Genomic DNA, 144,179 nt, shown 5'->3' on the forward strand with positions numbered 1-144,179 from the left:
GGTGCTGATAGATACTGTACATTAAGCCATGTAGTGTATATATAGAGCTCTGGTCAGAATGGCAATTGATTATGGATACATAGTTTATTGAACAGTGGTGAAGACTTGGCTTCAGAGGCTGGACAGGATCCAATATAGATCTTTAAGGATATGTATTGGTGCATTTAAATCAACACCTGAAAGTGCATTATTAGTAGAGGCAGGGAGATGCCTTAGGACATACCCCATAAAAAATTGTCGTTAGCACTTTACAGAGTAGGCATTCCCTTACGGAAATATGCAAATACATGCTAGAACAAGCAAATAGGATCTCACTAGCTCGTGCTTGGCTCTGCCCACCTCCTTGCTTGTTCTGCCCACTATGAGTAATTTGCTCCCATTGGAGACGACAGGCTCTGGTCTAACTTTTTTATTTATTTAAAAAAATGTTTGACAGCCTTGAGTTCACATTTCTTAATGTTAAGATATAGACAAGACGCTTTGGAAAAGGATTGTATCACATTGATCGATATGAGAATTTGGTTAGCATCTTTCAGAATAAGTGTAGTATTGTCAGCCAGCTGGCTTATAATATTTTCTTTACCAGCTATGGAAATACCTTGTACAGGACTATTATTTAAAGAATTTGTAAGAAGTTGGGTGATTAATAAAAACAAGTACGGAGAGATAGGAAAACCTTGCCTAATTCCTCTCTTTAACTCAAATCTAGGTGAGGTGCCATATTTCAATTTGATAGAGCTGTTACCATTTGTATAGTCTTAATAGCCTTACAGAAAAAATCCTCAAAGCCAAGTCTCTCAAGGGAGTGGAAGAGGAACTGATGTGTCAAAAGCTTTATAAAAATCAAAAAATAATATGAAGCTATCTTTGGTTATTCGGTCTGAGTAGTCAAGTATGTCTAATACTAGTCTGACATTGTTAGACATATGTCTGTTCCTCATAAAGCCAGACTGTGTTTCATCAATGATCAGGCTCTGGTCTAACTGTTATAAAGATCTTTGACGTAGGGCCGTATTCTGACTTTAGATCCGTGTGGTTAGCTCAAGTTTGTGTGCAAATCTGACGTCAATAAATTACTTTTGACTTTTACAATGTCTTTCGTTGTAGCATAATCATTTAACTTAAAATAACTATTAGAGCTTCTAATTATGTTAATAAAAAATGTAGACCTCTTAAAGATGCACTATGCAGAAATCGCTCTGCCATTTCCTGGTTGCTAAAATTTAAATATTCAGTTTATGTGACAAAACAAGCAAGTATAGCGTAGATAATCATTGTACCATCTAAATCGCTGTGAAATATATTTACCATAACCAAAAATATTGTATTTTAAGCTTTTTGAAGCTGGTGTACAAAACCGAAAGTAAAAGCGAAAACAAAACTTAAGAACAGGAAGCATAGAAATAACGCACATCTACTGCTTCTTAGACTTGCTTTCAATGAAAATTACAGATCTTTAACACATTTCTATATGCATTTTGTCAGGTTGCACAAAAAAAGTTACATATTGCAGCTTTAAGGAATCTTACTTCTTTATTTCTATTTTGTGTTACATCTCCACCTACTTGTCAGTACTTGCACTGCACATATACAGTTGCAAACACTGACAAACACTTAACAATCAACTCTCTTATGGTTTGATCTATGCAGAACTAGGCCACATTTTTACCGGTATTGTACCCATAAGGCTCTGAACTTTGCTCTCGTCTAGTACAGGAGGGATTGGTCGTATGATAACTTCAATTGGCACGTTATTAACTTCCTCGACGTTGTCCGTTGTTTGTATTAATGTCCATTATATTAGGCTATGAGAGATGCTCAACTGTTAGGTAAAAATGTGTGGTTTCCATTGCTCCCATTCTTCAAGATCGAAACGTTTAGTTAGCGCAGAGATATTAAAAAAATTAGGAGATAGGAATCCCATCGTGCAGGGACGTAAAACGCCACACCCAGCAGACTGCCGAAAAATCGCATTCACGTTGTCATACTGCCTCATGCGGTTGCTAAGCTAATCATCACGCATTCCCTTCTCAAAGTCAGGGTATGAGTCATATCAAATGTATTTATATAGCCCTTATTACATCAGCTGATATCACAAAGTGCTGTACAGAAACCCAGTCTAAAACCCCAAACAGCAAGCAATGCAGGTGTAGAAGCACGGTGGCTAAAAAATTCCCTAGAAAGGCCAAAACCTAGGAAGAAACCTAGAGAGGAACCAGGCTATGAGGGGTGCCCGTCGAGAAACCTGCCTATTTTCCCCGAAAGTAAGTAATGTCACGATTCCAAAGCTATACTATATTACAGAGAACAATTGAATTATCTCACATCTCGGAAACTATTTGTAATGTTGTACTACTTGTTGACTAAATCCATGCTAATGTTGGGTTTTTCAGCTAATGCGCCTTGTCCCAAAATTATCCAGAATACACTGCGCGGCCCATTGACGACGCATGGGCAACGTAAACAATGGGCGCTAACACGAGTCCAATGGACTCTCCCATCTACTAGAAAGTAACTCTGATAGGAGTCGTACTGGCTTTAGCACGGAAGTATGATATATAATTTACTTCTTCTATGGTGTTTATGGCGATCTGCAAACGACGTTAATGGTGCATGCCGCCAACGACTGAATGGGGTGAAAACAAACTTCAACGCAAAATAATTGTCATAAGGGAAGGGTGAAAAAGAAATACTTATAATATTCAAAAGTAAACAAAAAATGTAAACTGTACTCCTTTAGTCGGATTCAAATATCTATTCAGATCAAATCAAATTTTATTGGTCGCCTACACATACAGTATCAGCAGGTGCTATTGCGGGTAGTGAAATGCTTGTGTTCCTAGCTCTAACAGTACAGTAATATCTAACAATACACACAAATATAAAAAGTAAAAGAATGGAATTAAGAAATACAGAAATAATAGGATGAGCAATGTCGGAGTACGGAGTATAAACATATTTAAGTAATAAGGCCCGAGGAGGTGCGGTGTGTGTGTATGTATATATATATATATATATATATATATATATATATATATATATATATACACTGCTCAAAAAATAAAGGGAACACTTAAACAACACAATGTAACTCCAAGTCAATCACACTTCTGTGAAATCAAACTGTCCCCTTAGGAAGCAACACTGATTGACAATACATTTCACATGCTGTTGTGCAAATGGAATAGACAACAGGTGGAAATTATAGGCAATTAGCAAGACACCCCCAATAAAGGAGTGGTTCTGCAGGTGGGCACTACAGACCACTTCTCAGTTCCTATGCTTCCTGGCTGATGTTTTGGTCACTTTTGAATGCTGGCGGTGCTTTCACTCTAGTGGTAGCATGAGACGGAGTCTACAACCCACACAAGTGGCTCAGGTAGTGCAGCTCATCCAGGATGGCACATCAATGCGAGCTGTGGCAAGAAGGTTTGCTGTGTCTGTCAGCGTAGTGTCCAGAGCATGGAGGCGCTACCAGTAGACAGGCCAGTACATCAGGAGACGTGGAGGAGGCCGTAGGAGGGCAACAACCCAGCAGCAGGACCGCTACCTCCGCCTTTGTGCAAGGAGGAACAGGAGAAGCACTGACAGAGTCCTGCAAAATGACCTCCAGCAGGCCACAAATGTGCATGTGTCTGCTCAAACGGTCAGAAACAGACTCCATGAGGGTGGTATGAGGGCCCGACGTCCACAGGTGGGGGTTGTGCTTACAGCCCAACAGCGTGCAGGACGTTTGGCATTTGCCAGAGAACACCAAGATTGGCAAATTCGCCACTGGCGCCCTGTGCACTTCACAGATGAAAGCAGGTTCACACTGAGCACGTGACAGACGTGACAGAGTCTGGAGACGCCGTGGAGAACGTTCTGCTGCCTGCAACATCCTCCAGCATGACCGGTTTGGCGGTGGGTCAGTCATGGTGTGGGGTGGCATTTCTTTGGGGGGCCGCACAGCCCTCCATGTGCTCGCCAGAGGTAGCCTGACTGCCATTAGGTACCGAGATGAGATCCTCAGACCCCTTGTGAGACCATATGCTGGTGCGGTTGTCCCTGGGTTCCTCCTAATGCAAGACAATGCTAGACCTCATGTGGCTGGAGTGTGTCAGCAGTTCCTGCAAGAGGAAGGCATTGATGCTATGGACTGGCCCGCCCGTTCCCCAGACCTGAATCCAATTGAGCACATCTGGGACATCATGTCTCGCTCCATCCACCAACGCCACGTTGCACCACAGACTGTCCAGGAGTTGGCGGATGCTTTAGTCCAGGTCTGGGAGGAGATCCCTCAGGAGACCATCCGCCACCTCATCAGGAGCATGCCCAGGCGTTGTAGGGAGGTCATACAGGCACGTGGAGGCCACACACACTACTGAGCCTCATTTTGACTTGTTTTAAGGACATTACATCAAAGTTGGATCAGCCGGTAGTGTGGTTTTCCACTTTAATTTTGAGTGTGACTCCAAATCCAGACCTCCATGGGTTGATAAATTGGATTTCCATTGATTATTTTTGTGTGATTTTGTTGTCAGCACATTCAACTATGTAAAGAAAAAAGTATTTAATAAGATTATTTCTTTCATTCAGATCTAGGATGTGTTGTTTAAGTGTTCCCTTTATTTTTTTGAGCAGTATATATAAAAATGTGATGTATAGACATTTTGGACAGTATATGGATAGAATATGTAGTATATCTGAAGAATAGGTAGGATTGAATAGAATATGTACAGCAATGGCCTAAAAGGACAGGCCTTGACTAGAATATTCCCAGTCACCTTGGTCACTCAACTGAGACTGCTCTTCTCTGTGTCACAGAGGCTCTCCGCAATGCCAAATCAGACTCTCTCTCCTCTGTATCCGCTGCCTTTGACACCGTGAACCATCAGATCCTCCTCTCCACCCTTTCAGGGCTGGGCATCTCAGGCTATGCACACTCTTGGATTGCATCCTATCCGGCAGGCCACTCCTACGAGGTGCCGTGGAGAGGATCTGTGTCTGCACCATGTACTCTTACTACTGGTATCCCCCAGGGCTCGGTTCTAGGTCTTCTCTTCTGTCTGTACACCAAGTCACTCGGCTCCATCATATCCTCACATGGTCTCTCCTATCATTGCTATGCGGATAACACTTAACTACTTTTCTCCTTCCCCCCTCCTGACACCCAGGTGGCAACACGCATCTCTGCGTGCCTGGCTTGGATGTCACCCCCCCAGAGTGCAAAGAACCTTGATGTAACCCTGGACAACACCCTTTTGTTCTCTGCAAACATCAAAGCAGTGACCTGCTCCTGCAGGTTCATGCTCTACAACATCCGTAGAGTACGACCCTACCTCACACAGGAAGCAGTGCAGGTTCTAATCCAGGCACTTGTCCTCTCCCATCTGGACTACTGCAACTCACTGTTGGCTGGGCTCCCCTCCCCCCTGCAACTTATCCAGAACGCAGCAGCCCACCTGGTTTTCAACCTTCCCATATCCTCTCATGTCACCCTGCTCCTCCGCACACTCCACTGGCTTCCAGTTGAATCTCCAATACAAGACTAAGGTGCTTCCCTACTGAACAGCAAGAAGAACTGCCCCTCCCTACCTTCAGGCTATGCTCAAACCCTACATCCTAACCCGAGCACGCCATTCTGCCACCTCAGGTCTCTTGGCCCTCCCACCCCTACGGGAGTGCAGCTCCTGCTCTGCTCAGCCCAGTCCAAGCTCTTCTCTGTCCTAGCACCCCAATGGTGGACCCAGCTTCCCCCTGAAGCTAGGACTGCAGAGTCCCTGTCCATCTTCCGAAAACTGAAACCCTACCTCTTCAAACAGTATCTTAAATAATCTTGCTAAATTTATTATTGTTAATTTAAGCAGATCTCCCCCACTTCTAGCTCTGACTCTACTGACAGCTACACTACCGGTCAAAAGTTTTAGAACACATACTTAATATAGGGATTTTCTTTATTTTTACTATTTTCTATATTGTAGAATAATAGTCAAGACATCAAAACTATGAAATAACACATATGGTGTCATGTAGTAACCAAAGAAGTGTTAAATAAATCCAAACATTTATTTATATTTGAGATTCTTCCAATAGCCATTCTTTGCCTAGATGACAGCTTTGCACACTCTTAATTAATCAGTTAATCAAATGTCTACCCAGTGTCATAATTGTTGAAGCCGTGTTGAATGGACCAAACTGCAGGCAGAATGTGGATACTCATCTTTTAATGTAAAGAATAATAAATTAAAGCAAAGTATACACAGGAAAACAACAAACACGAAACTCACGACAGGCTAACTACAAACAAAAAGACTAGCCGTGTTAGCACAACCACCCACAAACCCAAGTGACAAACATACTCCTAAATATATGACTCCCAATCAGGAACAACCATCCCCAGCTGTTCCTGATCAGGAGTCACAAGACTAACACAGAAACAGACATACTAGACAACACATACAGACTTCTTCTGCCATGTCCTGACCAAAATACTACACCACTACTCCCTCTGCTAGTCAGGACATGACACCCAGACCATTTACATTGACCTCTTTTTTTTCACTGACATTCTTGCACCGGCTCTATGCACAGTCACTGAACTCTACCTAGACACTCACACACGCTACTACTACTGACAATCCAACACACACACACACACACACACACACACACACACACACACACACACACACACACACACACACACACACACACACACACACACATACTCACATACTCACACACTGCATACGCTCTCACACACACAAAACACACACACACACATGCATGTTGATGCCAGACACACACACACACACACACACACACTCACACTACCTCGTACCCCTGCACATTAATTCTGTACCGATATTGTTATTTTATTGTGTTACTATTTCCTTTTTTTCGTATTTTTGCTATTTATTAAAAATGTTCTTACTTTGGAACTGCATTGTTGGGAAAGGGATCGTAAATAAGCATTTTACGATAAAGTCTACACCTGTTGTATTCGGCGCATATGACAAATAACATTTTACTTTTATGTTCTAGATTGCACCTTGGATTCACTAGATTCCACGACCACTTTACAACTCTTATTTCCTTTTTTGTTCGCCACTGTAATCCATTCCCTCTCACTCTCATTTCCACTCGACGTTCCATCAGATTCAAACAAAACATACGCTTCTGCCATCTTCCTGACCATGCAGCCGGATTCCACCCTATCAGTGCATTGCCCACCTCGTTTGATGGAATACCAAATAAAATAAAATCAAAGTTGATTTGTCTCGTAAACAGATTAGCAGATGTTAAAGCAGGTGCAGCGAAATGCTTGTGTTTTTAGCTCCTGTATTGAATACCCATTGTAGCCTGCTGATCATGCCGATGTTTTGAACCATAAGTCTACCCTATTTATCTGATTTGTTAAATGGGAAAGCCAAAACTATAGGGTTGGATTATTATACATTAATGTATTATTATTCTACAATCATAAAACAAGAAGTTGATGTGAATCAAAATAATACCTTATTTCCCCAAAGTTGTGTTGCATCCTATCATGATGGAGAGAAATTGCAAAGGAATATTTAAAAGCGGTTCTATATCTCCCTATGTATCCTAGGGAGTGTAGTTCAGCAAACGATTAAAGTTCACAGTAACTTTTGTAATATTCTGCTCCTGATGATAAGACATTTTAATCAGAACCTGCAGTCTTCTCTAGTGTATGTGAGACAAAATACTATTTACTAACATCCCAGCCAAACTGAATCTCATAAACATGTATCCTAGCAATTAGTCATGCAGTTGAAAATAATAAATAAACAGAATAAATAAGCAAACAGACTCTTTAGGTAACAAACTTTTTATAATGAGGTTCGCACTTCGTTTTGAAGTGTTAGAACATGATATTATGCCTTTTCCTTCAAAGAACACATGGATGATTATGTGCAGAAAAAAAGTATATTTTTGTAGGGATTTCAAAGTGAGCCAGGTTGCTGTGGTAACTAAAAGGACGTCTGGGCTCGGTGCTTTGCCCAGGTATTACTGGAAAGCTTCAAAGTAAGGAAGAACAATTGATGGTTTCTCCAAACCACAGTCAGGCTCTCCCACTAATGAGACAATTAAAAATGAATTATTGGACAGGAGAAGCAGGTTACTGCATTAAATCATAACAAATACTTTGAACTTCAATATGATTGAATATTATTAATTCGTCACAAGGGTTATTAGCTGCAATCTAAAGCCCATTGTTAAAGAGGGTAAAAAACACCTGTCCTAAAAGTCAACAATGGAATATAATAAAAAGTTTGGCAATGTAGGGTGTACAATCTCAGACAAACCAAATGGCATATAATATACAGGATATGCTCTGTGCTCAAAGCATTAGCCTTCTATACTGAGGAATTGAATGTATCAGATGTATAAGTTATTGAATTAAAACAACACTGTACTCTCCCTAACATGGGCCGTAGATGTTGCCATCCTCACTTATCAACGGAGAGTGCAGTTATTTTATATAAATATTTGCATGTGTGTTGGTTTTCAATATCTGAGCTTCAAATATAAATATTATCTGAGGTTACAAATCTAAGTAACACATCTCTCCACTGTCAGCACATCAGTTTCTTTATATATGCAATGCCATATCCAAGTCACTACTGCTTTGCTGTCAATCGCACAAACTGTGAGAATCACACATCAGATCATCTGATTTACTATCAATCATACATCAGATCATTACAGGAGAGGAAGAAGTCTTGTCACTCACATCCAACAGACATGTAAATTACCCCTACAGTATGTACTGTATTTCCAGAAGTCCCACTGCACTTTCTATAGCCCATAACTGTCACAGCAACACTACTTCCCAGTACAGTAGCTAAGATATCTAAATAACCTAGATTGAGTTAGTCATACAGGTACAGCGTCAGGTCACGGAAGAGCAGTTCTCACATAATGATTTGCAGTTAATATTAGATTTCATCCCCCATGGGATTGTTGCGCTGGAGCTCCTCAAGAAAATTACCTGCCAACTCTCCGACAGCAGAGCTATGAGCTATTTTTATTTATTACACAGTGACATGCTTTTAAATTCATAATTATTCTTACAGTGATGTTCAGTTTGTGTTTATACACTCTGTTGAACATGCATAAATGTAAAAACAAACACATATGTGGACCATTCAGCCAAAACAGGAAATAAAGGCGAGGAGTTGGGCTGTGCCTAATTCAAGCAGTGCTTTTTTTTATTTTTGCCTGAACATTGATTAAAAAAAGTGAAACTCAGATGATTTAAATGCACAAAAATCTTATTTTGACATTACTTCAAAAGAGAAGCATAAGGCAGAGGTGGCCACTCTGCCAAGAGAGAGAGGAGCAAACAGATGGGTTTTACATAAACAGCACAAACATCAAGAACACTGAGCTAAAGAGCTTGGCAGTCTCAGCTGAAGAAACAGACCAGGGAGGAATCGAGAGGCTTTAATGAGCTGCTCTGTCCTGTGATGAACATACTGAATGTGCAAAGACAAACTATTAGCTCTTAAAGAGACAGTTATGGTGGCCTTGACTGCCCAAGAACCAACTGGTGATGCAAACATAATTGTTGACAGTATATACCAATTAATACCATTTTGGGTTTAAATTAGAATGAAGTAGTTAGTTATTTGGACAAATGCAACTCTTTTCTGTTTGTTGCTTTTAAAGGATTGTACATTTACAGAGTATTTATTTGTCAAGTTAGCGCCCTAACTTTACATGTGAGTCAATAATCCAACAAATGGAGCCAGTTGCAGACAGATGCTAAGAAACAGTACATGACAGCAGAACAAAACCACACTGGTTAGAGTAACACTGTCTGTAAGATACCCACTGTTCTTTGGGGTCTAATAAAATAATGAATAAAAAGTTCATCACATCATAATCGCTCCTAATGGCCGGGTGGCTGGATCAGTTGGTGGAGGAAGGAGATGGCAGTAGCCTGTCAGGCATCAGAGAGACATGAGGATGTGTCCCAAATGGCATCCTGTTCCCTATAGTTCTGTTCCCCTGCTTTTGACCAGGGTCCATTTCAGACGGCGCCATGACGTGAGGAGGACGTCCACAGAGACTGTCATCTCAATCATCTCTCTCACCATTCAAAGTCTGATCATTTACAGCCCATCTTATTACACCCAGGCTCAGCGCTGGCCCTAGGCTTTTGGGGTCCTAAGCAAAGTTTTGTTCACAATACGAAAAAACATAGGCTCATTTGGTTCAGGACAACCCAGGGTATAAAGCATGTCATCCTTGTAACTGTGGCTCAAACATAGTGATCATAAACGTTGATACTGTAAATGACATGAGTTTTCAAATATGGAAATGTGGAGTGCACATTTGAACTCATGGGCCTCCCGAGAAGCGCAGCGGTCTAAGGCACTGCATCGCAGTGCTAAAGGCATCACTACAGATCTGTGTTCGATCCTGGGCTGTGTCGCAGCCAGCCGCGACCGGGAAACCCATGAGGCGCTGCACAATTGGCCCAGCGTCGTCTGGGATAGGGGAGGGTTTGGCCAGATGGGATGTCCTTGTCCCATCGCACTCTAGCGACTCCTTGTGGAGGCCGGGCGCATGAAAGCTGACTTCGGTCGCCAGCTGTACAGCTGTTTCCTCAGAACACATTGGTGTGGCTGGCTTCCGGGTTAAGCGGGCACTGTGTCAAGAAGCAGTGCGGCTTGGCGGGTCGTGTTTCGGAAGACGCATCTCTCTCGACCTTCGCCTCTCCCGAGTCCGTATGAGAGTTGCAGCGATGGGACAAGACTAACTAACGTACGCTAACCCCATTCCGTACAAATGTGCGCAACCGCGACATTCAAACGAGGCTGCAAAGAAAACTAATGGGACTGTAGGGACTGTGTTGACATCAGAATCTGGGGTGTGAACTACGTTTCTATTCAAGCGTTAATTGACATGGTAATGGCTCTATAGTATTGGAACAAATTTGAAAAAACGGACCCCTCTGACGCTGTATGTTACATCGTGACGTGTCATTGCGTAACGTACAGCACGCAACTAATTCTGTCTTACAGCCTCTCTCCACCAGGTGTAGCACTTCTCTCACCGTTTAAAAACAAGAAAGGGACAGGGACAGTGTAAGGGGGATACCTAGTCATTTTTTGAGTCATCACTGCAAGCTATCATGACTCTCAAAAGCCTCTGTTTACTTCTGAAGATCACTTTAGCACCGCCCTAAAAACCCAATTCAAATTCGACACAAACCTTGAAATAGGTATGTAATGACACATTATATAAACTCTTTATAGTGTTTTATTTACATTTTATTTACATAAGGTGATAAGTTGGACAGATCGAGTGAAAAAAGCCATTTCCCCACACTACATCATTCCTCACAATCACGCAGTAGGTTTCGCTTCCCTACCCGCCATTTTTAAAAAGACCCGACGGAGCTCATTGCCTTCTTGAATCATGCAGAGATGGGCATCATGAGGGTCTCGTCATTGATTTTATTGGAAAGGGATAAATTGTGCTTTACAATGGTATTGATATTACAGTTGATCTGGAAGTATTCCGTGTTTTGGGCGCTAAAATAAGGTCAATTGTACGGACCAGCGCGATGTACAAAAGTGAGTTAGTTTACGTTACCAATTGGATATCACAAAATTGGGGAGAAAAAGGAGTAATTGGACTCATGGGTGTGTGGTTTGCTTGTTTGACATCAGTGGTATTTATCATCCTCAATGTCTCATCTTTCATTACACATCGACTCCTCTCGCTTTACAGCATTTCCCTCACTCGGACAACAAATGTGCAAAAGTACCCCAATTAGTGGGAAGGATGGGGGCATGTTACTGTATGGCCACGGGGTTCCAATTTAGGTGCTTATCAATGACAAAATCTGCCATTTTCAACCTATATACGGGATAACAGATGAGGCATTTTTGCAGTTTTAAAGCTAATTTCCTGCAATTCTTCACATTTTTTCCATGACTTATGAGTGAGTGTGACAAAATCTATGGGGGGACCCCTGGAGGTCAGGGCCCCTGGGCACTTGCCCTGTAATTTGACCATGATTACTACAAATTTAGATAGCTGGCTAGATTAACTTACCAGTCTAAAACATTTTAGCTGACATGGGTTAATTGAGACTGTCAGTGACTGACATAAGTGAGAAACTGTTGATGCACAACCCAATTTCAAAATTAGACCCTGTGTAATTCTACTATCCTAATGCTCAACAGTAAGCCCTAAGTGACCGTTTATGTCGCTTCTTCCCAGGGCTGGCCCTGTCCAGGCTGCACATCCAGGGGGAACTTATGGTGATATAATTGGATTCCATGTTTATTGTCATTGTTAAATCTGGCCTGGGACAGCATCTTGTCACGCTGAGCGGAACAGGTGAACCCAAGAGCAGACTCAGACGAGGAGACTGGGATGAGGTAACCAAGGTATTTATTGAAACACGGGGGGAAGATTGAGTGCAGGCCAGGGGAAGCTCGGGCAGGTTGTCGGAAACCGGGTGCGGCGGCTGAGGCTGGAGCGAGAGCTGTTGGGATAGGGTAAGCAGGTCCGGAGGGGAATCCAAGAGAGCGTAGAGTGGGGAATCCAGGACAGAGTAGCAGGACTGATGAGAATTCGGACCAGAGTCAGAGCGGGCAGAACTGTAGCAGAGAGGAAAACAGGTTCAGGCAAGGGAAAACAGGCACAACAGGAAGAAATGGCTAGAAACATGGACTGACTGAGCATAGATTACGATCTGGCAGTGTGGGAGTGGCAGGACTCACTATTTGTAGAGGTGTTGATTATGGAACAGGTTGCAGCTGGTGGGGATCTGCTCTGACTCCAGCACACCTGTCTCTACACACAGAGCACTGGGGGAGTGGTGGCAGGTCAAGGAGACACAGGATGAGCACTAGAGGACTGACGAGAGGTCCTCAGTGGACCGGATGCTGGAGTGAGTAGTCGTGCTGTACTTCGCTCCGCGGGTAATATTATATTTCATTACATTACAACGGAATGATTTGATTTGATTAGCTAGCTAGCTAGCTACATAGTTGTCTTTGCTGTTTTTGTATCAAGGATAAGGGTGTAGCTTTGAGAAACTAACAAGGTTAGCTAGCCAGCTGTATTCGTTCGCAGCGTTTTCCAAACGGCGTCAACACCACAACACCACAGCCACTGCTAGCTAGCCAACTTTACCAACTAGCAGTACTGTAGAAACTAAATACATTACAATGGAACGTTTTGATTAGTGTAATGTTAGCTAGCTACATAGTTGTCTTTGTATCAAAGATAAAGGTAAGATAAAGGTAAACGCAGCCATTGCTAGCTAGCCAACTCTACCAGCTAGCAGTACTGTATCATTTTTAGTCAATAAGATTTTTGCAACGTAAGCTTAACTTTCTGAACTTTCGAGACGTGTAGTCCACTTGTGTAGCTAGCAGGATTGACTTTGTGTTAGCTAGCCAAAGTTTAATTACTTCTGCGTTATGAAAGGAACTAGACACGGACACGAATGATCCATTGGTAGTTTGTTGTAACCAAGTATTGGTGCTAACCGTGTGTTATTGGATGCTAGCATGCTAGTTGGCTACGGCGTCATAGGATACGGTGCACTGGGTGGGTTTCACGGAAGAATACTGTACCAAGTTATCTAGCTGAATAAACTAAGTTTGAGCCTATTCCTGGAAACATTGAATCACTGTAGTTTACATCAATTATAATTTCTAAAGTGGAAGTTGGAAAAGTTATATTTGAGTGTTTCAGTGAATGGTTAGTGAGGGAGGCCCTGCACTCTTGCTTCCCCAGTTGTTTAGTTAATTTTCATTCCAATCTCCTTTGCATTAGCGTAGCCTCTCCTGTAGCCTGTCAACTATGTGTCTGTCTATCCCTGTTCTCTCCCCTTTGCACAGGCCACACAAACGCCTCACACCGCGTAGCCGCTGCCACTCTAACCTGGTGGTCCCAGCGAGCACGATCCACGTGGAGTTCCAGGTCTCCGGCAGCCTCTGGAACTGCCGGTCTGCGGCCAACAAGGCAGAGTTCATCTCAGCCTATGCTACCCTCCAGTCCCCCGACTTCTTGGCGCTGACGGAAACATGGATTACCACAGAAAACACTGCTACTCCTACTGCTCTCTCCTCGTCTGACCACATGTTCTCGCATACCCCGAGAGCATCTGGTCAGCGGGGTGGTGGCACTGGAATCCTCATCTCTCCCAAGTGGACATTCTCTCTTTCTCCCCTGACCCATCTGTCTATCTCCTCATTTGAATTCCATGCTGTCACAGTCACTAGCCCATTCAAGCTTAACATCCTTATCATTTATCGCCCTCCAGGTTCCCTTGGAGAGTTCATCAATGAGCTTGACGCCTTGATAAGTTCCTTTCCTGAGGATGGCTCACCCCTCACAGTTCTGGGTGACTTTAACCTCCCTACGTCTACTTTTGACTCATTTCTCTCTGCCTCCTTCTTTCCACTCCTCCCCTCTTTTGACCTCACCCTCTCACCGTCCCCCCTACTCACAAGGCAGGCAATACGCTTGACCTCATCTTTACTAGATGCTGTTCTTCTACTAATCTCACTGCAACTCCCCTCCAAGTCTCCGACCCCTACCTTGTATCCTTTTCCCTCTCGCTCTCCTCCAACACTACTCACTCTGCCCCTACTCAGATGGTATTGCGCCGTCGCAACCTTCGCTCTCTCTCTCCTGCTACTCTCTCCTCTTCCATCCTATCATCTCTTCCCTCTGCTCAATCCTTCTCCAACCAATCTCCTGATTCTGCTTCCTCAAACCTCCTCTCCTCCCTTTCTGCATCCTTTGACTCTCTATGTCCCCTATCCTCCCGGCCGGCACGGTCCTCCCCTCCTGCTCCGTGGTTTGACGACTCATTGAGAGCTCACAGAACAGGGCTCCGGGCAGCCGAGCGGAAATGGAGGAAAACTAGCCTCCCTGCGGACCTGGCATGTTTTCACTCCCTCCTCTCCACATTTTCTTCCTCTGTTTCTGCTGCTAAAGCCACTTTCTACCACTCTAAATTCCAAGCATCTGCCTCTAACCCTAGGAAGCTCTTTGCCACCTTCTCCTCCCTCCTGAATCCTCCTCCCCCCCTCCTCCCTCTCTGCGGATGACTTTGTCAACCATTTTGAAAAGAAGGTTGACGACATTCGATCCTCGTTTGTTAAGTCAAACGACACCGCTGGTCCTGCTCACGTTGCCCTACCCTATGCTTTGACCTCTTTCTCCCCTCTCTCTCCAGATGAAATCTTGCGACTTGTGACGGCCGGCCGCCCAACAACCTGCCCGCTTGACCCTATCCCCTCCTCTCTTCTCCAGACCATTTCCGGAGACCTTCTCCACTACCTCACCTCACTCATCAACTCATCCTTGACCACTGGCTACGTCCCTTCCGTCTTCAAGAGAGCGAGAGTTGCACCCCTTCTCAAAAAACCTACACTCGATCCCTCTGATGTCAACAACTACAGACCAGTATCCCTTCTTTATTTTCTCTCCAAAACTCTTGAGCATGCCGTCCTTGGCCAGCTCTCTTGCTATCTCTCTCAGAATGACCTTCTTAATCCAAATCAGTCAGGTTTCAAGACTGGTCATTCAACTGAGACTGCTCTTCTCTGTGTCACGGAGGCTCTCCGCACTGCTAAAGCTAACACTCTCTCCTCTGCTCTCATCCTTCTAGACCTATCTGCTGCCTTTGATACTGTGAACCATCAGATCCTCCTCTCCACCCTCTCCGAGTTGGGCATCTCCGGCGCGGCTCACTCTTGGATTGCATCCTACCTGACAGGTCGCTCCTACCAGGTGGCGTGGCGAGAATCCATCTCCGCACCACGTGCTCTCACCACTGGTGTCCCCCAGGGCTCAGTTCTAGGCCCTCTCCTATTCTCGCTATACACCAAGTCACTTGGCTCTGTCATATTCTCACATGGTCTCTCCTATCATTGCTACGCAGACGACACACACTTCATCTTCTCCTTTCCCCCTTCGCATCTCTGCATGTCTGGCAGACATATCAGTGTGGATGACGGATCACCACCTCAAGCTGAACCTCGGCAAGACAGAGCTGCTCTTCCTCCCGGGAAGGACTGCCCGTTCCATGATCTCGCCATCACGGTTGACAACTCCATTGTGTCCTCCTCCCAGAGTGCCAAGAGCCTTGGCGTGACCCTGGACAACACCCTGTCATTCTCCGCTAACATCAAGACGGTGACCCGATCCTGTAGGTTCATGCTCTACAACATTCGCAGAGTACGACCCTGCCTTACACAGGAAGCGGCGCAGGTCCTAATCCAGGCACTTGTCATCTCCCGTCTGGATTACTGCAACTCGCTGCTGGCGGGGCTCCCTGCCTGTGCCATCAAACCCCTACAACTCATCCAGAACGCCGCAGCCCATCTTATGTTCAACCTTCCCAAGTTCTCTCACGTCACCCTGCTCCTCCGCACACTCCACTGGCTTCCAGTTGAAGCTCGCATCTGCTACAAGACCATGGTGCTTGCCTACGGAGCTGTGAGGGGAATGGCACCTCCGTACCTTCAGGCTCTGATCAGTCCCTACACCCAAAGAAGGGCACTGCGTTCGTCCACCTCTGGCCTGCTCGCCTCCCTACCTCTGCGGAAGCACAGTTCCCGCTCAGCCCAGTCAAAACTGTTCGCTGCTCTGGCACCCCAATGGTGGAACAAGCTCCCTCACGATGCCAGGACAGCGGAGTCAATCCCCACCTTCCGGAGACACCTGAAACCCCAACTCTTTAACCTGTTGGGGATAGGGGGCAGTATTTGCACGGCCGGATAAAAAACTTACCCGATTTAATCTGGTTACTACTCCTGCCCAGTAACTAGAATATGCATATAATTATTGGCTTTGGATAGAAAACACCCTAAAGTTTCTAAAACTGTTTGAATGGTGTCTGTGAGTATAACAGAACTCCTTTGGCAGGCAAAGACCTGAGAAGATTTCATGCAGGAAGTGGCCTGTCTGACAAGGTGTTGTTGTTCTTGCTTCTGTTTATTGAAGAGTCAGGATCTTAGCTGTAACGTGACACTTCCTACGGCTCCAATAGGCTCTCAGAGCCCGGGAAAAACCTGAACGATGTCGAGGCAGCCTCAGGCTGAAACACATAATCGCCTTTGCCAAGTGGCCGATCAGAGGACAAAGGGCTTAGGCGCGTGCCCGATTCGACCCCGTGCTGTATTTTCTTTCGGCTGTTTACCTAATTGCAGATTCCCGGTCGGAATATTATCGCTTTTTTACGAGAAAAATGGCATAAAAATGGATTTTAAACAGCGGTTGACATTCTTCGAAGTACGGTAATGAAATATTTAGAAATCTTTTGTCACGAAATGCGCCGTGCGTGTGACCGTTATTTACCATTGGGATAGTGTCTAGAACGCATGAACAAAACGTCGCTGTTGGAACATAACTACATTTGTTATTGAAGTAGAAGTCCTGGGAGTGCATTCTGACGAAGAACAGGAAAGGTAATCAAACTTTTCTAATAGTAAATCTGACTTTGGTGAAGGCTAAACTTGGTGGGTGTCTAAATAGCTAGCCCTGTGATGCCGGGCTATCTACTTAGAATATTGCAAAATGTGCTTTCACCGAAAAGCTATTTTAAAATCGGACATATCGAGTGCATAGAGGAGTAATGTATCTATAATTCTTAAAATAATTGTTATGCTTTTTGTGAACGTTTATCGTGAGTAATTTAGTAAATTGTTAGTAAATTCGCCGGAAGTTTGCGGGGGGTATGCTAGTTCTGAACGTCACATGCTAATGTAAAAAGCTGGTTTTTGATATAAATATGAACTTGATTGAACAAAACATGCATGTATTGTATAACATAATGTCCTAGGTGTGTCATCTGATGAAGATCATCAAAGGTTAGTGCTGCATTTAGCTGTCTTCTGGGTTTTTGTGACATTATATGCTAGCTTGAAAAATGGGTGTCTGATTATTTCTGGCTGGGTACTCTGCTGACATAATCTAATGTTTTGCTTTCGTTGTAAAGCCTTTTTGAAATCGGACAGTGTGGTTAGATTAACGAGAGTCTTGTCTTTAAATAGCTGTAAAATGGTCATATGTTTGAGAAATTGAAGTAATAGCATTTCAAAGGTATTTGAAAATCGCGCCACAGGATTCAACTGGCTGTTACGTAGGTGGGACGAATTCGTCCCTCCGGTCCTAGAGAAGTTAAGGAATACCTGGGATAGGATAAAGTAATCCTTCTAACCCTCCCCCCTCCCCCCCAAAAAAGATATAGATGTACTATTGTAAAGTGGTTGTTCCACTGGATATCATAAGGTGAATGCACCAATTTGTAAGTCACTCTGGATAAGAGCGTCTGCTAAATGACGTAAATGTAAATGTAAATGTAGAGGGCGTGGCAGGAGCAGATGTGACCGTACCCCTCCCTCTACGGGCGCCACCTGGTGCCAGCGCACGGTATAGGCAGGATGGTCATCGATAAGCCGAGGGGGTGAAGGAGCTGCTGCAGGAGGAGACAGGGGACTGGAGCAGACAGGTTTAAATCAGGGACACATGGAAGGTTGGGTGGATCTTAAGTGAGTCTGGGAGTTTCAGGTGCACAGCAGAGGGGTTAATGACACGATCAATTTCAAAGGGACCAATGAATCGAGGGGCAAGTTTCCTGGAAACCACTTTCAAAGGCAAGTCCTTTGACGAGAGCCATACCCTTTGGCCTGAAGTGTAGACTGGAACTGAGGCACGGTGACAGTTAGCTTGGGATTGGGTCCTGGCGGCGGCACCGTGAAGGGCAGCCCGGGCCCTCCTGCAGGTGCAATGACAACGGCACATGTGGTCATGGACTAAGGGCACCACTACCTCGACCTCTTGTGCAGGGAACAAGGGAGGTTGATAGCCCAGAGCACACTCGAAGGGTGACATACCTGACGAGGCATTGATGAGGGTGTTGTGGGTATATTCCACCCAGGGTAGCTGAGCACTCCAAGAGGAAGGGTTAGCTGAAATCACACAGAGTAGGGCAGTCTCCATCTACTGGTTGACCTGTTCGATCTGGCCGTTGGTCTGGGGATGACATCCAGATGAAAGACTAACATTAATACCAAGTGCTGAACAGAAGGCTTTCCATACCTGGGATGTAAACTGGGGTCCCCTGTCGGAAACAATGTCAGTGGGAATGCCATACAGTCGAAACACATGGGATACCAGCAGGTCCGAAGTCTCCTTGGATGATGGAAGCTTGGAGGGGAATGAAGTGAGCCGCTTTGGACAATCTGTCAATAATGGTGAGGATGACTGAGTTACCGTTAGATGGGGGAAGGCCAGTGATGAAGTCCAGAGCTATGTGTGACCAGGGGCGACTGGGTATAGGAAGAGGGCGAAGCAGACCAGAAGTGGGTTTGATGGAGGTTTTGTTCTGGGCACAGACCGAGCAGGCTGAGACAAACTCCCGGACGTCTCTTTCCATGGTGGGCCACCAAAAGCGCTGACGCAGGAAGGTGACAGTCTAGTTCATGCCAGGGTGACAAGTGAGGTGAGTAGAACGGGCCCACTGAAGAATTTGAGCCTGGGTAATGCGGGATTCGATCTCCCAGGAGACAGCGGCAAGGATGCAGGTGGATGGCATAACGGTCTCTGGCTCGGAACCTGCGTTGTCGGCGGTGAACTAATGGGAGAGGGTGTCAGGCTTGGTATTCTTAGATCCGGGGCGATAAGTGAGTGTGAAGTTGAATCTTCCAAACAATGCCCACCTGGCCTGCCCTGAGTTCAGACGTTTGACGGTCTGGATGTAGGACAGGTATTTGTGGTCCGTCCACACAATGAAGGGGAGAACCGAGACCTCCAACCAGTGAAACCACTCCTCAAGAGCCAGCTTCACAGCCAGAAGTTCTCGGGTACCTATGTGGAAATTTCTTTCTGCAGGTGAGAGCTTACGGGACAAGAAAGCACATGGGTGGACCTTCTGATCAGAGGGGGAACATTGAAACAGAACAGCACCTACACCAGTGTCGGAGGCATCCACCTCGACGACGAACTGGAGTTCTGGGTCTGTCTGGGTGAGGATCGGAGTGGAAGTGAAGCAGCACTTGAGTTCCCAGAACGCAGCCTCTGGGGACCAGTGAAACGGAGTGGAGGTGGTGACAGGGGCTGCCAAACGGCTATAGTTACGGATGAAATGTCTGTAAAAATGGTCAAACCCCAGGAAACTCTGCAGCTGCTTCAGATTCGAGGGCAAAGACCACTGTGACTGCCCTGACCTTGGCAGGGTCCATCCGTAACTGTCCTTGTGCAATAATGTAACCCAGGAAGGACACAGAGGAAGCATGAAACTCACATTTCTCAGCCTTAACAAAAAGCTTATTCTCCAACAGCCATTGGAGAACTTGGTGAACATGTTGCTGGTGAGCCTCAAGGTCCTTAGAAAAAAATTGAATGTCACGATACTATTCAGCCCACCGAAGTCTATGCACGGCCTTAGTGACCCATCTTTTTTCTTGACAAAGAAAAACCAGCCCCTTCCCAGAGATGAAGAAGGCCTGACATGTCCTGCAGGCAGGGAATCCTGGATGTACCTCTCCATAGCCTCTTGCGCAGGGCGAGATAAGTTTTACAACCAGCTACAGGGGAGAGGAGCTCCAGGCTGGAGATCAATAGCGCAGTTGTACGGCCAATGAAGTAGCAGAGACAGGGTGTGGTGATTGCTGAGCACAGGAGCTAGATCGTGATACTCTGGAGGAACTGATGACAGGTCCGGGTATTCTGGAATGGACTGGGGCACAGACAAGGCAGGGGGAAGGGCAGAATGTAGACAATTAGTGTGACGAAATGTACTCCAAGTGGTTACCCATCCAGCGGTCCAGTCAATCTGTGGGTTGTGCAGCTTTAACCAAATATGGCCAAGAATCAGGGGAGAGCAAGGGCAGTCGATTATGTGGAGACTGATCCTTTCCTGGGGATTCCCAGAGAGATGCAGGATGACTGGCACGGTTCTCTCACTGACACTGGCGAGAAGCTGTCCATTGAGAGCATTGGGAGAGGAAAACAGTGTCAGGCAAGGGAAAACAGGCACAACAGGAACAACCGGCTAGAAACATGGACTGATTGAGCAGAGATTACGATCTGGCAGTGTGGAAGTGGCAGGACTGAGTATTTGTAGAGGTCTTGATTATGGAACAGGTTGCAGCTGGTGGGGATCTGCTCTGACTCCAGCACACCTGTCTCCACCCACACAATCACACACAGAGAGAGAGGGAGAGAGCACTGGGGGAGTGGCGGCAGGTCAAGGAGACACAGGATGAGCACTAGAGGGCATGGCAGGAGCAGATGTGACACATCTGCTACAACAATCTTTGTATATGTATGTCATTACTTTAGAAATCAGGGCTTCTGTCAGTTTTTTGGATGTGTCAATGTTTTCAATTAAATATAAGATCTAAGAACATGTCACTGTGGAATGAACTGAAATATTTAAGATATTTTTTTATTTAACTAGACAAGTCAGTTAAGAACAAATTGTTATTTACAATGACGGCCTAGGAACAGTGGGATAACTGCCTTATTCAGGGGCAGAACGACAGATTTTTACCTTGTCAGCTCGGGGATTCGATCTAGCAACCTTTCGGTTACCAGCCCAAGGCTACCTGCCGCCCCTAGATAAATAAATGTTGAATTTACAAACACTTAGAGCTTGGTTTTTTACTGAGAACAGCACGTTAACGCACATAAATATGTAAACAAGTACATAGTTTCCTTTCTGAAGTATTGCTAATGAGGGGCTACAGTTTACTGCTGTCACAGCATAAACCTTTACATATGATGCATCGTCCCAGTTGTCCCTTGAGTGGAGAAAGATTCCTCTGAATTAATGTACTACAAAGCATCTGTCCACCTCCCGTTCCCTACACAGCCCACTGTTCTGTCTGTCTCATTATACTGTTTCATTGCTGTTGTAGGACACTGAAGGACACTACCACCACCACCAATTCAAGTGTGTATATTCCCTGGAAACCAATCAAGAAAAACCCAGAAAAATAATCCCCATTCTCTGCCATGATTCATTTTTATTTTGTTCCATATTTTTCTCTCTGGCTTTTGAGTCACTGGTGAAAGATGAGATCCGGCATAAAATCAATGTTCCATTAAAATGTTATGATCAAGAATGGCTTAATAGCTCTGGAACAGATGCTTTTGCTTTTAATATTACCGTATATTTCACTAACTCTTACACAGAAATGTATTGCTATCACCAGGGCTTCTATATTGGTCCTGTTTTGTCTGTCAGTTGACATGGGCACTAGAATAGAATAATGGTCATATTTCTCATTATAAAAATTAAACAGATTTTGATAGATACTGTATGTTTGTAGCATTGCAGGCCTATTGGTCTCTAAATGAATTTCACTGAAATTCTGTTTAACACCATTGATTTGATGTGGACATGGTGGATCAGTCTGAAATAATTTATTGAAACAAATAATCTGTCATATCTGTTATTGATATTATAGCGTAATTCAAATGAGTCATTATTAGAGAAGATGCAGCAATATACAGCTTGTTGAAAGAATGTATGAAATGAATAGGTTGTCTGATTGCTCACAGAGGAATAATCAAGGAAATAAAAAACGGAGCTGTAGATGACTTGTGCTATTGTTTTTATTATCTTTATCACCATTATTGTTATCATCATTATTAATTGTAGCAGAATAAAATCAACCAAAACACCCCTCAGAAACCATGGCTTAAATTTCTTCACACTTCGTTGAAAATAGTAAAGACAAAAAAAAGATAGAGTTTGAAATAAAGTGGTAAAACTGAATCCTTGTTTTGAGGATCATATGGAAGGTTTCAAGCGACCCATCATATGTTGAAGGCTTTTGTTATGGAAATCATACTTTTTGGCACTTTTCATCGTTGCGCAGCCAAGCCGGGCACATCAATAAAATGTAAATAAATATAAAAGAATAAGAACATGGACAAATCTCCCAGTCAGAGTGCACAGAGCAGTGGAGTGTTGTTGGTAACCTATGACCGATAGCTTTTAATTAGGACTTTTCCTGATTCACATTCCAACTCACACTGCAGTTGGTACCTGTATTTGTCTTCTTTACAAAAGACAACATAAGCAAAGAGAGCAAACAAGTAAATGTCCACATGCATTGTCATATTATTGCTGTGATATACAGTATATACAAATATATTTACAAAATTGTCAAAGAGGAACAATGTTTTCCCTTCTCAAACTCAGAACAACCGTTCAGAACAAATATTCACTTACTTTTCTGCATTTAGTGTTTCTATTCATTTTGGGACAATATGACTGCATTTACACAGGCAGCCCAATTCTGATATTTCTTCCACTAATTGGTCTTTTGACCAATCACATCAGATATTTTCACATCAGATCTTTTTCAGAGCGAGTGAAAAAAAGATCAGAATTGGGCTGCCTGTTTAAACTCAGCCTATAAGTTTGATTTTGCAATCAAATCAATATCTGTATTGGACATACAGTACAGTTTGGTTGTCATATTGCTCAGAACAAACATGGATCCCTCCATCAAGTAGGAGGATAAACTACAAAATAACTTTTGGGAAAAACACCCAGTTCCTTCTGAACTCAAAATACCTGTAGGCTACACAAATATTCCACAAGTTGTTTTGGAGACAGGGATTTTTTTCACAATGAGTCCAGTATGTTCGCCAAGCCTATCATGAACCAAGACTACATCTTTAGAATGAAAGAGATTAATATAGAGGCTGGAGTCATTGTATAGGGGAGTGGAAGTGGTTAAAAAGAAGAGAAGGATGGAACGATAGAAGGAAGACTCAGTTTATTCTCTACAGGTTTTTAAAGGAGAACTCACCATTACTGTGATTGTGTCATCCATTTAGAATATGCAAATAGCTGACAGTGCATTTGTCTGCTGGTGCTCGACCTTCCCCTTGGAGGTCGCTCACCAACTCAATTACTCTCCCTATCTGCAGTCTGTCTGCAAACACCTGTTATCCTCCCACACGCTACAGCCTCTACCAATCCCAGTCGAACCATCTCACACACCACTAAACCACACATCTCATCAAAACCAGTTAGAGAGGGAGAGGGGTAAGGATGGTGTATTATTATTTTACAACAATAACGTCAGTCTTTGTGTCATGAAGAGATTTACATGAATAAAGGATTTTGTATAAAGCCTTCTCTTGTCAATTGATAGAAGAACATCAATTTTATTGACACATTAATTATAATGACATATTTTTCATAGATATCATTATCTCGCCGATAGACACCCCATCATTTCAAACCTCTAATCCTAAAAAACACATGGATTCAACGTAGAGCGATCTGCCAAACAGATTAATTTTGGAAGCAACTGTGATTGTAAAGAAAATCCTTATCATGACAGATGAGCTAAATGGAAAGCACTCTGTATCACACTGACTAACACCGGTTGTTTTCAGACTTCCAACCAAGTGGCAATTTTCTGTTATGGGAAGTGTTGTTTTAAATTTCTTGTGCAATTTCTGTTTTCTATATACTGTGGGAGATTTTGGAAAACATTCACTTCTAAGGTCTTCTCAGTGCATATTCCCCTTTCACTGTTAAACCAGGATACATAAACCAGTCCAAAGCTCTCCTAGTCTACGTTATAAGGAAAACACTGTCTTACAGATAAATCTGCCAATCTCTTGATTCCCAACTTTTCCCTTTTACGGGGCTTTAATGGCTTGCGGCAAAGCTCTGGCAGGGTAATCGGGAGAGCAATTGCTGTCGACACTGTTTTATAATTACTGCATTGCTATTATTATCGCCTGGCTAATCCACCTGGGAAAAAAGCCTTCCCATTGCCATTATCTCCTCTGGCATGATGATTGGGGCTCCTCAGTCCTCCTTCCAACTAACTCAACCTGTCAGGATTCTAAAATACAGCTCTGTGAGTTGTGGAAGACAAGCCAGCTGGTAGAATGGAATGTGTATCTGTTTGAAAATAACTGATTCCCCCTATCTTATTCAGAGGGTTGAATAAGAAGTGTTTGATGTTCTATGTGGAAAATGTAAGATTTCATGGGATTTCTAATAAAGCATAATAGTAAGGTTTGCTATCTTTGGACAGCATTGCATGACATGATTTAATGCCCTAAATCGACTGCAAACAGGACAGTTTTGATTATTATTATACATGTCAATTGCTGTACCAGTGAAGTTATTATTGCTGTGAAACAAATATAATCTGCATTCATCATTTGTTTGAAGTTATGGCTGATACTAGACATTGTTCCTCTTTAAAAAACTAAGTCCCATGGACTCTCTACAGTTTCATGCATATAAACATTTTCTTTGAAGATCAGCAGCATCTTACAAGGTCAATGGAAAGTCATATTTCAACACGTGAATAGACAAATACTGTAATGGCATAAATTAATAAATTAGTAGATGAATACATTTAGAAACATATGAAAAACAAATACATTAATAAATTGACAAATAAATACTTACATAAATAGATCAATAAATACACCATTTACAAGGTAGTAGGATGCTATACATCTAATGGTAGAAAGAGCTTTCAGCAACATATATAAAATAAAATAAAACATTCCTTTGTAACTGAGGGTGCATGTCATGAGATCGTATATTTTCCTTTTTGAGGTAATACCAGTAAAAGAAGAGGGAGAGCACCTCAGAGAGTGTAATGAACATTGCTTATTACGACTGAGGGAAACACCACAGAGTGGCAAAGTTCATGCAAGCCACCGTGGTGGAGGAAGAACAGGGATGGTTTCCATTGCTATAGACAGGTTACTGCACAATGCACATGGCACCTATAACAACGGATCGATACATTTGGTTTGGCTCCCAGTGTTGTTATTGTTAAACTGTAGTTACCAGTATGATGAAGAGAGTGTACTTTGAGTGCCGCCGGTATCTTGTGATTCCACAACCTGTTCAACAGGTCTCCATAACAACTCAGAACAACTGCTCTGATGGAACTAACAATGACCCTGGTTCATGATCCTATTGAACTCAGCTGATGTAGTTTGCCTTTAGGTTTGTTCAATGAGTTTTGCTGGAAGTTTTCTGAATACCCACAGTTACAAAGATGCTTTGCTTTCAAAAATCAAGGAGGAATTGGCACCAAAATGTATAACAAATTCAGTCGGACAATAGAAAAATAACACCCATTGAATTAAAAACATATGTGTGACAAAAAGGGTACTTTTTAAACTTTAAAATGATTTCCCTTTTATGCAAATACTGTCATAGTACTCATTTTCATAAAAAGTGAATGTTGGCAGTTGCAAAAGAATTAAATTCTTAGCAAATAAAAAGCAGCATAAAAATACAAGAGGTCATTTTTGTCTCTAAAAAACAAAAGAAAACTGTTACAGTCCTTTTTTATGTTTTTTTTTCTTCTTCATTTTCCCTGTACTATTTTCTATAAAATATCAGGAATCTAAATAGTATTACTATTGATATCAATATCATTATAGTCATTGATAAAAAAATCACATGCCAGGCCTCATATATAATTGTGTGTGCATGTGTGAACGTGTGTGAGCGTGTGTGCATATGCGTATGTTTGTGTGTGAGCTAAAAACTAGAGTATTTATTTGGAGAATTGTTGTTTTGATTGTAAGTATCTGTGGATGATTAGCTACTGTGCAGGGGGGGGGGGGGAATCCAGCATCTTTTGAAATTGTCTTTGCCATAATCAGAACAGTTTTCTTCACGTAATCTCAGTGAAAATATTGCTTTCTAAAAAAAGGAAGAAAAAGGCATGGAGGGCAGAGTGAAGGGGGTTATTGGTTGTAGAACCTACAATATAGGATTCCAAATTCTGCTTCCGTCCTTCTGGTTCCGGCAACTAGTTCTCAGAGCAGGACTCGTCATCATCTTCGTCCCCGGAACCCTTGAAGCAGGCTGATTCATAGTGCTTGTTCAGGTAGGACTTGAGGGCGAAGGTCTTATTGCAGCGCTTGCATCGGTAGTGCTTGAAGGCAGAGTGGGTTTGCATGTGGGCGCGGAGGTTTGAGCGGTCAGCAAAGGCTTTGCCGCAGTGGGCGCAGGCGAACGGTTTCTCCCCGGTGTGCGAGCGCATGTGGCCCTGCAGGAGCCAGGGCCGGCTGAAAGCCTTGTTGCACACGTCACACTTGTGCTTTAGGTTGTGGGTGAGGATGTGCATGGCCAGTGCCGGCATGGACACATACACTTTGTCGCAGGTGGGACACTGGCGTGCCATCTTGCTATCCAGGCTACGGTGTGTCTGTTTGTGCCTGCTGAGGTTGGACGAGGTGGCGTACGTCTTGCCGCACTCGTTGCAAGTGTGACGGGCTGTCCCGGTGGCCCCTGCCTCCCTCTCCTCTGTGGCATCAGCATTAGAAGCACCAGAACGACCTCCCTTACGGCCATCACCGTCTCCCTTCCGCCGCGAGCGCCCGTCGGAGATGAAGAAGGCATCCATGGTGTAGCCCTCGGTCAGGGCCTCCGCCTCGCCACTGTAGAATCCGCTGGCCGTCATGCCGGACTGGGGGCTGTCGGGGTGCTCCAGGTCAGGGTCACAGTACTCCTCACCCCTGCTGCTCACCTGGGTGTACAGAGGGTCAGAGACGGGCGACGCCATCTTGAGCTCCATCTTCGTCTCCCCCTGATATACAGATGGTGTGATGTAATCCTGGATGTAGCCTGGAGAAAACATACAATAATAGTTACATTAAGGCAAAACACACACACACACACACAGTGACAGTGAGAGTTAGTCTACAGTAGGCTGAGTGTTGTGGTGGTGGATAAGTGCATTGTGACGTGATTATATGATTATCATGGATGGTTGCCTTCTTGTAAATTATTAAACAATAGAATACACACATAAAAAAACAAATTGCTCCCCAAATCACACAGCATTTATCACAGGACTGTGATGCTGCAGAACACTATTCACAGCATTCACCTTTATTACACAGTTACAGCACAGACGAGTGGTGGCTGCTAAACGCAGATAACTGCTCATTAAAGACACCTATGAAAGAAGGCCCCTCTTATTACTTGAAGTGGTCTCATTGATTAGTCACCGTTTCTTTCTCCCAGTGACTTCCTCACTCCAAGGTACTGTTTGTCAATCATCTGTGACTGAAGGTGTATATCTTTGTTTTGTTTGCCCAGCCTGAACACGCTGGGCCCATCAGGCAGAACACACTGTCTATGGTCTGGGGTGACCGTCCAGAGGACTACAGTATTTGGGGATGATAAATCATCAGGAGAGGCCATTAAAACTGAAAAACACATTTTTTAAAATTCTAGAAAGCACTTGAATTGTTTTTGGAGTGCTTTATTCTTTCTAGTAGCTTGGATACCACCTTAAATATGAATTTCTCTCAAAAGAGTAGCACTTCCAGGATATTTCCAATTTGGCTCACTGGATTATTGACTGATGTTATATTACAGACAGGTCATTTTATTGTCTTGGCAATCTTTAATGTCTCCCTATATTGTGAGGCAGCCAAGTGGAGCTAAAAGGTTTCCTGGCATGCAGCTGTAAAGAGCTAAACAACACTGAATATTTACCAACATTAGCCCAGTACATCTACACACTTGTATGCATTTATCTAAACATGTTCCACTTTAACAGCTTACTAACATATAGGACAAACATATGATTCCAATTCTAATATGTGGTGTGAATCCTGAAGAAGAAGAAAAGGCAGATTCCTAAGCACTGTGTGCAGCAAGTGGTGGAAATTAACTATTGACTGGTTTTTAATGAAATTCAAAGTTTCTTGCTGATCAATAGGCCTTCATCGGTAAAATAGTACAGCTGTTGGAACACACTGCGTGTGGGGAAATAAGACAGAAATAATGCAGGGCAAGGAGTAAAGTGACTGGAGAAGACTATACAACGATAGCCTACTGAACATGGTTCAGTGATGGAAAGGTTAAGCTGAAACGTGATACACAGGATTACCAGCAGAACAAAGTGGCTATAGTGTTAAGCTCGCTGAAGTGCCTTTAGGAATCAGGTCATTAGAAAATCAATTTTTAAGTGCTCTCTTAGAATGCTGTCTCCATTCCCAAGGGTTCCCACTCAGAGACCATTCCTTGTCAAAGACATTACCATAATACTATAGGACTGGGAGACTGGGATCTTATTGGAAGGCAAGGGTGCTATTTGGTCAAAAGCACCAACCCTTTGTTGACTAGCCTATATAGCTAACAACTCATGATATATCTTCCTCTCCTGATATAACTTCTTAAGGTAATGGTAATTCTTACTTCATGGGCTATTTCAAGTCTAATAGCACACCCTTGTTTCTTTTTCTTTGAACATCTAAAATAAAACACTATCTCATTGAATATACAGTACCGTAAAGAGAGCACAGGAAAATAGCCAAACATACTGTATACAGCAACAGATTGTTATTGAAACATATAGACATCTTGTTTTTTATTCCCCTGATTAATTACACATGTGTAACAGGTTTTAATTACTTAAGGTCAGACAGAGAGTTCATTATTTGTGGCTGAACTAATGCTGTATTAACCTTTGCTGTATAGCGACTCATTCCTCTAATGCAAAGCGAGCATGTTATTAATGGACTCCCTCTCCCACCCTCCTTCTTTGTTGTTCGACAGACACCTCAAGTCAAATGTCTCCACAACGGGAAAAGCGCTGACGCCAGGCATTTCAACAATGTTGTCATTTCTCTGGGATTTCATTGAAAAGACAAGAAGGGTTATTTTGTCTGCATACAATGGTAATCGTTGGTACTAATGCAGTAATCCATTATATATTTATATATATATATATTTCCCATCAAAATGGTTATTTCTTTCTCAACAGAAGAGGAGTAGTGTTTACCAATAACAGAACAGTAGAGACTGAGACTAACAGCTTTATTAAGGATGAAATTTCAACCACATAATTTATTCAAAGAAGTAATGTTTTTTGCAATGAATCTGGCTCAATAACTTTATCATAACCGTTTGCATTTCTGTTTATAAAATGTAAATAAAAAAGAATTTAATTTATCCTCATACTCTATCATAAAAAAATATATATTTAGTGAAACTGCAGCCATAATTTGTGAAGAACAACTACACTGTTCAAACATGTGCTTTTGTTCTCAGTTGCTGCTGCTCCTAATCTAAAATCACTGGATAATAGTATTATGTGATGTGGTTGAATAACAAGTGAGCATTTTATGTTCACAGGTTGATCTGAACTGTAAAACTATCTGCTTATTGCCAAGACAAAATAACAAAGAGAGACAGACAGACATCTGGCATCCTAAATATGGCCACAAAATGGGAGCGAGCTTAAACCTGACTGACTGAAAGTGAAGGACGTCTTTCTCTAGCTCTGACAGGACTGGGGCTTAGCATACTGCCTAGTCCTACTGTTGCCCACTGTGCAGCTACGGGCCCTTTCCTCTATGTTTACTGTATACCCCTAGTCACGTGGCCCCACGTCAATGCTGCCCGAAGCATTTTTTACTCCTTTTTCTCCTTCTTTCTCTCCTCCTCGCTCCCCCTCTACCCCAGCTAACCCCCCTCCCCCGGCAGTACTGTACAATGCGTTGATATCTCTTGTGACGCCGATAGGCCTGCATGGATGAAACTCCACCCCTGCTAGTTTTCAAACGCCCGGAAGGAGGAGAAAGATGCAGCGGAGGGATGGGGGTGGGGAGACTGTGCATGCATGCTCCGGTTGGGTGGGAAGGGAGGCGGGCAGAGGGGGGCGAGGACTGTGATGGAAACTCAAGGACAATAACAGCTAAGGACAAATGTATCATCCAGCACTTATCTTTCATTTTCATATATTTCTCCGATCACACAAAGACTGGAGAGTGACAGCCTGCATGTTTCAGGCACACCGTCATTTGTGCACGCAATACAAATTCATAGATACACGTCTACAGGCGAGAAGCACGTTTTGCTCCACCATTTGCATAAGCCGATCCTCTGCTGTGACCTGAATTGTGTCTGCCTCTCATCAGAGTCAAAAAACAAAAGTCTGGGAGCACGATGGGGGTGGGCTGGTGGTGCTGGAGAGGATTATTTGGGATACGGGAGCAAAATCTGATGGCTTTATGTAACATCTGTTATTAATTCCCAGACAACATGCAGACAACAGGCATGTCAAGGGCTGAAGAAACACTTACAAATACACAATCAAAAGATAATTCCAACTGTGTTTACTGTATAGATGTCATGGGGCATTCTTATTCTGGAATCAACAACTAAACCAAAGAGAGCAGTGGTGCTACAGTAGCACACCCTAGACAACAGCAGGCAGGACGTGTGTGTGCTGTGTGCTGTGTTCTGTGTGCTGTGTGCTGTGCTGTGTTCTGTGTGCTGTGTGCTGTGTGCTGTGTGCTGTGCTGTGTGCCCTGTGCTGTGCAGAGGCATGCAAACTCACCATTCTCACTGAGACGAACGCCCAAGCTGGTCACAGAGTCAGTGATGGAGCGTGTGAAAGGAGTGAACGAGTCGTCCAGGTGGTGATGGTGATTAGAGAAATCATCAAGCTTGATTTTCTTCACCAAAAACGAACGGGGCATGTTTCAAAGAATAAAAAACACACAGAACTGAGAATCACACATGAAGAGAAAAGATAATACCCCCAAAGAAATCAGCAAACAGGCAGAGCTGGAGCAGGCTGTCAGTAGTAGTAATCCTTGTGTTTAATGAAAATGCAACCTCTAAAAGACATAAGAGAAGGAATGAAAATGAAAACCAGTGGAGAACAAGGCAGACGACAATGCTGTGCGTTTCTCTATGGCACCCCCAGCTTTCCAAAAAATACAATTAAAATATTTGGTTCAGCACTGGATAGCTCCTGTGATGCAGCAGGCTTAAAGGACCAGAGAGAAAGAGAAGAGAGAGAGAAAGAGAGAGACAGAGAGAGAGCGTGGAGGAGGGAGGAGAGAGTGAGAGAGTGAGAGTGAGAGAGAGAGAGAGAGAGAGAGACTGTCAGACTAGCTGAGATCAGCTCTCTCTCCAGCCTTTATATGGGGCACAGGCAGTGGAAGATCAGGTGGTGCTGCGAAATGGAGCTGCTTAGCTTTAATCCATCAAATGTCCCCGGGGACACACATCAAATTACCACTGAACCGTCTGTGCGTTCATTCGCACACAGACAGAGGAGAAAGAACACACCCATTCCCCCCCAACACACACACACACACACACACACACACACACACACACACACACACACACACACACACACACACACACACACACACACACACACACACACACACACACACACACACACACACACACACACACACTGCCCCCACTACTACCACTGCCCCTCTCCCCTCCCTCCCCCACTCTTTCACTCCCACTTATGCTCCATGCTTACAGAAGGAGTACAAGAGGTGGATGGAGACGTGGAGGAGAGCACATTTAGTGTCCTGTCGTCTATTGTTTTCAGATGAAGTGGCACAGTTTATGTTTTCCTTGTTACAGGAACTGCCTTGCTCCTCATCATGTCCTCTCTGTTACCTCAAACTACCCCTCACTATTCAAAACTCTCCCTGGCTGGGACAAAAGCAGACATATCTTACTATACTAAACACACTGCACACACAGATACAGTTGTCGGATCTTAATTTGAGCCAGTTTGCTATAGCACGAAAATAATTCTGAAGCAACAGGAAATGTGAATTATTATGTGAATCAAGTCTGAAATTTCAAAGTGGAAATTACAAACCTCAGAAGCCTTTTTAAACCTCAAATACACTACAAGGTCTCTTGCAACAGGATGATTAATATTAAGATCCTACATCTGTACTGTACAATTCCACAATTAAAATGTTCTTCTATGATTCTTTATGAGAAAATGTTTGAATTGAAAATACAATTTTTCTTTACTTCCTGAATTGGCGGAAATGAAATGGAATTCACCCCAACCCTGACACATACACACTGTAGAGTTTCATAACAGGGATTTCAGCACTGTTTATCTGCTTATCCATGGACGCAATAGGAGCGTTTTGGCAAACTCTCTAGCATCTCCCTGACGGTGCGGCACAGATGTGTCCTGCTATGCATGAAAATTAATTGCCTGTTTAATTAATTACATATTTTTGATTAGAATGAAATGTAAAATTAGACTCACATTTGCTAATTAGTCAAGTCATTTCTAGATTGATTTGGGTTGATAACATTAAAGCATAGCAGGCAGCAAATGCTCCGATGTCTACATATTCTGTAATATTTGTTATTTAGAAATATTGAACAGATGTACATGTCAGAATTCTGCCAGAAGGTGTCAATGTATCTGACAAATACACATCGGAGACTGTAGGAATCTTACATAACAAGACTTGATTGCTCACTTGTAGGACACTGAAACGTCTTTTACTGTATGTCAATCAGGCATATGAACCCTCATCATTCTCAATAATCAATCAGGAAAACCATGCACAACAATGCTGTGGTACTGCTGGATTATACAGCAAAAAATTGTCATGCTGCGGTGATACAGTAGCAAGGCTACGGATGAATTTCATGCTAAATTGACAGTCATAAATTGGAAGTGACAATTTTATAAGGGTGCTGCTGCGTGCTTCAACAATTTGGACATGCTCTAAGAAACTTGTTACAGCCAAGTTCAGTTATCTAGTCTAGCAAGAATCAGAAATGGAGAGAGATGGAGAAAACACTTGTCACGTCCTGACCAGTAAAGAGGTTATTTGTTATTGTAATTTGGTCAGGACGTGGCAGGGGGTGTTTGTTTAATGGGTTTCGGGGTTTGTTGGGCAATGTTCTATGTTAGTCTATTTCTATGTCTATGTCTGTGTCTAGTTTATCTATTTCTATGCTTAGTTTATTGGTTTGACCTTCAATTGGAGGCAGCTGTTTCTTGTTGCCTCTAATTGAAGGTCCTATTTAGTAGGGGTGTTTTTTCATGGGTTTTTGTGGGTAGTTGTTCCATGTGTAGCTGTATGTCTCACAGGACTGTTTTTTTCGTCGTCGTCGTCGTCGTTGTTGTTTTGATTAAGTGTTTTTGTTTCGTTTTCTTCTCAATAAACAAGAAGATGAGCATACACATTCCCGCTGCGCCTTGGTCCCATCTTTACGACGATCGTGACAACACTGTGCATCATGCTATTAATGATTTCCTAAAGGTTTTTTAGAGTGAACTTTGTTTTGTTTGTATACCCGTCCTCTAGTTTGACCTTGGGCAGAGGACCTTCTCATCCTTCTGCTTTCTGTACAGTGCAGTGGAGCACAACCAGGGCACACATCTCTGCTTCAGACATGGCACGCATACATTAATATTTCAAACATATAAAGATGACACTCAGAAGAAACATTGAGGCACAGATAGAAACTCAACTTGATGGAGGAAGGAAACCATAATTGAGAAATAAGCATCCTCAGCACCTACTGTGTCACTCCCAGTGCTATTGCCCTACATTTAAGTGGTTTTACAGTGTTATATTTGTTTTATTCATATGGTTGTGGGGTAACTTTTTTTGTCTTAGCATTTGCGCAATTGACTAAATATTTTGACAAAATACACAGTATTCAACCCATAGTAATTCTATAATTTCCTGTGTTCCATTTAATTATATGATTCAAAAATTCACTATTCCACAGACTTGATGAATCCACATACTTGATTGATTAATTATCCTGATTTGAGACCAACAAGTGATAGTTACAGGTGACAAGTTACAGGTTGCCCCTCCCTCACCCCTCTCCCCTGCCCTGAGCTCCAGCCCCCTCAGACTCACTCTGACATCTGGTCACTGCCTTGGGACGGGTGTTGCCATGGTGACATCCCCTCTGGGCTAGCGGGAGTAGGATGGTTCTACCCCCCCGGTAGTAGGGGCAGGGGCTTGGGCTGTATCCACCGTCTGGTCATTAATATACTGTATTAATATACTGTATGGCCTCGGAGGGCTGTGGAAAGTTGGCCAGCTGAATGGAGGTAAATGTTTTGGGCTTCTTATTCTTTGAGGCAATTCCTCCGCTAGGGATGCTGTGCAAACTGCAAAAGGAGAATGTAAGGCCGTTCCGCAGGTTCCAACCCCTCTATTTCTACTGCCTCAATTTACAAACATGTTACGCAATTGAATCACTTAATTTACATTCAAGCTAAGTCATCTTGGTAATTTCTGTATACATTTCTGTTGAATGGAGAGAAAATACATCTCTTAATTTCTCTGAAACAGCTATTCATTTGTAGTGGTGCCTAATGAGTCCAGGACACAGCCCATAGCGCCACTTATGATGCTACCATGAGTGTTTGGAGCAAGGTAGTGAGTCCATTAGGCACAGCCATTTATAATTCACCTCTATTTTCCTTACTGGGTTAGTGGTGCAACAAGCCAACATCCCCTCATTCTGTTTTATTATATTGGCTCTGTCATGTACTGTATCACATTGTGTTGTTTTATAATAAACATTCTATACTCTACAGTACAGTCACTACAGATGTAGGATCTTAATTTGAGCCAGTTTGTTACAGCAGGAAAATAATCCTGCCCAATAGGAAATTTGAATTATTATGTGGATAATTATAATTTATGGACATTTTTTGTAGGGGTTGCAACATTTTTCATTAGGGCAAATCAAGGCTGACATTTTAAAGTGGAATTTACAAACTTTAGAAGCCTTTTTAAACCTCTAATACACTACAAGTTTGCATTTCCTGCTGTGCAGGAAACTTCTCAGCAACAAAAGATCCTACATCTGTATATGGGCACAAAAATAAGTGACTTAATAAATAGTTGATAAGTGACTCACCAGTGTATGGGACAAGTTGGATCAGAATTAGTTTATCCAACAATATCACACACAGAGACAATGATGAATGATGTTGTCTCGGGTGGTGTGAAATAAATAAATTAAACCAAACTACAACAAACAAATAAATAAATAATTGTTATATATAACACTCTCCAATGCAATACAAACCCTTTCTTCTGCTGTAAACAGAAACTGATCAGCCCTAGCACAGAGAAGAAGGTTGAGGAGACAATATTTCTTACTTTATTGAGGACTCCCGGCTCAACATAAAGGGAGTGAATGGGCTTTAACAGCTTCCACTGCCACTGTATATCAAATGCAAGTTGGCAGATAGTTCACTATATCACTCATGCCCTATCTGGCTTGTGTCTGCCTGTTGTGTGCGTGTGTCTCGGTGCGTGTGCTCGATTTTGTTGTCCACAGGCAACTGTACAATAAGTGGGGCAATTAAGTGAGAAAGGCAGAAAGAAGCTAATATGTTCCTATCTCTCTTTGACGGATGAGATAATTTATGCTAATAACATCTCCACCAGCTCCAGTCTGCCTAAAGATGATAGCAGACCCATCGTTCTCCCTCTGAAAAATCCTTTTCATACTGTTTCTCAACAAATTGCAAGAAGACAGCTGCATGGCAATGAATGAATATCTCTCAGACAGAGCACAGACAGAATTGTCTGTTCCTCACCTATCAATATATAATGGTAACTCTTACTTACACTCACTCATACTGTGAGCCCCTTTTGTAGTTTGGAAAGGAAGGAGTACTTAATGGATGTATAAACATGAATAACAACACATACCCAGTGATATTTTGAAGATTAGAGACATTTTGGAAATAAATGATACAACAAACACAATTCTACACAGCCCAAGGTGTGATCAAACTTAGACGGGAAGCAATTGTTTTGCAGAGAATAAAAATCTCCTCCTCTGTCCTATTGTCTCTGAGAAATTGCTCCTCATCAAATCAAATCACATCTTTTAGCCTGATGCATGCTTACAACCTAGCTGCATGGTTACAACCTCTTTCTCCCTCTTCCTCTCTTCCTCTCTTTCTTCTGCTCTCTCTCTCTCCCTCCCCTCTCTCACTCTTTCTCTCTCCCTCCCCCTCTCACTCTCCCCCCTCTCTCCCCCTCTCTCTCTCCCTCCCCCTCTACCCCCTCTCTCTCTCCCTCGCCCTCTCTCTATCACCCCCATCTCCCCCCTCTCCCTCTCTCCCTCCCCCCTCCCCTCCTGTCTCTCACCCCACACTCACAGTCTGTTCTTCTTCCTCAATAGCCTCCATCAGAGAGAACACAACCCAGGAACATATGAAAATATTAAATATGATGAAAGAATGATGTTTCTTAATACCATTCAAGCTGCAGCTCAGTACACAGTTCTAGTGGGATAAATTCCTTTATCGTATTGTGGATGAGGAGGGAATAACTGGCCGTGCAGAGCAGGGTTCTTCCATGATGGCAGATCAATAAATAACACTGGTGAAAGTAGGAGCAATAAAGAATATGCAATCTCCAACATATGGGAGGTAGCTAGCTGCCCACAACCATGCACAGTAAGGAACTCTGTTATTGTCATCCACTGAGACAAATGTCCTATTAACTTCCAAGGACAAGGTAACTTTATTGTCTTAAAGAGACCTGGGGAAAAAGAATGGACAGCGTGATTTTCTAAATGTCATCTTTTCAAAGAGCTGTAATTGTGAATGGAGAGATGCTTGGATTGGACTTAATGTAATAGATCTGATTGTTCGTCTCCATCCCAAATAAGTCATTATTATTCATAAACATTTCCTTAAAGGCAAACCTAATTAACCCAGTACTTTCCAAAGGAATGATGCAGAAGCACCCTGGTGCCATTAAAAACATCTAAAGATCTAAATTTGTATTCTGCTTCCCTTTCTATAGTGATAATTAAATATGAATTATAATAGTCATCATCGCACCTTGCTCTAAGTTATCTCTAAATGATTGTTCCAGTAATCTTATTCTAAATTAATTGGGTTAATTAATCATGAACAGTCCCTCCCCCACTTCCCCTCCTCCATCCCCAAAAAGGCATTGCAGGTTTTTTCATATTATGTTCCATGGAAACGGTCATACCACTGGATAATAGACTGTCGCTTTCAATTTGTACCCCAACCCCAAAATAGGAGCAACTGCATTAATGTGATGCTATCAGTCTGATTGAAATTAGACAACAAATGAGAATATTTGCATATAACCAGCATGGATGAAGTGGATTGGCCCAATAGACTAAACACAGACCCCTAGATGTTTATTGTTTAGTCCCCAAAAAGTGTTCATTCCAGTTGCTCATTTGTCTGTGTGAGCAACACCTGTTTGCTTTAGGGGATAAACAAAGACACGTGGCCCTTGTTGCCAAAAACGGAGCCCTTTCATGAATAAAATGAAGGAATCTGCAACCAAGCAAAAAAATAATAATCAGGCAACATTGAAGCAGGCGTCTTTTTTCTCCTCTTATGTGTTTCCCTTCCCACCTGCTTGGCAGAAAGGTGAGGATCAATTTCCCAAGGATTAGGCGGCCTGTGGAAAATGATTGCTTTTTCTAATACTTAGCAAAAAACATTATATTTCCTGTGGTCTTTGTTACTCTCAACATTTTCTCAAATGAGCAAAACACAGGCGAGCAGCATTGACGCCTTTGCGAACTTCACCTTGGGACCAGTCGTCATGTGCATATATATTGAGAGCATACGTTTTTGGTTTATAATAGTCACCATTCTGGGGTAAGGGTGGAAGGTGGGGGCGGGTGGCAGGCATTCTGTTATGAGGCCCCCCACTGGGCACAGAAGTCATTTCAATGTCTAGTTTTGATTTACATTTGGTTGAGTTGTCAACTAACGTGAATTCAACGTTAATTTAAAAAAAATTATGTCACCATTTCATTGGATTTAGGTTAAATCTGTGTGAAAAAAAGACGAAATTCCCTTAAATTGATGACTTTTAAAAAAATGTTTATATCCAATCAGTTTTCCATGTTAATTCAACATCATCACATATCATTTTTTTGATGAAATAACATGGAAACAATGTTGATTCAACCAGTTTTTGCCAAGTGTGCTTGTCCGCAAACAACACTGAGAGATAGGCAGGTGATAATCACGGTGCTAGGAAATCCTGACACACTCTGGTGTTGCTCTTTTTCTGCACACTCTCTTCAATCCCAACAGATAGGCTACAGCAGACACTGGCACACACTGGTTGAATCAACGTTGTTTCCACGTCGTTTTAATTAAATTACGTTGAACCAACGTGGAATCGATGTTAAATTGTCGTCTGTGCCTAGTGGTTTGTGTCTCCGCTTTAACAATGGGATTCGTTGTCCACAGAGCGGAACGGCGGTTGTTATTTGAATACTTTTTTGAATATTTGATGAGGGGTGTTGACGTCAACTGCCTGTATTCAATGGAGAGAGAGTGAGATGCTAGCCTCATGAATATGCATAGTCCATCTGAAATTTCAAAAGGGACAACTCCGATGTAAATCGTTTTTTCTCAAACTTGCTGGGATGTCACGTGAATCACACTTATATCAATACACTCGGAACAAACTACACATTATGAAACTTCTATCAGATCAAATAAACCTCACGAATCAAAATAGCAATTCATTTTCATCTTGACAAAATTTGACACTCTCTCATTGCCACCCATAAAAAACTCCTCACTTGCTTAATAATTAATGATCTGCTTAACATAAACCCTCTTTCTTCACCTCTTCCTCTCTGGCTACAGAGGCTACCACAAGACAAAGACCCATTAGGGAAGAGTGGGGTATCGTTTTTTCTAGGAAATGATACACAACATTTATCATTTGACCAAATATTTAGGAAGAGGTCATCCTTTCATGTAGTTTGTGAAGGAAGAAACCACATGGAAAAAGTGGTAAGCAAGTTAGGTCCCTAAATCAGATTTTCACCAAGTCAAATTAATTTATTGTTAGAGGTTTCACAGTGCTTGCATCTAAACCAAAGTAGATCATTTTAAGATTGTTCTATACATCAGTTGGGGTCCCTATAAGCTTCAATATGAGTTCCTAAACCTAGCCTGAAAGTGCATCATTGTAGCTGTGTGGGCTAACATAGTCAAAATGTTTGCCTTGGGGTAAGATTAGCCAATGGCAATAGGGTAAGTTGAGCCAATGGTTGAGCCAATGGCAAGTTGAGCAAATGTAAGTGTTTTTTTCACCAGGCGTAATGCAAGGCATGCAAGGGCCTGGCCTATGTTAAAAGTGTTTAAAAAAGTATGAAGTGTTTCTTAGGTATTATGTCTGTGTTAAAAGATGCTTAGAATGATTAAAAGACCAAAAAGCGATTGTGGTTGTGTTGAATTGTGTTTGGGAAATAGAGATAAACATGGTTTTAAAAAGGTAGTGGTAACACTGAAATTTGTTGGCAATCTTACAGAAGGCCGTGGCTCCTGGGTCACCCTTTATATAGGGTGCATAAAAGCTGCCTTCCTCCTGTCTGCTGTCTGCTCCATCCACAATGGCTGTAGAGCACAGACTGAACAACACAAGAAACAATATGTAGGAGTTCAGTCTCCATTAATCACTTTCACAGTTATGTCAGATATATCAATTTTATAACTTTCCTCTTGTAGTGGGAAAGTGGTGTAGAAGATTTCCTTGTATTCTTCCTTCCTTCCAAAAATATTTGTGATGCATTTTCATATTCCCTCAACACACTCCACTCCACTGTTGGATATGTTATTCTAGAATCTGACCAACTAACACCAATGGCTGCCCAAATGAGGAATGACAACAGTCCTGTATAATTGCCTGATACATTAATCAGATAAGGCACCTGTCAAAACAGGCGACATTCTCTGTGGAACCACCTCCCTCCCAATGGGCCTGTTCTGAAGGACTGAGTTGCTATTGGTAATGACAACTCCGTAAGTCGTAAGTCTGTCCCCTCTGGGTTAGGGATGAGAGAGAGCCCCATACATCTAGTCCTCTTCTCCAATCCATCCCTATTAAGATAATGCATCAAACAGACATTTTCATTTGAAGTTCATTTTCTGCTCAAGGGTTTGTAAATGTCTGTGAGAGATGAAACAGCTAACCTTTCATTTGCAACATTGAATGGCCATTGGTATTATTTTTTTGGTTCATTCTGACGTACATCATTTCACTCAGTCATTGTTTATGCCTTTTGGATAGACGCTTTAAAACTTATTTTAAATACTGCAGCCAATAATGGTTCTCTCCATTTGGACTCATTGGTGAACCGCAGCAATGTGTTGTTCAATGGTAACCTCATTAATTAGGACACTAAACCCCTACATCACAACCTCTTTGGACATATGAGTTTCTGTAAGGCTATAGACAAGTTGTTTTTGAATTTCTATCTTATGTACAGATGTAGGATTTTAATTTGATCACTCTTTTGTTGCTGAGAATTCTCCTGGATGGCAGGAAATGCAAACTTGTAGTGTATTTGAGTTTTAAAAAGGCTTGTAAAGTATGTAATTTCCACTTGAAAATGTCAGACTTGATTTGCCCTAATGAAAAATGTATCAACCCCTACAAAAATGTTGATTAATTATAATCCACATAATTATACACATTTCCTGTTGCTGCAGGATTATTTTCCTGCTGTAGAAAACTGGCTCAAATTAAGATTCTACATCTGTATGATTGCACAGAAGTGGAAATAAGTTTAGGTCTGGGTTCAATCAGATCAAGCATTAACTGGCGATAGCCGTCACCCACATAGCTGATGCATTGTCTGTGTCGGCGGTGGAACTGCGTTGGAGCTGTCAAATCGTTGAGCAGCTGCTCTTGTGATCTTTGTCTTGAAGCCACACCCATCCCACTCACGTTAGAAGTTCTGAAATTAGAAAGTGTAGGCTATATAGAATTAATGACACTCAAATTAAAAATCATAAAACAAAATAATAAGGATTTCTATCAGCCTAATTGAGGTGTTGATGACATCTCACATTAAACAAGGCTGCATGGGATTTCTCTTAATGTGACTCATTGCAGCCAATGGCAATGTCCGCTTTAGGTATACTGCCGGGAACCGCTTGTGATTTTGACAGCTCTAATGCAGTTCCACCTCCAAACCGTCAAAACATCAGCTATGCGGATTTCGGCTAAAGCAAATCTGATTGAATCGGGCCCTTAGTTAAACCAGATATTCTCACCAAAAACAAACAATGATGATTCATTGATATTTCACAAAGAAACCAATTATACAGAATAATGGAAACTCCCTCCCTGACTATAACGAGACCTCATCACTCAGCTGTTATAGGGAACGGTGCACCCGGAGACCTCTGTTACCAACAGCTTGGGTGACGTTAACGTGTGTGAAATGAACGCTCATGCCTGCCAGCGGTGCCTTGGTGCACGCTGGGCTCAACACCTGCCCGTGTTCAGCTGCTACCGCCACAGTCGACCGCATGTACAGTTGAAGTCGGAAGTTTACATACACCTTAGCCAAATACATTTAAACTCAGATTTTCACAATTCCTCACATTTAATCCTAGTAAAAATGTCCTGTCTTAGGTCAGTTAGGATCACCCCTTTATTTTAAGAATGTGAAATGTCAGAATAATAGTAGAGAGAATGAATTATTTCAGCTTTTATTTCTTTCATCACATTCCCAGTGGGTCAGAAGTTTACATACACTCAATTTGAATTTGGTAGCATTGCCTTCAAATTGTTTAACTTTGGTCAAACGTTTCGGGTAGCCTTCCACAAGCTTCCCACAATAAGTTGGGTGAATTTTGGCCCATTCCTCCTGACAGAGCTGGTGTAACTGAGTCAGGTTTGTAGGCCTCCTTGCTCGCACACACTTTTTCAGTTCTGCCCACAAATTTTCTATAGGATTGAGGTCAGGGCTTTGTGATGACCACTCCAATACCTTTACTTTGTTGTCCTTAAGCCATTTTGCCACAACTTTGGAAGTATGCCTGGGGTAATTGTCCATTTGGAAGACCTATTTGCGACCAAGCTTTAACTTCCTGATTGATGTCTTGAGCTGTTGCTTCAATATATCCACATAATTTTCCCTCCTCATGATGCCACCTATTTTGTGAAGTGCACCAGTCCCTCCTGCAGCAAAGCACCCCCACAACATGATGCTGCCACTCCCGTGCATCACGGTTGGGATGGTGTTCTTCGGCTTGCAAGCCTCACCCTTTTTCCTCCAAACATAACGATGGCCTTTATGGCCAAACAGTTCTATTTTTGTTTCATCAGACCAAAGGACATTTAACCAAAAAGTACTATCTTTGTCCCCATGTGCAGTTGCAAACCATAGTCTGGCTTTTTTATGGCGGTTTTGGAGCAGTGGCTTCTTCCTTGCTGAGCGGCCTTTCAGGTTATGTCGATATAGGACTTGTTTAACTGTGAATATAGATACTTTTGTACCTGTTTCCTACAGCATCTTCACAAGGTCCTTTGCTGTTGTTCTGGGATTGATTTGCACTTTTCACATCGAAGTACGTTAATCTCTAGGAGACAGAACGCGTCTCCTTCCTGAGCGATATGACGGTTGCGTCCTCCCATGGTGTTCATACTTGCGTACTATTGTTTGTACAGATGAATGTGGTACCTTCAGGCGTTAGGAAATTGCTCCTAAGGATGAACCAGATTTGTGAAAGTGTTCAATCTTTTTCTGAGGTCTTGGCTGATTTCTTTTGATTTTCCCATGATGTCAAGCAAAGAGGCACTGAGTTTGAAGGTAGGCCGTGAAATACATCCACAGGTACACCTCCAATTCACTCAAATTATGTCAATTAGCCTATCAGAAGCTTTTAAAGATATGACATAATTTTCTGGAATTTTCCAAGCTGTTTAAAAGCACAGTCAACTTAGTGTATGTTAACTTCTGACCCATTGGAATTGTGATACAGTGAATTATAAGTGAAATAATCTGTCTGTAAACAATTGTTGGAAAAATTACTTGTGTCATGCACAAAGTAGATGTCCTAACCGACTTGCCAAAAATGTAGTTTGTTAACAAGGGAGTGGTTGAAAAACGAGTTTTAATGACTCCAACCTAAGTGTATGTAAACTTCCGACTTCAACTCTACATAATAAACAGACCCGTCCTTATCACTGGATCTCCATTAGAGGAGACTACAGTCATCTGAATCCAGACTACCTGGCACCAGGGACAAAGGAGGGTATTGTAAAGGCAAATGGTAATGGTTTTTACTATATTAACTGACTGCACACTGAGGTTCTGAATTAGACCAAAGGCCTGATGTTATTACGTCCCCTGGAGGGCCAGGAGCTTGTCTCTCTCCTTCATGATGACTACAGTGGAAAACCAGGTCAGTGCTCAAATCGTCATGCTCTTTGCCCTCGTCACTCTGATCCTGTCTATACGCTCCATTCAGACTGCAGAGGAACAAAGGCCTGCAGCAGGTTGGTACCTCAGTCACATCTTGGTCAGCATTCGACACTGGAGAGATGATTGTTATAGTCTCATATAGACGAGAATATCTTGCAATGCTAACCCATACTTTCACTGTATGGGGGTGGATATTTATTTAGCACATTTTCCCATATTGTCCTACTATAGCACTGCTCCTGCAGTAGCCTGCAGCAACAATCACACTCTACTACAGTGCTCAGCCGAAACAACAGGCTACAGGGAGTAAGTAAGGGGGGTGTTTTTAATCAGTAAACCCTGGCTGCATCCCTCTTCGTCAATACATCCTGCCCTCTCAGGGATCCATGAGTTCACAGACCAGACCAGGCCTGGAGGGAAGAGCTCAAGACAAAGACAACACCATTCCCCACAGGCCTAAAAGACTGAGGAGATGCCATTGGGGGCCCGTTGATAAATTACTCTCGTCTGTCCGCATGAGAAAACAGGGATTCTCAGTAATTGCATATTTCCCAGAATTCTCACTAATTGCAGTTGTCACATGTGGGGTCTGCAGTGCAGTGAGCCAGCCTGGTCTCTGGGCCTTGGTTGTCAGTGATGTGTTAAACTAAACAGTTGAACTCTCACCTGCCCCCTGAGTAGGGGAGTGGAAGATTTGCAGAGAGAGGCCTGTAGTAGAGGAGGCTAATAAATTGCACAGTGGCACAAAACATCAGCAGGGCAGCCATGGAGTCAGAGGCGCAGAGTGCCCAGTGTATCCTGCCAGACAGACAGACACATGCAGCAGACCCATTAAGGCCTCTGAAATGGGCATGGAGAGAATGTCTTGGTGACACTGATTAAGGACAGCCAGAAGCTACTGCATGTCCCCCCAATCCATGATTGAATGTATACTGAGCTCTACAGTATAGATGTAACCCGTTAATATATCGTGGAAAATTGTGTTTTAAGGTCTCTCACACAGAATTAAATAGAAATATAGGATCTTTAGGGTCTCTCACATGAGATCTGTGCATGGTGTAGGCATTTCTTCCAACACTTTACTCATCCTTCTTTCACACTAATTCCATTTTCATAATAAAATATAAATCCCTTCGCTCTGTTACATGCATACTGGCACCTTTATATGTACCAAAAGATGTTAATGTATCTATTAGGATACCGAAAACATACTGTGATGTGTGCAGTTGCACTGAGAGCACCAGAGGTTAGATTATGGAACATGTTAGAGTATGGAACATGTACATGCTACATCTTAAAAAATATGGTGATCATGATGTGGGATCTCTCACAGGTTTCTCAACAGAGTGTTGTCTTGGTTCACCGACATAATGGGGGGGGATCAGTGATGGAGGAAGGCAGATCTCATCAGGACTTCTGGCACACTGCGATACCATGGGGTGGCCTGCTGAATTATACAGAGGGGTTGTACAACTACATTTTAATCCACTCATGTTTCAGGCCTGATAAAAGGATTCTCTCCATCTCTTTCTGTTTAATTCACACTATCATCAATCAAATGTGTCCCTCCTCCTCCTCCCCTGGGTTTGAGGGCCTACTGTGGATAGGCTGGGGGTCCCCTGAGGGGGTTAGGGACTGGGGCATGACGGACTGGTCACAGATGCTACAGAAATTAAAATGCAAGTCTGTATACATGTGCAAGGTGCTCAGTGTCTCAGACGAGCTCGTTTACAGCAAGCAAAACATAGGGCATTTAGGACGCTTTTGTTTGTATAAAATCTCTTGGACAGCTATGATTTTAGGAATTAGTAGATTTATGAAATATGAATCACATAAAGCAATAAAACATGTTTAAACATTTTTAGCTTGGCTACAAGTGTGTAAGATTCCCTGTATAGAAAATATACTGGTTTTGTTTCTAACAATTGTCAGGAATGCATACTGACAGCAGCAGCCAGAGGCTACAGTAGGTCAGTAGGTCAGCGTCTGAACAAAATAGAAAATAAAGGATAAACATAATACCTTTATAGCCTATGTAGGTATACTCCCGCACAACAACAAAGCATTGCAGAAACCAACCACATTTAATCTTCATTGGATCTTAAACCACATCAATATGATAAAGTATTTTTTTCCCTCATCTTTAATGTGAACTAAAGTTATTGTATGATTCCCCAGTTCTGGTTATTAGTTTACGGGATAATAGCATGAATGTTTGATGGCCAGTAAATAATTCAGTACCTTTGTGTTCGTCTGTGGTTCACAACCAGTTCTGACTGAGTCACTTCAAGGCGTCTTTTGTGGATGTAGGGTCCTTCAGCCTAAATGACACTTGGCCAAATAACACTTAAGTACCTGCTCAATATTTTAACAGGCTGGCCATGAAAGAAGGCTTGGGAATGGAATGGCTGGTGGATTGTGTCTTTGTTAAGCCACAGCAACTGTAGAGGAGAGCACCATTAATGTAATTTAGAGTCTCTGGGCTGACCTATCACTCAACAACACGCATCACTGTCCAGGCACTATGGTTTAAACTCCATGCTCACACCAGGTACAGTTACTTAAGTTTGACAAAATGACTAATGATGAAAAAATTTTTTTGTGAAATTGTACCATAAAAAAATGGGTCATTCTGACCTTGTAAAAGCCTCTTTTGGAGAAAGAAATGATATATCCATGTGACATGTGGTTTGAAAAGTATTTTTCACTTCATTTGTTTTATCAACTCTATTTTCATATACATAATTAAGAATTGAATTGATGGGTTCACACCTGTTTCATTTCCTTTTGTTGATTGTTCTTGGGTTGAAGTTATATGTATTTTTAAACTTGGATTATTTTCATCTTGACACAATTTCTCAAATACTGTATTAGAAATGGTAACATCAGAATATACAAATCACAGATTTAATGAAAATATCAAAAACCAGATTGTGAGTTGCTACACCAATTTGAGTAATCAAATCGGTCAAAATTGTGTTTTCAAAATCATTCCCAATTGGGTGTGGAGACTGCTATTGTAGAGTATTTGATGAACGTTCCGTTGATGAGAAAATTAACTTATGTACACTTCATTATAAACCCAGCAGACCTCAAGGACCCAGTCTTTATGAATTCAGGACCAGATGTCAGCCAGCCACAGCCCCAATTAATCTCCACGTCTTGTAACACACCCCTAGAAGAAACAAAACAAAAAATCATTGGGTCCGTATGACTAGGAGGACAGAGAGTCAGAGACAGTGAGTGGGAAGCGAGGGTGAGAGATGCTATCCAGGGAGCACGGAGCCTGGCTAGCGAGCCTGCACACGGGGAGATAAGAAGGGGGTGGCTGGGCTGTGGTGGAGCCTGGGTCACAGAGGGGAGGCTGGGGTTATTCATGGCCTTGCCGTGAAAGCTTGAGAAGATTACCCAGGGCCTGGCTGGCAGTGATACTGAGGGAGCGGACAGGCAGAGTAGAGGGGGGCCTCATCTCACCCCCTTTGTTCTCATCCATCTGCTTGGATCTCACAATGGCTCATAGGGACAGGGGGGTGGAGGGGTAGAGGGGGCAGAGGGGGGTGGGTTGGAAGAGATAGGGGAGAACGAATGAGGACTCAAGCACACGGCTTGTTGAGATTGAATGAATAGTGCTGCAGCTGACAAGCTCTGACATACTACATTGGGAGAGGCGATGGAGGCGGGTGTTTACATTGTCTTTTTCCGGGCCAGTAATGGGCCGGCAGCTCCTCTTCACTCTGTATAATCAGTACTTTGGATAGACTCAGACGCCTCTTCAAACCATGATAAATAAACCACTCCAAAACCTTTGCGACCATGAGGACAGCATTTGTCTGTGAATGTGTTGACCGCCGTATTCATCTTGTTGAGTAATGATCAGATGATAAAGGTGTTGTGTCCTATGAAATGTTGTCCAGACAGACTATACCTATGTACACAACAAAAGGGTTTTGTCCTTTGATTATGTTCCACTTGTAGAATAGCAGACAGGTTTAAAGCGGAAAGCATTAATGTTAGGAAGGGAGTTTATAGTTGTCACATTGCATTGACAATGGGATGGAATATGAATTTGGTAATATCTCATGAGTAAGTTCATTTGTTATGAAATATGGGAATGTATTACTGCTGTGGTGTATGGCTAGATGGTTGCCCAGAGGAATGTGCATGTATACGTGTGTATAGGTGTTAATGCCTTTGTGGTGAGCTTATTCTTACAACCCTTTGGAACTTTAATGTAATCATTTTAAGGAGATGATAACTCATCATGAGATGCCACTGTACTTTACTTCATGACTCACTGAATATATTTTTTCTTTTTATTTATTTATTTAACCTTTATTTAACTAGGCAAGTCAGTTAAGAACAAATTCTTATTTACAATGACAACCTACCAAAAGGCAAAAGGCCTGCAGGGACGGGGGCTGGGATTAAAAATAAATAATAATAATAATAATATAGGACTAAACACACATCACAACAAGAGAGACAACACAACACTACATAAAGAGAGACCTAAGACAACAACATAGCAAGGCAGCAACACATGACAACACAGCATGGTAGCAACACAACATGACAACAAAATGGTAGCAACACAAGATGGCAGCAGCACAACATGGTAGCAGCACATGGTACAAACATTATTGGGCACCTACAACAGCACAAAGGGCAAAAAGGTAGAGACAACGGTACATCACGCAAAGCAGCCACAACTGTCAGTAAGGCTGTGCATGATTGAGTCTTTGAATGAAAAGAGCAGAGATGTTCTATTGCTGAGGATAACGACATCGTCCTTATTAAAAGTGTGATCTCTGATAAAAGGTTATATTGCTGTTGCAGTCTAATCTTATTGTTATTAAAATAATCTAATCTTACAATATTAAAATATATAATTCAAATCAATCCCCATTGTCTCATTTTACATAACTGTATTTTTAATAAAGCGTGTTTCCCAAATGTAAGGAGAAATGTGTATTTTGGGACATTTAAAGGGTAGTTATCTCTACAAGGGAACCTCCATTTCCAGCATTATGACAACTTAATACTATCAATAGAGGCTATTAGCTATTCAAACCCCCAAAACCCAGGATGCTTGTCCCACACAACCTTTCTGAAAAAGTTATGACATTAAGGTCAACACATCTTTTCATTGTCCTCAGTGTAACTCTGTGAATGTACAGTACCAGTCAAAAGTTTGTACACACCTACTAATTCAAGGGTTTTTCTCTATTTTTACTATTTTCTACATTGTAGAATAATAGTGAAGACATCAAAACTATGAAATAACACATATGGAATAATTTAGTAACCAAAAAAGTGTTAAACAAATATATTTTAGATTTTAGATTCTTCAACGTAGCCACCCTTTGCCTTGATGACAGCTTTGCATACTCTTGGCATTCTCTCAACCAGCTTCACCTGGAATGCTTTTCGAACAGTCTTGAAGGAGTTCCCACATATGTTGAACACTTGTTGGCTGCTTTTCCTTCACTCTGCAGTCCAACTCATCCCAAACCATCTCAATTGGGTTGAGGTTGGGTGATTGTGGAGGCCAGGTCATCTGATGTTGCACTCCATCACTTTCCTTCTTGGTCAAATAGCCCTTACACAGCCTGGAGGTGGGTTGGGTCATTGTCCTGTTGAAAAACAAATGATTGTCCCACTAAGCGCAAACCAGATGGGATGGCGTGTCACTGCAGAATGCTGTGGTAGCCTTGCTGGTTACGTGTACCTTGAATTCTAAATGAATCACTGACAGTGTCACCAGCAAAGCACACCCACACCATCACACCTCCTCCTCCATGCTTCACGGTGGGAACTACACATATGGAGATCATCCGTTCACCTACTCTGTGTCTCACAAAGACACGGTGGTTGGAACTGTAAATCTCAAATTTGGACTCATCAGACCAAAGGACAGATTTCCACCAGTCTAATGTCCATTTCTCATGTTTCTTGGCCCAAGCAAGTCTCTTCTTATTATTGGTGTCCTTTAGTAGTGGTTTCTTTGCAGCAAAACGACTATGAAGGCCTGATTCACACAGTCTCCTCTGAACAGTTGATGTTGTGATGTGTCTGTTACTTAAACTCTGTGAAGCATTTATTTGGGCTGCAATTTCTGAGGCTGGTGACTCTAATGAACTTATCCTAATGAACTTAACTTATGTGGTGGTCCTCATGAGAGACAGTTTCATCATAGCGCTTGATGGTTTTTGCAACTGCACTTGAAGAAACTCTAAAAGTTCTTAAAAAGTCTTAAAGTAATGATGGACTGTCGTTTCTCTTTGCTTATTTGATCTGTTCTTGCCATAATATGGACATGGTCTTTTACCACATAGGGCTATCTTCTGTATACCACCCCTACCCTGTCACAACACAACTGGTTGGCTCAAACGCATTAAGAAGTAAAGAAATTCCACAAATTAACTTTTAACAAGGCACACCTGTTAATTGAAATGCATTCCAGGTGCATTCCAAATGCATTCCAACCTTATGAAGCTGGTTGAGAGAATTCCAAGAGTTTACAAAGCTGTCATCAAGGCAAAGGGTGGCTACTTTGAAGAATTTAAAATCTAAAATGTATTTGTATTTGTTTAACACTTTTTTGGTTACTACATTATTCCATATGTGTTATTTCATAGTGTTGATGTCTTCGCTATTATTCTACAATGTAGAAAATAGTAAATATAAAGAAAAACCCTTGAATGAGTAGGTGTGTCCAAACTTTTGACTGGTACTGTATGCATAGCCCTTGGCCAATACATTGCTGAAATATGAATAGCAGATCAATTACTTAGGCCCAGATGGAGTTAGGTGCTCCTTGAAGAATGGCCTCTCCTTGTGTAACACCTATCATGTGCCTGTGTGTGCACCTACCAGCAATCCTTCTCATAGCATATTCTATTCTCTCAGCAGTGAATAGGTACAGATGTAGGATCTTAATTTGAGACAGTTTGCTACAGCAGGAAAATAATCCTGCAGCAACAGGAAATGTGAATTATTATGTGGACAATAATTAATCGTAATTTTTGTAGGGGTTGATACATTTTTAGAAAGACAAGATCAAGAAATTACAAACTTCAGAAGCCTTTTTAAACCTCAAATACCCTAAAAATGTTAAATGTACTGCATTGCAGGAAGTTCTCCTGCAGCAGGGTGATCAAATTAAGATCTGTATTGAGGGGACAAGTGGCAGGCTAATGAGACAATGTGAAATTATGTGTTGTTGTTAAATTATATCCTTACATATTTTGACATATATGACATTGTGCCGTTCAATATTGAACTCTATCAAAATATATTTTCAAGATTCATTGTCATGTACATCGTAAGGCTTGCTAACAAATAAACACATTACATAAATCATTTCACATTAATTGTAATTACTGAGAAGTTGAGTCAGAGCGAGGAACACACAATATTCCTGTCTTGTTTCTACCCTTCTCTAAGGTGTCAAAACAGCAAAAATAAACTTTTATCACAAAATAAGCAAATGGTGTGTGTTTACACAGGCAGCCCAATTCAGACCTTTTTCCACCAATAACTGGTCTTTTGACCAATCAGACCAGTTCCTTTGCCAAAAATTTGGCAAAATATTAGTATTGGGCTGCCTGTGTAAACACAGCCACGGTGATGGAGAAGCATCTCTCTGTCCCAGAGGAGCGTTCACTGAGATGTTCCCAGAAGAATCCCTCCCATCAGAAACCAAACCAGTGTGACTGCCTGTGCCTGGCACTAACAGATAAACAGTAGACATATGGCCAGTTTCCCATCATCTGCTCTGCTATTTACAGCCCAGTAGTCTGTCACTTATGACGCCTCCAAGGAGACAGGATGACACCTGTTTGAATTCTCAATCAAAGGACTTATCTCCTCTTACACAGATTTATGAAGTCGGATAGTTGGAGTAGATTTTCTAATACAGTAATGCTGTCTTTGTAAAGTAGTATTGATCTGTTTTGCAGTGCACCCATCGGGCTGGCTTGTTAAGCCAATTAACCAAAATGATTATATCAAAAACATGAATCTGTTGAGCTTATTGAGTGGGTCCTCAACCCTGACTTTTTATTTTTGGTTTGGATTTTCCTTCATTCTTATCCTGCATTGTGATCCTTCCACTTTAAAGGATCCTTCCAGAGCCAAACATATGTTTTGTTTAGGCTTCAGTCTGTGGCCTATAGGAGAAGATGCCTTATAGCAGCATGGCCTGGATGTGGAATGCTCTTTTGTAAGTGTCCTGAAATGCCTTCCCACTCCAAAGTCTATAAGATAAGAGTGTCAGGTAGCCACAATGGAAGAACATAGAGTAGAAAGACAGTAACAAGAGAATGGAGGCATATCGTGGATCAGAGGGATTAGTTGTTAAGAGGGAGAAGGAGGAATAAAGGGAGAGGGAGAGAAGGAGGGAGAGGAAGAGGGATAGAAAGAGTGAGAGGAAGGGGAGAGGGGGAGAATGGCAGAGAGAAGCAGAGGAAAAGAGTGAGAGGGAGGAGAGAGTCAGGGAGAAGGAGAAGGAGAGAGGGAGAAGAAGTGGGAGAGGAAGGGAGAAGGATAGGGAGAGAGGAAGAGGGAGGGGGAGAGGCAGGGAGAAGTAGAGGGAGAGAGGGAGAGGGAGCGGCAGGGAGAAGGAGAGGGAGAGAGGGAGAAGAAGGGGGAGAGGCAGGGAGAAGGAGAGGGAGAGAGGGAGAGGGAGGGGAGAGGCAGGGAGAAGGAGAGGGAGAGAGGGCGAGCGAGGAGAGAGGCAGGGAGAAGGAGAGGGAGAGAGGGAAGGGGAGAGGCAGGGAGAAGGAGATTAAGAGAGGGAGGGGAGAGGCAGGGAGAAGGAGAGGGAGAGAGGGAGAGGAAGGGGGAGAGGCAGGGAGAGGGATAGGGAGGGGGAGAGGCAGGGAGAAGGTGAGCGAGAGAGGGAGGGGGAGAGGCAGTGAGAAAGAGGGAGAGAGTGTGAAAAGAAGAGTGTTCCCTGTCTGACCTAAAGGTCATAGTGACAACAGGTTTAATATGATTAATCAGGTCAGGCTAACACGCAGCACTTACAGTAATTTGACAGGGTCACACGAACGCAACTATAATCATCGATTTAGTGTTAAAATGACTTACCCTTGTCCAGGTCATGATCTTAATCATCTGTATGGATAAAGTTCCATAGCATCATTGTTGTGATGATAATCAACTGACATTTCTACCAGTTTCACACAGTTTTAAAGACATTCAACAAGACTTTGGTGGCTAATCAATTCACTGTAAGGTGGCTAAGCATTTCACCTGTTGTATGCGGCGAATGTGACAAATCAAATTTAATTTGATTTTGATTTTAATCCACACAAGAGTAATTTTGTTTTAGACCTGAAGACGTCTAGGCTTTAGCTCAGCAGGCAAACACTGTCTTGTGGCACACCAGAGACCCAGGTTTGAACACAGTCCAGTCAGTCACATCAGCATAGTATGAGTTAGAACCTGGGAGAAACTAAGTAGAACCCATCTCTCAGGTTTAGAGTGTCCCCCTCAGGCCACAGTGTGCTGAGTAAGATGCCAGTGACAAGGTCTTCCAGCCCTCCCTGCCTTCACCTCTCTCTGACAACTGAATTATTCATAAAGGCCAGAAAGACGTTGTTAGGGGCCTGGCTGCTCATTTCTCAATGGGGTTGTTGGCTGTCCTCACGCTATTTGCCAGAATGCATGTTTGGGAGGCTCAGATTCAAATGACTTGTCAAGATCTCCCCCAATGCTTTTTATTATCTATCCATCATCATACACAGAGTTCAAAATGTGGTCTATACATGCTGTGGAAGAAAACAGGATCAAGTTAAACTGTTCCATAAACTGATAGGGCATTAACTCTTACATCTACAGTATACTACTCTCAAGGACATTATACCTGATCTGCTGGACGGTGTGTATCTAGGCCCTGTACTGTAGATTTATTGAGTGCACTCTCTCCCCACTGGATTCATCCAGCAAAAGCAGCACAGGTCACTTTAAGGGTTGGGGACTTTGCCAATTGTCGTCAACAAAGAGAGTGTGCTTGTGTTGTTGTCCTTTCATAGCTGGCACCAAGCCATAGCGGTATGCAGAGGTCAACTTAGCATATGAAATTCTTTCTGCATCCTATATCTATCCAAATAATTAAGTAAATCATAGTAAAGTGAGGGCAACAGCCATGCAATATCCATAGACAAACATTGGCAGTAGAATGGCCTTACTGAAGAGCTCACTGACTTAATGTGGCACCGTCATAGGATGCCACCTTTCCAACAAGTCAGTTCGTCATATTTCTGCCCTGCTAGTGCTGCCCCGGTCAACTGTAAGTGCTGTTATTGTGAAGTGGAAATGTCTAGGAGCAACAACAGCTCAGCCTCAAAGTGGTAAGCCACACAAGCTCACAGAACGGGACTGCCGAGTGCTGAAGCGCATAACGTGTAAAAATCGTCTGTCCTCGGTTGCAACACTCACTACCGAGTTACAAACTGCCTCTGGAAGCAACATCTGCACAAGAACTGTTCGTCGGAAGCTTCATGAAATGGGTTTCCATTGCCGAGCAGCCGCACACAAGCCTAAGATCACCATGCGCAATGCCAAGCGTCGGTTGGAGTGGTGTTAAGCTCGCCGCCATTGGATTCTGGAGCAGTGGAAATGCATTCTCTAGAGTGATGAATCACACTTCACCATCTGGCAATCCAACGGACGAATCTGGGTTTGGCGGATGCCAGGGTAACGATACCTGCCCCAATGTATAGTGCCAACTGTAAAGTTTAGTGGAGGAGGAATAATGGCCTGGGGCTGTTTTTCATCATTCAGGCTAGGCCCCTTAGTTCCAGTGAGGGGAAATCTTAATGCTACAGCATACAATTACATTTTAGACGATTCTGTGCTTCCAACTTTGTGGAAACAGTTTGGGCCTCAATAATGCTCTTGTGGCTGAGTGGAAGCAAGTCCCCACATCAATGTTTCAACATCTAGTGGAAAGCCTTCCCAGAAGAGTGGAGGCTGTTATAGCAGCAAAGGGGGACTAACTCTATATTAATGCTCATGATTTTGGAATGAGATGTTCGACGAGCAGGTATCCACATACTTTTGGTCATGTAGTGTACTTTGTTTCTTATCGTGAATCATTCTGCTTAGAGAAATAATGATGCAGGAATTAAGGAGACCGATCTATGAATGAATGAAGAACATAAATAATCAAACCTTGAAAAGACCACCACTTCTTATTGACTGCTCAAAGTCCTCTGTTGGATACCAGGTATCAAAGTTCATCATTTCAATCAGAAAGCTGAAGACCACCCAAGGTCATTTCCCTTGAACTGAGTCCAAATAGAGGCTTTCTTTATTGTTTTGGACATTAATGTAAAGCACCCGCATCATCTACAGTGGTCTGGTGGATAAATCATCACCTGTGGTCTTGTCCTCTTACCCTTTTAGAAGAGTCAAACATAAAACTGTCCAAAATCACAGCCAAGCCCTTTTGGATCCTTGGTGAAATATTGTAACATTCAAAGACCTATACATTTCTTTGGAGGTGACACAAACACAGCACTTCACATTCAGAGCAAACCTTACAACACAGCCCCATCAAAAACCTGTACCAATGAACGCTAACGTAGGCGGAGATGATAACACCAGCAGGTGCTCAAGGACAAATAGGTAAACGCTGCATCAACATGAAATAAATCAGTTATGCAAGGTATGCTACTGTTTTGCCATTTTTCAGATGTCTCACCTTTTTTTTTAAGGTTCCATTTTACATTAATAAAGTGGGACTTTGTTGGCAGCATTAGAATGGATGTCTAAGTATTTTTCCCCTGACCACCTCTGTTTGTGCTAATTACAGTCTCTGCATATGTTACCACCTTTATTTACTGCCTTCACCCACTTCAGACATCAGTTTAAAGAGTGGGAGAGATCTTAACCCTAAGGGAGGACCATCAAAGCCTATCCAACCCCCTTCTCACACACACACCCACCCACCCACACACACCCTCTTTTCTCTATCTCTTCTCTCTTTCTCTGTCTCTCCCTCCCTCCCCCGCCCTCTCTTTCTATCGCTCTCTGTCTCTCTGCAGCAGATGGACCACCCTGAGGCAAGGCCATGAGGAGAGGGACCTGTGAGAAGGTGGTACTGCCATATGACGAATGAGATCAGGTGTGCTTCAACACAAAGATGCCTCCTGCTCTTTTCTAGTATACATGTTAGCCCCCAGACAAACTCCTGTGAGACGCAAATGACAGTGGCATCTGTGGCAGAAAATGACCCAACTACTGAGAATCTGGATAATTACATACTGTAGCGAGACCGTTTGTTGCAGATAGAATCACTGTTGCACATTCAGCTGCCCCACACAGGGACACTTGTTGCCCCTTAGCAATAAACATATCTTTTCTAGGAAAGTGGGGCAGTTGGGAATAGTTCATGTTAAATTGCATTCATTTGTCATTCATTAAACAGTTTGAGAGCTGCCAAAGGTAAAGTCTGCCAGAACTACCTCAGTCATAAATCTCTGATGCCAATCCAGTCCTAGATCCATAAATATGTTTTCATATGGCTAAAGGTCAATTGAAAATACGTTTACACATATTATCATCAATCAGTAAGTACAATATCTACAAGACCGCCCCTATTTATTCTAAGAACCGCTACCGGTATCTCTCCTTTGAAATGTAGTCAATCATTACCCAACGTTCCTCCAATTTCACTGTAACCTATATAGCTAATATTACTATGATGGCCTGGTTGAGGACATATTATTTTGCACCCGACCTTCAGCAGAGAAGTTGTTCGTTTACAGCACCAATAGAACAGCAGATATTATGCAAATACGATATACAGCTACACCTGGCTGTAATCATGTCTTCTCTCTGTGATACCACTCTGGCATGAGGGTCAGACTCATCAGACAAGCCCCCTGCCACTGTGGCTTCAAATATCAACCAAGGTGGTCTCTCCTTTATCTTCTCTTTTCTCCCCCTGCGCTGGTGAACACGATAATAGCCTTGCTGTGCGCTCCATGTTAGCACTGTGGCTGTCAAAGGCCATCAAGCCCCTATAAAGAATGGCGGCTCTCTGAAGTTGTCTCTCTCTGGAGCGGCCATTTTCCACATGACTGGCCCCACACACAAATGGGCTAGCTCAGCCTCTCCCGGGCTTGGCAACCTCCAGCAGTTGGTGCTCTAGGGAAAGGGGAGGGATAGTGGAGTGGATAGGGCTCTCAGTGTTAAAGGGAGGGTCGACATTAACATAATTATCTCCCTAAAGCGACATGCAATATTGTTGCAACAAACAATACCTTGCTGGACCCCTCAGAGTAGGCGTCATTAAATTCAATGCTTTTATTGTTGATTACCATAGATATAAAGGTTGTTTTACAGTGGAAAGGGTCATAATGCTACTGCAGCTAAATCTTGGCCCATGATCAGCATAGCACTGCATGGGGAATGGTTAGAAATTCAGCAGGTATCCCACAGAAAGATAAAATGGTCCTGGATAATGGAAAACGGTCATCATAAACACCATCCACAGGTCCTCTAACCCTTACGGGATCTTTCACCATGTTACTACTTGCAGTATCGTTTGCTGCTTGCTTGGTACTGTCAATGATCTCTGGAGTCTGCTGCTGTATTGAGCACAGCCTGGCATGTCAGCAGTGCCACTGTATCAATGTTAACCTGGCAACCCATCCAGTGGCGGTTCTAGACCATTTCAACTTGGGGGGCCAAGCTGGGGCCAGTTGTACTGTTAGAGGGGCCAGTTACATTAGACGTTATTGTTGTCATATCGTTTTCTTCACTGCATTGCAGGCATTAGCAGGCAAAAGACCATGTTCATAATGCAGATGCATGTGGTACGATACTGTTGTGTTCCGCCTAAAGCCGTCCCTCTGGAAAATGTTTGGGTTAAATTAGTGTTCCGTGTTGCCACTGTCTAATAATGGATGTAAAAAAAGAACAATAGCAAAAATTTGTTATGTAAAAATGATTTCATACTGCACATTTAGGGGGGCCACAAGGGGGTCCAAAATTGTTGTCACAGGGGCACTGCCCCCCCCCCCCAGAACCGCTAGTGAACCCATCCTGTACCCATTTATGTAGTACAGACTGCCAAAGCCTCCTCACATAACTCAGAGCATCCGGAACAAAGACTGTGTCCCAAATGGCACCCTATTCCCTATATAGTGCACTACTTTTGACCAGGACCCATAGGATGCCATTTGGGACACAGACAGAGACAATACACCACAGGGATATACAGTATAATGATATCAATGATAATGAATGAAAATGTCTGGTTGGCCAGCCACTTGGGCTTTGTGTCAACATTAACATCTTGCCCAATCAGGTGCGGTCCATCCCGACACTAAGACAGGAATCAACATTTTCATAAATCATTTCAAGGTGTCATCTTAAGGTTACAGGGCTAGCAGTGCATCACCAAAAGAATGTGGACACCTGCTCATTGAACATCTCATTACAAAATCATGGGCATTAATAGGGAGTTGGTCCTCCCCTTTGCTGCTATAATTTATTTCACCTTCATTTAACTAGGCACGTCAGTTAAAAACAAATTTGTATTTACAGTGACAGCCTACTCCGGCCAAACCCAGGCCAATTGTGTGCCACCCTATGGGACTCCCAGTCACAAACAGATGTGATATAGCCTGGATTCGAACCAGGTACTATAGTGACGCCTCGTGCACTGAGATGCAGTGCCTTAGACTGCTGCACCACTCGTGAGCTCTTCAGTAAGGCCATTCTACTGCCAATGTTTGTCTATGGAGATTGCATGGCTTTGTGGTCGATTTTATACACCTGTTAACAACGGGTGTGGCTGAAATAGCCAAATCCACTAAATAGAAGTGATGTCCACATGCTTTTTTATATACTGTATAGTGTACCACGCACAAGTCAGTTGCCTTTGAATTGCACAGACAATGCAAAGAAGCACTGTGAGGATTTCACTTTATATACGACCTTTTCCCAAACAGTGATTATCATAGTACCGTAAGAATTTAAATACAGTACAAATCACTGACATTTTAGTAAACAGGCTTTTAGACAGATATCCATGAAGAATAGCTGAAAAAAGGAGTCTATTTAGTTAGTCACTCATGAACGCTCTTCTATCAGCTGGGTAAGTGTAATAATTATCAGCGTTACAAGTTTTTCAATCCTCCCTACTGTGCGTCTCTATAATTGGTCCCATTACGTGGCACAGTCAGCCCTAGAACAAAGGGTTCCCAGAGAAGGGGGGGTCATTCTAAACCCTGCAGAACCCATGCCACATTGACAAGCAGGGGGCATTTACATATGCTGACAGACTCGTCCCTTCCAAGGGTGGAGCGTTAGGCACTTCATTAAACCAACATCAATATCTGCTGATGAAAAAAAAAAGGAGCAGGCCAAAACACTGGGAGACACTATAGTGAAATGACAGAGGGCTGTAACGTTCAATCTCATTTTATGGGAGATTATTATTTAAATAGAATTTCATATGTACCGGAGTACTAGTGTCTGAATATTGCCTTGTGTGTCTGTCACTAGATTGTCTGCAATTGGTTTCCACAAGCTGTTCACCCGAATATCAGCTGCCAGCATTTGTCTCCCTCTGGGATTGTTCAAGCAAAATTTTCCCCACGCAAATTTCCTCCACGTTCTGGATTTTGTTGATGTTTTGACAAAATTGCTTTATCATTTTTCGAGTGTGATTATGCTATTTTATTGCTGGTGGTATAGTAAATTGTTGTAATAATGCTAATCATTCATCCTTGAATGATTGTTGTTTTACCAACTTTACCAAGGGGATCCTACAATCAGTTACTGTGTCAGGCACAGGTGCCGTATCTGTGGATTCAGCAACAAGGTAGATAGGATATCTATCTAGAGTTGTGGTTTAGAGTTCATTGCATTCTAATTCCCTGAATTCATTCCCTGATTCTGTTAAAGAGGCTAAATCCCCCATTCAATTTGACATTTATCTGAGAACTGGGATGGGAAGCGGCTGGGTGGGGTGGAGATTCGGTGGGGTGTGAGGGTGGGAGGGTCCACTCTGGGAGGTGTCGTCCTGACCAGATGGGCCTCTCAGTGGCGTAGTAAGAGTCCTCCTCACATGGCAGAAGAGACTGCAGGATCTCACAGGACCAAGACAGGGAATCCAGGTGGCCACAGTCCCTCCTGACCAGCTGGAGAAGCGATGGGCCATCTGACACAAAATTATACACTTTTCTTTTGCTGCTGATGCTGTGTGTTGTCAATGCCTCTCCTCAACACAAAGCCCGGGCCAATCAAGGAATTTATCCAACGAAGCTAGCAGAAAATCTCTTAGTTGCACTCAGATATTCAGGGACGTTGTGAAGCAAAGCGAAACAACATTTGAATGCAAGATGCAGGCTATAGTGAGTAAGGAGCTATGAAGTGCCCAAAATGAAAAAGCAACCAACTTTTATATAAAATTACATAGAGAAAGAAAATCTGATTCACCTTCAACTAAATGTAACACTTTATCCAGAACTACCCTTTGACAATTTCTCTTTTACATAATAACATCCAATAATGCTGAAATAATTTGGGCTTATTTATTGTCAATGGTGTGAATAATTCACAGCAGTGATTTCAGGAAAAGGGGTTTTCCTTTCCTCAAATCCAAGTGAGAAAGTCGCATCTGCTCTTCGCCTGATCCTCATCTGATCCTCAACTGACCCGGACTCCCGGAGGCAGGGTGGCCCTCATCTGATCCTCAGCTGACCCGGACTCCCGGAGGCAGGGTGGCCCTCATCTGATCCTCAGCTGACCCGGAATCCCGGAGGCAGGGTGGCCCTCATCTGATCCTCAGCTGACCCGGACTCCCGGAGGCAGGGTGGCCCTCATCTGATCCTCAGCTGACCCGGACTCCCGGAGGCAGGGTGGCCCTCATCTGATCCTCAGCTGACCCGGACTCCCGGAGGCAGGGTGGCCCTCATCTGATCCTCAGCTGACCCGGACTCCCGGAGGCAGGGTGGCCCTCATCTGATCCTCAGCTGACCCGGACTCCCGGAGGCAGGCTGGGGGTAATTGTCGCCCCCTTTCTTTATTATTTTTTACTCAGAGCTGGGCTTCCCCTAAACCTGGGGCTGGGGGGACCTCTTTGTGGTCCTCAACTCATCTGAGGGGAAGGGGATAGACTGAGAGATAGAGACTGGTAGAACAACAGCTGCTGATGGGGACATAACTATCTGGTTCCTATGGAAGAGCAGCATCCTCCTGAGAGAAATTGCTGTAACCTACAGTAATCTGATTCTCACACATCCATGATAGCCATAGAATCTCTCGAAGCCACATTGTATGTGAGGGAACACATGAGGTTAAACACATTAACTTGAACACATTAGCACATGATGATCTATAATGTATTTACAATAACAATCAACAGTGCATATCATATGATGATCTTACATGGAATGCTCTTTCACACTGACACACACACAAACATAGAGATATAAAAGCCTTTATACAATGAGTGTTGAATAGACAAAGTGTAATGAAATGTATTTTGTGTTGACAAGAGAATCTGCAGGGATGCCTAAGGAACGCAAAGAATAGTTTTTTCTAACATGGTCTACTAACTCCATCTAGTGTTACAATCTGAAACATTCTAAATAGAGCAAACACCAGTGGGTTCAGCAGAGTGACCGTGATATACACTGAGTGTACATACAGAACATTAAGAACATATTCCTAATATTGACTTGCACCCCCCCGCACCCCACGCCCCCCCTTCCTTTATACAATACCCCCACCACCCTTTTGCCTTCAGAAAAGCCTCAACTAGCGGCTCCCTTGTGGCTCAGTTGGTAAAGCATGGTGTTTGCAACGCCAGGGTTGTGGGTTCGATCCCCACGGGGGACCAGTATGTTAAAACATTTTTTTTTGAAATGTATGCATTCACTACTGTAAGTTGCTCTGGATAAGAGTGTCTGCTAAATGACTAAAATGTAAATTTAACTTGTCGGGGCATGGACTCTACAAGGTGTCGAAAGTGTTCCACAGGGAAGCTGGCCCATGTTGACGCCAATACTTGGGTGGTGCACTATTCTTGATACACACAGGAAACTGTTGAGCATGAAAAACCCAGCAGTGTACCTGGCACTTACCCCTGTTCAAAGGCACTTTTATCTTGCCATTGACCCTCTGAATGACACACATACACAATCCATGTCTCAATTGTCTTAAAATTCCTTCTTTAACCTGTCTCCTCCCCTTCACCTAGACTGACTGAATTAGATTTAACAAGTGACATCAATAAGTTTTCTCCTGGATTCACCTGGTCAGTCTATCTCATGGAAAGAGGTGTTCTTAATGTTTTGTGCACTCAGTGTAAATCTAAGGTTAATTCAATAATAAACATTTCGTGGCACTATAATTAGCAATTACAAACCAAACATGAATCTGGATTCTGCCTGTCTCCTTAAATTCCCAATTATTCAACAAGTAATGGTTTTAAAACTGTACATTTGAAATAAGATAAGGTTATGAGGTTTATAATGCAGATATTTACAACAATTGCTCCAACACCCTTGAGTGTGGGTTGTGAATCATACTGCATAGAAATACATACAATTATTAACTGAACAACAGTTTGAAATCGTATACTTTACTCCATTGATCCAGGTGGATTTTATTCTCACCACAGGGTGCCCTTGAAGACATTGAGGCCAGATACGTCATTGTCCCGTCATTGTCTTTTCCTTGACCCCCACCTTATTCACACATCACCCCAGTGGGTATAGGTACTAGCAGGTACTCCTGTCCAGGGGGTGTACTTGTACATCAAGCTGCCTCGCACTACAGAAACAAGAGATAAGCTCCTGCCATATGGGCCGTTCTGGCTCGGACAAGACTACTTACCAGTGGGCATGTTAGTGTCTCAGGTATAAGTCATCATCATAAAGGGCACTTGGTGTTGCAGAAGTCTCCTGACTCGAAGAGGTTGCAGACATTGACCAAAGGGAACATAATGGCAGAGCCAAGCAGAGAGCCTGTCTGTGCCGCTGCTCCACACCACACCAGGGCGCTGTGGCTCTCGTCCCTCAGGATGACACCCACCATTACCTTCACATAGGACAGGGTCCCCGTGAAGAAGACCCACGACAGAACCTGAGGATTACATTGTGACTTTATTAGTTAGGTAACACGTACTAATCAAGTGTAAGAATTCAAGTACCCTAGCACGACATACCTGATTCTATACTAGTCAAAGGTTTGATGATCAGTTGATTAGTGGAATCAGATGTGTAGTGACAGGGGAGAAACTAAAATGTGCACTCCCAGGGTTTCCCAATTGCGGTCCTGGGGCCCCCCGGGTGCATGTTCCCCCCCCCCCCCCCCCCCCCCCTAGCACTACATAGCTGATTCAAATAATAAAATCTTGATGATGAGTTTGTTATTTGAATCATCTGTGTAGTGCTAGGGCAAAAAACTAAACGTGCACTGAGTGTGGGCCCCAGGACCGAGTTTGTGAAACCCTACCATAAAGGACCGCAACAACTTTGTTACCTTTGCTTTTCTTGAATACCAAGGATCAATAACTGTGACAGTTTGATAGATAAGTGTTTCTGAGAAAGTGTCTCTAGACTGAGGCCTATTTCTACAGGTGGAGTTGTCACTCACTATGATGGTTTCTCCCAGCACAGAGCCTTGTAGTATTGGACATGGACTCATGGCGGCCATGGCCATGTTGTATCCTCCAAAGACTGAGCCCAGGAGACACAGTACACCCAGCAACACTAGTGACCTGAGCGCAAAACAGGAAACCAGAAAACAGTTTGCTAACTGTTTATCTGAAGAATGTCATTCAACATAAAGATAACCACTGAGATTGCTGCAGTGATGGGTAGCTGAATGTCTATGTCAGAGTACAAACAATATCTATGTTCACCTGAGAACGCTGTAAAAAATGGTTACTTATTGAACGGCAGGAAGCAATTTCTGCACATAATGCTGTCAAAGCTGAGATAATAATACATATTGATTTGAGTGTTTGTCCATAAATGTTTGTTGTTGCTTTATCGTCAATAAAAGAGGAAAGCTTGAGGCTATTTGGGGTTTTACCTTTTCGGAAAGAACAGGGCGACTATACAGGCCACTGGGTTGGCACAGGATGCCAGAGCCGCCGACAGGTGATAAGCCAGGTTACCGTAGGGCATGCAGGAGTACGTCTGCACCGAGGGCAACAGGCCGTTGGTTGCCCCGTTCACACAGACCACCATGAAATAGATAAAAGCTAACTGATAAACAGAGTGGCCTGGTTTAGCCAGCTGTGGCCTAGCCTGACCTGATACCTCACTGTGGGGTTTTGGGTTAGAGTTCTGCACGTCGGTTACCACTCCAGGGTTGTCGAGACCGAAGCAGACCGACGCCACTGTGTCAGTGTCTGAAACCAGGTTCTCTGTGGACAGTTCAAAGCTGCGTGGGAACCTGTTGAGGGCAAAGAACGCCAGCAGGCTGATGCACATCATCGCCGCCAAGAAGAAGAAAAACACCTCTGTGGAAAAGTTGGGCAGTAGATACTGGGTCTGGACAATGTATATGTCCTTTTCAGTGAGGTTACCAGAGGACTGAGTGGCATTCACACACTTGGCCATGCCGACGCCCTGGCCGAGAGCCACCAGACCAGGGATAAAGCCACTCAGGCCCTCTCCAATGAAGTAGGTGGTGATGTAGTGGGCTGGCAGCTGCATCATGAAGGGCAGGAAGGTAACAGAGGAAGTACAATCCACCAAGGCCAGGAAAAGGGTTAGAATAAAGAAGACTGTGCTCCGTGGTGCCGCTGCCACCACCGTGGTCTCATCCCAGAAGAACGCCAACTGTACACAGGCCAGGACGCCAATGGACAACACACTGTAGATGACAGCGCTCTCCCTCAGCCGGCCCGGACACAGCTTGTGCATGACAGTGACCAGCAGAGGCCCCAAGTTGGCCAGCTGGATGATGACTGTCAGGTAGGATGGTAGTTCCCAGCCCTCGGGGAGGGTGTTGACAATGAGGGGGAGCTCCACCCACAGGCCATTGACAGCCACCCAGGAGCCCAGGCCGAAGCAGCAGGCCAGAACATGGACCAGCAGAGACATGGCTGTATTGTAGCTGGTCCCAGTCAGGTCAGGTGAGGTGAGGTAGTCTTCTGGAGGAACTTCAGATCTGAAGTGAAGATATATCGGATTGAACAGTTTAAACCCGGCCAGCCTTCAGAACCTAGAAAAAGAGGAAACTAGAGATTATCTTAAGAAATACTGAAAGCCAGTAGCGGTGCGTGGGTAAAATCACTGGGGAATCAAAGCCAGAAAAAAAGCCATATTACAACCTATATGTTGTTATAATTGCATTGTTTGTTCTATAACCTGTTAGTTTCAATGCTTTGCCACCGTGATATATAGGCCTAAGGCTGAGATAATAAGAAGACACAGTGGTAGAATAAATTCAATCATACCTTTGTTTCATCACAAAACCGGAGAGCAACATCTGTCCACAAAGCATATTGCATGTAGCAAACAGTTACATGACCTACAGCATGGTCAAGCAAGTTAATGTTTCTGATATTTTCAGACTACTAAACTAAACAACTATTGAGTTAGAACCAATGAGAGTTACTGCGAGTTGCCTCCACTATTCCAGAACCATTTCATCTTCAACATCATCAAATAACCTATAAGCACCTACTTTGTATGCTTAGTCTAATACAGTGACAACTAAATATATCAAAAACAACTTAGTCCAATTAATGTAAGCTAAATATGCTGTGGCTGTCCATTGTTCTGCCATTGTCCTCTCTTTCATGTTGACGAAACGGTCTATGACTGTGTTATACAGTACACGCTTTTAGTTTTTGCTGTCCTACGCTACCTGGCTAGAATGCTTGCTCGCTAGCCTTAACTTCCTTTAATGGGCAATGATGAGCCAGCTAGTTAAAATTAGCCTACTACATCTAGCTACATACTGAACTTCCATCCTCTAAGGGCCAGGGGCACAATGTATGAATTTATGGTTGGATCAGAATTGCTGTTATAATCAATGACCAGTACGGAGAATTAAATAAAACCGCAAGTCTAAATCCCTATCTCTATCCATGGCTAATTTAGGAAAGAAACTATTTTAGGTAGCTAGATAGCCACTGCAGGACAACGAGATGCAACAATTCAATTTTTTTCTGTCAATTATATTTTGCTTTTGATGTGATGTGATTGGTGTGAAGCCAAATCCAAACTTGCTTCCCTTGGTGAACCAGGACCATTCACAGTTGAGCTCACTCAGTTTAGCTCAACGCTAGCTGGCTATTATTGTATACTTTTTTTATCAAGGGAGGCGAAATGCTTGCTGGTTTCCATTGCATTCAATGCTACGGGTTTCAACAATGTCATACTCTTTTTGACCAAACAGCATCAGATAGATGGGTTACACATACAGAGACAGAGGGACGCTGTTTCACTCGCTCTGATGCTTTTCCGGTGAGATACTGTACATTCAGCCTCTTGCGAATTGAATGAAAATTATGAAACATATTTTGGGGGAAAGCCTGGCTTCCCTTGGCATCCATTAATACACGCCACTGCTAAAAGACACTGCTGCTAAAACTAGCAAGCTAGATCGAGGATGAAATGAGTTGAACAATAATAATATTGGTAAAAATGTGAAGTATTATAGTACCAAATCTATCAACAAGTTGGCCTAACCCTAGCCTAGACCAGGGGTTCCAAAACATTTTCACTCAGGCTCCCCTTCCAGCATTGGGAACACTGGAAAACTGCTGATGCACTATCAATTTCAAATTGCACCTTGTGCATTATTGCAACTTTCAGGAGTAAGTTGAAAGCCAGACTGAGTTCCTTTTTTATTTTTGGGAACTACTGGCCTAGACCATGACCATCGTTACTGTATAACCAAGAGTAAATATCACATTGTTATTGTGGGTTTACCAAATCAAAGGATCAGTTTTGCCTTTTAGATCATAATGAATCAGATTAAATAGAAAGATTCTAGATCAGCACTCCTACTCTGAGACTCTTTGTGGATACGTGCCCTGTTATTGAATGTGCATTCATTTTGTCATTGGAATTTGATCTTTAACTTTTTGCCAAACAGCTTTTAACCCTACTGTTTTACACTTTAGCTGTGAGTCACACAGGGTGAAGCAACCTGGCATAAGCAGATCTAGGTCAACTGGTTCAACTCTGATGCTCTCTGCGTGCCCTGTAATTTATGCACAGGGTGTTGTTGCTCAAGGGTGCAAATGTCACACGTCACACTTTGAAATGACTGGTTTAGTTAATTAGTTACACTTTGATTACCTAAATGTTATACTGCATGTTAAATTAAAAAAATAAATGTAAGTCAAGGACAAATACCTAACTAACTGTGTAGATGGAGTAGTGAGAATCAGATGTATTGTATTTTTCAATTATACAGAGATGAGACCATGAAACCTTGAGACAATACTAGCAATTGTAACAGAGAAGTATTCAGTCTACTCAACGCATTCTTCTTACATGTCAAGCAGCTGAAGTAATTTTCACTTCCCTAACACTTCCCTCTAGAAACACAACGTACCATATGGCTGTGGGGGCCAGTCGGATGCCTAACTACGACCCAGATCACACAGGACACACACTTCTCAGAGGCCTTAACTCGTGACAATCCAAACCTTGAACTGGCTCAAACTTCACTCTCTGTACCCAAAGTAGCAAATGTTTCACTCTTCTCATTGTTCAGCTAAACATTTGATCAGTTTCATATCAACCATTGTAACGATGCCATGTATACACAATTAAGAATGACTATATTATTCTTGAGACATCATTTGCTTTATATTTACTGGCTGTGGCTTTTAAGGAACTGGTGCTATTAGCATGTGTATTTTCGCATGGCCACCTGCACCTCAAAGCTCTGTATTAAAATGTTTACTTCTGGAACTCAAGTCTCCCCTTTTACTTTTAAAAAGTTAACATTGTTACTGCACAATGGAAAAGTCTAAGAGGGATCCTTGGGAAGTCTAAGTGGGAACCGACGTCACTTGAAATTTAAAATGGTCCATTGAAATGTAAAACAGTTAAAGTAAGGGTTAAGGGAAGGGTTAAGGTTAGGGGTTGAGGTTAGGAGTTGAGGTTAGGAGTTAAGGTTATGGTTAGGGTTTAGGGCAGGGACATCCCATGGATACCACTTAGCACAATTCGGTCTACATGGCCCTGCTCATTTCCTATCCTTGCTAGTGAAAATCAGACAGGCATTTAGCTTCCACACAGGATTTCATGATGTTGGGCCTAACAAATGAGACAATGTCTGAGCCAATACATCACATACTGTGTATCTGGCTTACAAAGCACCAATGTGTTACAGTAATGTAGATGGTCAGTGTGAACTGCAAGAACTTTCACTTCATATTGATCACTATTATCTTTTGTCAGGGGAATGGATAATCAGAATCTGCCTGAAAATACCTTCTTTACAATATTGATTTGAAATTGATACACTTTAACTTCCATGATTGTTCCATTGCATGACCATAAGGCAATATTACATTTCCAATACAGCTCATAGGAACCAAGAAGATAAAACAAGTATACTCACAGGTTTCTTGAGCCACTGAATGGATGCCTTATTGAGGAATCCAACATCCTCCCTCTCTCATCTTATATACAGACCTTTGGGACAATGCCACCGGCTTCTCCTTCACACACAGGCAGGAGGAGAACTAGGGAACTAGTGCCTTGTGGGTAGTTCAGAGTCCAGTCCAGCAGTCAGCTCCACCGTGTAAGAGTAAACTGAGCAGCTGTGCAGCTGTGTCCTTTTTAAATCTGTACAACAGCCATAAAGTTAGATACATAATAGAGATGGGACGTCCCCTTTCCTCTGCCTGCCCAGCCCTGAGAGACTAATGGGAGACCTATGGTCCCTCATCTCATTCCACAATTATGTGAATGGGAAATTCAGGAAGAAAGCGAGGCTGCTTATATCAGAGGTAGTCAGGTAATACAACCCAGGGTGTGTGTGTTTTTGTGTGTGTGTAAATGATTGGGATGTTGTATGGTCCTTTTAATCATAACAATAATATCCAATAAAAATCCATCTGTTTATTGACCTACAGAATATACATTGATTAAGACATGAGAGGGCATCTACTCAACATCTTTGACCAATAATGACTCTGGTGAACACTAACTGAGATTCACATGAACTTTTTATAGGCCTACACCGCTTTATCCTTTTACCAACAACAATAGTCCATGAGAACAATAACAATATCAGGGATCCCTCCCGAGTGGCGCAGCGGTCTAAGGCACTGCATCTCAGTGCTTGAGGTGTCACTACAGACACCCTGGTTTGAATCCAGGCTGTAGCACAGATTGGAATATGTTCCGGGATTCTTCCAATGACATTGAGGAGTACACCACATCAGTCACTGGCATTATCAATAAGTGTATCGAGGATTTCGTCCAAACAGTGACTGTACGTGCATACCCCAATCGGAAGCCATGGATTACAGGCAACATTCGCACTGAGCTAAAGGGTAGAGCTGCTGCTTTCAAGGAGCGGGACTTTAACCCGGAAGCTTATAAGAAATACCGCTATGCCCTCCGATGAACCATCAAACAGGCAAAGCGTCATTACAGGACTAAGATCGAATAGTACTACACCAGCTCCGATGATAGTCAGATGTGGCAGGGCTTGCAAACTATTACAGACTACAAAGGGAAGCAAAGCCGAGAGCTGCCCAGTGACACGAGCCTACCAGATGAGCTAAATAACTTCTATGCTTGCTTTGAGGCAAGTAACACTGAAACATGCATGAGAGTATCAGCTATTCCGGACGACTGTGTGATCACAGCCGATGTGAGCTGACATTTTCAACCTCTCCCTGTCTGAGTCTGTAATACTAACATGTTTCAAGCAGACCACCATAGTCCTTGTGCACAAGAACACTAAGGTAACCTGCCTAAATGACTACCGACACATAGCACTCACATCTGTAGCCATGAAATGCTTTGAAACGCTCGTCATGGCTCACATCAACACCATCATCAAATAAACCCTAGACCCCCTCCAATTTGCATACTGCACCAACATATCCACAAATTATGCAATCTCTATTGCACTCCACACCGCCCTTTCACACCTGGACAAAAGGAACACCTATGAGAGAATGCTATTCATTGACTACAGCTCAGCGTTCAACACCATAGTGCCCTCAAAGCTCATCACTAAGCTAAGGACCCTGGGACTAAACACCTCCGTCTGCAACTGGATGCTGGACTTCATGACGGGCCGGCCCCAGGTGGTAACGGTAGGTAACAACACATACGCAACGCTGATCCTCAACACGGGGGCCCCTCTGGGGTGCGTGCTCAGCCCCCCCTTGTACTTCCTATTCACTCCTGACTGCACGGCCAGGCACGACTCCAACACCATCATTAAGATTTGCTGATGACACAACAGTGGTAGGCCTGATCACCGATAACGATGAGACAGCATATAGGGAGGAGGTCAGAGACCTGACCGTGTGGTGCAAGGACAACAATCTCTCCCTCAACGTGATCAAGACAAAGGAGATTATTGTGGACTACAGGAAAAGGAGGACCAAGCACGCCCCCATTCTCATCGACGGGGCTGTAGTGGAGCAGGTTGAGAGCTTCAAGTTCCTTGGCGTCCACATCACCAACAAACTAACATGGTCTAAGAACACCAAGACAGTCGTGAAGAGGGCACGACAAAACCTATTCCCCCTCAGGAGACTGAAAATATTGGGCATGGGTCCCCAGATCATCAAAAGGTTTTACAGCTGCACCATCGAGAGCATCCTGATGGGTTGCACCACTACTCAGCCCCCGACCGCAAGGCACTACAGAGGGTAGTACGTACGGCCCAGTACATCACCGGGACAAAGCTTCCTGCCATCCAGGACCTCTATACCAGGCGGTGTCAGAGGAAGACCCTAGAAATTGTCAAAGACTCCAGCCACCCTAGTCATAGACTGTTCTCTCTGTTCCGCACGGCAAGCGGTACCGGAGCGCCAAGTCTAGGTCCAAGAGGCTCCTAAATAGCTTCTACCCCCAAGCCATAAGACTCCTGATCAGCTAATCAAATGGCTGCCCAGACTATTTGCATTGCCCCCCCCCCCCCGGAATGCTGCTGCTACTCTCTGTTATTATCAATAGATCTGTTATTATCTCTCTGTTATTACCTGTAGATGACAGCGCTCTCCCTCAGCCGGCCCGGACACAGCTTGTGCATGACAGTGACCAGCAGAGGCCCCAAGTTGGCCAGCTGGATGATGACTGTCAGGTAGGATGGTAGTTCCCAGCCCTCGGGGAGGGTGTTGACAATGAAGGGGAGCTCCACCCACAGGCCGTTGACAGCCACCCAGGAGCCCAGGCCGAAGCAGCAGGCCAGAACATGGACCAGCAGAGACATGGCTGTATTGTAGCTGGTCCCAGTCAGGTCAGGTGAGGTGAGGTAGTCTTCTGAAGGAACTTCAGATCTGAAGTGAAGATATATCGGATTGAACAGTTTAAACCCGGCCAGCCTTCAGAGGCTAGAAAAAGAGGAAACTAGAGATTATCTTAAGAAATACTGAAAGTCAGTAGCGGTGCGTGGGTAAAATCACTGGGGAATCAAAGCCAGAAAAAAAGCCATATTACAACCTATATGTTGTTATAATTGCATTGTTTGTTCTATAACCTGTTAGTTTCAATGCTTTGCCACCGTGATATATAGGCCTAAGGCCAAGACAATAAGAAGACACAGTGGTAGAATAAATTCAATCATACCTTTGTTTCATCACAAAACCGGAGAGCAACATCTGTCCACAAAGCATATTGCATGTAACAAACAGTTACATGACTGTCACGACTCCCACCGAAGGTGGCTCCCCCTCCTGCTCGGGTGGCGCTCGGTGGTCGTCGTCACCAGCCTACTAGCTGCCGCTGATTCCCTTTTGTTTTCCCCTTTTTCCGTTATTGTTTGCACCTGTTCTGTGTTGGGGTGATTAGCGGGGCTATATTAGCCAGTAGGCCCGCCTGCTCTTTGTGCGGGATTGTTTCTATGTATGCTGTGCTTGGTGACACGCTGATTTTGTATTTTGCCTTAGTGCATGTGTTTGCGCCAACAGTGTTTTGTCCCCTGTGTTTGGGGCACTTTGTTTTGTGTGCGCTCTGATCGCTGTTTGGGGTGGCTTGTGTTTTAGCCGTTGTGCTCATTAAAGCCACTACCCTGTATCGCTGCTTCCTGCATTTGATTCCTCGCCAGAACGACACCCAAGCCTTACAGAATTCTGCACCACTATGGAGTCAGCAGGAGCAGCTGCCAACCCCCTTCCCTTGATGGAGGAATGCATGCTCCATCACACCTCAGTCCTCCATCGGATTGGATCCGCGATGGACCAAATGATGGAGGGGATGGACCGATGGGAGAGGAGTGGTCTCCTCTCTCCACCTCCGGCTCCTCAGCCACATCCTCCTCTCACTGCGTCTGGCTCCGGCGCGCTTCGTCTTGAGCTCCTGAGGGAGTATGATGGAGCGGCGGCTGGGTGCCAGGGATTTCTGCTCCAGCTCATGCTGTACCTGGCCACCGTAAGACCTGCTCCCTCGGGGGAGGAAGGTGTGAGTGTCCTTGTTTCCTGCCTGACGGGCCGAGCTCTGGAGTGGGCGAACGCAGTCTGGAATGGTCCGGACTCGGCGAGGGATCACTAGCCGCTTTCGGGCCGTGTTCGACCACCCTCCGGAGGGACAAGCGGGTGAGCGGCTGTTCCACCTCAGGCAGGAAACAAGGAGCGCGCAGGACTTCGCGCTGGAGTTCAGGACTTTGGCTGCTGGGGCGGGGTGGAACGACAGGGCACTGATAGACCATCACAGGTGTAGTGTAGCTAGCTTGTCGGGACACCGCTCTCTCCCTCGACGAGTTGATCGACATGTCCATCCGACTGGACAATCTGCTTGCTGCCCACGGGCGTTCGGAAAGGGTCCTGTCCATTCCACCTCCGTGCACTCCCGCCCCTACTCCCATGGAGTTAGGGGGGGCCGTGACGAGGGGTACCGGAGGAGGTGGCTCCTCCTACACCAGCTGTGGTCGGAGAGGACACATGGCCGACCGGTGCTGGAGGAGTCAGTCTGGGAGTCGAGAGGGCAAGCAGAACACTTCTCGGTCACCCCAGGTGAGTCAGCACCAAACTCACCCAGAACCCCCTGTTGGTCACATGTTCGTATTAATTTTGTTTTCTGATTTTTCTCCCTCTTCCCAGCTTAAGGCGCTAGTCGATTCAGGCGCAGCTGGGAACTTTATGGATCGTGGACTCGCCATCAAGCTGGGCATTCCGCTAGTGCCGATAGATCCCTCCCTTCCCCGTGCACTCCCTAGATAGCCGGCCATTAGGGTCAGGGCTGGTCAGCGAGGCCACGGTTCCACTGGCTTCCTTATCGATTCGCCTGCGTTTCTGGTGGTGCTGGGGGTTCCCTGGCTGGCTGATCACAATCCCCGGATTTCGTGGAAACAGGGGGTTCTCCAGGGGTGGTCAGAGGAGTGTTCAGGGAGGTGTATAGAAGTTTCCATAGGTGCCACGTCGGTGGAGAGTTCAGACCAGGTTTCCACCGTGCGCATTCCCCCTGAATACGGCGATTTAGCGATCGCTTTTTGTAAAAAGAGGGCGACCAAATTACCACCTCATCGACAGGGGGATTGTGCGATAGATTTCCAGGTTAACGCTGCGCTTCCCAAGAGTCACGTGTACCCATTGTCACAGGAGGAGATGGTGGCTATGGAGACATATGTCACGGAATCTCTGGGACAGGGGTACATTCGGCCCTCCATTTCACCCGTCTCCTCGAGTTTCTTTTTTGCGAAGAAAAAGGAGGGAGGTCTGCGTCCGTGCATTGATTACAGAGGTCTAAATGCTATCACGGTGGGGTTTAGTTACCCGCTACCTCTCATCGCCATGGCAGTGGAAACATTTCACGGAGCAAGATTCTTCACAAAACTGGACCTCAGGAGCGCATATAACCTGGTGCGTATTAAGGATGGAGACGAGTGGAAAACCGCATTTAGTACCACATCTGGCCATTATGAGTACCTCGTCATGCCGTATGGGTTAAAGAATGCTTCCAATCCTTTGTGGACGAGGTTCTCAGAGACCTGCTCGGTCAGGGTGTGGTGGTGTACATCGATGACATTTTGATCTACTCCGCCACACGCGCCGCGCATGTGTCTCTGGTGCGTAAAGTGCTTGGGCGGCTGCTGGAGCATGACCTGTACGTCAAGGCTAAGAAATGTGAGTTCTCCAAACGAGCCGTCTCTTTTCTGGGATATCGCATTTCCACCACAGGGGTGGTGATGGAATGTGACCGCGTTACGGCCGCACGTAATTGGCCGACTCCAACCACGGTGAAGGAGGTGCAGCGGTTCTTGGGGTTTGCCAATTACTACCGGTGGACACGTCCGAGGCTGGGGTAGGAGCGGTGCTGTCGCGGCGTTCGGGCGCGCCTCCGAAGCTTCGCCCCTGTGCGTTCTTTTCTAAGAAGCTGAGTCCGGCGGAGCGCAACTATGATGTGGGGGACAGGGAGTTGTTAGCCATGGTCAACGCCCTGAAGGTGTGGAGACATTGGCTTGAGGGGGCACGACACCCTTTCCTCATCTGGACTGATCACCGTAACCTGGAGTAAATCCGGGCAGCGAGGAGACTTAACCCTCGTCAAGCCAGGTGGGCCCTGTTTTTTACGAGGTTTCAATTCACCCTGTCGTACATTCCAGGTTCCCGGAACCTGAAGGCTGACGCACTGTCGCATCTCCACGACACCGAGGAGCGGACCATTGATCCTACTCCCATACTCCCTGCCTCCTGTTTGGTGGCACCAGTGGTCTGGGAGGTGGATGCGGACATCGAGCGGGCGGGGCAGTCAGAACCCACTCCACCTCAGTGTCCCGCGGGTCGGAGGTACGTCCCGCTCGGTGTTCGCAATCGTCTGATCCAGTGGTCGCACACTCTACCCTCCTCGGGTCATCCTGGTGTGGAACGGACGGTGCGAGGCCTGAAGGGGAAGTACTGGTGGCCCACTTTGGTTAAGGATGTTAGGCGCTATGTCTCCTCCTGTTCGGTGTGCGCCCAGTGTAAGGCTCCTAGTCACCTGCCTTGAGGGAATCTACAGCCCCTCCCCGTTCCACAGCGACCGTGGTCCCACCTGTCGGTGGATTTCCTCACGGATCTCCCGCCGTCTCAGGGTAATACCACGATTCTGGTCGTTGTGGATCGGTTCTCGAAGTCCTGCCGTCTACTCCCTTTGCCTGGTCTTCCTACGGCCCTACAGACCACGGAGGCCCTGTTTACGCATGTCTTCCGGCAGTACGGGGTGCCCGAGGACATCGTCTCTGATCGGGGTCCCCAGTTCACGTCCAGGGTGTGGAAGTCGTTTATGGAGAAGCTGGGGGTCTCGGTCAGTTTGACCTCGGGTTTTCACCCCGAGAGTAATGGGCAGGTGGAACGTATTAATCAGGATGTGGACAGGTTTCTGCGGTCCTATTCAAAGCCGTTCAAAGTCCTGAGGAGAATAAACGAGGTGTGTAATAGGTTACAACTTCCTTCATATTACTGTATTAACCCCTCGTTTCATGTGTCTCTCCTCAGGCCGGTGGTAGCTGGTCCGCTGCAGGACGCTGAGGTGCGGGAGGTCCCTCCGCCCCCCCTGGACATCGGGGGGGCTCCGGTGTACACAGTCCGGTCCATCTTGGACTCTCGACGTCAGGTGGGGGGCCTGCAGTACCTCGTGGACTGGGAAGGGTACGGTCCGGAGAAGAGGTGCTGGGTCCCGGTGGGGGACATTCTGGATCCAGCCCTGCTTCAGGAATTCCACAGCCTCCATCCGGATCGCCCTGCACCTCACCCTCCGGGTCGTCCTCGAGGCCAGCGTTGGCGCGCTGCGGGAGACGCGCGTCGGGGGGGTTCTGTCACAACGTCCACAGAAGGTGGTGCCTCTCCTCGGTCGGGCGGTGCTCGGCGGTCGTCGTCGCCGGCCTATTAGCTGCCACCGATCCATGTCTCTGTGTCTGTTAGTTATGTTTGTTTAGTTCTGCACCTGTTCCTTGTTAGTCATTAGTGGGGGGTTATTTAGTTTGTCTGTTTCGTTTGGGGATTCGTGCGGGACTGTTACTTGTCATGTTTATTGTGGTAGTCAGGATTTTCTTGTGTTTGGCTACGCCGTGCATTTTTGTTAGGCATTAAGGTTGCCGGGCTGCGCCCCGTCTGTGTGGATTTTGGAGCTGTCCTTCTGTGTATTTTGATTGTGCACCCTGCCTTGCTGCGGCAATAGTTCTTGTGGATTATTAAACGTTTGTTCAACGGACTTCAGTCTCCTGCGCTTGACTCTACCTCATCCTGCAATCTCAGGATATTGTGACAGAGATGCAACAATTCAAGTTTTTTCTGTCAATTATATTTCGCTTTTGATGTGATGTGATTGGTGTGAAGCCAAATCCAAACTGGCTTCCCTTGGTGCACCAGAACCATTCACATTTGAGCTCACTCAGTTTATCTCAACGCTAGCTGGCTATTGTTGTATACTTGTTTTATCAAGGGAGTGTCACGTCCAGACCAGTATAAGGGTTATTTGTTATTGTAGTTTGGTCAGGACGTGGCAGAGGGTATTTTGTTTATGTGGTTCGGGGTGGTGATTTATGTAGTAGGGTGTTTGATTTATTATTTCCGGGTTTTGGTCTATGTTCTATGTTTTGTATTTCTATGTTCTTTCTGGTTTGTTGTATTTCTATGTTTAGGTTGATGGGGATAGGACTCTCAATTGGAGGCAGGTGCTTTCTCGTTGCCTCTGATTGAGAGTCCTATATATGGGTAATTGTTTGGTTTGGTGTTGTGGGAGATTGTTTCTTGTTTTGCCTGTGTGAGCCTGACAAGACTGTTCTGTTGTTCGTGAGTTCTTCGTTTTGTTATTTTAGTGTTCTCTTTATTTAAAAATAAATACAAGATGAGCATCCACATTCCTGCTGCGTTTTGGTCCTCTATCCACGACGACAACCGTTACAGAATCTCCCACCACAATAGGACCAAGCAGCGGAGAAGGGAGCGATGGGAATATGATATGGACTGTCGGGAAAAGGAGACATGGGCAGAGTTGAGGAGAGGCATTTCCAGGGCTGTGGAGGATTTAAGGGAACCCGAGAGGCAGCCCCAAGATTTTATTGCGGGGGGGGGCACACGGGTAGTTTGGCTGGGCGAGGAGTGAGCCCCAGGCCAAATCCCTGTACCTTTTTTGCGCAACCAGTGACTGGACAGGTCCCGTGCTTCGGGGTAATGGGTACTGTGGCGAGGCCAAGTATTTTTAGGCCAGTACGCGCAGTACCAGCACCCCGCATTTGCCAGGGGGAAGTGGGCATCCAGCCAGTAAGAGCGATGCCAGTTCTGCGCTCGAGACCGCCAGTACGCCTCTACGGTCCAGTGCGTCAGCCCAGTCCGACTCGTCCTGTTCCCGCTCCCCGCACTAGCCCTGAGGTGCGTGTTCCCAGGCTGATACCTCCAGTACCAGCACCACGCATCAGCCTTCCAGTGCGTCAACCCAGTCTGACTCGTCCTGTTCCCGCTCCCCGCACTAGCCCTGAGGTGCGTGTTCCCAGGCTGATACCTCCAGTACCAGCACCACGCATCAGGCTTCCAGTGCGTCAACCCAGTCTGACTCGTCCTGTTCCCGCTCCCCGCACTAGCCCTGAGGTGCGTGTTCCCAGGCTGATACCTCCAGTACCAGTACCACGCATCAGGCTTCCAGTGCGTCAACCCAGTCCGACTCGGCCTGTTCCCGCTCCCCGCACTAGCCCTGAGGTGCGTGTCCCCAGACTGGCACATCCAGTACCAGTACCACGCATCAGGCTTCCAGTGTGTCAGCCCAGCCTCGAGAGTTCGGCACCAGTGTGCAGTCCAGAGTATCCGGCACCAGTGTGCAGTCCAGAGTATCCGGCACCAGCGTGCAGTCCAGAGTATCCCGGCAACAGTGTCTAGTCCGGAACCGAGGGAGACTGCCTGCGACCCGGAACCGAGGGAGACTGCCTGTGACCCGGAACCGAGGGAGACTGCCTGCAACCCGGAACCGAGGGAGTCTGCCTGCGACCCGGAACCGAGGGAGTCTGCCTGCGACCCGGAACCGAGGGAGTCTGCCTGCGACCCGGAACCGAGAGGGCCTGCCTGCGACCCGGAACAGAGGGGGTCGGCCTGCGACCCGGGACCGAGGGAATCTGCCTGTGACCCAGAACCGGGTGAGTCTGCCTATGACCCGGAACCAAGGGAGTCTATCAGCAACCCGGAACTGAGTAAGTCTTTTGACGATCCGGAACTAAATATGATTAACTGTGTATCAAATGAGTCTGCCTACAGTGTGGAACGGAAGAGGTCTGCCAACGATCCGGAACGATGGGAGTCTGCCTACGGCCCGAAACTGAGCAAGTCTGTCTGCATTCTGGAGGACAGTAGGCCAGAGCCAGAACCACCTCCTGTATAGGTGGGTTGGGGAGGGGGGTGTAGCACAAGTGCCGTCGGTGACGGCAGCCACCCTCCCTTCCCTCCCTTTAGATTAGGGGGATTTTTTGTTGTTGTTGTTTTGTTTTTTATTGTTTATTTATGAGGTGCATCCGGGGTCTGCACCTTTAAGGGGGGGGGGGGGGGTACTGTCACGTCCTGACCAGTATAAGGGTTATTTGTTATTGTAGTTTGGTCAGGACGTGGCAGAGGGTATTTTGTTTATGTGGTTCGGGGTGGTGATTTATGTAGTAGGGTGTTTGATTTATTATTTCCGGGTTTTGGTCTATGTTCTATGTTTTGTATTTCTATGTTCTATCTGGTTTGTTGTATTTCTATGTTTATGTTGATGGGGGGTAGGACTCTCAATTGGAGGCAGGTGCTTTCTCGTTGCCTCTGATTGAGAGTCCTATATATGGGTAATTGTTTGGTTTGGTGTTGTGGGAGATTGTTTCTTGTTTTGCCTGTGTGAGCATGACAAGACTGTTTTGTTGTTCGTGAGTTCTTCGTTTTGTATTTTGGTGTTTTCTTTATTTAAAAATAAATACAAGATGAGCATCTGCATTCCTGCTGCGTTTTGGTCCTCTATCCCCGACGACAACCGTTACAGGGAGGCGAAATGCTTGCTCAATGCTACGGGTTTCAACAATGTCATACTCTTTTTGACCAAACAGCATCAGATAGATGGGTTACACATACAGAGACAGAGGGGCGCTGTTTCACTCGCTCTGATGCTTTTCCGGTGAGATACTGTACATTCAGCCTCTTGCGAATTGAATGAAAAGTATGAAACACATTTTGGGGGAAAGCCTGGCTTCCCTTGGCATCCATTAATACACGCCACTGCTTAAAGACACTACTGCTAAAATTATCAAGCTAGATCGAGGATGAAATGAGTAGAACAATAATAATATTGGTAAGAATTTGAAGTATTATAGTACCAAATCTCTCTGCAAGGATCTATCAACAAGTAGGCCTAACCCTAGCCCAGACCAGGGGTTTCCAAACATTTTCACTCAGGCTCCCCTTCCAGCATTGGGAACACTGGAAAACTGCTGATGCACTATCAATTTCAAATTGCACCTTGTGCATTATTGCAACTTTCAGGAGTAAGTTGAAAGCCAGACTGAGTTCCTTTTTTATTTTTGGGAACTACTGGCCTAGACCATGACCATCGTTACTGTATAACCAAGAGTAAATATCACATTGTTATTGTGGGTTTACCAAATCAAAGGATCAGTTTTGCCTTTTAGATCATAATGAATCAGATTAAATAGAAAGATTCTAGATCAGCACTCCTACTCTGAGACTCTTTGTGGATACGTGCCCTGTTATTGAATGTGCATTCATTTTGTCATTGGAATTTGATCTTTAACTTTTTGCCAAACAGCTTTTAACCCTACTGTTTTACACTTTAGCTGTGAGTCACACAGGGTGAAGCAACCTGGCATAAGCAGATCTAGGTCAACTGGTTCAACTCTGATGCTCTCTGCGTGCCCTGTAATTTATGCACAGGGTGTTGTTGCTCAAGGGTGCAAATGTCACACGTCACACTTTGAAATGACTGGTTTAGTTAATTAGTTACACTTTGATTACCTAAATGTTATACTGCATGTTAAATTAAAAAAATAAATGTAAGTCAAGGACAAATACCTAACTAACTGTGTAGATGGAGTAGTGAGAATCAGATGTATTGTATTTTTCAATTATACAGAGATGAGACCATGAAACCTTGAGACAATACTAGCAATTGTAACAGAGAAGTATTCAGTCTACTCAACGCATTCTTCTTACATGTCAAGCAGCTGAAGTAATTTTCACTTCCCTAACACTTCCCTCTAGAAACACAACGTACCATATGGCTGTGGGGGCCAGTCGGATGCCTAACTACGACCCAGATCACACAGGACACACACTTCTCAGAGGCCTTAACTCGTGACAATCCAAACCTTGAACTGGCTCAAACTTCACTCTCTGTACCCAAAGTAGCAAATGTTTCACTCTTCTCATTGTTCAGCTAAACATTTGATCAGTTTCATATCAACCATTGTAACGATGCCATGTATACACAATTAAGAATGACTATATTATTCTTGAGACATCATTTGCTTTATATTTACTGGCTGTGGCTTTTAAGGAACTGGTGCTATTAGCATGTGTATTTTCGCATGGCTACCTGCACCTCAAAGCTCTGTATTAAAATGTTTACTTCTGGAACTCAAGTCTCCCCTTTTACTTTTAAAAAGTTAACATTGTTACTGCACAATGGAAAAGTCTAAGAGGGATCCTTGGGAAGTCTAAGTGGGAACCGACGTCACTTGAAATTTAAAATGGTCCATTGAAATTTAAAACAGTTAAAGTAAGGGTTAAGGGAAGGGTTAAGGTTAGGGGTTCAGGTTAGGAGTTAAGGTTAGGAGTTAAGGTTATGGTTAGGGTTTAGGGCAGGGACATCCCAAGGATACCACTTAGCACAATTCGGTCTACATGGCCCTGCTCATTTCCTATCTCTGCTAGTGAAAATCAGACAGGCATTTAGCTTCCACACAGGATTTCATGATGTTGGGCCTAACAAATGAGACAATGTCAGAGCCAATACCATCACATACTGTGTATCTGGCTTACAAAGCACCAATGTGTTACAGTAATGTAGATGGTCAGTGTGAACTGCAAGAACTTTCACTTCATATTGATCACTATTATCTTTTGTCAGGGGAATGGATAATCAGAATCTGCCTGAAAATACCTTCTTTACAATATTGATTTGAAATTGATACACTTTAACTTCCATGATTGTTCCATTGCATGACCATAAGGCAATATTACATTTCCAATACAGCTCATAGGAACCAAGAAGATAAAACAAGTATACTCACAGGTTTCTTGAGCCACTGAATGGATGCCTTATTGAGGAATCCAACATCCTCCCTCTCTCATCTTATATACAGACCTTTGGGACAATGCCACCGGCTTCTCCTTCACACACAGGCAGGAGGAGAACTAGGGAACTAGTGCCTTGTGGGTAGTTCAGAGTCCAGTCCAGTAGTCAGCTCCACCGTGTAAGAGTAAACTGAGCAGCTGTGCAGCTGTGTCCTTTTTAAATCTGTACAACAGCCATAAAGTTAGATACATAATAGAGATGGGAAGTCCCCTTTCCTCTGCCTGCCCAGCCCTGAGAGACTAATGGGAGACCTATGGTCCCTCATCTCATTCCACAATTATGTGAATGGGAAATTCAGGAAGAAAGCGAGGTTGCTTATATCAGAGGTAGTCAGGTAATACAACCCAGGGTGTGTGTGTTTTTGTGTGTGTGTAAATGATTGGGATGTTGTATGGTCCTTTTAATCATAACAATAATATCCAATAAAAATCCATCTGTTTATTGACCTACAGAATATACATTGATTAAGACATGAGAGGGCATCTACTCAACATCTTTGACCAATAATGACTCTGGTGAACACTAACTGAGATTCACATGAACTTTTTATAGGCCTACACCGCTTTATCCTTTTACCAACAACAATAGTCCATGAGAACAATAACAATATCAGGGATCCCTCCCGAGTGGCGCAGCGGTCTAAGGCACTGCATCTCAGTGCTTGAGGTGTCACTACAGACACCCTGGTTCGAATCCAGGCTGTAGCACAGATTGGAATATGTTCCGGGATTCTTCCAATGACATTGAGGAGTACACCACATCAGTCACTGGCATTATCAATAAGTGTATCGAGGATTTCGTCCAAACAGTGACTGTACGTGCATACCCCAATCGGAAGCCATGGATTACAGGCAACATTCGCACTGAGCTAAAGGGCAGAGCTGCCACTTTCAAGGATTGGGACTTTAACTCGGAAGATTATAAGAAATCCCGCTATGCCCTCCGACTAACCATCAAACAGGCAAAGCGTCATTACAGGACTAAGCTCAAACCGTACTACACCGACTCCGATGATAGTCGGATGTGGCAGGGCTTGCAAACAATTACAGACTACAAAGGGAAGCACAGCTGAGAGCTGCCCAGTGACACGAGTCTACCAGACGAGCTAAATAACTTCTATGCTTGCTTTGAGGCAAGTAACACTGAAACATGCATGAGAGCATCAGCTATTCCGGTCGACTGTGTGATCACGCTCTCCGCAGCCGATGTGAGCTGACATTTTCAACCTCTCCCTGTCTGAGTCTGTAATACTAACATGTTTCAAGCAGACCACCATAGCCCTTGTGCACAAGAACACTAAGGTAACCTGCCTAAATGACTACCGACACATAGCACTCACATCTGTAGACATGAAATGCTTTGAAAGGCTGGTCATTGCTCACATCAACACCATCATCCCATAAACCCTAGACCCCCTCCAATTTGCATACTGCACCAACATATCCACAAATGATGCAATCTCTATTGCACTCCACACCGCCCTTTCACACCTGGACAAAAGGAACACCTATGAGAGAATGCTATTCATTGACTACAGCTCAGCGTTCAACACCATAGTGCCCTCAAAGCTCATCACTAAGCTAAGGACCCTGGGACTAAACACCTCCGTCTGCAACTGGATGCTGGACTTCCTGACGGGCCGGCCCCAGGTGGTAACGGTAGGTAACAACACATACGCAACGCTGATCCTCACACGGGGGCCCCTCTGGGGTGCGTGCTCAGCCCCCCCTTGTACTTCCTATTCACTCCTGACTGCACGACCAGGCATGACTCCAACACCATCATTAAGATTTGCTGATGACACAACAGTGGTAGGCCTGATCACCGATAACAATTAGACAGCCTATACGGAGGAGGTTAGAGACCTGACCGTGTGGTGCCAGGATAACAACCTCTCCCTCAACGTGATCAAGACAAAGGAGATTATTGTGGACTACAGGAAAAGGAGGACCAAGCACGCCCCCATTCTCATCGACGGGGCTGTAGTGGAGCAGGTTGAGAGCTTCAAGTTCCTTGGCATCCACATCACCAACAAACTAACATGGTCCAAGCACACCAAGACAGTCGTGAAGAGGGCACGACAAAACCTATTCCCCCTCAGGAGACTGAAAATATTGGGCATGGGTCCCCAGATCATCAAAAGGTTTTACAGCTGCACCATCGAGAGCATCCTGATGGGTTGCACCACTACTCAGCCCCCGACCGCAAGGCACTACAGAGGGTAGTACGTACGGCCCAGTACATCACCGGGGCCAAGCTTCCTGCCATCCAGGACCTCTATACCAGGCAGTGTCAGAGGAAGACCCTAGAAATTGTCAAAGACTCCAGCCTCCCTAGACATAGACTGTTCTCTCTGCTCCGCACGGCAAGCGGTACCGGAGCGCCAAGTCTAGGTCCAAGAGGCTCCTAAATAGCTTCTACCCCCAAGCCATAAGACTCCTGATCAGCTAATCAAATGGCTGCCCAGACTATTGCATTGCCCCAACCCCCCCCCCCCCCCCCCGAAACGCTGCTGCTACTCTCTGTTATTATCTATGCATAGTCACTTTAATAACTCTACCTAAATGCACATATTACCTCAATTACCTCGACACCGGTGCCCACGCACATTGACATTGACTCTGTACTGGTACCCCCTGTAAATAGCCCCGCTATTGTTATTTATTGCTGCTCTTTAATTATTTGTTATTCTTATCTCTTACTTTTATAAAAAATGTATAGGTATTTTCTTAAAACCTCATTGTTGGTTATGGGATTGTAAGTAAGTGTTTCACTGTAAGGTCTACACCTGTTGTATTCGGCGCATGTGACAAATACAATTGAATTTGATCACAAGCAGCTGTGCTTGGGAGTCCAGTAGGGCGGTGCACAATTGGGCCTGTGTCGGCCGGTGTAGGCCGTCATTGTAAATAAGAACTTGTTTTTAATGGACTTGCCTAGTTAAATAAAAGCAAACAATCACAATCACCACTAGTGTTGTGTGTGTACTGTCCCTTCAATAAATATTTAAGCCCATTTTATTGTCCACGAGGGTCTCAATAACTTTATAAATGCTTAACTTTGATTATAAGATTGCCCAGTTTTGATGGATACTATTCCCTCTGATATTACTTCATGAAGAGCAAAATAATTGTAATATTGTACCAGATAAGATCAATAAACTGCCCACCTTTATTACTAACCACGTATCCATCCAGTTTGTATGCGAGTAAAGTCATACCGTATTAAAAAATTACAATGGTAACAGGACGTTTCGGTACAATTGTATAAATGCAGACATCATTTGTTCGTTTGAAAAGCTGTGATCTTTTTGTATCAGTGAAATGTATTATGTGAGAAATGGCGGTGGAAACGCCTTTATGTAAATGCTGGCTGCAACCTCATATTGATATAGTAACTATCATATCGAAGTAAATTTGGAGTCACGCGATTATCTAATTGTCGATGCTTGACTGACGTTTAACAAATATTTTTTCGCTCTTATCCATAATAATCTCATCATGTAGACTAGACTACCCGCACAGTACCTGCCAGCTGTTGACAAGACCAGAGTAGGCACATTTGCTTTTTAACGCAACAATTTGTGAGAAAACTATGGGTAGAGTTGAAAATGCGATGGAAAGACACTGAACTTCAGATTTTTATTCGGTACATGAAAACTTAAGCGAAAAAGTACATTTTGTGTGCACTACGTCATCACCCACGGACTTTTATCAGCAACAAGTCCCTTCGGTGGAAACACCATTGGTGTGAACATTGTCTTTGTGGATTGTAGAATATTAGCATGAAAATCTGTCACCAATTTCATGGAAACCTAGCTTGCGATAAAGAAATAGTCAGAAAACTGGTCACCCTATGATATTTACTGCATGTTTGGTAAGATCACTAAAGGGGAACAGACAAACACTATACATAAGATCCTGTACAGACCAAGATAGTGTAAAAGTACAATCAATGTAGTTCCATAACCCATACTGACAGTGTATGAATGGCAAACTCAGTGACACTAGCATTCTGAAACAAACATGGGAAATGCCTGCAGGGGGTTAGAACCATTGGAATATAGACACTATACATAGATAAGTGTGAATGCATGATGCAATAATTATGATAGGAAAGAAGGAAGAAAAAAATTATTAGAAAGAAGACATGACTATTGGCCAATTCTACTCTCTAACTATGGACCAAAAGAGGTAGCCAATTCAAGTTATCTCCATTCAAGGGTTGTTAACTTAAACGGTTGCAGGTTTTCTGGTGTGAGAATCCTTTATGACATATGTTATAATTGTATTGTGTTTTACATCCAATGACACTTATGAACTAAACATTTCTGGTATCTTAAAAAAAATATATAAATAATTATATAGGACGCTAAATATCAGTGGTTGCCTCTGTCATGGCCGTGTGTGTGTTGACTAAAGTGACAGCTTGAAGGGCTTACTACTTCAGGGATTTTGCTATAAGCTGCTGCAGTCACATGCATTTCCAGTGGAGCCCGTAAATAAATTGCTATACAAGTTACACATGCATAAAGCCCCAAATAAACACTCAAGAAATATTTTAACATATTTCTTGGGTCAAGCTCTCTAAATCAATGGGGAGGTAAATTGACTGGTTGAACTTTATATTTAGAACCTGATAAGAAAAACGTATCTAATTTATAACTTGCACTGAACAAAATCCACAAATACTTGCATAATCGCTGGGGGGTTTTCTCTATTACAAAAAGGCAGCACACAACATGTACACTCAATAAGATTATTTATGTTATTGTACAATCTGCATTTATAACAAATAATAATAAAAAAAAGATTAGTAAGATGTACAGTATTCGAATGATCAGGGCTGGACCGATGACTCCGCCTACCTAGTCTTCTCTAGTCCAACCAGAGCTCCAGTGATGGAAAGGGGAGGGGCCAGGGCCTGAGAATGGCGCATGTAGAAGTGATTGCATGTTTGTGGGTGTCTGCATTCGTGTGTTCGGCCACACGTACGTCCCTATGTGTGTGCGCTTGAGTGTTGGCTGGCAAATTAATGAAAATAAGGAGGGAGGTGGTGGATGGGATGAAAGGATGAACGCAAATAAAAGAGGGAAAAGGAGAAGGAGAGTAGTAGCATGGGCTCAGTTGGTGTAGATCTGTCCCTCTGGTGGCTGGGGGAGCTTCATGTTCTCCTTGCACATCATGAGCCGCCTGAGCTCCTGCAGGACCACACGGATGCTGTAGGAGTTCTGCCACTTGGCCAGTGCAGACACTGCTCGTGTGTCAACCTGCAGGACAGGGAACAATGGAAAGAAAGAAACATTACATTACACCTCAATCACACACACACTCACAAAACATGACTCAAATCTCTCTATATATTTTGTAGTAATATCATGGTTGGCTGAAGTACTGGTTAGTTGTGAACAAACATATCCCAAAAATGATTTGCTACATAACCTGGTAAAAAGAGTTCATTTTTGTATGGATATAAAATGTAGATATAAAAAGTCTACATAAATGCAACTTGTGGAATAGCCTATCCAGCGGAACGTACATCCTATACGATCATGCATAACTACATTTAGTATGTTCAAGCAAAGTATTGCCGTCTGAAATGGCAATGGACTCTTATTGCATGTGACATTTCCTCTGTCTGTAATGTAACCTAAACATAGTAGGCATTAGGCCTGCACTGAAATCCATATCTTATTATAGGAGCCAGGGGCAACTTCAATAAACAATCAAATCCTTAAACATACATAAAAAAATATCTACAACACAAATGAGACAGCCAGTATTAACTCTTTTACAATGGAAACATTTTGAAGGACAAACAGATTTACATACCACACCATTGGAGTTGTGCACACCATTCAAGTTTATCTTAGTTACAAATCTGACAAACGGTGGTGCCTCTGGATATCTGGGCCCACATTCAACCTTCAGACTGTACATCCTATTTTCATAGATTGTCTGAAAAATGACATACAAAGACATCAGTAAGAATGGGTTTAGCATTACGTTTATAGCTCCACCTTGCCCCTTTGATAGGCTAGGTCAGGGTTGTCAAACTCAGGCCGCATTCGGTTTTCACCGAGGTCCTGAGGGCTGTAAATATAATTCATTTTATTTCCAAGCTGGCAAAAAATTGCAAAAAGTAGTCCTCTGTCCATTGAATTTGGAATTTTAAATGCTCCCCGACAGTCCAACTGTTAGCAAGCTGGACAGAATAGTTTTAATTTGGTTTTAGCCATTCCAATATCGATTAAGATTGTCCCCCGCAAATTTACATTTATTGACAAAAAATGCATTCTTTGTTTTATCAAACCTGCGCGCCGTATATTTGACACCCCTGGTCTAGGTGGAATTTTTTACATATTGATTACACCTGTCCAATCCTCTCAGACCTCCACAGTTGCCTAGCGGGGTAGGGCCTAAGGGGTTGTTTCTGGACAAGGCCAGTGAGCCAAGCGTGGTGGATTCCTGTGAATCAGAGTAGCCAACTCACCCTAGGAGGGCCAATGATCATCCCTCTCCATCTTGTTAAGGTCATGTCCTCATCATCTTCCAAGCCCCAGCTCACTGTCCCATCCCCCACACCTTTCTGGCCTTCTTCCAGCTCTTCAAGCAGCCGGAAGTTACGAGGAACCTTAACGCCTGTCGATGTGAGACAAACAAGCGCAAAACAGAAATGATTGAAATACCACACAAGACAAAACAAACAGTACATCCCATTAAGTTTCAATATACACAGTGTACAATACCATGTTCAGCTCTTTCCATGACATAGACTGACCAGGTGAAAGATATGATCCCTTATTGATGTCACTTGTTAAATCCACTTCAATCAGTGTTGATGAAGGGGAGGAGACAGGTTAAAGGATTTTTAAGCCTCGAGACATGGATTGTGTATGTGTGCCATTCAGAGGGTGAATGGGCAAGACAAAATATTTAAGTGCCTTTGAACGGGGTATTGCAGTAGGTGCCAGGTTTGAGTGTGCCAAGAACTGCAATGCTGCTGGTTTTTTCACACTCAACAGTTTCCCGTGAGTATCAATAATGGTCCACCACCCAAAGGACATCCAGCCAACTTGACACAACTGTGGGAAGCATTGGAGTCAACATGGGCCAGCATCCCTGTGGAATTCTTTTGAAACCTTGTAGTCCATGCTCTGACAAATGTAGGCTGTTCTGGGGGGCAAAAGGGGGTGCAACTCAATATTAGGAAGATGTTCCTAATGTTTTGTACACTCAGTGTATATGTCAGAAGTTACACACCATGGCAAACTTTTATTCTTCTATTGTGCCCTTTGAATACAATTTAGTGGTGGAAACAGAGCATCTATTATAGCCGCACTTGCCAGGATTTGAGTGTTTTTTGCTGATTGCAAGCCATGCAATATGAAGGATGGGCTAGCTTTGACCAGGCGAGCGGGTCAGACCACCTCAGTCTGTGCCAAAACAGTTTGAAAATGCCACTAACCAGCCATTGGTCACATCATCTGCCAATCACACCTGTACCTGTTCCATTGACCAATAGGCTAGCAGTAGCGAATAAGAGACTGCTATAAAGCCAGATTCCACTTCCTACCAGTCAGTTCCTTAAAGCAGCTCCAGAAAACAGCTGTTGTTCATAAACATCTGTCTATAAACCTGTAGATAGGCCTACAGAAGTTAGCTGGTGAGAGTTCCGCATGAGACAAGATGAGCAATAACTCGGGGCAGATTTAGTGAGTAGACCCATTCACACTGAGCTTCTGGGAATGATCTGCTAAATTCCCAGTCTAGATTATCTGGTAGTCTGATTGGGTATGTGTGTGGCATTTACCTGCCATTTCACCTTTACAGCATTACTGCTTATTTTGATTTTGGCAATAAAACAGATTGTTACTGTATTATTAGGCTTATTACAGCTGTGTAACACATCATTTATTTGTCTGTCTTTATAGAGACCACTCTGCATCAATTACCCCACTATCACTTCCCAATGTGATCACAATAAAGCCCCTGACTATTTTGAGGAGTTTTTCAATGATTATTAAGTGTATAGCTACAGTAGCTAGCTAATTCAAACGAACGTTACTGGCCTGTATTAGAGAACAAATTGAAGGTGTGGATTGACGTAATGTGGACGGTAAACGTAATCCGCATAAATGTGTGGGTAGCTAGTTAGCCAATTCTCGCTAGTCAACGTTTGCTATTTCAGTTCATAGTAGGCCCAAACGGGTCTGGCCTAAATTCAGATGAGTGAGCTAACGTTAGCTAAATAATTGATCGCATTAGAAAGCCGATAGTGCTTATACACCTGCATTGCTTGCTGTTTGGGGTTTTAGGCTGGGTTTCTGTACAGCACTTTGATATATCAATTCATGTAAGAAGGGCAATATAAATAAATTCGATTTTGATCTTTCCCACGTACGCTAGGTAGTTAGCTAACTAACACAAGTCAAATTAATGTGACTGACAAGTTAGCTAAAGTTAGATCACGAAATCACTACAGTAACAAATCGAGTCGTTATCTGACTACGTTAGCAAACCAGCTAACAACAAATAGCAACTCGTTAGGTAGCTACTATAACGTGTGCTGACAACATGCAACACACAAACCAGCCAGTTCGAGCTTTTCCTGCGACTAGCTAATAACGAACTAACGTTAGCTAGCTGGTAATTCTCTTGCCAATGACGTTCTGGACGTGGAAGCTAGCTAACAGGCTAAAAACAACGCTTGATGAATGACGCTGCATTTGATCAGTCGACACAGGTTAACGAGCTCTTTTGCTATGTCAACGGCAATTTAATTTAGCATTAAATATATGGGTAACTATGCATGGAGAGGTTTTCCAACGGAATTTGCCATGCCATGTTAGCTTCAATACACTAGAACTTCCGAGACCAAAAGCCTTGTCAGCTGGCAGATAGCAGGTGAGAGCTAACTTCGGTAGCTAGTGTTAGCCGCTAGCTAGAAGCTATGCATAGCCATGTTTTAGTAAAATAAGCAGTACTTGATGATTTCTGGAAAGTATCCTGGAACGTATACACACTATCAGCAAACGTTTATTTGAATGTTACACGAAATTAGTAATGTGGCAGCTAGTCATTTATTTAGCTGAACCGTTTACCTGATCCGGCGGCGACCGCCATCTTGTCGCTTAATAGCGGGAGCGCGCACGTAAGCATGGTTGGGGGTTGGTTGCAGCATGGGAGCGAAAAGGTGGGAACGCGCTTGCTCGAGGTAAATTGATCCACATACCTAGTATAAATTGATCCACAGATCAGATTTACCCACCCCAAATCCTAACCAAAAGGGCGATTAAACATATCTAACCCTGGACCAGTGGTTAGGGGCAACTTGTTCTCAACACTCAATGGGGGGTCAGATATTTTTGATTTACCTAGAGACCACTGTGGGAAAAGTTTAATTCATAGATTTATCATGGTAGTTATTTTGACAATGGCATAACTATATTTCTAAGAAAATAATAGCATAATATACTTAATGACGAAAACCAAATTGAAACTATGTACAAATGATAATGGACCTTCATTTATAGTTTATTAATTGTGTCCAGCTCACTAAGCTAGACAGTCAGGGAGCCTTAAATTCCCCCAAAAAATAACTCATTTTGACTGTGAGGAAATATAGCCAATTTAGTGCGGCCCTCCGGACCTCGTTGAAGAAGGAATGCACTCCCCGGGAAAAATGAGTTTGACACCCCTGCGTTCTCATGGATGGTCTTTGTTAGATATGCTTCTAATGGCAATAATGAACACAACCAAGTACTACCTTGTTTTTTTATTTAGTTTCTTTATAAATATAATATAAATTGTAAGCCATAAGTAGGCCAACCATAATGTACCGATAAACTAAATTTACAACAACTTATCTAAGCAGAGAAGACAAGGCCAGCTTTTTAAAGGTCCAAGGAGCACTAAAGATTTCATTCAGACAAACATGTCAGAAACACCTGAACAAATCAACAATAACCATTTATAACATTATTGGTCTCATTCTTGACAAAAAAATAAGTGTATTCTTTTAACATTTACCGTAATTTCCGGACTATTAAGCGCACCTGAATATAAGCCGCACCCACTGAATTTTAAAACAAATATTATTTTGAACATAAATAAGCCGCACATGCCTACCGGTACATTGAAACAAATGAACTTTACACAGGCTTTAACGAAACACGGCTTGTAACAAAAATAAATAGGCTTTAACGAAACACGGCTTGTAACAAAAATAAATAGGCTTTAACGAAACACGGCTTGTAACAAAAAATTAAAAATTAGCAGTAAGCTTTAGTTGTCTTTTTGCACTGAGTCAATTCCTCACGCTGCTGTTTCCAACGTCTTATCATCGACTCATTAAGACCAACCTCCCGTGCAGCAGCTCTATTTCCTTTTCCAACAGCCAGATCAATCGCCTTCAACTTGAAAGCTGCATCATATGCATTTCTCTGTGTCTTTGCCATGATGAGGGTGACAAAATGACTACCGTAATCAGAATGATGGGAAGTTTGAGAGCGCTCGATTTAATCTAAACAGTAAACAAAAAAGTTGTTTGACCTTAACCCGTTCGGCAATTTCATTGGTCTAATGAAAGCTTCATGCCGCCAAAAAACTGAGCACGTCGCAGAATGTGTTTTTTGGAGAAAAAAAAATTGAAAGTGGGAAAAATCCATATATTAGCCGCGTCATTGTTTAAGCCGCGGGGTTCAAAGCCTGGGAAAAAAGTTGCGGCTTATAGTCCGGAATGTACGGTAGACAAACCCCAATTATACACTTTCAACAAGACCTTTAGCTAAATCCATTCATGAAAAAGCATTGTATTAAAGCAGTTAGGTCATTAAAATAACTACTAAATCACACATTTACAGTGAGCAATAAAAGTATTGAGACAATGGCATGTTTTGGCTCTGTACTCCAGCACATGATTCAATGACTGAAGTTAAAGTGCAGACTGTTGTTTGCTGTTTGGGTTGTGTTTCAGATAATTTTGTGGCCAATAGAAATTAATGGTAAATAATATTTTCTTTTTGGAGTCATTTACAATAAAAGTATGTTTCTAAACATTCTAAATTAATGTGGATGCTACCATGATTACAGATGATCCTGAATGAATTGTGAATAATGATGTGTGAGAAAGTTAGACACACAAATATCATACCCCCCCAAAAAATGCTAACCTCCCCTGTTATTTTAATGGTGAGAGGTTAGTATGTCTTGGTGGTATGATATTTGTGCATCAGTAACTTTCTCACTCATCCTTATTCACGATTCATTCAAGACTTTCCGTAATCATGGTAGCATCCACATTAATGTAGGACTGTTTAGGAACAAAAAAAGGACACAATACATTCCTATTGGGCACAATATTATATAAAACACAACCAAAACAAACAACAAATGCAACCAAAAGTTTGTAGAATCACAAGCTTGATGTAATCATTTTATGCTAGTAAAATGGAACAAAATACTAGACTTTGGACTAATTTAATACACAAGTGAATTTAGAGGGACTATGTACAAAAAGTGCTGTAATTTCTAAACAGTTCACTCGATATAGATGAAGAAACTCTCAAATTAAAGCCAAATAGACAGTCTGCACTTTAACCTGTCATTGTATCATTTCAAATCCAAAGTGCTAGAGTACAGAGTCAAAACAACAAAATTGTCACTGTCCCAATACTTTGAGTGCTCACTATACATCTACAGTAGGTGATCGCTTAGTACAAACTAACACGTCTTAATGTACTGTATCGTATTACAACCCATCAGTTAGACCCTGTAACTTCAAATCTGTAATGGCATGACAAATTAAATCTTGCATGTACCGCATAAATTGATCATGGAATAAAATTGTCAAACAAGATTGACATTGGTCAATAGCAACATGATCTGAAAGACTTAAAACGCCCACACCAGTCCCTCTTTGAGCTGAAAGACGATGGCTAGAGCTTACCCACGATGTTGCACAACGATTTAAGTCAAGTCTTAATTTTAGTCAAAGTATGATATATTTGGGCTTCAAGTGACAAATCCGAAATGCCCACTTTGTGCAAATCCGTATGAATGCAACGTCTTTTCCTATGATATGACATACAAATTATGTTCAGGGCTGGGTTTTATTTGAATGTTACCACCCACCAGGATGGCATCATTTATTCAATCAGAAAACAGCTGCAGTTATTCCTCTTTGCGACTGAGAGGACCCAAACAGCCTTGTGACCACTTGGCCACCTGAGTCATGGAGAAAATTTAAATATGGGGTGAAAACTTGCATTTTTGCACCTCCACTTTTTCATCTTTTCAGAAAATTACCATAATCCATTGGATAATTTGTCAATTTTGTTTAGCTAGTCAAATTGTAAATTGTCACATGCGCCGAATACAAAAGCTGTAGACCTTACAATGAAATGCTTACTTACAAGCCCTAAAGCAACAATGCAGTTCAAGAAAGAGTTAAGAAAATATTTACAAAATAAACTAAGATATAAATCACAATAAAATAACTATAACAAGGCTATATACAGGGGGTAACGGTAACGAGTCAATGTGCGGGGGTACAGGTTAGTCAAGGTAATTTGTACATGTAGGTAGGGGTAAAGTGACTATGCATAAATAAACAGCAAGTAGCAAAAGTGTAAAAACAAAATGGTGGGGGACAATGTAAATAGTCCGGGTGGCCATTTGATTAATTGTTCAGCAGTCTTATGGCTTGGGGGTAGAAGCTGTTAAGAAGCCTTTTGGACCTAGACTTGGCGTTCCGGTACCGCTTGCCGTGCGGTAGCAGAGAGAACAGTCTATGACTTGGGTGACTGGAGTCTTTGACAATGTTTTGGGTCCTTCCTCTGACCGCTTAGTATATAGGTCCTGTATGGCAGGAAGCTTGGCCATAGTGATGTACTGAGCCGTACGCACTACCCTCTGTAGCACTTTGCCGAGCAGTTGCCATACCAGGCAGTAACCAGTCAGGATGCTCTCAATGGTGCAGCTGTAGAACTTTTTGAGGGTCTGGGGATCCATGCCAAATCTTTTCAGTCTCCTGAGGGGGAAAAGGTGTTGTTGTGCCCTCTTCACAACTGTCTTGGTGTGTTTGGACCATGATAGTTTGTTTGTGATGTGGACACCAAGGAACTTGAAAACTCTCGACCCGCTCCACTACAGCCCCGTCGATGTCAATGGGGGACTGTTTGGCCCTCCTTTTCTGGTAGGCCATGATCAGCTCTTGCTCACATTGAGGGAGAGGTTGTTGTCCTTGCACCACACTGCCAGGTCTCTGACCTACTCCCTATAGGCTGTCTCATCGTTGTCGGTAATCAGGGCTACCACTGTTGTGTCGTCAGCAAACTTAAATGATGGTGTTGGAGTCATGCTTGGCCAGTGTGGAGTGCGATTGAGATTGTGTCATCTGTGGACCTGTTATGGGGGGTATGCGAATTGGAGTGGGTCTAGGGTTTCCGGGATGATGGTGTTGATGTGAGCCATGACCAGCCTTTCAAAGCACTTCATGGCTACCAACGTGAGTGCTACAGGGCAGTAGTCATTTAGGCTGGTTACCTTCGCTTTCTTGGGCACAGGGACAATGGTGGTCTGCTTGAAACATGTAGGTATTACAGACTTGGTGAGGGAGAGGTTGAAAATGTCAGTGAAGACACTTGCCAGTTGGTCCGCCATACTCTGAGTACACATCCTGGTAATCCATCTGGCCCCGTAATCCATGTTGACCTGTTTAAAAGGTCTTGCTCACATCGGCTACGGACAGCGTGATCACACAGTCGTCTGGAACAGCTGGTGCTCTCATGCATGCTTCAGTGTTGCTTGCCTCGAAACAAGCATAAAAAGGCATTTAGCTTGTCTGGTAGGCTCGCGTCACTGGGCAGCTCGCAGCTGGGTTTCCCTTTGCAGTCTGTAAGTCTTCAAGCCCTGCCACATCCGACGAGCATTCGAGCCAGTGTAGAAGGATTCAATCCTAGTCCTGTATTGACGCTTTGCCTGTTTGATGGTTCATCTGAAGGCATAGCGGTATTTCTTATAAGCGTTCGGATTAGTGTCCCGCTCCTTGAAAGTGGCAGCTCTAGCCTTTAGCTCGGTGCGGCTGTTGCCTGTAATCCATGGCTTCTGGTTGGGAAATGTACATACGGTCACTGTGGGGACAACGTTGTCGATGTACTTATTGATGAAGCCGATGACTGAGGTGGTATACTCCTCAATGCCATTGGATGAATGTGAGAACATATTCTAGTCTGTGTCAGCAAAACAGTCCTGTAGCGTAGCATACACGTCAAATGACCACTTTCGTATTGATCAAGTCACTGGTACTTTTATAAATAGTATAATTGCGTGATATGCCTAAAATGATGGTTTTTGGCCACTGAAGTTTTGCTTCACTACAAGCTCCACTGCTTTGATTGCTGTAACGTTAAAAAATTCAAGGAACTTATAGTTACATGTCATTTGTGGCATGCATGATCATGACCAAAGTCATTGTAGCCTATCATTTCACTTCCCCTGTGAGAACCCTGAGACTTGCTGTATCGCAGCCAAAGCCTGTCAGCAGCCTACCTACTAAAGGTTGCACTGTGTCCATTACAATGTAGAAAAACACATATCAGCTGTCTTTCAATGGTTATCCGTATTACCGGAACTTCATCTTATTCTTTTTAACTATTTATATGGCAGATTAGCAGCCGCAATTTATGTAAGATGCCAAAACTTGAGATAGCAATAGAAGTGAAAGATAAGCCAGTGTTTCCATCTGTGGCGAAGTTTTCCCTAAATCAATGCTTATGACAAATCCAGCTCCAGAACAAGCCCTAGAGCCAGCTTGCTAATCTTTTGAATATGGTGTAGTAAAAAAAAACAGCAGCAACAAATAACATTAGCTAGCTAGAAAAGGTTAGCAAGATAGCTAGATAAGGTTAGGATGCTGGCTAGCTACACTGACAGTTGTCAGTGTCCTATATGTTGATGTTTATCAACTCCACTTGGGAATTCCCACAGTGAATTTGTGAATGTATAAATAGCATTCTTCGGAGGTAGAACCTAAACGTGCATGTCCTATCTTGGACAGGAAATTGTCCTTTATGAGATTACAATTTCACCAATAGTAAAAGCCATTTCAGTTTATCCTTTCAAACATCTTCCCCTCAACTGAATTATTTAACAAACTAGTGAAGCCGTAGTCATAATTACAGATTGATCTACTTACTATTATCCTGTTCCTACTACTAAACAATAATTCATATCCTCGTAATAAGCTCTGACACTGACAAGCTACACAAGAGTCTTTAGAAGGTAAGGGGTTCTTCTACATAGAAGATCATAGGAAATCCATGGGCATAGTGTCCATAATAAGCTCACATTGTTGCGGTCACAAACTGCAAACTCCACATCGTTGTCACTGACTAGTTGGATATTAATTTCCCAATGAGTAAACAATCTGTACTTACAGCATTCATATAAATTCATCCTTATTAGGTTCTCTTTGGCAGGCCTTATTTTTTGTTGTTGACATTTGTCAATAAAACTGATGAATGCAACAGTTTGTCAAATTGTTTAGTGTTCTACTTGTAGCCCTGGTTGTCCTGAAAAAATAAATGGTAAAACACAAAGAATGATCGGTGCTTAGCTGCCAATTAACCCGATCAGTCCCAAGACCCCAGCAAAAATCGTATTTTCGTTTATCTGACTTTCATTTATCTTCATGTCCAGCCTGCATGTTATATTTAGCGTCACAATTACACTACTGGTCAAAGGTATTAGAACACCAACACATTCAAGGGTTTTTCTTTATTTTGACTATTTTCTACATTGTAGAATAATAGTGAAGACATCAAAACTATGAAATAACACATATGGAATCATGTAGTAACCAAACAAGTGTTTAATCCAAATATCTTTTATATTTGAGATTCTTCAAATAGCCACCCTTTGCCTTGACAGCTTTTCACACTCTTGGCATTCTCTCAACCAGCTTCATGAGGTAGTCACCTGGAATGCATTTCAATTAACAGATGTGCCTTGTTAAAAGTTAATTTGTGGAATCTCTTTCCTTCTTAATGCGTTTGAGCCAATAAATTGTGTTGTGACAAGGTAAGGGGGTATATATAGGAGATAGTCTTTTACCAAATAGGACTAAGTCCATATTATGGCAAGAACAGCTCAAATAAGCAAAGAGAAACAACAGTCTATCATTACTTTAAGACATGAAGGTCAGTTAATACAGAAAATGAAGAACTTTGAACGTTTCTTCAAGTGCAGAGGCAAAAACCATCAAGCGCTATGATGAAACTGGCTCTCATCAGGACCGCCACAGGAAAGGAAGACCCAGAGTTACCTCTGCTGCAGAGGATAAGTTCATTAGAGTTACCAGCCTCAGAAATTGCAGGCCAAATAAATGCTTCACAGACTTCAAGTTCAAGACACATCTCAACATTAACTGTTCAGAGGAATCAGGCCTACCTGGTCCAATTGCTGCAAAGAAACGACTTCTAAAGGACACCAATAAGAAGAAGAGACTTGCTTGGGCCAAGAAACACGAGCAATGGACAGTATACCGGTGGAAATTTGTCCTTTGGTCTGGAGTCAAAATTGGAGACTTTTGGTTCCAACTGCCATGTCTTTGGGAGATGCGGTGTGGGTCAACGGATGATCTCCACATGTGTATTTCCCATCGTAATGGAGGTGGTGTTATGGTGTGGGGGTGCTTTGCTGATGACACTGATTTATTTAGAATTCAAGGCACACTTAACCAGCATGGCTACCACAGCATTCTGCATCAATGCGCCATCCCATCTGGTTTGGGCTTAGTGGGACTATCATTTGTTTTTCAACAGGACAATGACCCAACACACCTCCAGGCTGTGTAAGGGCTATTTTACCAAGAAGCAGAGTGATGGAGTGCTGCATCAGATGACCTGGCCTCCACAATCCCCCGACCTCAACCAAATTGAGATGGTTTGGGATGAGTCGGACCGCAGAGTGAAGGAAAAGCATGGGAACATGGGAATGGTGGGAAAGCCTTCAAGACTGTTGGAAAAACATTCTAGGTGAAGCTGGTTGAGAGAATGGAAAGTGTGCAAAATTGTCATCAAGACAAAGGGTGGCTATTTGAAGAATCTGATATATTTTTATATGTTTAACACTTTTTTGGTTACTACATGATTCCACGTGTTATTTAATAGTTTTGATGTCTTCACTATTATTCTACAATGTAGAAAATAGTCAAAATAAAGAAAAACCCTTGAATGAGTAGGTGTGTCCAAACGTTTGACTGGTACTGTATTTTGTGTTGCTTTAACTGTGTGCGCTATTTGGAGCATGACACTGAGCTAACGGGTCCTAACGCTCCCAATGTTCAGCATTTGCTAATGCTTAGTAATCTATCCTAATCCCAATTATACAGGTCCAAACATGTAGAATTTCTCACGTTTGTCTAAAGAGTGTTTTTTTACAAACTGCAGGGAAGCAGGTTCTCAAGGTGTTTGATGGGGACGATGCAGTCAAGCGCAGCCACTTCCGTTTGGTCTCCATTCCTCGGATAACCAAGAATGAGGAGGTGGTGGTGAGATTCTCCCCATTCCCAGGTGTTCTAAAACCTTTGACCAGTAGTGTAAATGTGATGCTAAATATAACATGCAGGCTGGACATGAAGATAAATGAAAGTCAGATAAACAAAAATACGATCTTTGCTGGGGTCTTGGAACAGATTGGATTAATTGACAGCTAAGCACCGATCATCCTTTCACTAGCATACAAATTAAGTGTCATAGTTGTGTTTGTAGGTGGCATGGAAGTCAGGCGCAGGAGAAACCAACTTGGTTAAACTGGAGTATTTTAATGAACAAAAAAAATGGGTAAAAATAACCCGTCGCACACCGATACAAAAATACACGCGTACATAACACACAAACAATCACTGACAAGGGCATGAGGGGAAACAGAGGGTTAAATACACAACATGTAATGAATGGGATTGGAACCAGGTGTGTAGGAAGACAAGACAAAACCAATGGAAAATGAAAAATGGATCAATGATGGCTAGAAGACCGGTGACGTCGACCGCCGAGCACCACCCGAACAAGGAGAGGCGTCGACTTCAGCAGAAGTCGTGACATTAAGACAGTCAATATTTATTGGAAAGGCGCATCACCATGTCTTTTCACCACGCTGTGAAGTTGATAACTTGTTTCATCTGTAGCCTAAAACTGTGCATGCTTTATCAAGTTGTAGTGGGAGGAACACAACACAGTGTCGCGTGATTACATCGACATGGTTACTCTATCAACAAATTGCACTATAAATAATTTCCACCGCAAATTTGTAACAATTCATTTTACAGACAAACAGATCCCACCATGTCGAACAAATAAATTGTCTGTTGACATTTCAGACACTTCCTGTTTACATCAAAGCTGTCATGATTTTTATATGACTTTACTCCCATAAAAACTGTGGATGGAAACATGCTTACAGGACCAGAGGTTTCACTTTCCCAGCTTTTACAATATCCTACTTATAAACATTTAACTCTGCAGTAATTTCTCTGCTGACCTACAATTGAAAAATGTATGAGCAGTCAGAAGAATAAAGGACACTTGTTAATTTTCAGGTATAAAAAGTGCTTTTTGCTTCTGAATATCTCAGCTAGTTTAACACACATGTTCAAACTTCATAACTCTGAACCTTGACAATCCCACATTACAGTAAGGCCACCCAATGCTAGGCAGCCAAATATTATATCACTTAAAGTAATTATTGCAACAATTTTAGTTGTTCAAATCAAGGACCAACTGAAAAACTACATTATTGAACAATAGCACAACTGCCCCAAAACTCAAGTGGTCAATTACAGCAGGTTGATTTAATTCCACTATCAAGTAATGAATTAGTTCAATGAAAATAGTAAGGAAAGCTGGTGATCCATCATATTGCTTTCATAAACCAACCTATTGTGTGCATACATGCATTCTTACAGTATATAAGTCAGTTTAAGTGACATTTAAAAAAGGGTCATTTGAGCGCAGTGGGCAATTAGCATGTTTTAACTATGTTCCTGTGCACAGCCTTTACTCTTCCCAAGTGGAACTATTTGCAGATACAGTATATGGGGAAATAATTTCTAAATGGGTGAATAACATGTACACCACCAGTCTCTCTTGTTTGTGATGCTGGAAATAAAAGCCCCAGAGTTCAATTCATTATGAAAAACAACTCCCACACCATTACATTTCTGTCAGTGACCTTTTTGAAGACAATGACAATAAATGTCCCATGCAGAGGGGGATAGTCGTGTGTTCGTAATTAAATAATGTCCAAGTTAAGGGAATTTAAGAACAGACAGATTGAAACCTGATAGCATTTCTAGCCAAGGTTGTTAAAACAAAAGCCTCAGGTTAAGTATCAGTCAGACTGCATAGGTATCTGCTGTACAGTTAATTTCCAACCATGGTTACTACAGCACACACAAAGCACTCATTTCAGGTAGTTTGCTAATTAAATCTCTTCTGATTACTCTTCTACTGCATGCACATAATTATTAGGCCATCATCACTGTAGCCTTAGGCAGATATATTGGCAATATCACTGAAGGGTAGTATTATGTTTGACCACATCCATGTAAACTTTTATACAACTTCTGGGTTTATAAAAAAAGGAATGCTTTGTGTAGAAAAGATTGGCAAATTTGAGAATGAATGTGTGGATATTAGCAAATTTAAGATGGAAAAAAAATGGTTGAAAAGAACAAAAATCACAGAAGCGTTACAAAATAGGTTTGGCAAATTGAGAAGTGAAATGAAAGGCAGATTACTGCATCTGTGATTGTTAAGGCTATTTGAAAAAAACTGCACATAACTGCTATGTCCATCAAGACAACAAAATACAAGCCAGCACTAACGTAAAGCAAAATTTGGAAAATATCTCAGGTCGGCGAGTGAGTTAGCAGGCATCAACTATACGAATGGCAAATTAAGGTAATAGGCAGTCCTTGACAGGTGAAGGACACAACATACTAGGTCCATGCCCAGTGAGAGATATGTTTTTTTGTCACGTTGTTTTTGAAGGGGGGGGGGGGTTCAGTGAAAGGTAGTTTCTCATGTTCAGTCTTCGTAAAGTGGATGACAATTAAATGTTTGACTGTCCCTTATGGTGACAATGGCTTCAGTGTTACACCTCAAGAAAGGAGATCAGAAATATAGAGTAAGATGAGGATTTGAGAAAGTATTGCAATGTAGTAGTGATTTCAAATAGCACTTCCCGCTCAGATTTCCACAGTGGGTTAAGAAAACACTCCACGGATAGAACCAAACAAAATGTGCAAGGTTTAAAGCTATACGGCCTCTCTGAAACCAAACCCTTGTTACGGTTTGTCTCCTATCGATTACAGCTAGAGTTAAGCAAGGAGACTGATTACTCCTTCTGAGGTAGCGGTGCAGCCAGTCTGAATGGTTACTTGGTTTTGTGGGCCCATTTCAGATCATCAGACCTGGGCTTCTCCCCAGTCACACTCTGGGTCAGATCCTCAAGCTTAGACCAGAACCCTAGTTCTCTAGGGGATAGTTCAGCCAGCCTGGGGAGATAAAACCATAATATCAACTCAAGTCTTATAAACTCATTACCTCACATTTGATCTACAGATTTTACAGCAAATATCATTTTCTCTTGTGACGGATATCAGTAAAGCCTCGGACACATAGGGGAAAAGATGGTTGGCCGCTGATAGGGGAAATTATCATAAAAAAATGTAAACTCTCCTGACATACACATACTGTAACACACATACACAAAAGCCCATACCCAGAAGCACTGACCTGTGGTGATGCAGAAATACGTCTCGTGGGGGGACACGTGATGGATGCGATGGTGTTTGCGGGGCAGGATGATGTGGCAGTTCTGTAGAAAGACCACCCAGCCTGGCAGCCCGAAGTATGTGTGCGACCACTTGTGAATCTGATTGGTTAGGGTGATGAAGATGGCCAGTGCCATCACATAGCAGTGCCAGGGGTAGTTGTGACAGAGCTCCGCTATATGTGGGTGGAGAGAGAGCCAGTGAAAGTGAGAAGACAATCTTAGATTTCATTTAAGGGCTCTATGTTCAGCAAAGGCAGAAAATAAATGTAAAAAAATTCAAAAGCCATAGCATTGGCTCAGCTGAATGATAATTTTTCCAGCTCACCAGGCGAGAAGGTAAGGAAGTTGAAGGCCATGTGTGCCAATGGGATCAGGGTCAGCATGCAGTTGTCACCATTGGTCTCAATGAAGTCATGGCGGGTGATGGCTGTAGGATCGATGTGATGCTCCCTGAATGCTCGGATAAAGGCCTGGGGCCACATATCAGAAAGTGAGTTCAAAATAACAGGAGGAATAGTAAACTAGAAAGTCAAGACAACAATTAGGTAATTATACAACAATTTTTTTGGGGGGGACAATACTTTTCCAAATCCAGTCAGTCACATCTCCTACCTTTCCAAAGATGGGAAGCTCCACAGATCCCCAGGTGTCAGCCCCCCAGTGGACTAGACCAGAGGCAAAGTCTGCAGTCAATATTCCTGCCACTGGGGGGGGGGGGGGGGGGTGATGACATGAAAGCAAGAATCTTGTCAATCAATGCAAGCTTATTCTAATGACTGATGCATCAATGGTGCTTACCAATGCCCAAAAGGATGTACCACATATGACCCAGGTGAAAGAGAGCAAGGAGGTGACAGAAGTTGAAGGCTATGAGAGAGAAGCAGAGGACAACACTTATCCATTCCTGACATCTTTTTCCTGTAGAGACCAAAGACAAATGAACATCCCTTCGTTAAAGAACTTTAAAGCTAATAGGATAGGGCTGCATCTTCAACTTAGTTAGACAATATTATGCCCAGTGATATAACCTTTCTCAGTCAAAGAAAAGATGGGCTACCTGCACACTTGAATGCTCCTGCTATTTTATTGCGCAATGTTTCGACCCAAAGGTATTCAACAGTATGAGTGTTTCTTGACTTAACTTTTTGTACCCTGTACCTGCAAAGTTAGTCTCTTAACAACATGGCAACACTGTGCCAGTAAGGAGCTATCTCTGGTCCAGGGCATTTACATGTCTCAGCCTCCTTCAACAGAGGAGGCTCATCCGCAGATAAACACACTGGACAAGAGCTAATGAGGAGCTTGCCTAATAAAATCAGACGTTTATACCAATACTTAATATACGGTCTGAAACATAGCAATGCAAAATTGTATACGTGATAAGGGAATTTATATGTTTAAGGTAATGACTAAAGAATTCCACCCTGAAACGTAATTATTAGATTATGTAACATGTATGAGGAATAATTAGACAAACGTAACTATTAGTAATTATTAGATTATGTAACATGTATAATGAATAATTAGAGTGATAAACTTAAGTACGGAGAAGAAAAACAAAATGTATGATATGTATGAAATGTATGCATTCACTACTGTAAGTCGCTCTGGATAAGAGCGTCTGCTAAAATGTAAAATGTAAGTCCAATAAGGTTTGGTCGAGACAAGTAAGGGAGAGAAATGTGTATGTGTGACTAAGAAAATACAGAGGACAATTAAACTATTCATGACCTGACCTGGTTGGAACTCTAAGAAACTTACGACAGGAAAGGGAGTCCTGTCAAGGTCCCTCTAATCTCAGGAGGATAGAACTGCCAGCTTGGTAGTGATAAACAAGGAATGCGGACTGTGGGGAAAGATACAGCCCACCTAATGTTTGTGTGTCTGTGTGTGCGTGTAAGGAGGTGGGGGAAATGGGAGTTATAAAATGTAATATCTTTGCATTTTTGACTTTAGAACGTTCTCTGAATAAACTTTACGGACCTTTTGCAGAAGCTGAGTCTTTGCCTAATTATTATTAAACCAAGGGTCTTACAAACCTCGGGGATTGGTCAAAGCTTAAATAATTTTTAGTTATCATCATTGGGATTGAAAATTCTCGTGACAATACGTTTTTCCTACAAGCCAGAATGTTTAATTACATTACATTTGAACTTACTCTGATGGTTGTCTGTGCGGTTGGTCCTTTAGCCGCTCAAAATTTGGGGTACAATATCCACAGGAAAGTGCTGTTTACCCAACTTTTAAGAGTGACGGTGCTGCCATTGAAATTTATGTCACCTGCACATATGCAAAACGATGTAAACACCTACAGACTTCGATTGCATGCATGTACTTCCGTTTTATGCCTTTGGTCACCAGCAAACAAATCTTCATTACCACACACAGAGACCAATTTGGGTTAATAATACTTTCCTGTGGATATTTTGTCTCAAATTTCAACCAAATGAAGGGCCAACACCATGAACAACCAGCAGAGTACATTCAAATTAAGTTTACTCTATATTCTGACTTGTAAAGGGACTGCTTGGAATTTAACGTAAATGACATAATTTGCAGGCATCGCAACGTTTCATGCCTAGGGATCACCACCCCTCTATGTGAAGTACAAATGGAGCTGACACAGCAGCATTCTGGTCACATGTGGAATGTTGGAGCCAGGACACAGCAGCATTCTGGTCACATGTGGAATGTTGGACCCAGGACACAGCAGCACCTATGCATTCAGTGTCTTTCAATAGGAGTCAAGCAAAAAAGAAAAAGCATCAAGTACAAAAGGCAACATGCAAAGTAGCATGCAATAGATTTAAAGAATGACATGCTCCATTGGTACAGTAATTTGTCATCATAGGCTAGATGTCATGAATCTTTTTGAAATACTTTGTAGTCAGATCAACTCTAGTCACTTAATGCACCACTAACTTATGATGACTGAGCTTTGGTCCACTTGAGTCCATTCTTGACACCATGGCCTTTTCTCAATTACATTCTCCGCAAGTCCCCTCTCCTCATCTCCTTCTCAATACCAATTGGATGACAAAGCCAGAGGTCCCTCCCCTAATGGCTTGAGGATGAGACCAGGAGAATACAATTGAGAAAAGGCCTGTGCCCTTAGCAATTAGGGCATATTGCTTTGAAAGTTCAAACAAACCCCTCTCAGTGTGCGTGTGGAGCTGTGTGTAGGTCTATGTCTTTTACAGCATAGTTAGTTGTAATTTCTGTATTTCGAAATTATCCCGGGGAACAGTCCGGCTAGTCGATTACCCATCAACTGGACTCCGTAACAACTAGTAGGCCTATTCAAATGCCTAACTACTTAATTGGCTAATCGATATGTAAGAGGAACCATTGTAAATGTAGTCGGCTACGACATTCCTGAGTGGCGTTGACAATAAAGATAGCTGTTACCTAACCTGGCGAATACAAATTCGCAATTTCCCGAGCACCTGTTGGGGACCCCGAGGTGCCGTACTCCGAGCCGGTCCATTTGGCTCTGTGCTCTGTAAATCTTGTCCACACCCGTTGTCGTTGACCATTTTCGCCATGTTCCACTCCTGGTTCAACCCCTTTCCACAGTCAGGAAACCAACAGATGTGGAAACTACTCAGCACAAGAAACACGCCATTACGAAAAATAGGGCGCGCTCGTTTTGCAAGCCGCTTGCTTCTGGCGAAGGTGTACGCCGCGGTGCTCATGAATTTGAGATCAATCTCAGCCCACTCTGGTAAGAATCGTGCTATTCCGTGGTGCAAATCACGCAGGCCTTTTACTCTGTGATAAAGCTACATTGCTTTTCTAACCCTATCACATTACGCTTGCAATCTAAAGCAGCCAATTGTTGAGTATAATCATGCGAATAACCAATTAGGTAGTAAGGAGAACGAACGAATTTCCTGACCCCCAGTGGCCAATCAGAGCTATTGGGTTTGACTGTTAAGGACCGTTGTTCCATGTTCTGTGTACCTGGTCATGGTAGCCAAACATTACGCTCAATTAGGAGAGATAGGCCTTTAATTTAAAGGCATGTCACATATGTTGAAATTAGGATTTTGGTTAGGTAAAAACACTATGGTTGTACACTTTTTACAATTTCATAATTTCATTTAATTCTCACTGAACTGTGTTAGGCCTATTTGAGATCATAAATGAAACCATTATTACAATAGATAATTTGGGGGGAGACTACTGGGGTGAGTGACCGAAAGAAAATAATAAAAGTCACAAGCAACGTAAGCATTTACAAAGCCTAGTAGGCAGAGATCTAGGGAAGTTTAGTCATGAGTGAATTGTTGTTTACACTACCCATAGATGGCAGTGTACAACTATGTACAACTCAATAGACAAACTATCATTTTACAAAATCTGACCCACAAGTCAAAGTATTGTTGCTTTTCCCAGTCTTCTGTTTTTTAAACTGTAATGCTTCGTGTCTGATGTTGTGAATGTGTCTGCAACTTTGTGTGCTGCTATTTTGGCCAGGGTATTTCTTTTAAAATATATTGGTAATGTACTACAGCTTCCTTGTCATGGAGAGCATTGTGGAATTAAATGTAAAGATCCTCACATCCCTCCTCTGATCCTGTTACCCATGTTGGCCACAATGTGGTGTCTTTAGAATAGAATATAATGCCCTCAATGCCTTTACAGTTAATATAATATAATGCATTCAATGTCATTACAGCTAATAGAATATAATTTAATTTATGAAAAGGATATTATAATTAGGCTATTACTGCAGAAGACCTGGGTTCAAATACTATTTAGGGTATTTCAATTACTTTCAAGGACATTTAAAAGTCTACTGAACAAAAATATAAACACAACTATTTCAGTGATTTTACTGAGTTACAGTTCATATAAGGAAATCAGTCAATCGAAATAAATTCATTAGAGCCTAATCTATGGATTTCACATGACTGGGCATAGGCCCACCCATTTGGGAGCCAGGCTCACCCACTGAAGAGCCAGGCCCAGCCAATCAGAAAGGGCACTATTACAGATAGAAATACTCCTCAGTTTCATCAGCTGTCCGGGTGGTTGGTCTCAGACAATCCCGCAGGTGAAGAAGCCAGATGTGGAGGTCCTGGGAAGGCGTGGTTACATGTGGTCAGCGGTTCTGAGACCGGTTGGATGTACTGCCAAATTCTCTAAAATGACGTTGAAGGCGGTTTATGGTAGAGAAATTAACATTAAATTCTCTGGAAACAGTTTTGGTGCCACGCTCCTTCAAAACTAGAGACATCTGTGGCATTGTGTTGTGTAGCAAAACTGCACATTTTAGATTGGCCTTTTATTGTTTCCAGCACAAGGTGCACTTGTGTAATGATCATGCAGTTTAATCAGCTTCTTGATATGCCACACCTGTCAGGTGGATGCATTATCTTGGCAAAGGATAAATGCTCACTAACAGGGATGTAAACAAATTTGTGTACTAAATTTGAGAGAAATAAGCTTTTTGTGTGTATGGAACATTTCTGGGATCTTTTATTTCAGCTCATGAAACATGGGACCAACACTTTATATGTTGTGTTTATATTTTCGTTCAGTATTTGGATATTTTTTTTATTGGAAAATACAAGTAGTTGAATATTGGAATGTCTTTCAAAAATACACTTGGAAAGTATTGGCATGTATTTGAAAAAACTCAGTGTATTTTCAAATCAAAATATTTAGATACTACATGCATTTAAAGCCAGGTCTGTTTGGTCCTAGCGGTAATTAAGAAATGTAGAAAAGTTTCAAATAGTAGGCTTTTTATAGGAAATTATTTGAAAATACTTAAAATAAGTAGATTCCACATTATTTGAAAAATACTAAAATACACAGCAAATAAATATTTCAAATACATATACTCAAATATACATGCTTTGAACCAAGCTCCGTAGACTATTACTTTAGGCCTATACTAATAGACTAGTTGTGAATTTCTGCCTTTAAGGTACACCTCTTAAAATTACAATTCAGGAAAAAAGTTTTGCCCCTGCTGGAAATGGCTATATCGGTCCACTAATATGCACTACTTCTGTGAAAATATTTTCTCCAGATTTTTCAGGGGGGTGCTGCAGCACCTTCAGCACCTCTACTTCCCACAGCTATGGTCATGGCAATGCTAATATGGCTAAAATTCGTTAGCTAGCTAACCAACAACTGTAACTATGTATTTGAGAAACAAGTGCTCATTGTGCAAATGTATTTATATTTTCAATGCAAATTTGGAGACGAAATACAGTGTACATGTTGTCAGCAGTCTAAGCCAAACCCCTGTGTTTAGCCTCATAGTTCTGCACACATCAGTCCTGTTGCTAAACAACTAACCAGTCTACGAAATCAAGTGGGAACAGGTTACCGGTAGATAGGGGATTTATCACACTTGCTCCGCCCATTCAGTTTCACAGTAGCCTATATATAAACCGTTCCTAGACTCTCACTGCTGCATTACTCATCTATTCTTCAAGTTTCTTTTCTTCAATAACTCAATATTATTACAGTGACATTTTGTCGTGTGCCAAGTTACTTGAGTGTTTCCAGACAGAATTACGCTCGTAGCCAATACCTCGGGCTGCCCCAGATTTCAATGTTCCCGCAATTCGGCGGGTGTTAAGATCCATGGAAGTGGCCGGCTTCTACGACGGGGATTGCTTTGCTTTCCAGAGTAGAAACAGCATTATCAGTCCCATTAGCGAAAACAGCACTTGCAAGCAGCGCGTTGACGGCTCGATGACGGAGCTTGGCATTGCCGAGCACGAGAAAGCAATTGATTTCAGCGACTACTTGGATCCAGCTGCTGCGCACTGTCAACTAGCAACACACAACGAAACTCAGCAGAGAGGGGGAGGCGTATTCGCTAGTTTCCTTGCCGAGGAAAGCAGGATAAAGAGACTTTCATCATTAGAACAAAACTACAGAAACTACATCTCTCTCAACGAGCGGGAGACAAGTGCGCACGCCAACCCTAGGGAGCCATACGTCCTGGGTTATCCTGAACTGCAGGAGACCCGTGTGGACACCGTGTTCAGCCCCGAGTTTCTTGGGAACCACTTTAAAACCGGTGAAAGAGACGATCTTCAAGAGGACCAAAGAATGGACAACAACGGTTCGTCTGGCTACGACATGAGGTATCTTCATTACCAGTCGACTCCAAGTGGCAGCCTTGGTAACATTTCCACTGCGTCCTCGTCTTCCTCAAGTCCACCCGGAACACCTGCCCTGCCAGGTAAAGGCAGGTCGCCTTTGCAGGGCGGGAAAATGTCATCTGGTGGTAAGGGGAAGAAGCGACTGGAAAAGGACAGTGAGGAATATAAGCAGAGGCGGGAGAGAAACAACCTTGCCGTTAGAAAGAGCAGGGATAAAGCCAAAATCCGCAATATGGAGACGCAACACAAAGTGCTGGAACTGGCCGCAGAGAATGACCGTTTACAAAAACGCGTGGAGCAGCTGTCAAGAGAGCTTTCCACTCTGCGTAACTTGCTCTCTGCCACCGGTCAGTGTTAGCCACAGAGTGCCAACACACCTCTCACTGGAAACCGGTACTTGATCAGGAACGGACTTAAAAAAAACCTTTATCGCGGTGCCATACATGTGAAAAAGTTATTCCAAGATGTTACGTTTGTGTACAGTATCTATACATGAAAAAGCCACCAACAGTTTACAAGTTGTGATTGGGTAAAGAAGGTGCAATGAATGTACAACTATTCATGATTCTTGACATGTCACCTTCATTCTGTCGTTACAATTTTGTGTATGCAGTGTTTCTGTATGGGTTTTGCATTTTATATTGAATATTGGTAAATATTCTGTTATTTAAAAATAAATGTCCTTATCTGGAGCAATGGTTGTCAAGGGAAGAGTTGTAGCCCACTGCAGAGGTATGATGCAACTCTTTGTAACAGTATTGGCAATGAATGAAGTAATCTCTTAATATGATGAAAATGTACAAATGGTACTTGATATTTTATTGAATTAAACAATTTATACTTTGATATTATTCATTTGTATGTTGTTTATTTGTGAGATGGTAAAAAGGCGGTAGATCACCTGACTGGTTTATTCCTCTCTTTCACACACATACACATAGACATACACAGAATTAAATAGACCATTTATGTATCTCTTCGCTCACATGTGTGAGAATTCAAGGTATAAGTAACTCAGGGAATAAAAAGATTATAGGTGTACATAAGCTCAAACTTAAAGGTCCAATGGACCTGTTTTTATCTCAATATCAAATCATTTCTGGGTAACAATTAAATACCTCACTGTGATTGTTTTCAATTAAAATGGTCAAAAAGAAACAAAAATAGCTTCATAGCAAATAGCAATTTCTCAAGCAATACTTCTACTAGGACTGTCTGGGAGTGGAAAATGGAAAACTAGCTGGCAGAGGGGTTTGGAATTCTCTTTCTTATTATTAACTAATTTACAGCCTGGTGATGTCACCAGGCAGGCCTAAACTCCATCCCACCAAAACAGGCTGAAATTGCAGGCAGGCAGTCTTTTCAAACAACTCCTACACTAAAGGGGCATTATCATAATTTTCACAATTTCACACTATTATTTTAACCTCCATAGTGTGGAAATATATATAAAACAAAGTAAAATCACGTTCTTGACTGCACTGGGCCTTTAAGGTAACATTTAGGTCTATCTCTTATTTTAGACCCATGGACAACTGATTTGGAATATGATGACTAATTTGCATCTAACCATAGTTATTCAAAATGATAAGTTATGATATTGTGTGATTTGGAATATGATTTTAAATATGATGATTGATTTGGAATGTGATGACACATTTTCAGTTATAATATTGAGAACCTAAAATACCAGAATTACTTCAGTGTGATTCAGTAAAACAATTAATATTTCAACAGCAGTGTATTGGTGAAAGAAGACATACTAACTGAGCCTTTTTCACCCAACTAGCAAATGTCACCATTATCTTAAGCACACACCTCGGTCAATAGTCTGGTGGGTCCACTGACCCACAGAGGGGTTCAAGGCCTCATAGGCCAAGATTAATCAACAACTAACCTTTTGCCCAAACACACCACCACCGTCCTGCAAATAGTTTTTTTTAAACGTGTATAACCTGCCAGCCTCAAATATCAAATGGTATACTTTAATATTTAGCCTATGAAATGTGCCGAATAAAAGAGTGATTTTGGATGTGGAACAGATTCTCTTTGATAATCTATCATCCACCAAAGGTCCAGTTTGTTCAGTAAGATTATATACAGTATGTTTAGTTTTAGTTTAAACTAAAAACTGGTCTAAGTGGAACTGGTCAAATACACTACCATTTCTACACATGAATGCAAGGCAGTGGAAATGACTGAAAATACTATCAAACTTGCCCATCAAGAGTTACCCTGGTAATAGGACAGGAGAACTACAGTAAACCCGTGACAATGCAGGGCAGAGGTTTGTAAAGGAGGCCAGTTTCGAGAGAGAGAGCAAATTGTGTATGTGTACTAGTGCTTTATGTATTTTTTGATTAGGCTTTGCTACTGAACCCAAAAGCTCCAAGTACATTTTGACAATGTCATCCTTTCTTGTATCACATAAAAGAGAAAATACAATGTTTTGAACATCGTGAATTTCACAACACAACTTCCCATAATGGAAACAGAGTATATTGCTCAACGACATCTTCCTGTTCCATCCGTGAATTCAAATGTCACACCCAATTAAAACAATGTTCTACGCACTTACAAGACACATCTAGCAATAGGTTGAAATAGGGATAGTTCACCCAAATTATATTGTACATTCACTTGATTTTATTGTTTCCTAAAATGTAGTGTATACTGTACTATCTTGGTTGTGTTTGTTAAGCTGCTGCATAGTATTAGTATAATTGAGTCCAAAATAACGAGAGTAGTGCTGGACCTCTGTTAGCATGCTCTGTATACAGACCAAAATCACAACCAAGCCGTTTCAAATCAAGCTGTGTAGCAGCATGATACACTTCCCATCATACACTGTGGTGTTGTTGTTGTTTTTGTTGTTATTGATGTTTCTTGTTTTTTATGTTGTTGCTGGAAATGGTGAGAGTTTTACCCTCCGTGTAAATTAAACTGTTCTTTAGGCTCCACATTTAACAGCTCAGTAAAAACCTTCAACTTCAGCTGATCTTTTTCTTTAGGAACAATACTTTTTTAATTTCAGGCTAGAAAAGACCTTGTTGAAGCCACTTTTTTGCCTTTATTGGACTATGCTGATATTCTGTACATGGGCTCCCGTGTGGCGCAGCGGTCTAAGACACTGCATCTCAGTGCTAGAGGCGTCACTACAGACACCCTGGTTTGATTCCAGGCTGTATCCCAACTGGCCGTGATTGGGAGTCCTATAGGGCGGCGCACAGTTGGCCCAGCGTTGTCCGGGTTTGGCCGGTGTAGGCCATCATTGTAAATAAGAATTTGTTCTTAACCTACTTGCCTAGTTAAATAAAAGTTACATTTAATTCCCCGGGGTCTTACCTGCACACTAGACCAGTTGTCCCCAAACTGTGACATAAGGGGTCGGCAGGTAGGGCGCGAAGAGGTAGGAGGAGAACTCAGTTGGGCTTTCAACTTATTCTTGAAAGTTGTAATAGTAGAATGCACAAGGTGCAATTTCTAAATTGGTAGTTCATCAGCAGTTTTCCTCTTGTCATGTCAGTCATTGCAGACCTTGGAGAGCTATTTATGTCCAGTTGATCAACTAGCCATGTCAGCTAACGTTTCTTAGCCCAATGATTTTGTTTTAATGTTTGAGTCAGTCAGATATCACATGAAAACATAGGAAATGGCAAAATGTGTAGAATTGCAGGAAATGAGCTTCCAAACGTCAAAATATTCTCTCCACCTGTGGCAAAATGTGTAGAATTGCAGGAAATAAGCTTTAAAACAGCAAAAGAAAATCCACCCCATGGCAAAATGTGTAGAATTGCAGGAAATAAGCTTTAAAAGAGCAAAAGAAAATCCACCCCATGGCAAAATGTGTAGAATCGCAGGAAATAAGCTTTGAACCTGCAAAAAACATTCTCCTCCAACAAGAGGAGTGTGAACAGTTTTTGACATGGACAGTGCTTGTGCCCTTAAAAGAAATAGTGTGCATGAGTGAAAAAGTTTGGGAAGCACTGCACTAGACACACTTTACCATGCTGCTCTAAGATTTGTAACCAACACAAGACGTCACTGTAACTTCTATCAGTTAGCCATCCTTAACTATAATGCGACAGACTCACTGGTACATGTCTAAAATTGTCAATGACTCCAACCACACAAGTCATAGACTGTTCTCTCTGAGGCCCTTATGTTCATTCTTATTTACTATAATGTTTTGCACAGGCTCCATGTACACTTACTGGACTCTAACCACACACTCACACATACTACACTGGCACTCCAACACACACACACACACACACACACACACACACACACACACACACACACACACACACATTCATATTCCTTCACACTCTACACATACGCTGCTCCTACTCTGTGTTTATTATCTATGTATAGTCACTTTACCCCTACCTACATGTACATATTACCTCAATTACCTTGACTAATCCACACCCCTGCACATTGACTCGGTACCGGTACTCCTTGTATATAGCCTCATTATTTTGCTTATTTAGCACATTTTTCTTACTTAAAACTCTGCATTGTTTGTTAAGGGCTTGTAATAGAGAATTTCACGGTAAGGTTGTATGTGAGTAAAAGGATTTTATGTTTGTCTACACTTATTGAACAACTGAGAACACCTGCTCTTTCCATGACATAGACTGACCAGGTGAATCCAGGTGAAAGCTATGATCCCTTATTGATGTCACTTGTTAAATCCACTTCAATCTGTGCAGATGAAGGGGAGTAGACAGGTTAATAAAGAAGGATTTTTAAGCCTTGAGACAATTGAGACATTGATTGTGTATGTGTGCATTCAAAGGGTGAATGGACAAGACAAAAGATTTAAGTGCCTTTGAAAGGGGTATGGTAGTAGGTGCCAGGATCAGCTACTGTCAAGAACAGCAACGCTGCTGGGTTTTTCATGTTCAACAGTTTCCACGTATATCAAGAATGGTCCACCACCCAAAAGATATCTTGCCAACTTGACACAACTGCAGGAAGCATTGGAGCCAACATGTGGAATGCTTTCGACACCTTGTAGAGTCCATGCCCTGATGAATTGATGCTGTTCTGAGGGCAAAATACCAAACATTAGGTATTCCAAGTTAGGGCAGCTGCCTATATTTAAGTACTTTACTCACCCTATGAGTCATGGACATTACCATCTGAGATCAAATAACTGTATTTTCTATAATGTTCCCAACACAAGAACTGAGCTTGGAAAGAGTGCCTTTAGCTTTATACACACACACACACACACACACACACACACACACACACACACACACACACACACACACACACACAGTGGTCAAACTTTATACTTGGTGTGACCTTGTAGTTCCGCCCCTTGCAGCTCCTGGAGCCTCCCCTGATCCCTCCTAGTGCCTGGCTCTGACAGAGGAGAGGGAATTTCCCACACACGATCACATTTTGTTCTCGAAAGCAGAGCCCAGCCCCCTTTATCCCATTTTACCGTCAATGAGCAGTAGCTGTCCGTAAACTCCACATTGCATCATACCTCCTGCAGACCAATAGCCCTCCTAAAAACTCCTCTGGTAGAGCAATACAAATAATGCACTCCCATGTTTTGCTTGAGTTTAAACAGGACATATGTCCACTGTGTTCGAAATGGTAAGATATCTCCTCAGATCTATGAATCACTTGTGCTGTTCATTTTGAGGGAGATCTACAGATGTAGGATCTTAATTTTATCACTCTTTTGTAACTGAGAATTTTCCTGTGCCATAGGAAATGCAGATGAGCTTACTGATTTACATAAATTCACTAAAACCCTGCACTAACACACGGTTATATTAACATTACGGTACTTTTCATGTAGCCTACTTTTGTCCAGCTAATAATCTAACCACCGATCAAGCAACATTATGAATTAAACATTAAAATCCTGTTATTTTGCTACTGGTCAAATTAAGATCTACACCTGTAATTTGAGAAATTATAGTCATTATTGTACTTTCTATTTGTGGTCAACATGAGACATCCCTCAAAAGACTCTTCCCTGAAGACACTTGAAACAGTGATATTTCAACATATATGTGATTTCTTGTACACCATAGCATTTCAACATAATATCAATATAGAACAAAGTAGTTTGGGGAGGAAATTGAACATTGACCAGGAAATTTACCAAGCTCACGTCGCTTGAATAATTTCAAAATTGTGTGTACCGGTGTGTACTTTTTGGGGCAGGGAAATTAAATTGCTCTGTCAACACAGTTGCACTATACAAATGTAATAACACATTTATATACATTTGGTGTTACTGTTCTTTATATACATGCTTCAAGTATGTACAATAGAGTGTGTGTTAAAAGGGTTGGGTCTGATTTAGCAGTTTCATCACCCCTAATCTAGTAGTTAGTGGTACTTGCAATGATGTATATAAACCCTGGACTGCTGATGCTATGTATTGGCCAATTAGAGACTTTGAGGTCAATGGTCGGTCATATTGGCACTCCCCAGAAGAAGCAGTCCTCCATAGGAATGAATGTAATTCTACATGTATTTAAGTATTTTTATTGTTGTAGTGGGGACAGTAACATAGAACTTTAAAAAAAAGTATACTTTAAGGAAAATGTTTTAATAAATGATTTCATTTTTTATGTTTAGCTCACATAATGTAATTTAAAGGTATGCATTAAGGTGTCTCTAATATAATAAACGTGGCAAAAACAAATGTAGACATTAGTAAATGCATTTCTATAGCTTCCAAAATATTTTTTACAATGGTGGGGGTGCCAAGATGGAGGCGTGGTATCTGCAAAACAGCACCCCCTGTGTATATATAAATCATTGGGTACTTTCCCAGCACCCCTTATTTACTCATTAGTGGTACCTACAAGTCACTTGCATCAGCCAATCATTGTTCACCATTCCCCTTGTACCTCACTGAACTCCACTCCTGCCTTCAGAGAGTGATTGCGGTCAGAAGAGAATGGTCTCGTTGGACTGTTTATCTGTATCTGACCTGTGTTTAGTGCATGCATCTAAGTGTAAGTGCTGTACATATCATTGCTTCTTTAGGCCATTGCTTCGTTGGGTGTTGCTAAGGCAGTCGAGTCATTACCATGTTTATAAGCTTTATAGATCCTTTTCTATGTGTGTCATGCTACTTCTAGCCTGCTATCCAAGATGTTAGGCCTTAATGTTGCCTCATGCTACCGTGTACTGTATGTAGTCCTAGCTGTAGCATGTAGCCTAATTTAGCCTGTGCTTCTCCTTGTTGCGCAGTTACTTTTCCACGGTGCTCATGGTCTCATGCACATATGCAGACCCTAGTTACATGGGAGAGGCTATACGGACACGCCTGGTGCACAAATTGATGATGTATGTCGCACAGCTGAGGGTCGAGTGGAAACGAATGGATTCGGTTGAGTTAGTCGTCCTGATGAGCCTTTCCCAGCTAGCTAGTTTATGCTGGCTCTCTGGCAACAACAACAGCATGGCTGAAAAAAAGGTTGACGACATCCGCTCCTTACTCACTCAGCCTACTGGTCCCACTCGCACAGAACTACCTCTGACCTCTTTCTCCCCTCTCTCCCCAGATGAAATCCTGCGACTAGTGATGTCCAGCTGCCTGACAACTTGCCCACTGGACCAGGTCCCCTCTTCCCTTCTCCATATCTTCTCCGGGGACCTTCTCCCATTCCTCACTTACATGTAAACAATTTAGTCATCTAGCAAATGATTTTATCAAGAGTAACTTACAGGAGCAATTAGGGTTAAGTGCCTTGTTCAAGGGCACATCGACAGATTTTTCACCTAGTCGGCTCAGGAATTTGAACCAGGAACCTTTCAGTTATGCTCTTAACTGCTAACTGCAAGACTACCTTCCTCCCACTTCCCTCATCAACTCATCCCTGACCTCTGGTTGCGTCCTCTCTGACTTAAGGATCCCCTCCTCAAGAAACCAACACTCGATCCCCACTGATGTCAAAACCTACAGACCGGAATCCCTTCTTTTTTTTCTTTCCAAACACTTGAGCGTGCTGTCTCTGACCAACTCTCTCGTTATCTCGCTTATTACGATCTTCTTGACCCTAACCAGTCAGGCTTCAAGACAGGTCATTCAACTGAGACTGATCTCCTCTGTGTCACGGAGGCTTTCCACTCTGCCAAAGCTGACTCTCTTTCCTCTGTTCTCATCCTCCTAGATCTATCCGTTGCCTTCAAAACCGTAAACCATCAGATCCTCCACCCTCTCAGGGCTAGGCATCTCAGGCTCTGCATCCTACTTGGCAGGTTGCTCCTACCAGGTGGCGTGGAGAGAATCTGTGTCTGCACCACGTGCACTTACTACTGGTGTCCCCCAGGGCTCGGTTCTAGGCCCTCTCCTCTTTTCTCTATACACCAAGTCACTTTTCTCCATCACATCCGAACATGGTCTCTCCTATAATTGCTATGCGGATGACACTCAACTACTTTTCTCATTCCCCTCTTCTGACACCCAGGTGGACACATCTCTGCGTGCCTGTCAGATATTTCAGGTTGGATGTCGGCCCACCACCTCAAGCTCTACCTTGATAAGAGGGAGCTGCTTTTCCTCCCAGGGAAGGCCTGCCGGCTCCAAGACCTCGCCATCACGGTCGACAACTCCCCCTCCCATGACCCTGGACAACACCCTGTCGTTCTCTGCAAACATCAAAGCAGTGACTCACTCCTGCAGTTTCATGCTCTACAACGTCTGTAGAGTACGACCTTTCCTCACACAGGAAGCAGTGCAGGTCCTAATCCAGGCAATAGTCATATCCCATCTAGATTACTGCAATTTTCTGTTGGCTAGGCTCCCTGCTTGTGCTATCAAACCGTTACAACTTATCCAGAATGCTGCAGCCCGTCTAGTGTTCAACCTTCCCAAGTTCTCCCATGTCACCCCGCTCCTCTGTACACTCCACTGGATTCCAGTCAAAGCTCGCATCCACTACAAGACCATGGTGCTTGCCTACGAAGCAGCTGCCCCTCCCTACCTTCAGACTATGCTCAAACCCTATATCCCAACCCGATGTTCTGCCACCTCTGGTTTCTGAGCGGGAGCTGACACCGCTCAGACTTGAATTAGCTAACACAACGTGCCATTGGAACACAGGAGTGATGGTTGCTGATAATGGGACTCAGTACGCCAATGTACGTAGATATTCCATAAAAAATCTGCCGTTTCCAGCTACAATAGTCATTTACAACATTAACAATGTCTACTCTGTATTTCTGATCAATTTGATGTTATTTTAATGGACAAAAAATAAGCTTTTCTTTCAAAAACAAAGACATTTCTAAGTGACCCCAAACTTTTGATCGGTAGTGTACATACATACATACGTAACATATACAGATAAAAAAATACATAAAAAAAGAAACAGAAGGCATTTGAACCCAGTCTGACACAAAGAGAAGATTCATATGGGAGACAAGCCTATACACAATCTACATTTCAAGTCGGAAGTTTACATACACTTAGGTTGGAGTCATTTAAACTCGTTTTTCAAACACTCCACAAAGTTCTTGTTAAAAAATAAACATTTTTGCATGTCGGTTAGGAAATCTACTTTGTGCATGACACAATAAATTTTTCCAACAATTGTTTACAGACAGATTATTTCACTTATAATTCACTGCATCACAATTCCAGTGGGTCAGAAGTGTACATACACTAAGTGGACTGTGCCTAAAAACAGCTTGGAAAATTCCAGAAAATGATGTCATGGTTTTAGAAACTTCTGATAGGGTAATTGATATCATTTGAGTCAATCGTTGGTGTACCTGTGGGTGTATTTCAAGGCCTACCTTCAAACTCAGTGCCTCTTTGCTTGACATCATGGGAAAATCAAAAGAAATCAGCCAAGACCTCAGAAAAAAATTGCAGACCTCCACAAGTCTGGTTCATCCTTGGGAGAAATTCCCAAATGCCTGAAGGTACCACGTTCATTGGTACAAACAATCGTACGCAAGTATAAACACCATGGGACCACGCAGCCACCATACCACGCAGGAAGGAGACACGTTCTGTCTCCTAGAGATGAACGTACTTTGGTGCGAAAAATGCAAATCAATTCCAGAACAACAGCAAAGGACCTTGTGAAGATGCTGGAGGAAACAGGTACAATAGTATCTATATCCACAGTAAAACGAGTCCTATATCGACATAACCTGAAAGGCTGCTCAGCAAGGAAGAAGCCACTGCTCTAAAACCACCATAAAAAAGCCAGACTACGGTTTGCAACTGCACATGGGGACAAAGATCGTACTTTTTGGAGAAATGTCCTCTGGTCTGATGAAACAAAAATAGAACTGTTTGGCCATAATGACCATAGTTATGTTTGGAGGAAAAGGGGGGGGGCTTGCAAGCCGAATAACACCATCCCAATTGTGAAGCACGGGGGTGGCAGCATCATGATGTGGGGGTGTTTTGCTGCAGGAGGGACTGGTGCACTTTACAAAATAGATGGCATCATGAGGTAGGAAAATGATGTGGATATATTGAAGCAACATCTCAAGACATCAGTCAGGAAGTTAAAGCTTGGTCGCAAAGGGGTCTTCCAAATGTACAATGACCCCAAGCATACTTCCAAAGTTGTGGCAAAATGGCTTAAGGACAACAAAGTCAAGGTATTGAAGTGGCCATCACAAAGCCCTGACCTCAATCCTATAGAAAATTTGTGGGCAGAACTGAAAAAGGATGTGCGAGCAAGGAGGCCTACAAACCTGACTCAGTTACACCAGCTCTGTCAGGAGGAATGGGCCAAAATTCACCCAACTTATTGTGGGAAGCTTGTGGAAGGCTACCCAAAACGTTTGACCCAAGTTAAACAATTTAAAGGCAATGCTACCAAATACTAATTGAGTGTATGTAAACATCTGACCCACTGGGAATGTGATGAAAGAAATAAAAGCTTAAATAAATAATTCTCTCTACTCTTATTCTGACATTTCACATTCTTAAAATAAAGTGGTGATCTTAACTAACCTAAGACAGGGAATTTTGACTAGGATTAAATGTCAGGAATTGTGAAACTGAGTTTAAATGTATTTGGCTAAGGTGTATGTAAACTTCCGACTTCAACTGTATGTATGTATGTATGTATGTATGTATGTATGTATGTATGTATGTATGTATATTATTTTGCTGCTCTAGGAATATAATTGTTGTTTGGATAACCTTATTTACTATTTATGTGTAGATTTTTACCTTACATTTTTTTCACTCTTTATGCAGTGCGCAATGCAGAGAACACTGGAAGAATAATTATCATTTAATTACCACAGTGAATTATTGTAATGCTTGTTTATGTGCCAAGGGATGGGTTGCTAATTGGCGATTTGACACAAAAATGTAATTTCATTCATTCATTTTCATTCATTTATTCATATAATGAATCATTAGATTGTTCTCTACAATATTATAATCTTAATATACTTGTACTTGACAGTGTTGATAAAATAAGAACGTTAATTTGCTGTGACCATTGTATCTTTTCCATATTTGGTGTTGGGAGTTGGTATCATTTTGGGGTGTTTCCGTTTATTGGAACAATCACAATCAATGTGATACCCTAGTCATTTTCATCTCCAGATCCTTGGCTTTCATTGGCTATATTGCTGATCAATCTCCATGAGAGGGGCTGTTTCTATGGCGATTTAAAGGGAAAGACACAATAAAAACATTGCAGAGGGAGGATATTGAACATAGCTTTGTCAATAAATATATGCTCAGTCCCTATTTTGTTTAGTATTCATTTAGAAAAAAGCGATGTTTTCACTCATGAGCCACTAGCTTGTCAGTTGACGTTTGAAGCCCCACAGAGTTCTATTGAGCAGTGACCCCTTTTTGATCATGCCCATAATGTCATTCCACTGACGTTAAACATGCTACATTCTCAGAGTAAATCATTGGTAACTTTTGAAGCATATATGGTAGAGACATGGGGCTGAACTATTGTTTTTCTGACTCAATTCTCTACTGAATTGACATATTTGCAGAAACCTTGAATATATTAATAATTTAATGGGTGAACAATTACTCTGATAAAAAACGGAATGATTCTGACCACTCCAACTCCCAACTTCAGTAGACAAGTATCAAATTCTCGATGAAGTTTTGATCCACGAGCAGAAACTAGCTAGCTGTGAAGGGCTCATCAGGACAACTGACTGAACCGAATCCATTAATCTCCTCTCGACTCTCAGCTGCGCGACATACGTCATCAATTTGGGCAAGGCTTGTCCATATAGCCTCTCACTAGTACATCACAGAGTTTCTTAACCCAGAGACGCAACATCGCAAAACATCCGGGAACACTTGAGAAACAGACCAAACCGATCAGGCCGGAGTTTGGAGTTTGAGATGTTCGTATCCACTGGCACCTATAGCTCTCTACTAGTGCCCATTATTTATGGTCCTCCTGGATCAGCCTTTAGTATTTTTCAGTGTGTGTGCGTGTGTGCGTGTGTGCGTGTGTGTGTGTGCATGAGGGTGTATGTAGAGTATGTCAATGTTTAACTACTAATTGAAAGGTTCAAACATCTCTCCCCAGTGCAAGGTCATGCAGGATATGCACTTAGATTGAGAGGCAGATTGTCACTGTATCTGATAAGATCATTTTTGATAACAAACTGTTGACAACTACAGACCAAATAACTCATTTGTATTTTACACATGCCAATCAGTTACAAACCTAGGTAGGCCTTAACCTAAATACAAATGACAGTAATGTGAGAGACGTGATCCCTGGATATCCGGAGCATGGGGCTTAGTAGGGGAATTCAGACCTGCTGAGATACCGTAAGAGGCCGGAGGATGATCTGGCTTGGAGTGAACCCAGATTTCAACATCTTTACTTCTCCTATTTTACTGTGGACGACTACAGAGGCACCACTGACGTGCAGTAGCAAGGATTTGTGGTCACTGCAGAGCAAATGTTAAGGGTGAAGGTCTTGTGAAACAGTAGGCCATCCTGCTCTTGCACAAGGAAACACTGGTCGGTGACAAAGCAACCATATGTAAGTGTCAATTAGTTTACTTATGATTACAGTGTCCTACTGTAATTTGTATGTAGAGGTCAGAGATGCTTGGCAAGTCATGCCCCTATACCACCCAGAATAAAATTACAAGTACAAGTAAATTAAATGTATCACTTTCTCAAACAGTGATGTTATACATACAGTATTACAGTTCATAGGTCTGTGTGCAAACAAATAGAAACAACTGAACAATGAGATTGGTGTTGCAAGTGAACCTGACATTGGCAATATGCAGGCAGGCAGGGGCAGAAAAAACTGCCACCACCTCACGTGATGGAAATCAACCACTATTGTGGCGTCAGACTCACAATGAGCCCACATGCAACGAGATATGGCATCTTTTCCTTCCTGAACAGATAGAGAACACGTTAAAAAGACTGTGCCTCTTATCAGTACTTATATTGTTATAGGTGAATGAATGTGTGCCTTAAATATACAGAAAATTATATTTGATCTGTGAATTGAGTTTCTATAACACAAATCACATTTTATCATACAAAGAAAAGCTTAGGGTCTTGAACACCTGTATGTAACTCATTAGTGAAAATATTGATCATATTTTTTTATGTTAAATCCTTAATTATGTTGTTGAACTAGAAGGTTTAAGCATTTATCAAGTCATTGCTCTGTTCCTCAATGTACTCCTTGAAAACTTCCTAGATTACCAAGTACTAAAAGAGGAGGTCCAGTTTCCTTTTGACAGGATCTTCAAGTTCTTTAAATACAGTGAAATTGTTGATACCCTTGATCAAGATGAGCAATAATGACTGTATACAATAAATCATTCAAATACTGAGCTATATTGTATGTTCAAAATAATTGGGAAATTATATTTTTTATACTAGTACAATTAATACAATTTTGTTTAATAGATAATATTTTGGAGTCACTTTTATTGTAAATAAGAAAACATTTTGTTTCAATACACTTCTGCATTAATGTGGATGCTACCATGATTACAGATAATCCTGAATGAATCGTGAATAATGATGAGTGAGAAAGATCATACCCCTAAGACATGCTAACCTACCTTGTTATTTGTAATGGTGAGAGGTTAGCATGTCTTGGGGGTATTGTCTTTGAACCTCTGTAAATTTCTCACTCATCAATATTCACGTTTCATTCAGGATTATCTGTAATCATGGTAGCATCCACATTAATGTAGAAGTGTTTAAAAACACATTATATTAATATTTATAATAAAAGTGACTCCAAAATATCACAATACATTATTTACCATTAATTTCTATTGGGCACAAAATAATCTGAAACACAACCAAAATTACCTACAAATGCATCCAAGAAGTTTGTAGAGTCACAAGCTTGACATGTAGTCATTGCGTGCTAGAAATACGGCACCAAATACTAAACTTGAACTACTTTATTTGTAAGAATCTTTAGGGGTGTCAATTTTTTACCCCTATCTTTTAGAGAAAAAATGCATTACTCGTTATACAAAATATCTTTCTCTGAGCAATTGTATTAGTATACAATAATATAATTTTGCCGTTGTTTGAGCATACTATATAGCTTAGTATTTTAATTATTTATTTTATACAGTCATTTTTGATTATCTTTATCAAGGGTGTCAATAATTTCAGCAACCCACTGAATAACAGAAGCAAAATATCTAATAAATGTCTTATTGTCACAGTCTTCTTGTCAGAGTCTTTTTGTCACTTTGCTTTGCAGTCAGGAAAAAAACAAGTGTTGAAGATTAGGCGGTTTGTATTTTTAGCAATTGGCAATGATCAACAGTTTTCTAACTATTTTCCATCATTGTTGCCTACTGTTCCAGATGAGTTGTGGATAGTTACGCAATAAAAGCCTTTCATTGTCACCTACACAATGTCTGACGCTCATCCACGTACAGGTGAGCTGGCACAGACAGGCTACCCAACAGGAAATGGGGTGTGTTGACACATTGTTTGAATGGATGAACACTCCACCCACATCAACCAAAATGTGACAAACCTCACGTTTGTTTTAACCTTTCAAATTATTTCTATGATTAGGTTTAGCCACAACCATGTATTTACTTAAGTGATAATGCTTAGGTTTAGCCACAACCATGTATTTACTTAAGTGATAATGCTTAGGTTTAGCCACAACCATGTATTTACTTAAGTGATAATGCTTAGGTTTAGCCACAACCATGTATTTACTTAAGTGATCATGCTTAGGTTTAGCCACAACCATGTATTTACTTAAGTGATAATGCTTAGGTTTAGCCACAACCATGTATTTAGTTAAGTGATAATGCTTAGGTTGAGCCACAACCATGTACTTAGTTAAGTGATAATGCTTAGGTTTAGCCACAACCATGTATTTACTTAAGTGATAATGCTTAGGTTGAGCCACAACCATGTATTTACTTAAGTGATAATGCTTAGGTTGAGCCACAACCATGTATTTACTTAAGTGATAATGCTTAGGTTGAGCCACAACCATGTATTTAGTTAAGTGATAATGCTTAGGTTGAGCCACAATCATGTATTTACTTAAGTGATAATTATTAGGTTTAGCCACAACCATGTATTTAGTTAAGTGATAATGCTTAGGTTTAGCCACAACCATGTACTTAGTTAAGTGATAATGCTTAGGTTTTAGCCACAACCATGTATTTAGTTAAGTGATAATGATTAGGTTTAGCCACAACCATGCATTTAGTTAAGTGATAATGCTAAAGGAGCCGGTGTTTAGAGGATATATTGGAATGGTGTTGTTAGGCCCGAGACGAAGCTGAGGGCCGGCAAACCGTGCCAATATATCCTCCAAACACCTGCTTCGAGGGCATTATCATTTTATACAAAATAAGATTTTTTTTCTTAACTGACTTGCCTACTTAAATAAAGGTGAAATTAATATGAAAATAAAATGTTAAATATTCAAATAATGATTGACATATTTTAATTTAAAACACTATTTTGTTGAATTTTTGATGAATTTATTCCACAAGATATAGTCCCGACACAAATCTAGGGTTGCTACCCAAGTCGACTGGTCTTTCGTTCTATCGATTCGGTTGCTAGAGACGTGACCCAGTTGTTCAGTCTTTTTGTTCTGTATCTATGGACACGACCCAGTCATTCGTTCTAAATGTTCCATTGTCATACTGACTGGCAACGTTCTTATCCCTTGCCTGCTAGCTAGCCAACTACGGCTAACTTACAGTCATGTCAAAAAATGCAGCCAGAATAACAGCAAAGTAGCTGCATTTGCGTTTATTTAAGATGTTTTCTAGTGACATTTATTTGGATACATCCGTAAAAATTAGCTAATAGGCATAGAAAATGTGCTTACTCATCAGGACAATGTTGTTCAGAGAAGCTAGCCAACAACACAGCTAACACTATCACTTCAAACTGAAGCTGGAAAGACTGCAAACTAGCTGCACCTTTTTTCAATTGACATTTCTTTGTATATATCCATAAAAATGATGCCAGCTGATTCATGATATCTACTGGCTGAGAAACGCTGCCTGCCTGTCTGTCTCATCCCGACTCCCAACATGTTCATTACTATGGGACAGCTGGAGATCGAATTTGAACAATGTTGCAAATGTCGAAGAGACACAGCAAGGTTTATACAAATCTCCACTGTTGAAAACAAAATGTTAGTCTAAAAGAAATGTGAGATAATTTCTAGATGCTTTTTATAGTGGAGATCAAGTTTATAAAGTGCCTGGCTGGGCTGATGAGACAGTGGATTGCGCAGTCAGATGGAAGAGAGTAAATAAGCATTTTAACGTCATAGATTTAAGATTTAGCCAGTGGTGACTTGTGGAATAGACACCGGCTGGAATGCGGTTTTAACCAATCAGCATTAAGGATTAGACCCACCCGTTGTATAATTAAGCAATAAGGCCCGAGGGGGTGGGGTATATGGCCAACATACCACGGCTAAGGGTTGTTCTTAAGCACAACGCAACGCGGAGTGCCTGGACACAGCCCTTAGCCGTGGTCTATTGGCCATATATCACAAACCCCTGAGGTGCCTTATTGCTATTATAAACTGTTTACCAATGTAATTAGAGCAGTAAAAATAACTGTTTTGTCATACTCGTGGTATATGATCTGATATACCACAGCTGTCAGCCAATTAGCATTCAGGGCTAGAACAACACAGTTTATACATTTCAACATTATATGGCAGCCATGTTAGCTCTCCATTAACATTACATGGGGAATATTATTTAAATACTTTCAAACTGAATGTCTAGAATTAGCATTATGATGCATTTACATGACACTACAACATTCTATGGCAGCCATATTAGCTCCCCATTAACATTATATGGGCAATATTTAAACTCCCGAGTGGCGCAGTGGTCTAAGGCACTGCATCAATCAATCAATCAATCAATCAATCAATCAATCAATCAATCAATCAATCAATCAATCAAATGTATTTATAAAGTATTTTTTACATCAGCCGATGTCACAAATTGCTATACAGAAACCAAGCCTGAAAGCCCAAACAGCAAGCAATGCAGATGTAGAAGCACGGTGGTTAGGACGCTCATCCAGATCAGTGCTAGAGGCGTCACTACAGACCCTGGTTCGATTCCAGGCTGTATCACAACCAGACATGATTGGGAGTCCCATAGGGCGGCGAAAAATTGGCCCAGCGTCATCCGGGTTAGGGTTTGGCCGGGGTAGGCCATCATTGCAAATAAGAATTAGTTCTTAACTGACTTTAAAAAAATATATTATATCCGAAACATACAATATACTTGCAGTGAAGCCGCTCCACAACTACACCACACCAGTCATCCAACAGACTCCCATTCAGAGCGACACACAGAAGCATCCAGGGTTAACTGACTTGCATAGTTAAATAAAGTTGAAATTAAATTAAATTAAACAATGCCATGTAACTGAATGTATAGAATTAGAACAATATTAAACATTTTCAAAGTTGGCTTAACTCTCTAAATAGACTGAGTTTATAAAATATTAAGTACACCTTCCAAATATTGAGTCCTCCTTTTGCCCTCAGAACAGCCTCAATTCGTCGGGGCATGCACTCTACAAGGTGTTAAAAGCGTTCCACAGGGATGCTGGCCCATGTTGACATTTGTGTCAAGATGACTGGATGTCCTTTGGATAGTGGATCATTCTTGATTCACACAGGAACATGTTGAATGTGAAAAATCCAGCAGTGTTGCAGTTCTTGACACCAACCGGTGCGCCTATCACCTACTGTCTCAAGGCTCATGGAAAGAGCAGGTGTTCGTAATGTTTTTTACACTTAGTGTATATGTCTCTGGGTGTAGCTAATGATGATATATGTAAAAATGTATCATAGCTAAAAAAAAGAGTACATTTCTATCAGTAAATACAGTATGTCATGTATTGGGCAAATAACTGGGGATATCTTCAAAAAAACAATGCACAACCACTGACAAATGGACAATTTCTTCTGCCTCTACCAAAGTATGTACTACTTTGCATGTAATGATTACATGTACCAATATGAAAAACAATACAGTGTGTCTAATGTTGTGGAGGAGGATGCCCAGGGAAGTCAGCTCAGTGAGGTTTGTTTACATTATCACCCTGTTGTCAACGTCATCAGTTGTTGCCATGTTCGATGAGCGCTGGGCCACAGGAAGGAAGCGGGAGAGGCAGAGCGTGTTGGGGGAAACACAAGCTCCAACGACTCAGGAGGACGTGTGTTTTTACACAGAGCAAACTGCTGTGACCTACATGACTGAACTGAGCCTCTTTACACCAAGCCAGACCGCATGTGACATCTCAGCCTTAGCAGGCCTGAGAGTGACGCTGTGTCCACGCCATTAACACCCAGGGACAGGAACTAGTACTAATGCTCATGGGTTAGTGTCATAACAACCGACATCAAGGAGATCAAACTCAGAAATGATGTTGTGGTGGTCGGGACAGCAATAAGCCAATAACACTATTATAGTGAAACATCCACTTTCTGAAGATCAGTCACCCTTCCACGTTTATTAATGAAAAATGAGAAGGACATAATGTTCTCAGATGGATAGATAATGAAAGTGAATTGATCATTTATTTAGTGAAGAACATTTGATGAAGGTATTACGAGACATGCAGCTGCCTGACCTGCATGCATGACTACCAGATACTACTGTGTACGTACCTTGACTAGACAGATGTGTCTGTTCTGATGACTCAAGCTCTTACAAGTCATTAAACATTTCTCGGATGGGTTTGGTTTCTGGAATTTTCAGAACCCCACTTGGCTTCGAGAAAGTAAGCCACAGTATAAGAAAGATCCTCCTTTTTATTCTCTCAGGGCCACTCAGGGCTGGCTGGCTATTGGGAAGTTCCAGGTTAATGACTAAACCCAGGACACACATTGGAAAAGCCTGTAGGGCAGGGTTGACTCCCTTTCCGATAAGTACTGATAATGGAGTCACAGGTTCAGCAGAAGAGGCTAAGCAAAGAACCAATAGCTAGGTTATCCCTTTCATCCCATTTTGTCACAGAAAGTATGTATTATGAAGATTATGCCTACATTGACCAATGAAGTGACCTAGTAAAAGGCAAATAAATACTAATCAACATTCAGCAACATTTGTTCACAGAAAACACAGACCATGAATATATGCAAAAACTATAAACTTTATTCTGCGGCTTTATTTATTGATTATTAGGTGGTCAATCACAGGATCAGAACGATACACTATCGCATAAACTGTGCTTCTTTTATCATAATCATCATCATTCTTAACAGCATCATCAGTACCACCATAAACCCCACTCTCTGAGGGTGTCTCAGGGGGAGTTTTGATATGCAAAAAACATGTCCAGTTGACATACGCGTAAAGTTTTTTCAGAGTACAGTTTCTTCTGAATAGAGCAGCTATGCCTTTAAGACCACTTCCTGTCTCTGGCCACACCTTGGTAGTACTTTTCCCAATGCCGATCGGTGCAGCCTGTTCCATCCTGTTCCTTGACGTCAGCAGAGCCGTGTGGTTTGGGAGTGCTGCTATTACTCACTGTTTAGTTGTATTCCTGTGATATGGCATAAGGTGAATGGTAGTGGTACAGTGTGGCAATGTTACTGCTGTCATGATAATGCGTATAATGTTACTTTACATGCGTATGTAGTACCATTTGTTTTCTAAGTAAGGGTACTCTGGACCTAATACAATACTGAAGCAGGGATGACCATTACATTTATTTCTGTGAATACTTTAAAAGTATTCCCCTCAGGAGGCTGAAAAGATTTTTCATGGGCCCTTAGATCCTCAAAAAGTTTTACAGCTGCACCATTGAGAGCATCTTGACTGACTGCATCACTACTTGGTTTGGCAACTGCTTAGCATTCGACCGCAAGGCGCTACAGAGGGTAGTGTGTATGGCTCAGTACATCACTGGGGCCGAGCTCCCTTTCATCGAGGACCTCTATGCCAGGAGGTGTCAGAGGAAGGACCTAAAAATGTTCTAAAACTCCAGCCACCCAAGTCATAGACTGTTTTCTCTGCTACCGCATGGCAAGCGGTACTGATGCACCAAGTCTGGAACCAACAGGATGCTAAACAGCTTCTACCCCGAGCCATAAGACTTCTAAACAGTCAGTTAAATAGTTAACCAAATAGCTACCCAGAATATCTGCAGTGATTATTTTTGTACAAACCTTTTTGTGACATCACATACACAGCTGCTACTGTTTATTATCTATCCTGTTGCCTAGTCACTTTATTCCTAGTTATATGTACAGTACATATCTACCTCAATTACCTCGTACCCCTGCACATCGACTCGGTACTGGTACCCCATGTATATAGCCAAGTTATCGTTACTCACTGTGTAGTTATTATTACTTGTCTATTTTCTTTCTCTCTGCATTGTTGGGAAGGGCCCGCAAGTAAGCATTTCACGGTTAGTCTACGCCTGTTATTTACAAAGCACGTGACAAATAACATTTGATTTGAAAAGCCAATTTAATGCAATCTAATAATTGTAGATGTATCCTTGTACAAATACAATTGCTTTGCCAATATGTATCCTAATGGAGAAAGGGAAAAATACAGAAAAACTAATTGTTGACACAATGTTATCTGTTCAGAGTTCAGCCTGAGAATAAGATTCTGAACATGAGTCAGATCCATAACAGTGGTTTAATAAAAAAGGATACATATATGGATACAGACATAATTATTGATGAGTAGTTACAGAAAACAGGAACGTATGGGTTATACTGTACACTATGTGCCCAGGTATGTGAGTCAAAGTTGTATGACGACAAAAAGAAACCTCTTGACTTGTATGCTTATGTTGAAACCTGAGCTGTTTGTGTGTTCTGAAGAGCCCCCTTGTGGCAACTTCAAAACACTGGTCTTGCACAGTATGGAATATAGACACAGCCTATCAAGTTAATCACGGTGAATAATACAGATACAATTAGAACATTTCTTTGTCAATGAAAATGGAATCTATTTTGTCAGGTCAGCTTTACATGTAAATGGTCAAGTTCTTTAATTCTGCATTGCTAGAAAATGACCCATAAGTAAGCGTTTCACTGTTAAAGCCAACTTACGCTTGATCTGAAAATATAATCAGAGGCTTCGTATCGCGGGTGTGACGCAATCGCGGAGTCTGCAGAGGCCAACTAACTCAAACTCCATACCGCATTGCCGTGCGCCTCTCAAATTTCGTAACAATGCCGAGATCTCCATATAGTTCCGCATTGACATGATTGGTTGACAGTAGGTGAGGGCGGGAGGTCATGTATAAAAATAAACTCAATTCCTTGACAACAGCTCTGCTCCACGAAGCGCAAAAAGTATGCTTGCTCTGACTTCTGTGGAGGCCGCACCGCAGTAAATGATGTACGGCCACTGCAGACAGATTGGCTATGTAGCGTCTTTTATATCTATATCTGTTCTTTACGAAGCATGAGACAAATACATGAGCAGTTTAAGTCAGAATTAGTTCAGATGTCATGCAACAGGTCATACCGCTGTACGCTGGACACTTCATATGCTACGGATTCAGCTGCTTAATTAACGTCTGGGTTAGAGGGTTCTCACCCTATCAAGTATATTGGGACATCGTGGTCTTCATGGGAGAAGCAGCAGCTCAGAGATGTCTGATATGCACAGAAGATGTTACACTCAATCTGCTCCCTTTGCATGACTGGCATGGCTGAGCCTAGCTTCAATTACCATTTTGAGGTGGGACATTTGCCACGTTTAAAACTGGGAACTCGGAAAAAACAGCTCTGAATGAAAAAAATAATTTGTAACGGTCATCCAAACCTGAATTCCAGCTACGACTTGGCGACCTGAAGATCACTGACGTCATAATTTGACCTGGTATTTTTTCGAGTTCACAGTTGTCATGAAACCAACTATTGTAATGCTCTTTTCATTAGTGACATAAATATGATCATTCAATCTCATACAAAAGATTGATGGTACGTTCAAGAAAACTGGGAACTCGGAAAAATACGAGGTCAAACCATGACGTCATGGATCTTCAGGTCAAAAACAAAATCTGACATCACTATTACCACAGCCTTTGTTTATAATTCTGTATGAAAATAAAATCTTAAAACATGACTCAGATTCAAAAAGCAGAACAAAAATCAGCAGTAGATTTGTTTTTATTAAAAAAGGAATACAATGGATGTAAAAAAACAAAACAAACAAAAAAAAAAAACATCTGGGCAAACACAAAGCTGCCCAGGTAGGTACTGTGAGTTCATCATTACTTGCAAATGCATTAAAAAGTCAGCAGAATAAAATCTGATCTACATTTCTTTTTAAGTATCAAGAGGGCATGTCCATCAGTAGGATATCATACATTCTAGAGAAAAGGTACAGCCATTTGACTCAGGATATACGTAGTTCTTTTTGAGTCACTAAGGTAAACTGAATGCTAGTAGCTGAACTAATCTCATGAAAAACATGTTTATTCACAAGTGCAGGACGTCTATGTGGCAAAAAGTTAACTAAAACTGACGGCCCAGGACATAACTGATCATCATTACAGTGTTTTAATCCCTGTGCTGGTGTTAGTTGGTTTGAGATCGCAGGCTCCCTGTCCAGACAGGCAGAATGGGTTTTATCTTTCCGAGGCTGGGAAAATAAAGGCTGATGGTATTTGTATTGCTAGCGAAGGGAGAGGAGGGTTAGCTGCCTTAAAATGCTGAGCTGGCATTTTAATGCAACCTCCTGTGTTCAGATGCAATGCTCACCTGATGCATTTCCCCCAGTTTGTTTCTTTAGTATGAAAAAGCCTCTGCATTGTTCATCCAAAGTGGGGACTGCTAGAAGAAGTCACCATCCCTGAATGATACTGTATATTTAATGGGTTAAACAAATGTTGCGAAATCATTGGAGACTCCTTTATAGCAGACTTTAGCCAAAAGACAGATAAAAATATGACATTTGTACATTTTTTAAAAACGGGCTAAAATGTGACCGCAACACCTCAAACTATGCAAAAAAGAACAGCTCAATACATGCGTGCAGCACTTCCATTCCAAGCACATCAACTAGACACTCCTGTTTAAATGTAAAGTTTGAAATTAATACGTGGTGGGGGTCAGGGTCAAGAACCAGGAAACAATCTAGAATACATTTAAAATATTACCTATTATTAGCTTGTGATGTTTCCCACTAAGACAGCAGATAGAAATCATGCATCAGTAGAAAGCTCAGATAACAGTTAACTCTTGCGCACACACACAGTGTGCCTCCTGTAGCTTTAGCCAAAAGACCCTAAACAGGGAAGTGGTAGGAAGCTCTCCTATGGCCTGTAAATAACCCACCCCTCATCCAGTGGAAGGAGAGGAGTGCAGTGTCTCCCTCGGATGGTGGCCACCCCTTAGCCTCAGCTTACTCCTGGGTATATTACTGCCCCATCATCTCAAGTTTGTCTGTTTTCTTTTCACTAACATCTCTGCAGCAATTCATTACGTTGGCACTGCATGGTTGCCACAAACCAAGCACTGTAACTCCTCCAGAACAATTGTAAAGAACTGCAAAGGAAAGGACTATTTAGGAGAGAAAGGTGAATAGCCAACGGACATTTTTTGCAAAGGCTGAAACGGAAGAACACATTTGCGTGTTATTTGGTAACTGAATAGAAGGTGCATGTGTCCCGGTAGGGTAGACTACTAGTAGACCATTCAGCTCACAGAACACAGAAACAAACACCTTCATTTACTGACGGTTAGAAAGAAACATTTGTTTACTCATTTGTTTTGAAAATCAACACCTGTATTTGGGATGTGATACCTGAAAATTGAGACCCTGAGCGTCCAAACTGACAGTTCATATGAGAGTTACGGTGGGTGACGAGGAAAAAGGGGCAGTCCCTTCTTCCCACACCCCTGCTCCACATTTGGAAAGAAAACGAGTGAGTCTGAATCAATCGATTCTCTGAAGTCCAAACAATCCACTTGCCCAGCCAGCAGAGTAAAACCATAGGCAGAGGGCCGGCTGGCCAGCCTAATTCATCCTGCAAAAAAAATAAAAAACAGACAAGAGAAAGGGAGGAGCAAGAGTGGGAGGAGGGTAGAGGAGATCAGTGGAAACAGGCCCGGTAACAGACATAAGCACCCAGGGCCAGGAAAGTGCAGAGGCAAACATTGGCCAGCAGGGGGTTCCAGGCCCCTAGAGCCTCAGGGCTATCGTCTTCTGCTGCCTGCTCCGCTGCCTGCTCCGCTGCCTGGTCCTGGTTCAGCCCCTGTTGTTTTTCTGCCTCATGCAGCCGTTGGGGTTTCGTAGGAGCTTTGGGAGCTGGTTCTTTGCTTCCCGCCTGGCCATCAGGTTGATCACTGGATACAGTGGAAGACTGCGACTGGGCGGTAGCACCTTCACCCCTCCATCGCAGTTCAGTCTCTGGTGGGGCACTGCAATGGGAGAGATATTCCAGGGGGAGAAGGATGAAGAGTGACACTGAATATTGCGTGTATGAAGTCTAGACTGCTAAAAATCTAATTGAGCGGGCCTTATTTACCTGCGAGTGTGGGAATCGTTCTGCGCAACGACAATCTCAGGAAAAAATGAGATGGGTTCAACCGTGCCGTTGACAAATAGACCTGGAGGATGGGGGCGGGGCAGGGGAGGTGTGAACTCTGGAGGAACATCCTCTTCGTTGGAGAGCTCTTTCCACGACTCCTTAAACATTTATGGATTGATGCGGGTATTATTTAAACATTAATAGGCTTTACAGAGAAGATATGACCTTTCGCCATACATTATGAGGAGAGACATCTGTATCTCGTTAGAGCTTCCCAAATAAAAACACCCAATTGGCCTACTTTAAATTATTCATTAGAGGACAAGTATAAGAACATTGTGGCTAACCAGTTCCTGAAAATATATACAAAAGGCAAACACATTTTACAGACACCCGAGACCCAATTTGTATGTGCGTGCAAGACCTACTATAGCACTTTGGTTCATGGCAGCAACTAAAAGTTGGATTCAACTTACCTGCAATGATGCATCTCCCATGATGCACCTGGCACCTTCAATAACAGCGAGGTAGGAAAATCTGAGTTGGTCAGGTGTTTGAATCAAGCCCATCCGATAGCGTCGCATCTCCAGCAGTACGTCACGAATGTGCACAGATGACGGGTCCTTGCGCATGGACATCTGCAAACATATTTCACAGCAAGTTTCATTGGGTAAGCTGACATAAAAGCCATTGGAAATTAGTGTCTGCACAACTCAATAGCACATTTGCACGATTTCGGCTTGTGGGAGGAATAAAGTTTGACATTTCGAATGAGATTCCCAGTGCAGTACTGACCAGTAAGAGGCAAGTGTCGACAAGACAGAAGGTTCCCGAGCGTCCGATGCCTGCGCTGCAGTGCACCACCACAGGCCCCTGGTCAGAGTTGAGGCACCCAGACTCCCGCACCTTGAACAGGAAGTTAAGGAAGGACGCTGGAGATTCGGGCACCCCAAAGTCAGGCCAGGTGGTGTAGTGAAAATGTAGGATCTCTCTAGTTTCCCGAGTCTGTAGAAGGGGGACAAATTAACCAACTAAGCATAAAATAGAGCAGAGATATCAATTACTGTATTGCCCCCATCACCACTTGTATGAACATAAGTCAAGAAAAACTTTATAGGAATCTCAGACAAGCGTCAAAGAATCATGTTATAAATTACTTTGGAACATGATAGTCCTGAGTTCAGTTGCTTGTAGAAGGATATCAAACACCCACTGAAGCTGCTTCAAAGCAGTGTGGAAGATTTCTAGGAATAGCCTGGATCTCTGCTGATAGTAATGATAATAAACAAGTACAGCCCTCTTACAATGAATGTGGGTATTTATACAACAGGTGGGTCTAATCCTGGATGCTTACTGGTTAAAACTGAGTTCCAGTCGGTGCCTATTCCACAAGTTACCACCGGCAAAGGTTATGACACTGAAATGCCTATTCACCGTTCAATCCACTGTCTCATCAGCCCTGACAGGCAATTTATAAACTTGATCTACTGTAAAAAGCATCTAAACATAAACTCCCATTTCTTTCAGACTAGCATTTGGTTTTCAACAGCAAAGATTTGTATAAACCTGGCTGTCTCTGACATGTGAAACAGTGAAATTCGATCTCCAGCTGTCCCTCAATAATGAACGTGTCGGGAGTTGAGATGACAGACAGCTTCTCTCAGCCAGTCAAAATCATGAATCTGCATTTTTATGGATATACAAAGAAATGTCAATCGAAAAACCAGTCAAACAAAACGCAGCTAGTTTGCAGTCTTTCCAGCTTCAGTTTGAGATTGCATTAGCTGTGTAGTTGGCTAGCTCCTCTGAACAGTGTCCAAGTGAGAGCAAATTTTCTATGCAAGGCGAAATCACACATCATTAGCTCATTATGACATATCCAAATAAATGTCCCTAGAAAACAGCTTAAGCAAATCTAGCTACTTGACTGTTATTCTGGCTGCACCGTTTGACATGACTGTGTTAGCCGAAGTTGGCTAAGAAGCAAGCAAGGAATAAGAACGGAATATTTAGAACGATTTGTTTCAAGACTATATCTTGTGGAAGGATGAAATAGGATGAATAAATTAATCAAAATAAAATGTAATGAAAGTATGTCAATAATTATGTGAATATGGTGGTAACCCTGTGGCCTTCCCTGTAGCTCAGTTGGTAGAGCATGGTGTTTGCAACGCCAGCATGGTGTGTGCAACGCCAGGGTTGTGGGTTCGATTCCCACGGGAGCCCAGTACAAAACAAACAAACAAAAAAAGAATGTATGAAATGTATGCATTCACTAATGTAAGTCGCTCTGGATAAGAGCGTCTGCTAAATGACTAAAATGTCAAATGTAAACCCGTAGCCGGTGTTTGGACGATATATTGGCACGGTTTGCCGGCCCGAGACAAACACCCGTGCCAATATATCCTCCAAACACCAAATATAAAACTACATGACCAAAAGTATGTGGACACCTGTGCTTCAAACATCTCATTTCAAAATCATGGGCATTAATATTTAGTTGTTCCCCCCTTTGTTGTGACAGCAGCCTCCACTCTTCTGGGAAGGCTTTCCACTAGATGTTGGAACATTGCTGCGGGGACTTGCTTCCATTCAGCCACAAGAGCATTAGTGAGGTCTGGCACTGATGTTGGGCGATTAGGCCTGGCTCACAGTTGGCTTTCCAATTCATCCAAAGGTGTTCGATGGGGTTGAGGTCCAATCAACAAAACATTTCTGTATGGACCTCGCTTTGTGCATGGTCATGCTGAAACAGGAAAGGGCCTTCCCCTGTAGCCACAAAGTTTGAAGCACAGAATGATCTAGAATGTCATTGTATGCTGTAGCTTTAAGATTTCCCTTCACTGGAACTAAGGGGCCTAGTCCAAACCATGAAAAACAGCCCCAGACCATTATTCCTCCTCTACCAAACTTCAGTTGGCACTGGGCAGGTAGCATTCCCCTGGCATCCGCCAAACACAGATTTGTCCATCGGACTGCCAGATGGTGAGTGATTCATCACTACAGAGAACGTGTTTCCACTTCTCCAGAGTCCAATGGCAACAAGATTTACACCACTCCAGCTGACGCTTGGCATTGCGCATGGTTATCTTATGCTTGTGTGCGACTGCTCGGCCATGGAAATCCATTTCATGAAGCTCCAGACGAACAGTTCTTGCGCTGACGTTGCATCCAGAGGCAATTTGGAAGTCGGTAGTGAGTGTTTTAACTGAGGACAGACGATTTTACGCGCTTCAGCACTGGGCGGTCCCATTCTGTGAGCTTGTGTCCGACCACTTTGTGGCTGAGCAGTTGTTGCTCCTAAACGTTTACACCTCAAAATAACAGCACTTACAGTTGACCGGGGCCACTGAGCACTTCAGTACTGCCAATGTTTGTCTATGGAGATTGCATGGCTGTGTGCTCGATTTTATACACCTGTCAGCAACAGATGAGGATGAAATAGCTGAATCCACTAATTTGATAGTGTTTTCACATACTTCTGTATATATAGTGTAGATCAGTAAATAGGGCACTGTACATTTTATGCCTAAGTATCCAATTTAAGATTATAATAGGATGGTAAGAGTAGAACAGAAGATTACACAACAAAGGAAGAGGAATCTTACCGACAGATTTTCTAGCTCCAGCTGACGGACAGTGTAGTAGGATTTGATGTCTTCTGAAAGAAGCGTTAGCTTGAAATTGGTGTCTTCAAAAACCGCCTCCCTCACCTCTCTAGGCGGCCAGTACTGGGCACACTTCACCTGAAAAATAGTCCGAAATTTCATAAGTGCATACATTTTACTGGGATGTTTACATTGAATAAGTACAATATTGATATTTTGGGTGAACAAGCCCATTATACCAAAAATAGAGCAGTACTCTGCAACTGGAGGTCCATAGTGGTTAAAGGGGGCTCATATAATTATTCTAACATATATATAGATTTTTTAATACTACTAATAATGGTAATACTGACAGATCCTTTCTCTATGACACGGTTCAGCATCACCACTCCCATGGTCCTCTGCTCCCACACCATCTCCCAGAAATGACCACATGTGTTTGGAAGGGGCCCCTTTGGAGGAAGAGGTATTGTTAAGCATCTCGTCCGTTTTTTTCTTTTCTTACGTCTATCAGGCAGTTAAAAACACCCACTGTAATACATGTGACAGGCTACACTAGTCATAGGATGTCAGTTTAGAAACAAATTAAGTGTTACCAACTTTTGATATACAGTGCATTGGTAAAGTATTCAGACCCCTTGACTTGTTCCACATTTTGTTGCGTTACAGCCTCATTCTAAAATGTATATATTATTTATTCACCTCAATCTACACACAATAACCCATAATGACAAAGCAAAAAAACTGGTTTTTATAAATATTAGCAAATTTATTAAAAACATTTTAACAAAAATAAATAAGTCACCTGAAATATCAAATATTCAAACTCTTTACTCAGTACTTTGTTGAAGCCCTTTTGGCAGCGACTACAGCTTCGAGTCTTCTTGGGTATGACGCTACAAGCTTGGCACACCTGTATTTGGGGACCTCATGGCTTGGTTTTTGCTCTGACGCACTGTCAACTGTGGGACCTTATAGACAGGTGTGTGACTTTCCAAATAATGTCCAATCAATTGAATTTACCACAGGTGGACTACAAGTTGGAAAAACATTTCAAGGATGATCAATGGAAACAGGATGCACCTGAGCTCAATTTCGAGTCTCATAGCAAAGGGTCTGAATACTTATGTAAATAAGGCATCTGTTTATTTTTTATAAATTTTCAAAAATGTCTAAAAACCTGTTTCCACTTTGTCATTATGGGGTATTGGGTGGAGACTGATGAGGGAAAAAAATATTTTATCCATTTTAGAATAGAGCTGTAACAAAATGTGGAAAAAGTCAGGGTTCTGAAAACTTAAAATGAAACCTGGGTGTGCATCTTTAAACCTCTTTGGGCTAGGTGGGACACTAGCGTACCACCTGGCCAACATCCGGTGAAATTGCAGAGCGTGAAATTCAAAATAGAACATTCGTAATATTAAACATTCATGAAAATACAAGTGTCTTAGATCGTTTAAAAGCTTAATTTGTTAATCCAGCCGCTCTGTCAGATTTCAAAAAGGCTTTACGGCGAAAGCACACCGTGCATTTTAAATGGTGTCACCTCCAAAGAAAAAAAATCTGGATGGTTTCTCCTCGGGTTTTCGCCTGCTATATCAGTTCTGTTATACTGAGACATTATTTTAACAGTTTTGGAAACTTTAGAGTGTTTCCTATCCAATACTACCAATTATATGCATATCCTAGCTTCTGGGCCTGAGTAACAGGCAGTTTACTTTGGGCACCTCATTCATCCAAACTTCCAAATACTGCCCCCTATCCCTAAGAAGTTTAAAAAAATAATCAATGTGACAATAAAATGTAATGAAACATTTCTTCCAGGATAGGATGAAGAAAAATAAAAATTGGAAATGCCCTTGCACAACACATTCTGAACGTAGTAAAATTTCTGTAATCGCTTGACATCTAGACAATTTATTCCCAGTACTCCCTTCTTAGCCAGAGTACAAAAACCAGAGTACAAACCTGAGTGAGAATGTAGCATCTCCGTGCCTCTTCTACAGAAATTAGGCTTGCGTTAATGTAGTCGTTCGTACCCAGTTGCAGGCGGATTCTGCTGTGGTCAACTGCAGAGAATGAAAGAAGGCTGATGAAAAGAAAACACTTTCAACTTTGCAATATCCCAAGGGACTTGGGATTTCATCTCTAAACACTAGACCTTTGGTGCAGCTGTACAGTGCATCCAACAGGTCAATCTGACAAACACAGCAGTGTTTATTTCTTCTCTTCTATTCTAATCCACTCAACTAAACAGGAAATACTATCTAGGCCATTTCTCCTCATCTAAATCAAGAGAGCTGGAATAGTACTAAAGTAAATACTTCAAGTATTATGAATGTCTGATGTTCACTTTACATCAAATCAGGAAACAAGAACATATTGACACACTGGTTGACATGTGACCAATCTGTCCCATAGGGTTTAGGTTAACTTTTTGCATCTTTGTGTAAAGAGGAAACCACAACAGCTTTGCTGTGTCTAGTTAACATGACGGAAGACTAAAAAAAGACATGACAACTGTAAAAGCTTGAACTGTTTAACTACTTGTGAGGCATCGGACCTTGAAAGATCCATCCGTTGCCATACATGAGATGTTTTAGACTACAGCTTAACACGGGTTCAGCCACAGTATGTAGCACCCAAATACAAGAAAGGCTATCCTGCAAAGTGCGTCAACTATAGCCAATGTTTGAGCCTGTTATTGTAAATTTGTCATCTTATGTTATGCTTCTGTATACCTAGACCGAGAAATTGCAGCAGCTCAGTCTAACTAGATCCCCTTTTATAGGACCGTGGATCAATTTGCCTCCCCCCCAAAATTGGGGGAACTCAGTCAGGGTCTCAACTTGTTGTGAGTTAGAATAGTAGAAAAAACTAAGGGATGTTTTGAAATTTGGTTGTGCATCAGAAGCTAGCATTATTTATATATTTTTTTATTGGTAAATTAGTCTAGCGGCCAGCTAACTTGTAGTAATCATGGTCGAATTACCAACCGTGGGGTCCCTATAGATTTTTTGTCACTCACAGACATATTCATACCTTTATTTTTCCCCACATTTAGTTGTGTTACAAAGTGGGATTAAAATGTATTTTTTGTCATTGATCTACACAAAATACTCTGTCAAAGTGGAAGAAAATATTCTAACATTTGTTTAAAATAAAACACTAATATATTTTCATTACATAAGTATTCAACCCCGTGAGTCAATACACCTTTGGTAGCGATTACAGCTGAGTCTTTCTGGGTAAGTCAGAGCTTTGCACACCTGGAGTGTACTCTGTCAAGTTGACTCTGTCAAGTTGGTTGTTGATTATTGCTAGACAGACAATTAAGTCTTGTCATAGTTTTGACTTATATTGGCTTGAAAATCTAACTAGGCCCCATTCAATGTCGTCTTGGTAAGCAACTATAGTGTACACTGAGTATACAATACATTAAGAACACCTACTCTTTCCATGACAGACAGATCAGGTGAAAGCTATGATCCCTTATTGATGAAATTTGTTAAATCCACTTCAATCAGTGTGGATGATGGGGAGGAGACAGGTTAAAGGATTTTTAAGCCTTGAGACATGGATTGTGGGTCTCAGAGGGTGAATGAGCAAGACAAAAAACGTAAGTACCTTCGAAAGGGGTATGGTAGTAGGTGCAAAGCATACCGGTTTGTGTCAAGAACTGCACCTCTCTTAACGCTCAACCATTTCCTGTGAGTATCAAAAATAGCCCACCAGGACATCTAGCCAACTTGCCAATTGTGGGAAGCATTGGAGTCAACATCCCTGTGGAACGCTTTTGACACCTTGTAGAGTCCATGCCACGACGAACTAAGGCTGTTCTGAGGGCAAAGAGGAGTGGGGGTGCTACTCAATATTAGGAAGGTGTTCCTAATGTTTGGTTTACTCAAAGTATATTTGGCCTCGTTTTAGGTTATTGTCCTGCTAAAAAGGTGAATCTCTTCCAGTGTCTGTCGGAAAGCAGACAACCAGGGTTTCCTCTAGGATTTTGCTTCCCCAGTCCTTGCTGAAGACAAGCATACACAAATTGATGCAGCCACCCCCATTCTTGAAGATATGAATAGGTACTCGGTGATGTGATGGATTTGCCCCCATCATAACGTTTTGTGTTAAGGATAAAGTATTTTTTTTTGCAGTATTACTTTAGTGCCTTATTGCAAACAGGATGCATGATTTGGAATATTTTTATTCTGTACAGTCTTCCTTTTCACTGTCAATGATGTTAGTATTGTGGAGCAATTACAATGTTGATCCATCCTCAGATTTCTCCTATGGCAGCCAATAAACTCAACTTTTTAAAATCACCATTGGCATGGTAACTGAGTTAGGAAGGACGTCCATCTTTGTAGTGACTGGGTGTATTGATACATCATCCAAAGTGCAATTTATAACTTCACCATGCTCAAATGGACATGCAATTTCTTCTTTTTACCCATCTACCAATAGATGCCCTTCTTTGCGAGGCATTGGAAAAGCTACCTGGAATTTGTGGCTGAATCTGGTTTAGAAATTCACTGCTCGACTGAGGGCCTTACAGATAATTGTGTGTGTGGGATACAGAGATGAGGTAGTCATTCAAAAATCCTGTTAAACACTTATTGCACACAGAGTGAGTCCATGCGATTTATTAAGCACATTTGTACTCCTCTACTTATTTAGGCTTGCCATAATAAAGGGATGAACACTTGTTGACATTTCAGCTTTTCATTTTTAACATAATTCCTTCCACTTTGACATGGGGTATTGTGTATGTGGGCCAGTGACAATAAAAATGTCATCAATTTAAAATTCAAGTAGTAAAACAAAAAGGGGTGTCAATACTTTCTGAAAGCATTTCTCTCCAGCCTATGGCAAAATGTATAGAATTGCAGGAAATAAGCTGTAAAATTGCTAAATTGTCTCTTTTTGTGGACCTCACCCCATCAAAGTTGCCCATCCCTGAACTAGATGGCATCAAAATCACAAAACTTACATGGGCTGACATCTCTGTAGCGATTCCGAGTTTTGTTTTCAGGTAATTTAGCAAGTTTGCAGGGCAGCTCACTTGATTGCTGACGGATTTCCTGTGAGCAAAACAATACATTTACTTACATTTCTTAACTTGAGTTTTGTTTTTGGAGTCAAATGGTTGTTCCTATGGTTGCTTGCTCACTGGTATTCTCCCAATGGTGCTCAGTCTATTACAACCAGTTTCAACTCTAACGGAGTCTTATTAAGGAGAATGTACTATGGTGCAGACTTATGTTGTGCTTACCCATTGTTTCTGGAGGTGCACATTACATTTCCTAAAACTAGGTTCGTTCTTTACAACACAATAACAGGATACCTACTCTAAATATGCAGTCAAGGATATTTTCCTAAACCCCATTTCTCCGCAGTTTGACAAATTATGCTGACACTAAATAATTGTCCCCCATCACCTCAAACTCAGATGTGACACATCTGGTCACAGCCACCTTTAGGCCTTGTCTGTAATCCTGAGTAGTCTAATAGTTAATAGGTGTTAAATAGATCGTTAATAAATGTTAATGCAATTGTGGTTTGCCACTTTTTCTAGTAACATGCATGATCATGTCTGAATTGTGGCATGGAACAAGTAGGGTGGAATCTGTCCGCATTTAGCTATCAATGACACTCAATGTGACAACACTAATCTGCTACAATGCATCTACCACGTGCAGGTAATCGTTACAAATGTAACAACCGTCGCTATAGCCTACTCGATGTTACAAATGTATCATTCGAAACTGAGGTTTTCTAGAAGACTTCACACATCCGACAGCGCCGTGGAAGTTGGTACATTAATTACAACAATCGGAACAGGGTAGCCTAGCTAGCTATATCAAAATTGGTACCAAATAAACCAGAAATAATACTTTATAACCACGAGACACGTATAAGTCGCTGTAGGCACAATGTTCAAATCTAGCCTACTCAAACAGAACTCGCAACTTCAAATCCACCTTGATTTTCCAAGACGAACCTAACATTACCTGGTAAATGGCGTTCCAACTCCCGGGTTCATCGATTCCCCGAAACTCAGCTTCCATTGCCGTGCTACAGCCGCCTCTTTTCCCGACGACCAGT

General features: G+C 42.5%; 5 protein-coding genes and 1 pseudogene across 10 annotated transcripts in view; 1 reads left to right on the forward strand and 5 right to left on the reverse strand.

Annotated features, from left to right (window-relative positions):
- Positions 1–22,484: 22,484 nt before the first annotated feature.
- LOC115165683 (transcriptional repressor scratch 1) lies at positions 22,485–31,884 on the reverse strand. Its single transcript, XM_029718963.1, has 2 exons — positions 31,374–31,884; positions 22,485–27,643 (listed from the first exon to the last, which is right to left on the reverse strand). Exons 1-2 carry the CDS (start codon positions 31,513–31,515, stop codon positions 26,826–26,828), a joined length of 960 nt encoding a protein of 319 aa, XP_029574823.1. The 5' UTR covers positions 31,516–31,884; the 3' UTR covers positions 22,485–26,825.
- Positions 31,885–62,297: 30,413 nt separating this feature from the next.
- LOC115165684 (solute carrier family 52, riboflavin transporter, member 3-A) lies at positions 62,298–82,182 on the reverse strand. Of its 5 annotated transcripts, none has more exons than XM_029718964.1 (5): positions 81,437–82,182; positions 71,247–71,543; positions 64,130–64,918; positions 63,689–63,812; positions 62,298–63,175 (listed from the first exon to the last, which is right to left on the reverse strand). In XM_029718964.1, exons 1-5 carry the CDS (start codon positions 81,481–81,483, stop codon positions 62,963–62,965), a joined length of 1,470 nt encoding a protein of 489 aa, XP_029574824.1. In that variant the 5' UTR covers positions 81,484–82,182; the 3' UTR covers positions 62,298–62,962. The 5 variants fall into 5 exon arrangements, with proteins under 5 accessions (XP_029574824.1, XP_029574829.1, XP_029574825.1 ...); XM_029718969.1 differs by having other exon boundaries at positions 71,247–71,597; XM_029718965.1 differs by lacking the exon at positions 81,437–82,182 and adding an exon at positions 68,636–68,862 and having other exon boundaries at positions 64,130–65,269; positions 71,247–71,333.
- A 3,163-nt stretch (positions 82,183–85,345) lies between these two features.
- LOC115165686 (ubiquitin-conjugating enzyme E2 variant 1) lies at positions 85,346–90,707 on the reverse strand. Of its 2 annotated transcripts, XM_029718971.1 has the most exons (4): positions 90,605–90,705; positions 87,994–88,142; positions 87,333–87,458; positions 85,346–86,770 (listed from the first exon to the last, which is right to left on the reverse strand). In XM_029718971.1, the coding sequence occupies exons 1-4, from the start codon at positions 90,660–90,662 to the stop codon at positions 86,624–86,626; spliced, it is 480 nt and encodes a 159-aa protein (XP_029574831.1). In that variant the 5' UTR covers positions 90,663–90,705; the 3' UTR covers positions 85,346–86,623. The 2 variants fall into 2 exon arrangements, with proteins under 2 accessions (XP_029574831.1, XP_029574832.1); XM_029718972.1 differs by lacking the exon at positions 87,333–87,458 and having other exon boundaries at positions 86,624–86,770; positions 90,605–90,707.
- Positions 90,708–101,615: 10,908 nt separating this feature from the next.
- On the reverse strand, positions 101,616–105,956 carry LOC115165687 (transmembrane protein 189-like; annotated as a pseudogene).
- Positions 105,957–108,764: 2,808 nt separating this feature from the next.
- On the forward strand, positions 108,765–110,325 carry LOC115165685 (CCAAT/enhancer-binding protein beta-like). The gene has a single exon (XM_029718970.1). The coding sequence runs from the start codon at positions 108,948–108,950 to the stop codon at positions 109,830–109,832; it is 885 nt and encodes a 294-aa protein (XP_029574830.1). The 5' UTR covers positions 108,765–108,947; the 3' UTR covers positions 109,833–110,325.
- Positions 110,326–132,082: 21,757 nt separating this feature from the next.
- Positions 132,083–144,179, reverse strand: part of LOC115165688 (tyrosine-protein phosphatase non-receptor type 1) — a 12,256-nt gene continuing 159 nt past the window's right edge. Inside the window, exons 1-9 of the mRNA XM_029718973.1 lie at positions 144,086–144,179; positions 143,065–143,155; positions 140,043–140,143; positions 138,428–138,526; positions 138,075–138,212; positions 135,262–135,471; positions 134,943–135,104; positions 134,464–134,624; positions 132,083–134,356 (exon numbers count right to left, since the gene is read on the reverse strand). The exon at positions 144,086–144,179 is cut by the window's right edge and continues 159 nt beyond it. Of these exons, the coding sequence (XP_029574833.1) occupies positions 134,029–134,356; positions 134,464–134,624; positions 134,943–135,104; positions 135,262–135,471; positions 138,075–138,212; positions 138,428–138,526; positions 140,043–140,143; positions 143,065–143,155; positions 144,086–144,142 (1,347 nt within the window). The 5' untranslated portion in view covers positions 144,143–144,179 and the 3' untranslated portion in view covers positions 132,083–134,028. The remainder of the gene's footprint in view (positions 134,357–134,463; positions 134,625–134,942; positions 135,105–135,261; positions 135,472–138,074; positions 138,213–138,427; positions 138,527–140,042; positions 140,144–143,064; positions 143,156–144,085) is intronic.

This window comes from Salmo trutta, chromosome 28 (genome assembly GCF_901001165.1).
Source record: "Salmo trutta chromosome 28, fSalTru1.1, whole genome shotgun sequence".
In the NCBI taxonomy this organism is placed as follows: domain Eukaryota; kingdom Metazoa; phylum Chordata; class Actinopteri; order Salmoniformes; family Salmonidae; genus Salmo; species Salmo trutta.

What these genes read in the sequence shown, in the direction of transcription:
- LOC115165686 (XM_029718971.1), bottom strand. Translation starts at nt 90,662, where the DNA reads ATGCTTACGTGCGCGCTCCCGCTATTAAGCGACAAGATGGCGGTCGCC. An exon ending in GGCGGTCGCCGCCGGATCAG is followed by an intron (nt 88,143 to 90,604) that starts GTAAACGGTTCA and finishes TCACATCGACAG; the next exon opens with GCGTTAAGGTTCCTCGTAAC. An exon ending in TGATCATTGGCCCTCCTAGG is followed by an intron (nt 87,459 to 87,993) that starts GTGAGTTGGCTA and finishes GTCATTTTTCAG; the next exon opens with ACAATCTATGAAAATAGGAT.
- LOC115165684 (XM_029718964.1), bottom strand. Translation starts at nt 81,483, where the DNA reads ATGTTGGATTCCTCAATAAGGCATCCATTCAGTGGCTCAAGAAACCT. An exon ending in GAGAGCGCTGTCATCTACAG is followed by an intron (nt 64,919 to 71,246) that starts GTAATAACAGAG and finishes TGTCATCTACAG; the next exon opens with TGTGTTGTCCATTGGCGTCC. An exon ending in GCCCTGTTCTTTCCGAAAAG is followed by an intron (nt 63,813 to 64,129) that starts GTAAAACCCCAA and finishes TTTTGCGCTCAG; the next exon opens with GTCACTAGTGTTGCTGGGTG.
- LOC115165683 (XM_029718963.1), bottom strand. Translation starts at nt 31,515, where the DNA reads ATGCCCCGTTCGTTTTTGGTGAAGAAAATCAAGCTTGATGATTTCTCT. An exon ending in CGTTCGTCTCAGTGAGAATG is followed by an intron (nt 27,644 to 31,373) that starts GTGAGTTTGCAT and finishes TGTTTTCTCCAG; the next exon opens with GCTACATCCAGGATTACATC.
- LOC115165685 (XM_029718970.1), top strand. Translation starts at nt 108,948, where the DNA reads ATGGAAGTGGCCGGCTTCTACGACGGGGATTGCTTTGCTTTCCAGAGT.